At 41.5% G+C, this 113,439-nt stretch overlaps 1 protein-coding gene across 1 annotated transcript; it reads right to left on the bottom strand.

Moving 5' to 3' along the window:
* Positions 1 to 4,733: 4,733 nt before the first annotated feature.
* bub1bb (BUB1 mitotic checkpoint serine/threonine kinase Bb) lies at positions 4,734 to 79,742 on the bottom strand. The gene is made up of 24 exons (XM_048537000.2): positions 79,621 to 79,742; positions 69,455 to 69,621; positions 63,995 to 64,054; positions 60,475 to 60,619; positions 58,994 to 59,190; positions 57,938 to 58,110; positions 57,255 to 57,454; positions 55,197 to 55,303; positions 51,600 to 51,820; positions 50,008 to 50,126; positions 47,424 to 47,530; positions 37,408 to 37,460; positions 30,500 to 30,637; positions 29,971 to 30,088; positions 27,361 to 27,463; positions 26,182 to 26,453; positions 22,962 to 23,137; positions 21,021 to 21,152; positions 20,477 to 20,577; positions 16,968 to 17,129; positions 15,289 to 15,431; positions 11,652 to 11,823; positions 6,177 to 6,283; positions 4,734 to 4,991 (listed from the first exon to the last, which is right to left on the bottom strand). Exons 2-24 carry the CDS (start codon positions 69,586 to 69,588, stop codon positions 4,817 to 4,819), a joined length of 3,315 nt encoding a protein of 1,104 aa, XP_048392957.2. The 5' UTR covers positions 69,589 to 69,621; positions 79,621 to 79,742; the 3' UTR covers positions 4,734 to 4,816.
* Positions 79,743 to 113,439: the final 33,697 nt, after the last annotated feature.

Genomic DNA, 113,439 nt, shown 5'->3' with positions numbered 1-113,439 from the left:
TTCCCAAAATCCACAAACCTGCCTGCCCTGGTCGACCCATCGTCTCAACCTGCTCCTGCCCCACCGAACTCACCTCCACCTATCTGGACTCCATTTTCTCCCCTTTGGTCCAGGAACTCCCCACCTACGCCCGTGACACCACCCATGCCCTCCACCTCCTCCAGGACTTCCACAGCTACCTAGAATACACCACCTCCCACCACCCACCCAGCAAAAATTCCATCCCCTATTCCCAATTCCTCCGCCTCCGCCACATCTGCTCCCACGATGAGGCATTCCACTCCCACACATCCCAGATGTCCAAGTTCTTCAAGGACTGCAACTTTCCCCCCACAGTGGTCGAGAACACCCTTGACCGCGTCTCCCGCATTTCCTGCAACACATCCCTCACACCCCGCCCCTGCAACAACCGCCCAGAGAGGTTCCCCCTCGTTCTCACACACCACCCCACCAACCTCCGGATACAACGCATCATCCTCCGCCACTTCAGCCATCTACAATCCGACTCCACCACGCAAGACACTTTTCCATCCCACCCCTGTCTGCTTTCCGGAGAGACTACTCTCTCCGTGACTCCCTTGTTCGCTCCACACTGCCCTCCAACCCCACCACCTTCCCCTGCAACCGCAGGAAATGCTACACTTGCCCCCCCAACCTACTCCCTCACCCCTATCCCAGGCCCCAAGTTGACTTTCCACATTAAGCAGAGGTTCACCTGCACATCTGCCAATGTGGTATACTGTATCCACTGTACCTGGTGTGGCTTCCTCTACATTGGGGAAACCAAGCGGAGGCTTGGGGACCGCTTTGCAGAACACCTCCGCTCAGTTCACAATAAACAACTGCACCTCCCAGTCGCAAACCATTTCCACTCCCCCTCCCATTCTTTAGATGACATGTCCCTCCTGCAGTGCCACAATGATGCCACCCGAAGGTTGCAGGAACAGCAAATCATATTCCGCTTGGGAACCCTGCAGCCCAATGGTATCGATGTGGACTTCACCAGCTTCAAAATCTCCCCTTCCCCCACCGCATCCCAAAACCAGCCCAGTTCGTCCCCTCCCCCCACTGCACCACACAACCAGCCCAGCTCTTCCCCTCCACCCACTGCATCCCAAAACCAGTCCAAACTGTCTCTGCCTCCCTCACCTGTTCTTCCTCACCCATCCCTTCCTCCCACCCCAAGCCGCACCTCCATCTCCTACCTACTAACCTCATCCCACCTCCTTGACCTGTCAGTCTTCCCTGGACTGACCTATCCCCTCCCTTCCTCCCCACCTATCTTCTTTTCTCTCCATCTTCGGTCCGCCTCCCCCTCTCTCCCTATTTATTCCAGAACCCTCACCCCATCCCCCTCTCTGATGAAGGGTCTAGGCCCGAAACATCAGCTTTTGTGCTCCTGGAGATGCTGCTGGGCCTGCTGTGTTCATCCAGCCTCACATTTTATTATCTTGGATTCTCCAGCATCTGCAGTTCCCATTATCACTAATGCAAAATAGCCTGTTTTGACTATGGGGAGGGCTGCCTTACCTGAGAGTCAATGGGAACTATCTGCTACAATGGGGCCACCTGGACTTGTTTTCAACCCTCACACAGGTGGGCAAAGTATTAAAATTATTATGAAATGGGATTCAGCACATAACCCAAATAGTATCAATATCAGGGCCTCTGCTGCCCCACTGAAGGACTTTCAGGTTTGGACTGGAATCTGGAAACCATGGCCACAGACTTTACATCATTGGGCTGGGGTTTGCAAAACCGGGCTGTGGAATCAGACTTTGAGCTCAGAGTGCCAAATGTCACCCAGGAGTTTGTAGCAGCAGAAGGCAGTGAGACTTAGTTGTTGAATATTTCTAAAATAATTTAAGCCAATAGCTTCATTCAATGTTTTGCATAAATCTAAAGTAGATTAAGCTAGGAGATTAGCTAGCAATTGAAGTGCACACATCATCTTGTAAGCATTTTGATCAGACCTTCAAGAACCTGTCAAGTACTTAAGAATACACCACTCAAAAGAGAAAGCTCGCTTGAAGCACAAACAGTTGCAAGCTACGAGGGCTGTAAATCGATGGTAATTTCACACTACCTCTTTCTGGGTCTCTACCATCCAGGTCATCGGGGCCAGTTGTTCCAAACTCCCAGGTGACACATCTATTGTCAATCATGTCAAACATTTCCAAGATCCGAACACCAATTAACACAGCAAAGGGTGCATGGAGGAATCAGCTCCTCTGTCTTCCCCTTTTATTTATTGGGCATATGACAGCATCAGAATGCACAAGATACACAGGGCTGCTATGTCCAGTGCATCAAGGGACACCCGAAATGCTACAGAGGTTGGCAGTCTCAAATAGGCCTGTTGAGTCCACAAGATGGCTGGTCATATGGAGATAAAGACTCATTTGTATACATTTCAAAGTCAGGATGCCCCCCAAAATCCAGGGATTCCCTTTTAAAGGGGAGGCAATGGTCTAGTGGTATTATCACTGGACTATTAATCCAGAGAACCAGACAACATCCTGGGGACCTGGGTTCAAATCCCACAATGGCAGATGGTGGAATTTCAATTCAATAAAATATCTGGAATTAAAGTCTTATGATGGTTGTGAATCCATTATTGTTGTTGGAAAAACCTTTGTTCAGCCAATACCCTTTAGGGAAGGAAGCTGCTGTCCTTGCTTGGTCTGGCCTACACGTGACTCCAGACCCACAGCAATGCGGTTGACTATGAACTGCCCTCTGGGCAATTAGGGATGGCAAATAAATGCTGCCTAACCAGCAAAGCCCTCATCCTGTGAATGAATAAAAACAAAACTATAGATATACCTGCATCAATGGACTGTAGCAGTTCAAGATGGCAACTCACAAAAGGGTAATAGGAATTTGTAATAAATGCTGGCCCAGTTAGCAAAATTTACATTACCTGAAGTGAATTAAAAAGGTGTTTGACAGTCATTTATTTTGACCTGTTTTAATTGAACAAAAAGGCAATTCGTGCATCTCAAAAGTTCACAACTGAAGTGCATCTCCAATAAATCTGCATGTCTACAGAAACAGTAACGCAAATAACAGAGATCAAGAATTTAAATGCTGGAAAGCTCAGAAGATAAGATATCTGTGGACAGATTAAAAATTTAACATTTCCCGTCTTGAGCTTTAATCAAAATTAAGGGAATTAAAAATCCAATAGGTCTTGAGCAGGTGGAAGATCCATGTGGGGGTGGATAGGGGAGAAGAACAAAAAGGGAAGGTCTGAAATAAAATGGACAGCAAGAAAAATTAGATGACAATATATTTCATGGTACAAAAGCAGAAACAAAAAAGATGTGCCCTAGTTGCCACTACAGATACACAAGCAAAATACAGGATAAAAGAGGAGGGAGAAATAGGAGAGAATCAAAAAACAAATTATTCTAAAAGTGCATTGGTTACAGAATTGATGTCATTCAAGAACAGCAGCATAAATTTGCTCTTCTTTGATAACAGTACCATGACATCTTTTACCAAACATTCAAAAGTAAAGTTAGTTGAAAGCCAGCACCCCTATGGCACAGGACTCTCTCCACCCTACTCTGGACTGTAATTCTGTATTATGTGCTCAAGTTTCTGGAGATTTGAACTGTGATCATCAGGCTCAGGCAATAAATCTATCCACTAACTCACTATGACCCTGTTAGTCATTTCAGATAAAATTGAAAACAAAAGACAGAAATTGCTGGAAAAACACAGCAGGTCTGGCAGCACCCGAGATCAGGAATATTTCAGATCCTTAGAACTGAAAGGGTCACCGGACCCAAAAAAATATTAACTTTGGGTCCTCTTCACAAATGCTGCAAGACCTGCTTAAGTCTGCCAGCAATTTGTTTGATTTACTGTAAATCAGACATCTTTCAGTTTTATTGAAGATTAACTAGATACTTATTACATAGAAATCCTTAAAAAGAGCATTGCTGTTAATCCTTGTTAGATGACCATGGGAGAACTCAGCATCACCCTTGTAGGTGAGATTGTGGAACATATCATAGGAAGTGGTTTGGTGTAGAGGTGGAGAGGGCAGGGGGAAGAGGATGGAATAAAGAAAGGCAAAAGAAAACTGAATGAATGACAAAAAGGCTAGAGATTGAGAATAAAAGGAGACACAGGAAAAATTTAAATTTTTGAACAATATACCCTTAAAAGAATTAAGACTCCATAAATGTCAATGCTAAAATACAATAGATTAGCAGTCATTAGCAATGATCAGTTGTTTAAAAGGACATGTTAATTACACCTTGTTTAAATGGTCATTTACTGCACAAACTTTAAAAGCAAGGACAAAGTGGGGGTCCCACTTAAGAGAGTAAATTGAACAAGTGTGAATCTCCAGAACTTGCAATTACATTTTTTAATTCCCCTGAATTTACTAGCTGTTTGTACATTTGAAATGGAGTGGAGTGTGTCATTACCATATAGTCTGGTATTTTCAGCAAGATCCAATCCTTTATTTAGTGAGGATACCAAAAACGTCGGAAGTTGTTATTGCAGTGTAATGCAAAGCAAAAGAGATTAAGGTATTTATCATGGTTACAGGAAATTGGGAAAATTGCATGATATATTAACTCAGTAAATATCTGTCAACGAGCAGTTGAGCTTCACAGTCCTGAAAGGTTGATTTAATCCGGAGTTTTCAACAACTCAGTTGAATTTTGAAAAAAGGTAGGTAACACGGATGTAATCACCGCAACAATAAAATGAAAAGCGTATATGGACAACTTTATTCAAAGCAATAAAAAAGGACCCTGAAACAACAGTAGCATTTTAAAAAACCTTACATTCATTAATCATGGGGCATTAGTGTGAAAGCATCATTATACAGAATTTCATAATCTGGCTCAATAACTTCTGTCACTGTCTGTCGCAGATCACTCAGTGTAGAGACAGAGGATGCACCTCCTGCATTCAGAATCTTTTCAAAGAAACTGTTCCACAACTCCAGATACAGCAACTCCATTCTGTAAAAATACAAAGACACAAATGGACATAGCAACTTTCACAAGTTTCACATTTTAAACTGCTTTGAAGCTAACTAAGTATTTCTGAACTAGTGCAAGGTAGGGAAATGTGGGAGCCAATGGAACTAATCATTACTTGTTTTTGTTAATAGCTGAGAGATATCAGGACACTAAGAGGGAACTTACTCGCTCTTTTGCGATACTCTTAAAAGTTCATCCAAGGGAACAGACAGGGCTTCAGATTAGCATCTCATCTGAAAGGTGGCACTTTAGACAAGTGTAGTACAGCTCTATTTTTCACTGTAATGTCAGTATGGATTAGGGTTTTAATCCAAGCCTGACTCAAGATGAAAACAGTACTCCGTTGAGGCCATGATTTGTTAAAGCATTGCTAGGAACAGAGTACTCACTCTAAAAACGGCAACCATTTGTTAAATAAAGTGGATTAACTGCTAAACAAGCACGAGCTGAAGCAATTTAGGAAACTACCAGGGAATGTCACATTGGTCTGATGGAAGGTAAAAGATTTAATTAGTGCGCTTGGAATTCCTGATTTCCCTTGTGCTATATGGGAGGTAGAGGAAACGTTTAGTGCTTCTGCTTTAGCTTTTTGTACTATCAGTTTATGAACAATCGCATCAACAGGCATCTAGGACCAGCTCTTTTAGAGTCGCCTCTTTGGCCACTTAGCATGAAAGATTCCTGCTGAGTAGGGTAGTAAGAGGAAATACCAAAAGAAAACCTTAACATGGAGAAAGTTGAAGAAAGTTTTAAAAAAGTCACGCTTGGCAGAGACCACTTTTTGGGTAAGGTGGAAGGGCAGTATATTTACATTGAACAGAATTTAACTTCATCTTTGGGAACAGTGGATCTATTATAGTGCATGGATGGTGCTGTGGTGGTGCAGTGAATGCTGAAGAAGTCATCTACTAGCATCCTTTTTAAAAGCTTCATTATGGGATAGAAAATTCAGCGATGAATGAACAAATGGTAAGCACAGGTATAGTGACTGATATATCCACAAGGTCCGAGGAGCAACGCCCAGCCCATATTAAAAAGAACTGCTCAATTTATAGGTAACTACATTAATAATGCAGACTCAAACTTGTTTAGCAACACAAACTAAACTCAATTTTCTATTTCATTTAGAAACAGTGCACAGTACAAAACAAACCAAAATAATACCTGGAGGATGTAGGCCCAAGTATCCACAGTGAGCCCCGTTTGCTGACATCTATCTGGCTTCCAAATAATAGAAAATGTACAGTGTTTGCAATCCCAAGGAGATCAACCTGTAATCGCCAGTGATGAGGGTTAATGTTGGGGCATAGAACAGACTGTTAGGCATTAACAATGGTATTATTGATTGTAAGTAGCAGCATAGTTTTTACATACAAGTTGAAGCATTTATTTTGAGCCACAAAGTTATGGTTTCAGTAAACATAGTTTTCTGGTTTCAATAAAGATGTTCAGCTTTACTTTATCCAACTAATTTTTTGGCAGATACATTTTCAATCTTGGGTTGTTGGTGCGCTCGCGTGGTTTGAGCCAACCATGCTGTTGATAATGCTACTGCAAGGTTTGGCATCAACATGTTTGGTCCTGAACCAAGGCTGCTCGTAGATTATTCTGCCCCTAATAAGACTAACATGGATGTGAGTTTGGTCACTGAGCTGGAAGGTTAGTTTTCAGACGTTTCGTCACCATTCTAGATAACATCAGTGAGCCTCCGATGAAGCGCTGGTGTTATGTCCCGCTTTCTATTTATCTGTTTACCTAAACAGATAAATAGAAAGCGGGACATAACACCAGCGCTTCATCGGAGGCTCACTGATGATGTTACCTAGAACGGTGATGAAACGTCTGAAAACTAACCTTCCAGCTCAGCGAGCAAACTCACATCCAGAACCTCAACCTGAGCTACAAATCTTCTCAAAACTCACTAAGACTGTAACATCTTTGTCTGACTTAAGAGCGACTATTGTCTGATGTGCTGAAACTCCAATTAAAACATTTAATTACATGCCATTGCAGCTGATACAAATGTCTGCATCACAGCACTTTTAGTACAGTTATTCTCTTCTACTGTCCAGACTGAGATGCTTATGTTAAATTACCTTAATCATATCACTAACTTATACATTTTCATTAAACTACACAGGGCAACTTATCCAAGAGGCTAGTTTTTCCACTGAACTGTGACAGTTAGCATCAGCAAGTTATTCAATCACTACTTTTCAAGTGGGATTCGAACCTGGAACTCCTGCAACAGCCCTCTTACATTTTTTTTAATTAACCTATTTTTCTATTCCATCCGTTCAGAGATGAAGCAAATGGGACTTGAACCCAGGCCTGTTGGTCTGGGGTAGTGTCACTACCACTATGCCACAAGAGGGTCAATTCTTGGCAACATCCTGGCAAATATTTGGAGAGTAATAGCTATAAGGAGAGGTTGGACAGATTCTGAATGGTTTTGCTCAAAAGATAATTTCATACATCTGGACACTCAAATTGAGTATTTGGCAGAGAAGGCATCATCTTACTGTTCAAAACAGATCCACACCAAACAATGAACAGTAAGTTTTAACATTTAAACGATGACCCAAATTGTAAACCAAGTTTAACTATTATAGCTCAGAAAAAGGATGGAATATGAAGATAGGGTGGTGTAAGGAGTAAACCATAGGCTAGCTACAAATCAGCTCTGAAAAAGAGTGTGTGTCACTGGACCCAAACATTAACTCTGCTTTATCTCCACAGACGCTGCCAGACTTGCTGAGATTTTCCAGCAATTTCTGCCTTTGTTTCAGATTGCCAACATCCACAGGTTTTAAAAAAAAATTAAGTGGTCAATAAAGAGAGATTCAAAGATTGAGGAGGGTTCTATATATTTTGTCCACAAAGGCTGTACTGACTCAAGAGCTCACTTAGACAAGTAATCACTTACATCTCAAAAAAAAGTATAACATTCTTCAATAACAAATACATAGTTCAGTGCTGAACATCACTGATTAGTTAACCTCAGATTATGTAAAAATACACAAAGATACGTGTAGTGACATGTACAAGTCCTGCTCTTGTTTAGAGTCTTACAGCACAGAAACGGACCCTTCAGTCCAACCAGTCAAAGCCAAGCATAAACCCAAAATAAGATAGTTCAACCTGCCTGCTCCTGAGCCAATTCCTTGTTTTTGCCAAAATGCAATATCTCACCATGCTGTATAACTCAATAAATCAATGATATTTATCGAAATTAAACTCCACATGCCATTCCTCAGTCCACTGATCCAATTGATCAAGATCTCTTTGTAATCACAGATAACTTACTTCACTTCCACTATATCACCAATTTTGGTGTCAGTCGCTAACTTACTAACCATGCCTCCAGTATACTCATCCAAATCATTTACATAAATGACAAACAAAAGTGAACCTGGCACAATCCCTGTGGGCGGGCCTCCATTCCAAAAAACAACCCTCCACTCAAACGAAAAAGGTGTAAACAGACAAAGCTAAGAAACCCCAACACTGTCCCCATCAGACACTCCTGGGACAGGGACAGCACCAGGTAAAACCCACTCTGCTCTTTTGAAACAAACTAAAGCGGCCTTTAATTTGTAGAGCAAAAATAAAGACCCGACCACACTGGAGGAAAACAAAAAACAAATAATCAAAAAAATGGCACTCCCTTGACTCCATCTGATCCAACCTCATTTAGGGAGGGACCACAAAGGGTAAAGCAAAAACACAATCAAGCAAAATCAAAGAAGCCAAACAAACATCTAAATAAATAAATCCCCTCTGCTCCATCCCCACTGAATACTCCTGAGGCAGGGATAACAACGGTTTAAAATTCAGAAGATGTTCCCCTGCTCATTTCAAGTAAAGATAAAAAAAATTCCCTCTTAGCAACCCCCATCAAACTCATTTGAGATACGGACAGTATGGGGCTAAAATAAAATCCCCCTTGGCTCTTCAAAGGGGCCCAAAACCGGAACAAAAGGAAAATAAAACAGCCCACTTCCTGGGGCACCAAACGGAAAACTAACACAAACTCAAAAGGCAAAATGGAAAATTATACTGCAGAGGCAATGAACTAAAATCAGAAAGTCATTATCTGGGTTGATAATGCACTCCAATCCCCTCAGTGCCCAGTGGTCTTGAAAGGCTTCAAACGTGCAATAAGCACTGTGTGCTCCCTCTCCAAGGACACCTGAGCACGGTTGTAAGCAGTGCGAAGAACAGCAGACAGTCAGGAATGACAAGCCCCTCTTCGGCCCACTTCCTGGAACCATTAATAGCAATCTTGGCCAAGCCTAGCAGCAAAGCCACAAGGTGGCTTGTAGACTTGACCACCCCTCCCTGTACTGGGTGCCCATAGATCAGGAGAAGTGTAACCACAATTTCAACAGCAGCCCTTTCAAAAACTTAAAAAAAAAAGGGGCCACAGATGAATCCACTCAGTATACAAATGGAAGATTGCCTCCTTCAGGCCACAAAACACGCACGTGCAACTGACACCTAGTGAACTTGCTCAGTCTCCTGTCGCACAGGAATGCCACATGTACCACTTTCTACCCCAGATCCCCGATGTAAGAGGGGAAGACCCCATTGTAGAGGGCCCTCCACTGGAGATCTCTGCTGCAAAAGGCAAACCATTACATCAAGGCATGTCTGGGTGGCAGATGAAGGCACAGCAGTGGAGGGTCTGCAGCATTAACTGGTACAGATAGCACCTGTGTCATTCAGGAGGGCACCAGGAGAATATCCGAGACAGGTCAGATTGTGGGGCACCATGTCACGGATCAATGTCATGTTCCAGACAGACAGGGGTCAGATTGTCCAGAAGCCCACTGCATACCTGAGCTGCCACGAACGCACACGAGTTGTTGGGACCAAATGCCATGTCCATCTGGCTTGGGTCACAAACTGGAGGTGGAATGAAGCCAGCTCGGTCAACTGTGTCGATGTTATCAAGCCCGCTCCTCTACTGTCCGACGTGTCCTTGACTCTGGTCAGCCTTGCATCCCGAGCTCTCTCCTCCCTTGGCCATTACAAGCCACAGAAGGAGGAAGCTGTGCCTGGGCAGAGGCTTCCGACAACAGTTGCCACTCCCATGGGGGGGGGGGGGGGGAAGAGAAAGAAGAGCTCCAGTGCAAGCCAACCATGTCCCAGATTGTGATCAGCTCCAGACAGAAGACAGGCAATTCCTGGAAGACGACCAGAGGCCAACAGCACTCCATGCACAGGAAATGTATGACATAATGGGGCCGCATGTGATGGAAGAAAGTTGTCGTCACCTTGGAGGTGGTTCAACATAAAAATATGGGTGCAGGGTCTGAAGGTAGAAAGTTGCTACCTGAGGGAGTGAAGGCACACTAGTGCCTGACCACTCTCCTCAAGTGGGAGACTTAGAACCACAGCAGCAACCCAGGGTTGCCTGCTGTCTCAAAAGTTCAATGGGCTTTTTTGGAATGGTGGTGGCAAAGCCAGGAGGACCAAGTGACCGGTGGTACCACATGGTTTATGACCAGCATTCACATCCCGTAACGGAACACATGGATTAGCGCTGAAAAGTGCGCTAGGTGAGCAGTCACTTTGGTTTCCAGCTCGTACTAATTCACCGGCCAGGATTCCTCTGCAGTGCAAAGATGAACTCCCAGGTAGAAGAGGGGAGCAGTACCTCACCTGAAGCACTGCAGCTGCTCCGGCTGGGGGCCCCATCTGCCACGGACTGACCAGAAGTCCCGAATAATTGCTCCAGTTGCTGAGACACCACAGATTAGAACTCTGGCATTCGTGTATTCTCCGCAGACCAGCTGGATCTGCCAGCCTGAGGAGCACGCTATTGGCGTATGCCAAAAGAACCACTTCCAGCCCCGGTCCATGCAGCGCTCAACCCAAAAGCTATTTATTCAAGAGGTGTAGGAATGGCTCCACGCAGAGTGTGTAAAGCTGGCCAGACAGGAAGTTAGCCCTGATACACACTTCTCCCAAAGCATAGGGATATTGCCAGCAACCCATTAACCTTCATTAGACACTCCACTGCAATGCACAGAAGTTGGATTGAGGTGACAAAGTGCATTCCGAACCCGAAAGCTCGCAGTGTCCCAAACAGATACTCATGACCCACTGTGTTGAACACCTTTTCCTGATTTTTTTTTTGGGGGGGGGGGGGGGGGGGGAGGGGAGGAGGTGGGGAGGAGGAAGCTGCTCAACAGGCCAGCCTGCTGGGAATGATGTTGACTCGGATACCCCAGCCTGGAATGGTGCAGGACTGCTCTGGGTGGATCATGTGGTCCAGCACAGTGCCAAGGGGAGAGGAGAGGAAAGTGCCCTTACAAAGTTTTCATAGTCCATGTTGAGGTGATAGACCGGATACCCATTCTTTAACAAATGGAGATCCCTCTTATTTGGCAGTGATAAGAGCCCTGTGCCAAGAAAGGAGCATCTTTCCATTCACGATACATTCCTCCAAAAAGAGAAAGCACAACTCAACTCCAAAGCAGGATAAACATGCACCAGACCAATACTACTGGGCAAGGTGACAAAACACCACTGTCAACTAGCCAGCACAACTCAGATATAGCAATTAAATAGGAGTGAAAGCATTAGTTGTGTATTAGATCAATCTAGATTAGTGCCTTAATGACAGCTTACCTGGTAGGCATTAGTGCACTCTCGCAGGAGCTCTTTATTTGATAGCGATTGCACTGTAGGAAATTTCATAAACTTGACGACATCAGGCTGCAGCTTCAGGTCCAAACTGTGGGTGAAGTCCATGAGCTTCACTAAAACATCACCACTGGGGCACACAGAATCGTTATAAAACCTAGGGAGTGAACACAGATGAGCCAGTTTAAAATGGTCAAATCTCAAAAAGGTGGTACTTAGTGCAAAGCTTTTCTTTCCCTTTCTACTCCTCACCTTTGTATCTAATTATAAACATCATGATATATAGCTTTGATTCGTTAACAGCTAAATTACTAACAAGCCACAAAAACAAAAATTAAGTAATTGGTGAGTCAACCTCACGAGAATAGGGTACTTCAGCAAGTTTTGAGAAGATTTGTAGCTCAGGTTGAGGTTCTGGATGTGAGATTGCTCGCTGAGCTGGAAGGTTAGTTTTCAGACGTTTCGTCGCCATTCTAGGCAACATCAGTGAGCCTCCGACGAAGCTGGGACAACCGGGAAATTTCGCGCCAAAAAAAAAACTACTCACTAACACGACAGACCATGAATGGACAGACAGTACAATGAGCCATAGACATTAGACAACAGCAAACAAAACGAAAAAACTAGACCGGCAGAAAAAAACTAGACAAACCTCACAAAACAACACAGACAGCACAGAAGCATGGATTAAAAAAAATCTGACCAACCATTAACAGACACTGAAAAAGTCGTTTTAGTAAGAGGATTAAATTACAACTTCCGGGATGCGGACAAGAAAGATTGCTTAGCAGCGTTAGAAACAACACTGAAAGACAACAAACTCTCAGAAGAAACCCAGCAAACCATCAGACAGACAGTCGCACCAACACTAAGCAGGAAAAAGGAAGAAAACACACCCAATACACAAGAAAGGAAAGCCCTAAAAGGGCTCAAAAAAGATAAAAACATCGTTATCCTACCTGCAGACAAAGGATGCTTGACAGTCATTTTAAACCAAACAGACTACATTGAGAAAGCGAACGCACTGCTTGCAGATACCGACACTTACCAACAGGTGGTGATAGACCCGACCCCACAACTAGAGAACCGAATCACAGCCTTACTCAAAAAACTTCAAAAATCTGGAGAAGGCTTCGTCGGAGGCTCACTGATGATGTTGCCTAGAATGGTGGCGAAACGTCTGAAAACTAACCTTCCAGCTCAGCGAGCAATCTCACATCAGTTTGTACTCCAAATACCAGGTGATGATTGTGGGCTGCTATTTTACAGTTTCATCTTTTTCCATGGGTTGTATTTTCAATAACCCAGTGTACTAATTAAGAGGCAGATGGAAATGTAGGCCATTATATTTAGACAAGCAACATTCTGAGAATCATTCTGGCATACAAACTCAGCGCTCTGTTGATCCGTGGTTTAGTGCAAGTTATCTTGCTTGTGTACAAGTTGAAATTTTTGGGTCACAAGTTCATTTCATCTAGTTTGGCCTTCTCAAACTAAAATATCCAAAAAGGTAAATCACCACCATGACTAGCTTCAGAGGCTGAAAAGTAGCACAGCTAAAATTAGTTTAATCCATATACATATGGGATGCCCAAGACATACAAGCGACAACGCCCAATATTTTCTATGACTGGTTCTTCACAACAGGAACTCAGCAAATTGCTACATGTTGAGCAAGGTTTCCATGTACACAGACCATACCAAACATGCATTTCAAGAGCAATACAATACTTACATGCTTATTTGACATTGCTAGCCTATTGTCCAGTTTAAGGACATCAGTGCAGCGCAGCATTATATTGTTGCAATCCAGACCTGACACTATTATGTGAATCAGGAGTCAGTGAAATTATGAACCCAGCTACGTAGGTTGTTGAGTTTTGTTTTAACATGTATGCCCACATAGATGACAAATCCATCGAATCCCCATGAGGCCTGTATCTTGCAAATTCTTTGTTGGGGTCATTGATAAAAGGTGGTTTGAAGCAATAAATCTAAACTTTCACCCTTTTAGCTTTTAATATGTTAATAATATACTGGCTATATTTGCATCTGCAGCTGCATGTCTAAATTTCATTCCACTTCATAACAGGCACTAGTCTACACAAATTCACCTTTGAAATGAAGCAGACAAATGAGACCCCTTTCCATGATATTCTAGTTGAGAAATCTGACAGGATTCACTGTTGCTGCAAGTCTACTTCCACTACTCAGTTTATGCTTTGCTTACAAACAATTTAAGATGACCGGTCAAGTTTGCAGCATGGCAATTTTGCACATACCGGAATCTCTATATACACACACATAATAATACATATGGCCTTGTATTTTGCAGACAGGCCAAAAGAACGTTATATACATGTTACACCTGCTTCAGTTCAACAAGATTGACAACATTTTTTCTCTAACACAATTTTCTAGACAATGCCTTGATTGGAATCAACTTGCCTGGTTTAAATTTGAAGCTTGACAGTTAACTATCAATCATCATCTAACTGGTGCATTCACCATAGTGAAACCTGTACCAGAGGTGCCCACCGTTCAGGCCAATGCAGCCCGATTGATTGGTACAACATCCACAAATATCAACTCCCTCTACCATCACTGATACTAAGTAGCAGTGTACCATCTACAAGATGCACTGCAGAAAATCAAAGCTCCTCAGACATCAACTTCCAAACTCATAACTGGTTCCACCTTGAAGGGCTAGGGCAACAGACATGTGGAAGTGAACTTGCAGATGGTCGTTTCAAAGTTACACATCATCTTGGCTTGGAAAAATGGCAGTTCTTTACTATTGCTGCGTCAACCTTTTGAAACTCCCTCCCTAGCAGTATGGGGTTGGGGTGTCTACTGACAGCATTTGAATTAGTGTTTCAAGAAAAACAGCTTGCCACCATCTTCACGGGAAACTAAGGACAGGTGAGAAATGCTTGTCAAAAGTCGTCCTCTTGCCAACCAATCAGCACTGTCATCTCATACAGCACATAGGGTTGATTTCTCTTGAAATTCTTACAAATCACCGTGGGTGTAAGACAAAACACTTAATAAATAAGTTTGTTTTCAGCAATACTCAACATTGGTTTAAATGAAATATAGCAAAGTCAAATAAAATGTCTGAAGTGGTGAATCTGCCGTGGATCACCCAAGCATTAGTGCTTTCACACCGAAAGTTGCAAGTGAATCTAAATAACACCGAAATGACCGTATCATGACTGTATCATAATCTAGAGACCTATTGCACAGCAACTATGCTTAAAGTTCAAAAGCTGCCAGACAAATGCAAATTCTGTGGTGCTCAATCCTCTGATCAAAAATGACAACAAATTTCTTCTTGCTATTACCAAAATCTCAATCCTTTCTTCCATAATGGAAAAATGTACAGAAATTCAAGCAGATGGAAGTGGATTTCTTCATTGTTTGAAGCCCCAATTTATGCTGAGTCTTACTGGCCATATTTCATCATTATGCAGTGTAATAGTTTCCACAGACAGAGGCAAAAATCCAATACTAAGCTACTGAAAATTGAACTCTAGCTCCAACCCTTTGCTCAAATTATCCCAAGGTTATGCAATAAAAGGTAAAATACTGCTGAAAGCTTTGTAAAACAGGTTAAACTAACCTGTCATCCATGAAGAGTGTTTCTGGTGCTATGCTTCCATGAACAATTTCAGCTGTGTGCATGAGTTCCACTAAAGCTAGTAAGTCAAGTGTCAGAAACACCACCAGTGCTTCTGGCACAGTTTCCCACACCTGAGACAGACCCTATAAAATGGAAAACAAAAAGTGAACAGCTACAAAATGCAAAGACAGTTTAGTCTTGACTGTTGTGGATTAAACTTTATTTTCATGAGTAGAGAAATGACTCAAAAAATCCATAAAATAATTTGTACAAAAAGGAATCAAGAAATACCAGCAACTTTACTATTCACTAATGTGGCATTTCAAAAAAATCTGACAAAATGCTAACCAGTAACAAACTATAATGGCAGAGAAGTCACCTCTAACATGCAATTATTATACTAAAATGAATTGCATTCTATTGTGTCCTATACAAAAAAAAAACCAGGGATCACTGGAATTTTCTATTTTTAAGTCTTCTTTCTCTCCATGCCATTTAAAACACTAATAGGTTAAGCTGGCATATGGCCCTGCTGTTCTGGTTGTCTTCTGGTTCCTTAGCTAAATAGCCATCCTTCAGACAAATGAAAAAACATGCTCCAGTCATGTCAGGGACTCAGGGGTTAGATGGATGTGTGGTTAAGGATTATACCAAGTCCACAGGTTCGATTTCTATTCTGACTGAGATAGACTTCAGATTTGCCTCCTCACCCTGCCAGAGACTGGAAGACAATTACAAACTACCATTGACAAAAAATGGCATGGAAATCAGTTTCAGAATCATCAGCAGACAATGGATCTGCTTTCAGGCACAGTACTCATGAAACAAATTAGAAACAAAGCCCTAGATTGTTCTGACTGAATTCATGAAACATTTAGTAATGGAGTTTGAGATATGGTCTGGGCAACAGTAACCCTCATTTCCTGCCCCTTCCTGATTAAGCTACAATAAAAGCAGCTACACTAGGACAGATAAAGTTAGACAGGTCTTCCTCAACCATCTCACATCCATAAATTCATCTCTTGATGTTGTACTGATTGAGTCATTGATCACAGTTGTCAGATAATTACTTCCAAGAGACAGGTCAACAGGATTAGGTCAAATCAGCCCCAGGAGCCTGCTTTGGACCTATATCCCTTGATGCTTTTGCTTCATAAAAATGTATATCAGTTTTTAAATTTAACAAGTGAATTCAGATTGACTGCTGCTTTAGGAAGAGAGTTCCAAACCTCCACTAGAGTGTAGAAGTGCTTTCTGAGAACTCGGAGTAACCCTAATTCTTAGTCTATACCCTCAGTTCTAGAACCTTCAAACAGTGGAAGCAGTATATATTGTTATCTTATCTTACCCTTACAACCTGAAGACCACTTCCTTAACCTTCTAAACAAAAAGACCTAATTTGTTTAAACTCTGCTCATAATTTAAACCCTGAAGTCCAGATATCATGTTTACAAACCTGCATTGAACAACACTGTTCAAGAGTAACATAGCACATGGAACTGTCCCCACTGTGAAGACAGTTCCATGAATCAGTTATCATTCCTAATTCTCTAAAAGTAATGATAGCTATTTGCCGATCCCACCCGCCACCTAAAAAACAACTAGTATGGAGATGCAACAAGTTATTCACCACTGCCCCAATATAACAGATATTGTACATCTCTCAGTGATGATCTCACCTGTAGAGTTTCGCAGTGCTTGCCCTGATCCACTGTCACACATCCATTGTCAAACAAATAGCAGCTGTGATTCTGACTGAAGTAATTATTAAACTTGGAACCAAGCCTCATCTTAAGTTGCTGATTGATGTAGAAGTCCCAAGGCACTGTGTGAGACTGCACCTGTTTGAAGGAAACGATCAAAGTTCATTGAATATGTATACCTAATATTACATGCATTTCAATTAGAGGAGACTTGTGAAATGTCAGTAGTTACCCAAAACTTGGTCCATATCCTAACGTACACCATGTCCCACTCACTAATTACGTGCCCACTTACAGATGGATCAGTAACGTCCCAATTTCAAAACCTTTCAAACCAATGTTGTTTCACTTTGCTTGGAATTTATACTCCCCTCACTGTTGTGGTGAGTGGTGTCATTTCCGGTTCTGTTTTGTATGGGTTTGTAAATGGGGTCCAATTCTGTGTGTTTGTTGATTGCATTATGGATTGTGAAACATGCTGCTAGGAATTCCCGGTGTGTACGTATGTTTGGCTTGGGCTACTATGGTTACGTTGTCCCAGTTAAACTGATGGCATTCATTGTCCAAGTGTACTGATATTAGGGAAAGTCTGCTGTGTCATTTTGCTGATGCTTATGTATTCTGATGACTAGTTTCCTTCCTGTCTAATTAATGCTTGTGCCAGTTATTGCATGGTATTTTGTAAACTATATCGGTTCTGCATGTCGTGGGGTATGGGGTCTTTAATCCTGGAGTGTTTGTTGTAGCATGGCTGTGGGCTTGTGTACTGCCATGATTCCCAGTGGTCGTATGAGTCTCGTTGTCAATTCTGATATGTTCTTGATGTATGGCAGTGTGGCCAGTGTATTACAGCAAACTGCATCCTCTTGGTGTTGTCCTGCAGATGAAGTTGTGGGGATAACGAAGATTTTGTATAGGTGCTCTTCCTCTTTCCTGTGTAGTTTAGCATGTTGCTGAGAGTGGTGGCCTGTTTAAATAGCATCCTAACACAGCTTTGTTAGTGAGCATTAGAGATTTGGTCAGTGTGGGTTGCTTTCCTGTATACCAAGGTTTGGAACTCCCCATTGGTCATATGTTCAACCCTGATGTCCAGAAATGAAAGCCGATTGTTGTATTCATTTTCTCTTGTGAATTCAATCCCGACAAATACTTCATTGAGGTGGTAGTGGGTCTCTTCCAGCTTGGTGAGTTTAATAATGACAAATGTCATCCAAATACCAGATCCACAGTTTAGGTTGAACGAGGGGGAGGGTAACATGTTCTGGTTTTTGCATGACTGTGATAGATGGGGTACAAGTTAAGCTTTGTCCTGAAGTGTATTAAGCCACTAAGTATCTCACATATCCAGAGAAGTGAAAACTATTCTACATCCATGATTTCCTATTATGTACAGCAAGTGGGAGCCATTGAGACATTGCGTGAAAATATATTAGTCACCTACACCAACTTTACTATTCAGGATAGACAGGTGCACAGTAAAGGGAAGGAAAAGACTTTGGTTTAAAGTGTACCTATTTCAACAGACTAGGCTTGACTGATAAGGCAGATGAACTCAAGAGCATGGATTGGCTCTGAGGACTAGGATGTTATAGCTGTAACAAACATGGCTGAGAGAATGGCAGGGCTGACAGCTCAATGCTCTAGACATGACAGAAGTACAACTAAGTGAGGAGGGGTAAGGTGCCCTTTTGATAATGGGCAACACAGTACTGCTTAGAGAGGATATTCTTAAGGGGTCATGAGGCCAAATGGTTAAAAACTCAGAAACGGAGGGGGATGGTCACTGTTGGGACTGTATTATAGACCCTAAATAGCCAGCTGGTACTGGAGGAGATGTGTAGAGAGAGTGCATATACCTGTAGGAATAATAGAGTAGTATTGGTTGGAAATTTCAATTTCCCCTGTATTGACTAGGCCACCCAGAGTGTAAAAGGCCCAGACAGGCTGGAATTTGTCAAAACGTGTTTGAGAAAGTTTCCCAAATCAATATGTAGAGGGTCCTATTTGGAGGCTGCAACACTGGACCTCCTCTTAGAAAACAAGGACAGGCAAGTGACTGAAGTGTCAGACAGACAGAACCGTGGATCCGGTGACCGTAACTCTTAGTTTTATGGATGATAGGACAGGTCCACAGTTTAAAAAAGGAGCTGAACTACAGCAGAACCAATTTTGGGGCCATTAGGCAAGGTCTGGCAGAGGTTGATTGGGTGAGTCAGCTTGAAGGAAAAGGAACAATTGGTATTTAGGAGTATTTTAAAAGTGTGATATCAAGTCCAGGTATCGTATGTCCCTGTTAGGATGAAGGGAAAAGCTGGCAGGTTTAGGGTTCCCTGCTTGACCAGGGATGCTGAGGCTCTGCTAAGGAAAAAGAAGGCAACATTTTATCTATCATGTAAATCTCAAGTGAATCTCTAGATAACACTAAAAAGCGTAGGAGCACACTCAAGAGGGAAATCAGAAGTGCAAAAAGAGGGTCTGAGATGGATCTGGCAGATAAGGTTAAAGATAATCCCAAGAGGTTCTATAGCTATATTAAGAGTATGAGGGTGGCTAGCGGGGAGACCAGGTTCCCTTAAAGATCAGTATGGCTGTCTGTGTGTGGAGCCACAGGAGATGGGAGAGATTTGTAATGGATTTCTCCTCAATGTTTACTGAGAAGATAATGATAGATGCTAAGGAAATAAGAGAAACAAGTTAGGGTGTTTTGAACTGCATACATATTACCAAAGAGAAGTTTGCAAAAAGGCTAAATAGGGGCCTAGTAGGATAGTGTTTTCTACTGACAGCTAAATATCAGGAAAAGCGTTGAAGTGTCTCTGACAGTTATTACATGTTTGAATGACCTCCCCCGCCTACCAACTAGGGATGTGATACAACAGGACATTGAAATTTTGACAGATTTATCTCCTTCGCCAGTGATCTATAGGTGGATTTTAGCACATCCACATCTGAAGGCAGGCTGACTAATGCAACACTGGAGCTGATTTTTTTTTCGTACAGGTACAAACAACTAAGCAACATCTTTAAACTTGGCTATTAACTTGCTTGTTCAGAGAGCTTAGCCCCCAAGATGCTTGTAAACATTTCCATCAAACTAATTATAGTAAAAACGATAATGCTCCCTTTCCCAATCACCATACAAGTCTAATGTAACTCCATGATCTATGCTTATGTAACAAATAAAAAAGGTTTGCAGGAAGAGTTGTAGATTTTCATTTTACTAAAATATGCTTTTAAAGAATTTCCATTATGTCAGTATTGCTGTATTAGAATGAAGTGTACAGACTGCAGAAGACAGGTCATATTCATTCATTTCTAATATCAATTAAGATCCTCTACAGAGAGCTCCCAAGATGACCACACTTTTTGCTGATCAAAAACTAAACAATTTGTACCAGGTATTTATGTTGTCACCCAAACCTGTGAAACACCCAGCTCTGCCCTAAAGAAAGGCTTTTTTTTCCATATATAGTCAAGATACTTACCTTAATAATAGCTTTGGACAAGCTCAATCTTGGATTGGTTCCATAGAATACACGATGCTGCTCATGTACTGCTGCTAGTTTGATACTAAATGCTTGTGAACCTATACAAAAAAAAGGATGATTTACCTACATATAGTACCTTTTTCACAATTTCAAGAGCCATTGAATTAATTTTTTTTATGACCAATGAAGTATTTTTAACACAGGCAACATTGCTACCAATTCACATACGAGGTCGCACAAACACAGAGGCACACGAAGTGCTGGTAGATGAATCTAGATTAGCAAGGAACCAGTGGGGGGGAAAAAAAAAAAAACTTTACTGCTCGTTCTATGAAATAATGAAAGTAAATCAGTTACATCTATATACCGGCAGATGAAGCCTGCACTTTTATATACTTACCCAACATCAGCTGTTAAACCACTTTAGGTCAGATTAGCCCCATTACAAATTTGCACTCATTAATTTATGCTTCTTTTCCAAGCTACTTATATCAAAGCACCACGTGGAGATTTGCAGAGAGCAACCTATACTGTTGCTTACCTAGAGTTAGCTCGCATCCATCTTCAAATGTAGGTACTGGGGCATTCTGAACGTGGAACTCTGAGAATGAGCTCAACGGCACAGGTAGGGATGAAAGCAATTGCTTCCTGATTTCTATATCCCATGGATTATCTGAAATTTATTAGAATGGATCCTTCAGAAACAAGGAACACGAGCACATTTGGACTTGTATAATAATGCAACAATTCAGAGCCAAGGGTGTGTTGTAATGTTCACTGAATATTATATTAATTTGGGACACAACAGGACAGACGAATTACATCAACTTGGAGACCAATATTTCCAGTTCAAAAAACAGAAAATGCAACTGTACCAGCATCAAAGCAATATAGGGAACCAGGTTCTGGTTGTAGGGTGGCTATTGTAATGAAGAGGAAATTTATACATCAAAACTGTGGCTCAAGATTAAAGCCTAGAAAGTGCTGCTGGCAATATGGAGGTGGGTACTGAATACATCCGTACAACATTTGTATTAAAGCAATGCAACATTCAAGTTTAGGATCACTCGGTACACCTGCAAGTTTACCTCGTGTACCAGATAAAGGCAAATCTATGCTTCACTCACTTGATAATTACTCTGATCGTTTTTGATCAAGTAACTGTTTTCTGAAAAAAAAATTATGTGCCACCAAATGATCTTTCTAACTTCAGTTGAAAGGATAATACTAACTAAACCTTGGCTAAGCTTACAAGTACTTGAGGCAGTTTTGATTATTACAAGTAAAATAATTATTGCATATTTAAAGTGACTAGAACCACAATTCAACCACATCTCCTACACTTGCCTCATTTGGCACTGAGCACTCAAAAAGATCCCACATTGGCAGCTGAATAATGCCAAGGTAGATAGCTCCACAGTACAGAACCATCTGCCAGAAGGGTGGGTAAGTGGTTTGTAGTCAATGCTCTCAAGACTTTGCTGTTCAGAAAGGTGCCTCAAAAGTATTTCAGGTCTATAGCCAGTAAAGGTATTTTTCCTTCTCCATAAATATTGCTGGATCTGCACAGTAATTCTAGTATCTATGGGTTTTATTAAAATTAAATCAAAATGTTACATCTGACTTCCATTTGAAGGCCAGGGACACACAAGGCAGGTTAGAGACTGTATAGAGAGATGCACTTGGTAGAGCACACACGTCCAACTAACAAAAGGTAGTGGACTGCTTTCTCCTCTTAGGAAAAAATTATGGGTTTGTAGACATGAATTACAAACTACACCGAATAATGAAGTTTGCAAAGCAATAAATAGGATAAAAAGGATTTCAATAAAATGACACTGATTTTTGAAAACAAGACTTGCATTATAATTATGAATATAGCTACAGAACATAGTCCTGTTGAGTTGAACAATTTGATGTGAAACTGATTTCTGCCAGTGACAGGTTCTCAAAGCATAATGGTAGCAGACAACATAAACAAAAACACTCTTGACCGGAGCAGATATCAGTCAGCTCAAGGTGCTTAATCACCACAGAATAAAGCGAAGGATAATAAATTTTAACATCTAATTTGACATCAAGAAAAGACATTCAATAAACTATCCATTACTGGGCAAAATGCTTTTCAATACATCATTCTGCTCTTTGTTTTGCATACAAATATTTGGAAATCCAAGAAATAAATCACTCAACATCCGATACTAAAATATTTGAAAAATTTCCAAAACATTTTAAGTGTATAGTTAATAGTTGTACTTCAGGATAGGTTTCTTTAAACATTCAGGTCGCATATGCAGCTCCTTCTCGGATTTAACATTTTAATCATCACCAGCTATTCTCCAAGTCAAAATTCACTTAACTATTAACTCAAAGTCAATCTGGTTTAGTCATACTGTCAAGAATAGTAACTGAATAGTTGCTTTGCTAACTAGGTTGCAACATATCTAAATCAGAAAGACTAAATACAGACAGCAAGTCATACCAGAGGTGGAATTCACATTGTTGGTCTCACAAGAGTTCAACTGGCCCAGCTCCAGTTTCTCCAAAATATTCAAGTCACTCATAGTACCAAGTCCTCCCATGGAAGAAGAGGATACTGCAGAAGAGGAGGTGGTAGTAGCAGAGGACAGACCATCTTCACTTGCTTCCTGAATTGGACTGTGATACAAACAAATATTCAAATATTGTCACATCATTTACAACACATACCCTAACGCTAATCGCAGCAGACCAAGTCACCCAGCACAGCGAATTATGAAAATTCGCATTTACGATAAGAATCAATCACGTGAAGGCACATTACCACTGTGGGATTAAAGAATATACATGGAAATTCAAAAATATAGGATTAAATTGATTCGAAATCATACTGATCACCTATCTCACCCTACCTATGTCAGTGGTATGGTAAGGGAATTATTGGAGAAGATTCTTATGGATAAGATTTATTTACATTTAGAAAAACATGGACTTATTAGCAATGGGCAGAACAGCTTTGTCCAGGGAAGATGGAGTCTCAAACTTGTTTTGAGTTTTTGAGCAAGTGACAAAAATGCTTAATGAAGGCAGGGCAGTGGATGTTGTCTTTAGCAATGCCTTTAACAAAGTCCCTCGTGGCAGGGTGAACAGAACGTGAAGTCACAGGGGTTCCAGACAGCACTAGTTTAGTCAGAAGACAGAATATCAGTGCAAGGGTGTTTTTTCTGACTGGGGGAGATCTGGGACCAGTGGTGTCCCACAGAGATCAGTTTGAGACCCTTGTTGTTTGTGACATACACAAATGATTTGGAGGAGAAAGTAAATGGCCTGATTAGTAAGTTTGTGGCCGACACAAGAATTAGGGGAGCTGCGGATACTGAGAATAGCCAAAGCAGACAGACAGACCAGAGACTTGGGTGGACAAGTGCAAGGTGATGCAGTTTAGAAGATCTAGTGAAGGAGGGAAGTGTACAGTAAATAGTAGAAAAATCTTAGTAAAATCAACACAGTGGGATGCAGATGTACAGGTCAAAAGTTCTCGAAAAGTGGCAATGCAAGTAAATAAAAGCAGTCAAAAAGGCACATTGCACGCTAGCCTTCATCATTCTGGGCAGAAACTATAAAAACTGGCAAGTCATGTTGTATCTGTATAGAACTTTGGTTATAAAATGTGAGGCTGGATGAACACAGCAGGCCAAGCAGCATCTCAGTGCTCCTGAGATGCTGCTTGGCCTGCTGTGTTCATCCAGCCTCACATTTTATGATCTTGGAATTCTCCAGCATCTGCAGTTGCCATTATCTCTAGAACTTTGGTTAAACCAGATTTGGTATAGTGTTTGGTTCTGGTCTCCACACTACTAGAGAAAATGTAGAGACTTTGAACTGGGTACAGAAACCAGAACCCTTTGGACAGTATTAGCTATGAGGAGAGATTGGACAAACTTGGTTTTCATTTGAATGTCAAAAGGATGAGGGACAACCTGATAGAAGGTTACAAAATTATGAAAGGCACGGGAGCAATGGCTAGTCGGAGTCTGTTTCCCAGGGTAAAAGAGTCAATTCTAGGGGACATACCAAAACAGTCTCCCCCATCTCCTGTGGCTCCTCAAAGACCTAAACAGTCCATATGAATATGTAGCAAGACTTAGGTAACATCTAGGTTTGGTGTGGTTAGTTGCAGATGATGACCAGCTTCAATAAAAGTCTAAACACTGCCCCATCACATTAATATTACCGTTGCTTCATTCTCCACTGTCATCTGAGGATTGCTATCTTGCCTTCCGAAAACTGTACTGGACCAGCCATATTGTGGCAACAACTGCAGGTCAGAAGCTAGGAGAGCATACTTTGTGGCAAGTAACTCATCACCGGTCACTGAAATGCCCAACTTCTGTTTAATAGATAGTTGATGTGATGACACACATTTGCCTCAACATGTGCAGCTCTAACACTCACCAATGCCCAACACAATCTGGGACAAAAATTCTGCTTGATTGGCATTCATCCACTATCTTCAATATTCATTCTCTTCACCAGTTGCAGTGTGCACCATCTAATGAAGTACTTTGCAATAACTTGCTCAGGTTCTTTCACAGGTCCTTCTAATCCCACAATTTCTACCACCTAGAAGAACCAGGACAGCAGATGCAGAGGAACGCCACCTGGAAGTTCCATTGAGTCATATTATTCTGATTTGGAGTTAAATCCCCAGCCATTGCTGTTGCTAGGTGAAAATTCTTTAACTCCCCAACACTGTGGCAGCCCATTCATCCAAGGAGTACAGATCAAGAAAACAGCACAGCATCACCTTTTCCAGGAAAAAGAACAGATATTCAATTCTGGTCTAGCCAGCAAAGACTACAACTCAACCATGTTTGTTGTTTCTTTCCTATCCAAGTAGGTATGGTAGCTCAAAATCAATACTAGTGTTTAGCCTTCTCAATAGCAGTAGTCTTAATTGCATGCATCTATAATTCATTTATTCTCCTTTTCAATTACCTATTCCTAGGTTTAACATGATCTCCGTTTCATTCACTTACATCTTTTATATAAAATCATCTTCCCTGCTCTTTTGCAGGTCCAAAATATCTAGTACATAGTTCAGTGTGAAGCATCAAAATGGTCAGCTATTTAAAAAGTATCAGGCACTGGAAATCTATCAATTCAACAAATAAGCACTTTGAAAATGGACTGGTACATGGACAGGCAGGGAGCAATGGACACAGACCCTTAGAAAATAGATGGCAGATTAGACAGAGGATCTCGATCGGCGCAGGCTTAGAGGGCCAAAGGGCCTGTTCCTGTGCTGTAATTTTTTGTTCTTTGAATGATAATTCATTATAATAAAGGGGTTAAAGAGAAGCTTCATTTCCAACTGTGTGTTGGTCAGATGTATAGTCTCTCAATGATTCTCTGGCTCATCCCAAATTTCAGCCAATTGTTTTCCAAGCAAGTGGACAATAAGCAATTCTCATGAATAAGCAGTGTGTAAAACTTAAATAGGGATTTTCTGCGGCTAATAAAATTAGTGCTTGAATGAGGATGGTGAAAACAAAGCTTCTTTTACATAGTGAGAGACTACTTTGATAATTTAACTACTTCTCCTAGACTTCAGGGGCTTTTGAATAACAAGGCTAACTATTCCACACATCTTTCATTCAGATAAAAATTTCAATGTAGTCTAACAAAAGCCTAGTAGAAAATCACAGCACAAATTTTCTTACCTCAGTTTCTTCATATGCAGAGGTTGGTCAAACAAGGACTCCTTGATAGGAGATAGTGAACTCAGAGCATTTTTACCACCATCTATACAGTTTTGCTTGATTGAACTCTCCTGGTCATCGGTTGGTGTATTTCTGTGGAAAGGGGTTGAGACCAAATGTGCCCCTCTGCTAAAGTCACATGTGTTTTCAGGATAAGGACCAAGAGTCTTGTTCGGGTAATCACCATTCACAAAGTGGTCTTCGTTCAGGGGCTCAATCCCATCTAAATCATCCTTAAAAAAAAAAATGTAAAATAGAGCATAGCCGAATTTAACCACATACGCATCCAAAACATGTTAACTGATGGTGCAGAAGTGCACCAGAGAAATAAACCAATATTTAAGCTTGGCACAGTAATGGCTGTAGTCATAAACAGGGGAGAACACGCAGACTTCAACAGAAAATATTACTTGTTTTAGACAACTACCAGAGATCACAATTCTCAAGGAGAAAGCAAAAACAAGTGGTGCATCGCTGTTAGTACCAATTCAATTAGTCTTGGAGAATTTTTTTTGGGGAAGTAAAAAGGTAGTTATTTTCAATTCAACAGATAACAAAAGTGAGTTTCTGAAAAAGTACCTAATGTCCAAAACTCCCAAGTCCTGGTTTCACTCATGGGCGATTAAATTTAAGAACATATTGTGTAGGTGAACACAAATAGCAAAGTACAAAAACAGGACTTCCCCCAATCTGCATAGAGGAAAACAGATATCAACGATATTAGAACCTTGCTGCCTAAAATGGAGGTCATTTGGTGTGCAACATCACCTCTTTGAAAGACCTGGCCAATGCGTCTGTCAAAGCCTGAATATTCCCACAAATGGCTGTATGCAAGTCAATTCCTTTTAAGAAGTTTACATTCTCCAACCTTTTAAACACTGAATGCCTGATCTAAAGACACTGCTTTAAAAAAAAACTCTCCACTGATTTTTGCCAATTGTCTTAAATTGTGACCCCTGGGTTATTGAAACTGATCAATTTCCCCTTAACTGTCACTGCTCCAAACAATAGAAAAATCTAGTTTCTCCGGTTTTTGCACATAACTTCAGTCCCTTATCCTGCTGATTGTGCAAATAGCAAACTCAGTTCTTATATGACTTTAATGAATTACAAATGAAATTCTACAGGATTATAACTTACACATTCAGCAGAACAGGCCCCTTCAGCTAGAACACGTTGTGATGGTACAAGAATTCCAGAAAGTGGCCATTGAGTATTCGGTTTCAAGTAATTTGCTGGGGGCCTTGGAGGAAAAAAAAAGTCAAATTGACCAACAGTCCAAAGTAAAAGGTTTGTATCGGAAATTCAAGCTAGAATTTGAATTAATTGCTTTAATTGACATTGATCTCAAAAGTGGAGCTGAAATCTCCCAGTAAATGCAGAAGGAAATTCTCTAATGATGGAATTTTCACCAAGAAAAGCCCAAAGTTTAAATTCCTGATCTGTATGGATCAGCTTATCTCAATCAGTAAGGCAGCAGTAGCACTATAATTCCTTCCGTGTGTTCTAGGTTAGGGAGGGTTAGGAGGAGGCCCAGTCAAAGTCTACGTTTCCAATTGCTGCTAAAAAACAGGGAGTCCCGAGTGCAATGCAAAGCAAATAATAACCTGTCTGCAAAACACTGTCAACGTTCACTATGAATAGTGACCAGTTGAGCAAGTTAAAGTCTCCCAAGCCTTTCTTGGGAAGGCAAAGTAACACCACGTTAGAAAGATAAAATTAGCAAGTTAAAACATACATTCCACACTCAGGGCACTGATTTATATTTCAAACAGTTAAAGTAATTAAGTTGTTTACAATTGGAGCGCAAGCTACATTTTAAAAATACTGGTATAGAATTTAACTAAATTCTACCTAAAGCAGAGTTCATTTTAATGAGATTTTTTGCAAACCAGTTGGTTGGGAGGGTAGGTAGTTAAAAGTGGAAACATTCATACTGCTACAATACAGCATACATCTCTGAAACAAATTTGGGTGTTATTTCAATGCAAAATACAAATCAGTCAACCAGAAGTAACAACCAATCTTCAGCCTGTTGTAGTCACGCGAATGGCGATGTTAGACCTTAATGCTGTCACTTTTTGATCCTATCCATAAAAACACAGCTAAAGTAACACACACAAATCATTAGTCTACTGAACACACAAAATCATTTCATGACTGAACAAGCAAGTGGGAATTTCTTTGAAAAAATTGAAGTCCAACACAAAATAATCATTTGCTCTATCAAAACTTACAGGTTCATAAATTTGAAATCTAAAATCAAGTACATGTGAATATCTGAAAATGTGAAACAAAGTCACCAAGTAATTCTGAAAACACCTATACCACAGGGGTGCATATTTATCTAAGGGATGAATACAGTGCAATTTTGCAATGATGACATTCTGATTCACGTTCACCTAGCTACCTTGAATAGCACTGCCATTTTTTTTGCTTAGTGTAGTTAGTAAACATGCCCATATCATGGATCACTAGGGGAACATACTGGAAATGAAGCCCTGCTATTCCTAGAGATATGACAAAAGTTAAATACTTTAAAAACTATACCAAGATTATCCAGTTGACCCGACTTTCAGACCCAGGTTGACAAAGCATAACTATATTTCTGTATTTAAAAAGTTATTGCTAGTAATTTGTTTACCTGTAGTGAGTCTGTCATTTCTCTACTAGTTAAAACTCTAATCCTCTAAATTCTCTTTTATATACATAGCCACACAGATAGACAATAAAACAAACACGTTATGAGCTGAGGGAAACTGGACAAGCAGTTCAATAGTCATTATTCATTATATTGGTGAGATGATGTTTTTGCAGGTCAGATTGATGCTTTTTGGACATCCTCTCTAGAAGCTTCCATTGGTTTCCAAGCACGTTTGCTAATTTATTTGTTAAGTTAGAGACGTTTTATATTCAAATCATAATTTATAGCAATTGAAGGAAAAATAAACTGCTTTTCTTCAAGCTTACACGTGGCTTTTACTGCAGAGAAAGGCAATGAACCTGAGCTGGAGACCCAAGAGCTTCTTTGTACGACATGCACAGCTCCAAGCTGTCCAGCTACGAGAGAACAAGTCAGTCACATTTATTGGCAGGTAGAAGAACTTTGGCAATGGTCACTAGCCTACAAACCAATCTGCTACTTGTTACCAACTAAAGGTCAGCCTTCAGCCCTGGTTCATCTGCAACTCCTGGTGTAATCCACAATTGTTGTTACAATGTTCACAATGAGTATCCAGTTACTTGCTTTTAAAATGCAACAATACTTGCAAACCCTGGTTTTAAAACTGTTCTTTTCTCATTTAAGTCTACATTAGTCTTTAAAACAAAATCACCTCTTTGCTCAGCATTCCTCTAGGCCCTCTTCCCCTCGCTTACACTAAACAAGTAGCAATCTCGAGGTTCCAACAAGCAAGTTCATTAGTGCCAAGTACCTTTTCCTCTAATAATGATTTGCAAAAAGCATGAGACAGTTAGAAGGGTAATTATTAAAAAAGTACATGAAAATTTGTAACATCAAGACTAGAAAAGGTTCAGAAAAATTGACCTAAAACTACGACATTTCTCAATTAACAATTCACTTTCAACAGCTATTGCTGACTCTAAGGATAGTAGGGAACAAGCTCAGTCACATCCATGCTGGAAAAGCTTAAAAAAACATAAGCTGTAAATATATTATACTGGCTTGTTTTTAAAAAGGTGAAGATTACAGTTGCTGTTATTTTGTTATATCATCTAGGTCAGACTCACTTAATCTGGTCTCCAGTTTCTGCAGTCTCATCAAAAATGCTGAAAGGAGCAGATGCATATGGCAAGCCCACGAATGGGGGCATCAGGGCTGAGAGTGAATTTAGATGGCTGTTATCAGCTAAAAAGGAAAAGGAAGTATTTTGTTACAGTACATTCCACCACCACGTCAAAATGGTACATTCTACATATTATTTTATAAGTCAACAGCCAAGGCAACGGCTTCACAAATAAGCTCAGAAAGAAGTGTATAAAATTGTCAGCAACAAGATCTGAATTTTATAAGACAAGTGTCAAGAATCCCAAAAGTATTTAGGTCTTTTATTCCAAAAAAGAAATATTCCCTACCATAGCGTCCATTCATAACAGTAACAGCTGCAAAAGTTAAAACAGAAATTTTCATCCCTTATTTCCGTTCAGACATTTGATGAGTTAGACATATTTAAAAGTGCAGTTTGTGGATTTATAACCTAGCCCCATTGAAAATTATACCACCACTAAAACTGGGCAAATGACAAATAACCTCCTTTACCACATTTCATGAACTGTGCTTCATATTCCAGGTCTTCCTTGTTACAATCACGAGGCACTGAATCCAGACTTTCAAACTGACTTTTATCACTCATTTGGGAACAAGTAACAGGGTCAGAGAATATGTGGTTTATGGTATCTGTAATAGAAAAGTAGGAATGCTATTAAGCTAAGAGTTTTTGCATTTGGAAAAAAACTGTTTTAACAAGTAAATTCGATACCCTAAAATTTAAAAAAATATAATCTCTACTGTGTGGAAACAGGCCCTGTGGCCCAATAAGTCCACACCAATCCTCAGAGCACCCAATCTAACCCATCCAACTATAATCCACCTAATCTACACATCCCTGAACACTGAGCAATTTGGCATGGTCAATCCACCTAGCCCGCACATCTTTGGACTCTAGGAGGAAACCTGAGCACCCGGTGGAAACTCATGCAGGCAAACTCCACACAGACAGTCACCCAAAGGTGGAATTGAACCTGGGTCCCTGGCGCTAAGAGTCACAGCAAACGGGAAAGACTTCCAAATACTGTACACAGATTAGGAGGTGCAGCGTTACTTCCACGTGAACTTTGATGTTCCAAACAAGACGGAAAGAGGGGAAAAAAATTGTAATAAGAACCCTTGGGCTTCTAACCAATATCAATGGGTTTCTTTCTGAAAGGTAGTTACATTTCAAGAAACAATTCAATGACAGTAAGTGTTTCGGGGTGATGTCATCCAAATAAGCCAGCCACTGTCCACACCAAGTTTAGCAACCTTCTAAAAAGCAAAACAAAAACACTACTTTTGATAAGAATTAAATATGAAACGGAACTAGTTTATGCAAAAAAGATGATAGTTAGGCTAAAATGACCCTTATGGACCAAAAAAATCCTTAATCATCCTCTAGGCTTCAATGAGATCATCTCCCATTCTTCTAAATTCCAGGTGAACAGAATCCTAACCTGCTTAGCCTTTGCTCATTAGCAATCCATCCACACTAGGATTCATCCTATTGAGTCTTCTCTGTACTGCCTCCAATGAAATTGTACCTTTCCCCAAATAAAAAAGAACCAAAAAATTGTGTCTCTGTACTCCATATGGGGTATCACAGCATCTTGTACAATTGTGGTAATACTGTGTTTTTGTACACCAACCCTCTTGAAAGTAGGGGCAGCGTCAGTTAGCCCTCCTGGTTACCCACCTGTACCTGTGTGCTAGCTCTCTGTACTTCATGCACAAAGATCTCCAAATCCCTTTGTGTGGCAGCTTTCTGCAGTTTTTCATTTAAATAGGTATTTTGTTCTCCCTCAAAATAAACACTGTCCACGCCAGTATACTATCCTCAACACCACAGGCCCTTATGATTTAATCTTTGAGAATGTATTCAGCGAAGTGCCTCACCAAAGTCCAAACACAACACATCTATTGGCACCCCTCCTGCCATTTTAGTTGAGACTTTCATAGAATTCTAATAAGTTAGTCAAACACAATTTCCCTTCCTTGAAGCCAATCTGACTTGAGTGATTAGATTATGATTTTCCAAATGCATTGCCATTACTTCCTTAATAACTGATTTTAACATTTTTTTCAACAATTAATGTTGGGCTAATCAGCCTACAGTTAACAGCTTTGTGTGTTCCTCCCTTCTTGAATAGGGATGCACATTGGCATTCCAATCCTCTGGTATTTCTGCAGAATTAAAGGATTTTTTGAAAATTATGACAAATGTATCCATTATATCTAGCTGCTTCCTTTTGGATCCCAGGATGCAAGCCCTCAGGGATAGGGGACTTATCCGCCTTTCACCTTATTATTTTATTTAATACTACTTTCACGATGGTTAAATGGTACATAATTCCTCTCCTGTAATCTTTAGTATTAATGGAATGTTTGAAGTACCTCCCACTGTAAAGCCTGATGCAAAATATCTGTTTAATCTTCTGCTATTTGTCATCTTGCATAACTAGCTCCTAGAATCATTTCAGTGGTCTACGTACAGAAAGAAGCTCATAGGGAATAGGGAAGAGGAACACGTATCAGACATCCAAGAGGAAATTAATATTGAGACAAGTATAGGGACTTAACTAATGCAAGTTAACAGCAAAGACAACTACAAATGCATGACTGACAAACCCCCAACTTGAAATGGCTTCTATGACAAGATATTAAAAAGGTAGGTGAGAATATTCCAGAAGCATCATAACCATCCAAAGTTCTCAATTTTTAAAACACATCAACTTTAGAATCTAAAAACTATACCATTCTATTATTTAAGTAGTATAAAGGAAACAAGTTAATTTAATATCAGTTAACCAATTGAGTGAAGGGCCACAATTAAAATCTAGGATTAAGTAGCTGAAAATTTTCAGCTGATCAGACAGGAAGCACGGATTTTAAAAGACAACATCGTGAATGATTGGATTTTGAGATTGTTTGAAGTATTGGACTGGAGAATAACTAAGCATGCTATTTGTATCAATGTTCAGAAGACATGTGAAATTGACCACCCCTTGAGGCTAATAATTAAAACAGAGGACCATGGCACTAAAAAGTAAATTTTTGCCCAGATCAGGAAACTTGGAATTTAATCACTCCTGTTCTTGACCCAATCACAGACTTACCCTTTCCTCTTCATCCTACACTACAGCCTGAGAAAAACATTGTGTCTCCTAGTTCCAAGGAAAGGTCACAGTCCTTCGACAAAAGGTCAGTTTAGCTTCTCTCTCCATAGATACTGCCAGTCTTGCTACGTTTTCCAGTATTTCAGTCTACATTTTGGCTAAGTGGAAGGGGACAGAGTTGGAATAATGGGCACATCCTCTTATAGGCAGAACGTAACTAACAGCATCTCTCACAGGGATTTTTGTTGGAGACGGAAATATTTATTTTATCATCTAAGGCATTAACACAGTGCCAATATGTACAAGTTTCTTGTTGACAAATAGGTGACATATTAAATAGTGCAAATGGAAGCAAAATGCCAAATTAATTTCAACGTAGGCATATGCCTACGGTTAAACAAATTTTACATATCTACTGAAGCATTTGATTGCTTCTTTTGCAGCCTTTTATCAGGAGACCAAATGCACTAAAGATAAAATGGTGAGTGTGTGTGTGTGTGGGAATCAAGAGGTGGATTGAAAGTTTTTCTCTACCATAACCATGACCGAGAGAGATCACCATAACAACAGATTGAGTAAAAATTCTGTACTAATTTCAAAAACATCTTTTGAAAGTATACAAACCAATATAAATACAGGGAATAATGAAATGAATAACAGTTTGATGTTTCATGTACAGTAAACTTTTTATTAATCACCACCTATGGGACTAGGAGCGTACAGGTTGATGAAATATGCTGTTGAACTAGAGGTCCACATGTGGGGGAGGGGTGTGCGGATATACATATTCTGTTATACTTTATTTACAGCATAAAGCACTGAAATAATAATGCAAGCTTGTCTTGAATAAAGCTTACCAGAGAGCCCTTTCACATGCAGTCTCAAGTGACTACCTGGACATTGCAGCGATAATACAGTAAACTTCTGATATTTCAGGTACATAAAAATTTTTGCCGGTTTATCAAAGTGCGCCAGTTAAAACAAAGTTTGCTGCAATGTTAATCCATTGAAATACTTTTTCATCCATTTAAAGAGATCCAGTGTGAATTTTATTACTGCTGCTCTGGGTGTGATTAGAAAGGAAAGTTCCAAAATCTGACATCATACTCATTTCCTCCATATTAGTATCTGAAAGGCCATTCTGCATCATGTAGATGAACCGTGTGTTTTAACAAAATTGTAATTAAGGTTTCATATCCACAAAAAATAACTTAAATGCATTTCAGATGGCTTCCCTGCATCCAGCAATTATGGAGATGCTTCAAATGGATCTACATTCAAACCCTGATCAGAGTGAACAATTAATCCAGTAGAATGGGGATAAAAAGAGAGAAATTAGCTGCCAAAACTTATCTTGCACCCATCAGAACGCAAGAATGTTTAATTTTAAACAATATTCATTAATATTATAGGAGCAACAGATGATAAATTGGAAAAGGTGTGCCAATGAGGAAAACAATGAGGAAAACAATTGCAAACATTGGAGGGTGGGGGACTCAAGGAGGCAGTTTACCAACACCTTAACGGCAACTCAGGGCAGCAATAAATGCAGGGTTAGCTGGCAACGCCCAAATCCAACAGTGAAGAAAAATGGTTGAACTCACTTTGGCTTGCTAGCAGAAACACACAGCAAGTGCCTGCTTCAAGTCACCCCACTTAAAAATTGTTCAATTTAAGTAGCTTCTTTTTCAGAGCCTACTTATCCAATTTACCTTTATTTCAGCTTTTAGTTCGTTACATTGTAATCAGTATTCTTATCACACGCATTGCACTATCCCTCATTATAAATCTGGTGCCAGAAATGTCTGTTGAACTGCAGCTATTACTGCTGCAGAAGCAGATGATGGGTTTCCTGCCTACTTGAAGGTGGCTACTTATCAGAATCATTTTAATCTTAAAAATACAGGGCTTGTTCAGAAGCGTATGCCACGCAAAACACAACACTTGAAAAATTGCACCCAGATTTAAAGCTGCCAAACATTATCTTACCGCTCTACTTAATGGAAATGCTGCATAAGAATCTAAAGTTTAAATCTTCCATGATGTATCAGTCCAAGAAACAATAGTATTGATTACTTATCCTAAGGATAAGCATTCAAATTAAAAGCTGAATGCTTTGAAAGATGGGGTCACTCTTTCAAGAATGGTTCACTTCATGCTCTCCTTGCTTAAAAGGCATATTGCAGAGAAAAATTTTCATCTGATGTTCTTGAATAATTGGCCAGGTCCTTGATGAATATCATCCTTGATAAAATAACTGAAAATAAGTTAATTTTCCTGCCACCCAACAATTTCATTGATTCCTAGAACAGCAACATTAAAAAAGGACCTCTTACCTATACCACACAATCACTTAACCCAAGGCAGATTGTGAGAACACTCCAGTCAAGGAATTTTTACATGGCTTCATCCTCAAGGGTACCTTGAATACTGCTGATTTATGGGAAGAAGTCACATTAACTTGCCTGAAGGACTATGATGGAAACTGTGGTCCAAATAGGTCAGTGGCCATTAAGATTCCATAATGCTGTCATGGAAGTTCATCATGAAAATCAACACCTTGGTGACCATTGATGAAATAGAAGCTGATATGGTGGAATTACTCATATTCTGTGGAAAGGAATGATTTAAAGACGACTTATGCATTGAGGCAGTCAGCCTTTGAAGAGGTTGACTATACACAAACACTGTCTACTCGGTTTGGTTCACAAGAGGTTTCCAAGAGGCAAGTGGAAGTTTACATGGAGGATCACCCAGAGGACGCAGCACCAAAACGAACAGTAGGATCAATGATCTAACTGCCATATAAAGCTAAAAAATTCTCAGATAATTTGAATAAACTTTACAATGATGATGATCCTGGTCCTTCATTCCATTAATTCCACCAGGAACTGGTTGTTGCCCGCTGCCTTCAATTCAAAGTGAAAAATCATTCCTCACTTTAATCAGTCATCGAGCTTCTGAAGAGAACCAGGATCTCAAACTAAGATCATGTCATCATCAGGTACTTCAAAATCACCACCAGCGTCTTCAAAATGCCTTCAATTCTAGTGGAAAAATGAGGCAACAGCAGATCTTCCTTCAAGCTAATGTACCTAGCATCATATGCAGCATCATGGAAACACCTTAAGTATATCCTCAAAGCATCTCCATTTCAAGATCAAACATCTCCCTCCAACTCATTGTAGCCAAACAAAACGGGAGAATTAATATTTTGAAAGGTACCAAAAAAAAGGAATTGCGTCAGGAATACGAAGATGCAAGCCAAAATGACAGAGCAAAAACCTCCAAGCAACCGATCTACCTGAACTTCCAAGCAAAACCTATAGATTACTCAATGAATTTTTTAGCCATCTCCAAACGGACTGAGGCAGAGAGGAATCAAGTCATCCTCAAACCAGAGAGACTGCTCAAGAGCCTATTAGTGGATCCAACATGAATTTATACAGTATTTCATTAAAATGTGACTTTTTGCAAATCACTCAGCCAGAATGCACATTTTGTACATGTATATGTATGCAATCTTTCAACTTGTCAGTTTATCCAGGTAAGAAATGTCCAAAGGAAGCTGATTTACATGCCACCAAGACAACCTTACAGGTATATGCTTCTCCAGGATGCAAGTGCTATAGTGTGGACAGGATTTCCAGTTCAACCAGAAAATGACAAAGACTCTTTAGTAAGCAATATATAGTTGAATGCATCTCTCGAACTATTTACAGTACAATGTTATGCATTTAGAGACTATTGGGAGATCCAGGTCTGACTCTTTCAAAAGATCCTCAGCTACTCTCAATCAGTCCACGTGACACTACAATGGGTGGCTCTTAAGGCACTCAAGCAGCATTGACCCCTATCAGATTCACATGCAACAGAACCTGGTTCCAGATTAAATGCTTATTCACAAAGTTCTTTCTCTTAGTCATGATTTAAGAATGCAATCACTACTTTGTGAGGTCATACTGTACATTCACATGCAAGAACTCATCCTCTGCAAAAGCACAATTGGTTCAGTCTGTCCCTTTTCTTTTTGAATTACTCAGAAACACAAGGTGTTAGTCAGAGTAGACTTGCCAATCAATCAGCATCCTTTCACCCTTTCCCAACCCCACCCAATCGTGGTTAAAAACTGTTGTGAATAGTTTGAAATTTAGTATTTTTACTATGGTCCTGACGAGCATAAGATGAAGAGCTTCAAAATGCCCCTCAGCATTACTCTGTACAAGTGAGTATGTTGTATGCAAATTGCGTCAAATTATGAAGACTGGGTAATATAGGGCAGAACAAATGACTTGTTACCTGTGCAATCTGACACATTTGTATTTTTCAGCCTCAATGCATTTTCGTTCAATCTGAAAAATAGGGGATCATCAAAACAAATTAGCTTTGTAGACAGAACCTGAAAATGAAATGTCAGCTCCCTGAAATTCAGTTGGTGAACACTGTTCAAAATAGAACAAGAGTTGGCAAGTTGCTATTATCACTGTTTCAAACTTTGCCTGAGAGTTAGTGGATATCTAGCCTAAACCTTCAAGTTTACATCTAAAATTCTGGAAGAATGGTCATTCAGTAATAAGTCACGGTAAACAGTAAATACCATATAGCTTAGATTACAACTGCTGTTATTGAACATCAAGGGCAACAGGCAGATACTAACCATTCTCAGCCACGCACCGTGCTGACTACATCACATTCCGTTTACTGCTGAGGCCAAAACCCTGGAAACTCCATGTTATAAGAAGGAGTCTCTTAAGAAACTTACTTCTATACTTGTATTCTATTACACTATTCATGGTGACCAAACTCTCCAAGCCTCTTAAAGGAAAAAAAAAAGAAACAAAGCTTTTTTTTTTTGGGGGGGGGGGGGGTGTGGGGGAAGACAGGCAGACGATGTGATGGAAAGAAGCAGAAGAAACAGACCGGGGTTTGAAAATAAGAGCGCGAGAGAGAAACAGTGGAGGCAAAAGAGAGATGGGGTGGGGGAAAATAAAAACTGGCTGGTGTAGTGTCTCATATGGATTAATTCACACCTTAGTTAGCCATAAGCTTTGATTCTTTGAAGTATCCATTGCTACAGTTGAGGTATCAAATCTCCTGTTATTTCATCACATCTAGCCTCCACCCTATAGAAGACCTTTTCCTTTGTTCTTCTTACCCTTTATATATATTTCTACTCCTCTTCAGTTTGAAGAGACTGTCACCTGAAAATGTTAACTCTCGTTTCTCTCCCTTATACTACTGCCAGACCTGTTGAGTTTTGCCAGAACGTTCTTATTTCAGATTTCTAGCACGCATATTATGTGCAGGTGAATTTTTACAGCATACTGTAAACACTCATTTTAGGCCAAATGGTGATGACCTCAGCAATTGCAGACTTTGAAATCCATCATTCAAACTTTAATTATAAGCAACATTCTACAGACATCTGCAAGTTTTGAAATGCTGCTTTCTATCCCAGCATCCAAGTTGGATGTATTTATTAACTTGCAAGATGGCAGTCGCCCCATTCTGCTAGAGTATCTACCCAATATTCCTATTGTCTCCTGCTACCTCAACTCACTAGCCTGGTCAATGAGTTACTCTCAAGTATCTTTATACATGATGGAACTTCACTAAATACCTTACAGAACTCCATCAGTAGAATGTGGGAATGTTGTCAGAACTGTAGAGCATGAGATCAGTATCTGGGCCATTTTATAAATCGCTAACTCAAATTTCGCTAGCTCAAGAGTTACCGAGCTGGAGTGAAAGTTGACATACAAGGGATGGAGAAGAGTCTCTGGATTCTTATTTCAGAATATTATGATAGCGCAGGCGAAAACAATTCAGGAAAAAAAAAGGGAGAGCGCAGGCAAGAAAGAGAGTCCTTTCCTATCAAACATGCACTTGTACTTGCTATTGAGAATAAGGAAAGACCACCGGGAGGATCATCACAAATCAGACCATTGCCATCATTCCCAGCTGTTTGAACTATTTGCTAATTATAGACTAACCTATTAAGAGTAGTGTCTTCCCTAGTCGAGAACAAGCTGCCTCAAGCGTGTGCTGCCTGTCCACTGCCAAGGTAAAGGGTATAACATGGCGATTGGAAAGAAATTTGCAAACGTAAGGGTAAATCCAACTGTCATGGTCACTTGGGAACAAGAAACAGGAACAGATTTACAAGAAATGTATGCAGCATAAGTGTAAACAAAGCAAAACTGGAGAATATAGCAAATAATGAAGTAAATGGAGAACATTGACTGCATTACAGAACAGTAGTTCAAATGGTGATTAAACATAAGTGAGAGGGAATCAACTGAATTGAAACTTCTTTACAGAATATAGTGTCTGTAAGAAAACATTACCTGCAGGCAATCTTGCATAGGGAACCCAACCCTAGTAAGGATAACTGATAACATGACTGTCACGCTTCCCCGCATTCTGTACAGCGCACAAGAGGACATGTAGTACATCTACTTGCTCAAGACGAAAATGGCAACAGTTATAACAGGAGCCAAGATAGAACTAACGATGCCTTCAAGAGAAAACACAGTCTCTTGAAGAGGGTAAGTGGAACAGATGTGAACACTAATGGCAACTGCTACTTTCATACCATATCACATGATCAGAGGCCTTAGATTTAAGGTAAAGGGCAGGAGATTTAGAGGAGATGCAAGGAATTTTTTTAAAGCCAGAGGGTGGTGGGAATCTGGAAATCACTACCTTTAAAATTAGTAGAGGCAGAAACTCTAACATTTTAGTAGTGTTTAGATGCGCATTTGCAGTGTCAAGGCTACAGGCCAAGTGCTGGAAAATGGAATTAGAGTAGTTTTTCTGTTGTAGTGCTTGACTGGTGCAGACTCCATGGGACAAAGACCTCTGCTACATCAAAGAGTCACAATGTTGATACCCATGTTCCATTACTGCCTATATAGTCAAGTGCAACCCAAAGCTAAACCAAAGTTAATTAAAAATTCTCCTGACAACTAAACTCCCAACAACTGTGAAATCAGAGTGTGGAGAACTATTCCACCTAGTATAAAAGCAGCTCACACACAAAGTTCATAACCACAAGGATGCAATAAATCATGATGCATAAATTTAAAACAAAATCAGGACATGTACCAGTTTCAGGATTGCTACCACAGGATGAGAAGGAGAGAGTTTTTTTTTGTTTTAATGGTCAGTGACATAAGTTAAAGAAAATTACATTTATAGTTAACAGAACAGACATTTAAATTAGGTTATGGCCAAATAACTGAAAGTTGAAATTGTTTAAAAAACAAAGTTTAGAAAGATACGCTAAACGTATACACTTCATTTAGGAAATTAATCTTCAGTTTTTTTAAATAACATTCAGTTATGTTTTTAAAAGTGCAAAGAGTCCAGAAATATGGCACTCTGTACAAATGCTAGAAGCAATAAAGAACCATTGCAATTGACCAGTACATGGAGTATGTCACAAGAGAAATTTCCAGACTGATGTCAAACTATTTCAAAGAAATAGGTTTGGCCTCAGACAATTTTGTAAACCAAGTAGAAGGCAGAAAAGATCTAGAAGAGCATAAGAAATGCAAGGGAAACCACAAAAAAAGGTTAGGCATGTAATGAGCAAGGGAATAACTAGGGGAAGATGAGGGTCCATGAGGAACCAAAGAGGTAACCTACGCATGGACTGGGAAGATATGGGCACAGTTCTCAATGAATTCAATATCAGTCCTGTTCTATTGTGAAGGCAGTGTAATATAAGGAAGAAATTAACAAAAGGAGAGGTAATAATGTGTTTGACAGCCTTAAGTTGATAAATCCATGGATCCAGATGAGACTTATCCCAGGCTGTTGAGGGAGGCATGAGAGGTGATAGCAGGGGCACTGGCAGAAGCTTTCAAATACTCTTGCTAAAGTGTGGCATCGTGGAGGACCTGATAACGTCTCATTTACAAAACAAAAACAAAGGAAGGAATAGATCATAAAATGTGAGGCTGGATGAACACAGCAGGCCAAGCAGCATCTCAGGAGCACAAAAGCTGATGTTTCGGGCCTAGACCCTTCATCAGAGAGGGGGATGGGGGGAGGGAACTGGAATAAATAGGGAGAGAGGGGGAAGGCGGGACCGAAGATGGAGAGCAAAGAAGATAGGTGGAGAGGGTGTAGGTGGGGAGGTAGGGAGGGGATAGGTCAGTCCAGGGAAGACGGACAGGTCAAGGAGGTGGGGATGAGGTTAGTAGGTAGCTGGGGGTGCGGCTGGGGGTGGGAGGAAGGGATGGGTGAGAGGAAGAACCGGTTAGGGAGGCAGAGACAGGTTGGACTGGTTTTGGGATGCAGTGGGTGGGGGGGGGGGGGGGGGGGGGGGGAAGAGCTGGGCTGGTTGTGTGGTGCAGTGGGGGGAGGGGATCCCCTCCCCCCCACTGCACCACACCATCCCCTCCCCCCACTGCACCACACCATCCCCTCCCCCCACTGCACCACACAACCAGCCCAGCTCTTCCCCCCCACCCACTGCATCCCAAAACCAGTCCAACCTGTCTCTGCCTCCCTAACCGGTTCTTCCTCTCACCCATCCCTTCCTCCCACCCCCAGCCGCACCCCCAGCTACCTACTAACCTCATCCCACCTCCTTGACCTGTCCGTCTTCCCTGGACTGACCTATCCCCTCCCTACCTCCCCACCTACACCCTCTCCACCTATCTTCTTTGCTCTCCATCTTCGGTCCGCCTCCCCCTCTCTCCCTATTTATTCCAGTTCCCTCCCCCCATCCCCCTCTCTGATGAAGGGTCTAGGCCCGAAACGTCAGCTTTTGTGCTCCTGAGATGCTGCTTGGCCTGCTGTGTTCATCCAGCCTCACATTTTATTATCTTGGAATCTCCAGCATCTGCAGTTCCCATTATCTCTGAAGGAATAGATCAAGCAATTACAGGTCAGTCTAACATAAGTGGTGAGAAGCTATTAGAAAAAATGGATGTGGGAAGATAGGGATTAATTAGGAGACTGGCATAGGCATACAGCACAGAAAGACTCTTCAGTCCAACTAGTCCATGCTGACTATAATGCCAAACTAAACCTGTCCCATATCCTTCCAAACATTTTTTATTCGTGACTTATCTAAATGTCATTTAAACTTTGTAACTGTACCCACATCCACCATTTCCTCTGGAAGTTAATTCTGCACACAAACCACTCTTTAATAATAAAAAAAAATCCCTGCACATCTTTTTAAAATCTTCTCCTCTTCCCTTAAAAAGATGCCCCCTAGGTCTTGAAATCCCCCACCATAGGGAAAGACATCTGCCATTCACCTTATCTATACAACTCATTATTTTATACACTTCTGCAGGGTCACCCCTCAACCTCTTATGAGGCAAGTCCCTGCCTATACAACCTCTCCTGATAAATCACTTTTGAACTCTCTCCAACCGTCCTGTAATAATGAGACCAGAACTGATCTCTAAAACAAAAAAGAGGCCTGACCGAGTCCTGTACAACTGCAACATAACATCAACCCCTGTACTCAGGGGGTCTGAGCAATGAAGGAAAGCATGCTAAATGCCTTCTTAACCAGCTGATCTATTGGTTTTGCAAACTTCAAAAGAATTATGTATTGAACCTCGAGGTCTCTCTGTCCAAGGCTCTACCTTTCATCGTGCAAGTTTTGTCTTTGTTTGTTTTGCCAAAATGCAATAGCTCACATTTATCCAAATTAAATTCCATTTGCCACTTTTCAGTCTATTGACCCAATTACCAAGACCTCTTGGTAAGCACAGATAACTTTCTTCACTGGCCACTATACCATCAATCTTGGTGTCATCCGCAAACTTACTAACCATGCTTTCTATATGTTCATCTAAAATCATTTACATAGAATGTTGTCCCAGCACTGATCCTCATCAGGCAGGTCTTTTCTCCAGTCTGAAAAAAACCCACAAATCTTCCAATACCACTGTCTCCTGCCACAAAGCCAATTTTGTATCCAGTTGGCAAGCTCACCTAGAATCCCAGGTGATCTAACTTTACTAATTTATTGACCACGTGCAACCCGGTCAAAAGGTTTTAAGAAAGTCTAGGTAAACAATGTTTACCATTCTACCTTCAATCTTCTCTTGATTAAGAAATTTCCTCAAGAAATTCAACCAAGTTTGAGGCACAATTTCCCCGTGCACAAAACCATGCTGATTATCCCTATTCATTCCTTGCCATCACTTCCAACAACTTACCCACCGCAGAAATCAGACTTTCAGGTCTATAGCTCCCAAGCTTCTTACATCCCTCCTTAAACAAAAGGCACTCTCCATCATTCAGAGTCGCACCTGTAGTTATAGGTGCGACAAGTATTGCTTCAAGGGGCTCTGTAATTTCCTAACTTCCCAGAAGTCCTGGGACACACCAGATCAGGTTCCAGAGATCTGCCCATCTTATATTTTGTTCAAACCTCCAGCATGTTCACCACTGTAATATAAACTTTTTCAAACATCAATATTTATTTTTTTCTCTCCACAGTAAAAACTGACAAAATAGTCATTTTAATATCTCTCCCTTCTGAAGTTCAACACAACAACAATGTCTTTGATCTTTAAGGGGCCCTACTATCTCTCTAGGTGCTGTCTTGCTTTAAATGTACTTATAGAATCTCTTTGGATTATCCTTAACCTTATTTAGCAAGGCTCTCTCCTATCTATCTTCTCTTTGCCTTCCTGATCTGGCTGCTAAGAATGTCCCTATACACTTTATACTGTTGAATAGATTCACTTGAACCCAGTTGTTTATTTCTATGGGATCAGAGATGATGGGGAACTGCAGATGCTGGAGAATCCAAGATAACAAAGTGTGAAGCTGGATGAACACAGCAGGCCAAGCAGAGTCTCAGGAGCACAAAAGTTGACGTTTCGGGTCGGAAGCTTTTGTGCTCCTGAGACGCTGCTTGGCCTGCTGTGTTCATCCAGCTTCACACTTTGTTATCTTGTTTATTTCTATGTTTTATTTATTCTAGTCTTCTTGACTAGAAGCTTAATATCTTCATCCATCTAATGCTCTCCATTTTCCTGCACTATCTTTATAGCCGTGGATTCCCTGATCAAAAAACCTCGCAGACTTGAATATACTTAGCCTCCACCATCTTCATGTTAAAGAATGGCCTCAGATTTACTACCCTCTGCAGAAACCATTTTCTCATCTGTCTGAATGATATCCTCTGGTCCTAGATCCTCCCACAAGGGAAAACAACCCATCCATGTCTACACTGCGAAGCCCCTTAGGAATCATATATGTTTCAATAAAGATCGCTTCTCATTGTTCTAAACGCCAATGGTGTATAAGCTCAACCTACCTAATCCTCTTTGCATAAGGAAATACCTCCATACCACAGACTTATATTGATGAATTGACCTCAAGAGGGAATGAATGTGTAGACCAACAGAAATAAAAAGGGACAGAATATAGAAATAGGACTAGCCATTAGCCCTTGGAGCTGTCAGTTCAAATCACGGACCTCAAAAGTCATTTTCCCCATTATATTGTTTTATTCCCTTCATGTCATTACTATGCAGAAAACAAAGCTACTCAAAGACTGAATTTTTGGGAAAGATTGGCGAAAGCCTTGTCTGGCAAATGATTTCCATCCACACTGCAAGAGGTTTAACATAGAACAGTACAGGCCTTCGACCCACAATGCTGTGCCAAACTTTTACCCTAAACCTAAGGTCTTTCTAACCTTCCCCACTACCTTATACTATCATCCATATGCTTATCTAATAGCTGCCTATAAGCCCCTAATGAGGTCAACACCACTACCCTCTGGCAATGCATTCCAACACCCCAACCACTGAGTAAAGAACCTACCTCTGACATCTCCCCAATATCTACCCCCACTCACTTTAAAACTATGCCCCCCCTCATAACTGCAGCCTCGACCTGAGGAAAGTCTCTGGCTGCCCACTATTTATACCTCTGATCATTTTGAGCACCTCTATCATCCCTCATCCTTAGTCATTCTAAAAAGAGACAAGTCCTAGCTCTCCCCAACCTTTCCTCACAAAACCTTCCCCTCCATTCCAGGCAACATCCGGTAAATCTGCTCCGCACCTTTTCTAAGGCTTCCACATCTTTCCTGTGAGGTGGTGACCAGAACTGGAAACAATACTCCCGATGTGGTTAAACCAGGCTTTTATACAGCTGGAGCATGACTTCACGGCTCTTGAACTCAGTCCCTCTTAATGAAAGCTAACACACCGTACGCCTTCTTAACAACTCGACCTGAGTGGCAGTTTCAGGGAACTGTGAACATGAACCCAAAAGATCCTTCTGCTCCTCCACACTGCCAAGAACCTTTCCATTAACCCTGTACCCTGCTTTCAAGTTTGTCCTTCCAAAATGAATCACCTCACACTTTTCAGGGTTAAATGCCATCTGCCACTTCTCAGCCCAGCTCTGCATCCTATCAAGTCTCTTAGCAACCTAGAACAGCCTTTCGCACTGTCCACAACGTGGCCCACCTCATATCGTCTGCGAACTTGCAAATCCACCCTTCCACTCCTTCATCCAAATCATTTACAAAAATCACAAATAGAAGATGGCCAGGACAGATCCTTGTGGTATACCATTCGTAACTGAGCATGATGTTGAATATTTTCCATCCACTACTACCCTTTGTCTAAGGGTCAGCCAATTCTGAATCCAATCTGCTACATTTCCCCTATCCCATGCCTCCTTACCTTCTGCACGAGCCTACCATGGGGAACCTTATCAAATGCCTTACTTAAAAAAAAAAAATCCATGTATACCACATTCACAGCTCTACCTTCATCCATGTGTTTGGTCACCTCTTCAAAGAATTCAATAAGGTTTGTGAGGCATGATCTCCCCCTCACAAATCCATGCTATCACAAATCAAACTGTGCTTTTTCAAGTGATCTAAATCCTGTCTCTCAGAGTCCTTCCCAATAATTTGCCCAGCACTGACGTTAAGACTAACTGGCCTGTAATTTCCAGGGTTATCCCTGTTCTTTTTTTTTGTACAAGGGTACGACATTTGCCTCTTTCTAACCTTCCGGCACAATACTTGTGGGCAGTGAGGACGAAAAGATCAATTGCCAAAAGCCCTGCAATCTTGTCCCTCACTTCCCATGGAATCCTTAGATAAACCCGATCAGGCCCGGCGGACTTATCTATCTTCAACTTCCTCAGAATTCCTAGCACATCTTCACTAACATCAACCTCCTCTCGCCTACTTGCCTGTTTCACAATGTACTCCTCTACAACTAGGTCCCTCTTCAGTTGTGATTACTGAAGAAAATTATTCGTTAAAAGGAACCTCTCCTATCTTTTTAAGACTTCGTGCACAAATTCCCTTTACAATGCTTGGTTGGCCCTGCCCTTTCTCTGGTCATTCTCTTGTTCTGCACATGTGTAAAAAGCCTTGGCATTTTCCTTGATCCTATCTGCCAAGGTTTTCTATGCCCCATTATAGCTGTCCTAAGCCATTTCTTCAGCTCCTTCCTGGCTAATTTGTATCCCTCTACAGCCTTTTCCATTCCTCTTTTCCTAAACCTTACATAAGCCACCTTCTTCCTCTTAACCAGTCGTTTGACCTCTCGAAAGCACCATGGCTCCCTTACTCAGCCACATCTTCTCTGCCTGCTAGGAACAAACAAACATAATCGAGCACATGCAGTATGCATTCTTTAGATAATCTCAACATTTCTGTGATGCTCTTCCCTGACAGCATCTGTCTCCAATTTATGTTACCCAGTTCTTGCCTAACTGAATTGTAATTGTCCTGCCATATGCACCTATCCTTCTCCATGACTTGTGAAAGAAACAGTTAATGATCACATAAAAAGGTTTCAAATCTTCAAACTGAGTAACAGTAGATATAGCATGAGATATCAGTGGAGCTAGTTTGGTTACAGCTGGAATAATAGAACAGACCTGCAATTGATCATACATAGGCTTTAGGTGAACCAGCTACAGAACTGATTAAGAACCAATCAAGAAGTAAATTAACATAATTCAGTAACAATTTTACAAAGATTTCTATTTATAATGTCAAGAAAAGAAAATGGAGCAGCTAAGCAAGATGAGATTCACAATAACTCTTGGAAACCCAAACCTAAAAACAGAAGTTCTACTGCAAGGAAATAACAAACTGGCAGTAAGCTCAAGCTGGTATGATCTTATTGACTGTTTCTGTTCGATTTGTAGTTCATCCACCATCTTTAAAAGGCTTTACTGAATGTACTGAAGAAACAATTCCAGCAGCTTAAAATGGTATTCCATTCTTGCTTCACAAACTATTTGAAGTAGAAAAAAATATAAGGAATTTAAAATACAAATGTATTTACCCTTTCGTATCAGGATCTTCAGCATTCCTTTCTGAAGGATTGATTTCTGTGCCAAATTCTCTAGTAGCGATCGCTGACCATGGCACTGAGTTATTAATTGCTTCTTTCTAAAAGCAATGAAAAGAATAAACAGAATACTTCAAACAAATTTTTTTTTGCTGTGTTTGGAGTAGGACTACTTATCTAATCAGCCTAATTATGCTACCAGAAGCAAAAACACAATGCTGTAGAAACTCAGGACTGGCAGAGGAAGAAAGAGTTAATGTTGAGTTTTATATGACTAAGAAATAAAGTCGTTCTGAAATTCTGAAGACTTCAATTCTGAAGACTCCTACTTGACTTGAAACAGTAAATGATTCTCTGTCCACAATTCCTGCCAAACCTGCTGAGTTTCTCCAGCATTTTTTGTTTGTTTTTGATTTCCAGCAGTGCTTTGGCTTTATGCTACCAGGAGTCTACGACACAAGATAGGATGTGTATTTTAAAAAAGAAAGTGAATGCACATATTAACTTGCAATGGCTGACCTCCTATGTGGCAAGCGTAACTGCAACCGGTCAAGAAACTGCTTCTGATACCTACTGATTCCAGTTTTGCTAGGGCTCCTCGATGCCATATTTGTCAAGTGAGGCCTTGATGTGATGGGCTGTCACTCTCACCTCACCTCTGCAATTCAGCTCTTTTGCTCATGTTTGAACCAAGGCCATAGTGTGCTTAGGGACTGAGTGGCCCTGGTGGAACCCAAACTGGGAGTCACAGAGCAAGTTATTGCAGAGCAGTTGAGAGACTTGACAGCACTATTGATGACACCATCCATCCACTCAGCACTCCTGGGTGAAGACTGTTGCAAATACATCAACCTTATCTTTCACAATGGTGCAATGGGCTCTTCCATCATTGAGGATGGGGATTTTGTGGAGCCACCGCATCCACTGAATTGTTTCGTTATCCACCACCATTCACAACTAGACTTAACAGGACTGCAGAGCTTAGATCTGATCCATTCATTGTGATTGCTTAGCTCAGTCGTCACTTGTTGTTTGTACTGTCTGACATGCAAAAAGTCATAGTTAAACCGTAAATATGAAAACTCTTCAGCTTCTACACAAATAAATTAGAAAGTTAGATACTGTAATGCAATTTCCAGTTAAAGAGCGTCTGGCCAAGTTAAAAGTTGCATCTTAACAAAAAATGAATTTACAGTATGTCATGGTTTTATAGCAAGGCTAATCACCTTGCAACTCACTGCGTACATGTGAGCTGTATGTTTATTTCCTGCAGCCCTTTAATTTCCCCAACCAGAGAATGGTCCCTTTTCACACATAGCAATGCTGATTGTAGAGTGGATCCTGGCAAGACAGCCTGCTAGTAACCGTAAGGCCCTGGCAAATGTTTCAATAATACTAACTAGTGCTCATTACACATCTACAAAATACCATGATTTATGCGTATCAACTGCAAGGAGAATTTTTTTTAACTAAAGAAAAAATATCACAGCATAATAGATTAGACTTCCCACATTCATTACCATAGTAAGGACCAAGAATAGTGCCAGAAACATTCAGGTAGGTCCAAACATTTTAGTTTATCAGAATACCAAATTTGTTCTCCAGTATCAATTAAAAAAACAACAGGTCTACAGACTATTAGACCCACAACCTACCACTTTTGAAAGCAGAGTTTAAACTTGCCAGAAAAACATACATATAGGACATTTAAAGTTCAGGGTGAGCACAGGCCTGTTACACATTTGAAAAAAAAGTGGTGTCCAATTCTACCCATAGCTGAGCAGAAGGATCCCATAGCAAATAAAGCAAGTCTGTGTCTATTATTTTCTGTTTTTGATACAAAACAAACAGATTGCTGCTCATGGGACAGCAAGAGGTTTAAGTAAAATAATTTTCAATAAAATTCAGTAGGGCACTTTCTTAATTGAAATAAATAATCATTCCCACATTCATTGTTCACACTGAACATCATGGGAAATGCAGTAGCATGTAACAAAAACAAAAAGGTTCTGGGGGACTATATTCCAGACATGCCCGTTCATGCAAGGTAATGAAATCTTGTGGGTTTGTCTTGTTTGATTCATTTAACTTTTTCATGGACTATGTACCACCCTGCCAAACAATACAATGAGGGAATGTAATCAGAGTTCAGTTACAAGCCTGTGTCATACTTCAGGATAAGCACTTTGTTCCACATCACAGTTTTTATTTTAAAAACCTTTTAATTTGTGGCCCAGTTTAAGTCTCATTTTTCTTGATCAGCATTTGTACAACTCACTGCCCATTGGATAGAGTGTCCTGGTACAAAATGGCTACATTGACCTTCAATCACTGGCAACAAATTATTTGCAATGTAAGTGCTGAAACCAGGATTGCTAATAGTATCAAATGAGTATATCCATTATAACCCAAATATGCAATGTTTTCCGCCAATCAAAATAGAAGCATACTGGATTGGTTTTCAGAGTATTTAATTCATCAAATTGATGTTCAATGATGTTTGAATTAGTTTTATTAGCAGGCTGTATTAGTAAATCTTAAAAATCAGGTAGTCACCACATCTCTTTGGTCAACAGACCTGTTGTGTTTCTAGTTGGTTTGGCTCCTGCTGCTCCTTCATTCTCATTTCTGCCATGTGGATCAATTGCTCCACCTCCTCCTTTTCTTGCTTTAACTTCAACAATTTCTCCTCTTGTTCTGCATAAAATATATAAGATAGCCATAACTATTACATTGCCAACTGTAGGATTGTGAACAAGCCTGACTCGTGGAAGCATTTCAGTACATCAAAATAGAAAGTGACTAGGTCAGAGCATGTTCCTTTCATCTTTGAGAAAGGAAATTCAGCATATACCAACTTATATAATTAAATAAATTATTTGGGGCCTAATGCAGAAGAAATGGGAACAGAAGCTGCCCACATTCAATTCCTTCCAAAGCCTTAAAACTAAATCACCACTAAGTTTATGGATATGGACCATGTGTAGGAAAATGGGATTAATGTAGTTTTGTGCTTGTTGGTCAGCTAGACATGGTGTGCCAAAGACCATGTTTCTATGCTGTATGACTATGACTCTATGAAGAAGTGCATGAAATTAAGGACACTGAAGGAAGCTACACTTTCCGATTTTAATCATTCTTGACAACTAATCTAATTAATTATTGTCCTTTGTTAATACAGAGATGGACCAAAAACCTAAATGACCTAGAAACACCAGCCAACAAGGATGAAATCCTTTAATAAATGAATATCACATTCTACAAAAACCCAAACATAGACAACTATGAGCAAACACACATCTCATTCCCCTTATTTCCCTGCATGTTGGCTTTGTAGCAACAAAAATGACTTATTTAACAGTTAGTTTTATTGAAAGCAAAGAGGCAAAAGTCACCAGATATTAAAAGGACAGAATGGGAGAAAAGTGTTTAATATATAAATAACGACTTTGGCAACCTGATCATATACCTATTGAAATGATGGCTCCATTCTATGATTAAGTGTTGATTCTAATCAGTAGCAATAATAATGATCAGGAGGCACATCATCTCCCTTACAACAAAATTAGTGATTGCATTCAGAGCATTTATAGATTTACAACTTTGCAGCAAGTTAATTTAAGTTTAGATCAAAACTCTCCATGAGTAACAGTGTTTTTTGTTTTTTCATTCCTTCAAGATGTGGGTTTTGCTGACAGGACCAAGATTTACCGCCCAACTCAAATTGCCTTCAAGAAGTGGCAATTAGCTGCCTTCACGAACTGCTACGCAGTCATTTGTTATAGTCATGCCCACAGTGCTGTTGATAAGCTGTTCTGAGATTGAGTCAGTGACACAGAAGGAACAATAATAATTCCAAGTCAGGATAAGGAGTGTTTTGGATCATAAACTACACCCTTGGCTTTCTTGGCGATTGCGGTCTTGCGTTTGGAAGGTGCTGTCTCAGAAGTCCTGAACTTCTGCCTGGATTAATTTGTAGCACCTCTGAATGAATTACCAGCTTTCAGCTAATACACAACCAACATGGTATCTGATTTTGTATTTCATTGCTCTTGTGGGGCCTTATATTAACTGGTTGTCAAGGGTGTAAAAACTACTATATAATGCTAGTTTTTTTTCCCCCCCATGTGGTCAGCAAATTGGCAATTAAGGCCGTCAAAACAACTGTACCTTTAATGTGCGCTTTGTATTTCTTTTTGAATTCTTCCGCTCGGAGTTCTTCAAAAGAGAACTCGCGCAGTCCAGCGTAGATCTTGTCTTTTGAATACATAGATACTTCCTTATTTTCATTGCAATTTTGAACCTGTACTCTAATCAATGGATTCAATTCTTTACTGGGTTTCCGAGCACTCAACACTGGTTGAAACAAAGGCTCAATTTTACGAGGTGTCCTGCAACACAATGGAATTATTATACAGGAGTTGCCGAATTACAAACATCCAACTTACAAAACTATCCCACACAGGTATAACTACAAAGATTGGACACGCTAATATCTCCTGAACATACAAATGGCTACTTTATACTGTCCTGCGTATAAATTGGCTGGCAAATGCATTCAAGAATGGAACCCTTTGGTTAAGGGGATTGACTGCGCCAAAATTTGGATTTCAACTCTTTGGGAATATAATTGATTTTTAAACAAATCTTTTTAGAAGTTACTTTTAAAACAAAAACTTTATAAACATACCATACCCTTGCAAAATGCATGCTTTGTTGAATGGTCCATATCCCAGAGTGGTACAACAATCCCAATATTAAATAAAACAGATTCTAGCTGATTTGTAGACTGCAGATTTATATTGAAGTGGAAATAACTGCAGAGCCAGGTGAAACCAAAAGAAGTTATAACAAGTTACTTTCTTTTCAGTATGTTGTAAAAGCCTATCATTTTGCCCTCACAGCAAACAAAACAACCCAAAATTTCTATTCAATAATTAATAGTCAAAGAAAAGGGTTTTAGCAATTTGTACAGAAAGGCTCAATTGTATGGAGGTCATGTCTTTTGGACAAATGAGTGCTGAAGTGTTGCCAAGTAACAGTGGTGTGCCCCAGCAGCCAGCTAATTGAATCAAACGCTCCTTCCATTGTGTGTGATCGGCAGAGTACAGAGCACACTCAACCAGTCTGCACTTGCAAAACTTAAGACAAAACACCTGTCATTCAATGTATTCCATGATTAGCAGCACTTGCTTAACAAACCTGGGTGTGCTTATAGTAACTAATTAAACAAATAATTGAGCTCATAATGTGGCTCATTCACACTTGCTAGAAACAACATCATTCATTAACAGGGTCTTATTCTCGACAAATGACATTCAGAACATAATCAGGCCTTGTGCATTTAAACTACTGGGGGAAGCACACCATTGCAGAGTCAATTTGTTAACCATCAACACCTGCTATCCTCGTGGTAAAATTAGAGATGTTTTGGAATTTAGAATTCCCAATTTGGCCTGATGAGGGCAAGATGAAAAGCTTTCACAAAACATTTATTTTTAAAAATTGTTAATTCCTTAAGTACGATTATAGAGGATGCTGGTTGATTGACATGTTATCAAAATGTTATAATAAATCATTTCATAATGCTGCTGACTGCAAAATTAAAGGTTATAACATCCTCCTTTTTGGAAGTAGGAAACTATAGTCAAGACTGAAAATACTTATTCAATTTATTCGCTTTTACCCATCGCCTTTGAAGAGGAAAGCCAATTCACTTTAATCTTTTCCCTTTTAAAGTTCTATAAAATATATTAGTTTTAAGTTTCTAGCTAGCTATTATAAAAAAAAGATGCGACTTTATATTTGGACAGAATATTAACGTGCCACTAATTGCTATTTCTTCCAATTTTACACAGTCTGTACTGATCTCAGCCACACAAAAAGTCCTTACCCTAGAGCCTTTCACTCAAAGGAATGCATCATTTGAGTATTGTGAAAAATTTCCTTCAGTGTCTGTAAATGATAAAGGTTTCAAAACTGTTTTGTTAGCCAAGATAAACTATAAATTTCCTTATTTTGAAAGCTAACGTTGATTGAGCATCCCAAACATTAAGAAAATGGAGCAACTCAAGTTAAAAAAGGGGAAACCAACATAATAGTCGTGACGGAATTTCAGATGCACCCCTCTCTTCCTAATTCAAGATGTAATCGTTACAAGCCTTAGCCTAATTTCCCAGATCACTTTAGCTAGCTCTGTTCTTATTCATTCATAGCTGTCATATTCAAGCAGAAAACATTTAATCTCAGACCCACTTTTCTTTTTCTCAATGTGAAAGCAAGATTGTAATATGATTCAATCAGTATGACTTAGAGGCACGTTTACAATAAAATTAATTAATCCTGTGTCTCTAATCTATACTTCAAGCAACTGGTCCAAAGAATCTGAACACAATTTCCAGGCTACATATTCCAATCTGATTTGTCTAATTTAGATGTAAAATAAGAAATTAACTATGATTATTCATGCAGCTTTCCCATAAACTCCTCCCCCCCCCCCCCCCCACCCCCGTCACATTCACGTGACATCCTGGTAATCCAAAAATGATTTCTTCTTTTCATTGCTTTTCATCTCTTTACAAATGGACTCTACATCTTTATCTTTAGGAACCAGGTCAATTTTGTGGACTGATGTCATTTTACACTAACTTTAAACTTTGAACTGTCAATTTATCTGTTTTGTTTTGAATGCCCAATTCATTCAGGTACAGCCTTTAGTCCTGTCTTTCTACTGCTTTGGCAACCTCCAACTCAATCTGCTGGTGCAGTCTTAAATTCGTCCATGTCACACTATAAATTATTTAATACTCCCTTATTGGCCTTTTCTATTCGCTTGAATTTTGCACATCGTCCCTCACTCTCATTTAACTTAGTGTCCTCCTTACCATCCTACTTTTACGATTTGCAAGAACACTGGGCCCATGAGGGGTCAGGTGGATAGGATTTTAACAGTACAGCTTCCACTTTCTGCAGGTGCTGATGCCAGTACTTTCATGAATCAAAACCCATTTCTCCCATACTGACTTTAAGCCACATGTTCAATTCTGTAATCTTATACACCCTATGCCAATTTGCTTATGGTTCATGTAATGATCTAGAAAGTACTATCTTTGAGGTTTTGCTTTTTAAATTTAGCCCCTAGCTGATCAGACGCCAAGTAGAATCTCCTGCGTAGTCACACATTTGCCACTGATACCTACATAGGCCACCAAAAAAATCCTTCACCTCCCACTGCAAGTCTCTCTCCAGCCCACAGAGGAAAAAAAGTGTCCCAAACCCTGGCACTGAAAATGCAACACAGCCTTCTGGATTCTCACTCTTGGTTGTTGCAAAACTCTGTATTCCAACTATTGTCTGGAACAGAAAACCTGATCCAACTTTCTGCTCCTACTGTATCAAAATTAAAGGAGTAGGATTGGAAAAAATATTAAAAGTTTCAACAATTGTATTGGTTAAGGTTAGGGTTAGCCAAGATCAACTGTAAATTAGTTTTCAAAATAAGGAAACTTTGGTTGAGCATCCCCAACCTTAAGAAAATGAAGCAACCACAGTTGAAAGGAGAAACAAAATAATGACGTGATGGAACTTCGGATGCAGCCCTCTCTTCCCAAATCAAGGTCAGCAATCCACACCCAGCGAATGGCTACTTGTTTCACTATGACTTTCCATACACTAGTGACACTTCTTTTCCAGTAGATATTTGGAGATGGTTTAACACATGTCAAAAGAAACACAATCCAAATAACAGTCACTAAATTTTATACGTACATAGTCTCTTCATGTGAAGACTCCTCCTCATAAAGCTTGAAGTCAGGTTTCTTGGCTGACGGGATTGTAGAAAAGGGAACTGCAGGTATATTGGAATGCCGATGCACCTGATAAATGAAATAAAATCAAATTGATAAACTAAGTGGTCTTTCAGTTAACTAAGTATCTTTGTACAAGCTGGTTCAGGAGCAACAGCTATACAAGTTGTAAAACCAAGTAACATTGTTGACAAAACGATTATATCTAATTTAAGAAGGGGGAGAAAAGGGGATTGTGATTATAGCAATAAATAAAAACCAGGAGGAGAAAGTTCACCAAATGTTTGCTTTCCCAACAAATAAGCTTATAATGGGATTGTCTCCAGACATATCAACCACTTCAGTGTTCATTACCCAGACAGGCAGACAATACATCATCTATAAACCTCCTTAGCCTTGAGATAAATTATCACTAAAGTTATTGATTTCACCATTCAGAATCTGCCTAGTTCTGTCTATATCATTCACACAACTTTAGGAAAAAAAGAGAGGATTTAAGGGAGCCTCATTGCAATAAATATACAGACTGATCTTCACAGAAACCATTGCTGCAGAGCTCAAGCCCAAAGTCTCATCTGGCATTACAACACCCATTTGGAAACCAATTTAGAAGTTAGATACAAGGCTTTCCAATTGAAAGACTGGAAGGGTTTTCTAGTTGTTGATAAATTGCAATTGTCTTCCACACAGGAGACAGTGAGGGACAAAATTCACCACATGAAAACAGGCCCTTAATGTTTAACTTTTGACAAAACTCAAAAGAAAACAAGTTGGACAAAAGCTCAAAGTAACTTTGCACAATAAACAGATCATTTTCAAACACTTGGTGCTTTAAAATAAAATTGATAATTAATTACAATTTCTTTATTAGTAAGGGAACTTAACTATTGGCACGTGCTTTATTTACTTTCAATTTTGCTTCTGGTGATACTGCAACAATCCATTTGTTTTCTGACATATCCACAATTAGATCATATATGCCAAATATTCCTGTTTGACTCAAATTTGCCTCCCATTTCATCAATTAAGTCAGCTGCAATTGAGTTAACACAGTGTGGAGCTGGACGAGCACAGCAGACCAGGCAGCAGAGGAGCAGGAAAGTTGATGTTTCAGGTTGGGATCCTTCTTTGGAAATGGACACCATTATCTCGAACTCCAACATTGGCAGTTCTTACTATCTCCAAGTGAAACTGCAATTGACTCTTGCTTTTTCATAGTACAATATGTCTTGATATATGGCAAAGTACAACATATTATGCAGAGAAATATAGTAGCCACTATAAGTATAGGAAGGTTCACAAACAGCAACAAGATAAATGAAGTGTTAGTTTAGATGGGGTTGGTTGAGAGAGGTGGATGGTGAAACCTTAGGTAAACTCTACGATATACTTCAACTAAAGGGTCTGGGTGTGTTTGTTCAGTGTAAACATTGCTCTGAACAAACAAATGGAGTTTTGGTTTAGCATTATATCCAAAGATATAATAGTGCAGCATTAACTGCAACTTTGTACCTAAAAAGGTCCTGAGGTGGGACTACAACTCAATCTTCTAATTATGGTATCAAAATACACCAGAGCTCAGCTGATTTGACAGCAGGAATTTGCCTGCAGCCACATGGCTAATAAAGTGGCCAACAACTCTAGTCTCAGAAGAGAACCAGGATTAATCGCCTTCACTGAAGTCATACCTAGGCCTGAAAGATGGCGGCCTTTGGAGAAAGATGACAGTTGGCAAATGAGGTTGGGGACTAAAGGATGGACACCCCCAGCACCAAGCACAAACAAGGCTGCTAGGACAACACAATGGATATGCTTTCATTAATTAAATATCAGCTGAACCAGTAAGTCACAGTACAGACAGGTCACTAATACCTCACCCAAGCTGGTAAACCCCAGGAGAGGGGGTAGGGAAAATAATTCAGCACCCCTCATAGTCTCTCAATTTTAGGCCTCCTTTCCACACCTATTTGGGATGGTAAATTTCACTATAATTAGTTTTAAAACATCCTATTCCACTGACCCGCATTCCAGATGTATTCCAGGGTCCTGGGACAATTTCATTCTCTTTAGCAGAAGTTGAAGGAAGTGTAGACCACTGCTTCTCTGTTGATCTCAGTTGTTCTCCGGGTTGGGTGTCCAATCGATTTTCATTGAACACTTCAAAGGTACCACTCTGCTCCTGAACAGGAGCCACATACTGGCCAAGACCTTGGTTTAGTGCTAAAACCAAAAAAAAACATCAGTCATCCATAAATAAATACCGGGTTGTGGGGAAGGCTTTAACAGAAAAACACAAAAAAACCACCCTCCGTAATCAATACATCCTCATTACTAAATTTAGTTAGAACTTAAATGCAACAAGAAAACCGTTTCTCCAACACAATTTAAACTCAGTGCATCAGAAGAGGACAGAGCAAGGAAATGTGTAAAGAGACTGAAGGAAGGAAATGAAGGCAAATCTTAACTGATTGCTGATGGAATCTCAGTGGAATAGTGTCTAGCTCAGGGCACCACACTTTAGGAATGATACCATGGCTATGGATAAGACGTAGACATTAATTTCAGAAATTATAATCTAATTACATAGAGATTAGGCACCCTGTGATTTTTTTTTTCTTCAACTTTGACATCTACCCTTTGTTTCTTCTCCGTAGTGAAAACAAGGAGGGGGAGGGCATGGGACAAAGTCAGAAACTGTCTTACATCTCATTGCACTGCCAACCCTCTTGACAGGTGCCATGGCTTTCTTTTGTCCACGCCGTTTCAGATCACCAAGACTAGTTCTTTGTTGTTGAGTTGGCTCAGGAAATGAGTCTTCATTTGTTCCTTCAGCTATGGAGGCCACAACCTGTTTAAATACCCGGGATTGAAAGTGCCTGAGAATAAAAATATAATGTACCGATTACAACAGCCTTTGATGACCATAGCAGGGAGTGTCCTTCTGTACAGTTATAGAAGCCCATGCACTAGCTGATACTTCCTGATTTAGATGATGGATAATTCATATACTTGACCTTGGAAACTAGATACATAAAAGAATGACTGATTGGATCACTGGTCTGAATTGATATACCATAGTCAATCATTTAACCTCTCCTGCCTTCCAATTGAATTACTTTGGATATTTTCCTCACCTTTCCCCTCATTTGCTTAAAGCCAATCACATCTAAGTATTTTCCATTTCTGATAAATCACTAAATAGTCTCTCTTGCCCCAAATGCTACTTCATCTGTTGAGCATCTCCTGCCACCACTGGAACAGAAAGTTGCTGCTACTGAGGTCACTGTTTTTGCCCCTGTTCACTGCACTGCTTGGGCAATCCAGCAGGAAAAGGGACAGTGGGTGAATCAGTGGAGTCTCAAGTGTTCAGAGGATGGTAACAGGGGCAGCAAGTGGGAATAGAGTAGTGATCAATCAACATCCAAAACAGATTTTTTAAAAAATCCAAGTTGAGGGCTATGAAAAGGGCAGTTTTTAAAAAAATATAAATATGGTGTTTGATTACCCATGTCACTAGTAACTTAAAAACATTTCGGAAAAAAAATCATGGGACTATGACTGCTTGGGCAGCAAATATACCTCGTGGGGTTTCAGGGCAAACAAACAGTCTTACAGATCTCAATCCAGATACCATATTCAATATCTAACTTTTAAAATAACAGGCAATTTTATTCATTCAATCTTTTAGCCAGCAATTCTGCCAAAATGGTAACAAAAATAAAATACACCCTTCTTAGACTTCTCACGGATAGTAGTTACCTCAGATGGTGCTGAAGTTTTTCCACTGGTTCAGCATTGAGCTGAATGCCTTCTTGCAAGATAGTTTCTGCCTTTTTGTTGTTCCCCAGAAGTTCAAACCGTTCAGCCCAAGCAACATAAAGAGCAGCATGTGATACACCAATTCCTTTGCTCTTTAAGAAGTCAAACATTTCTAGTGGGTCAGTACAGTAGTCAACCTGGAAGCGATTAATGTTGAGAGAAAGAGGAAAGGATTTTAGCAATTTTGTATTGGAAACTCATCTACGAGACAGTGAATTAACAAGTCAACCATTTGTTTGAATAGGCAATGTAGGGCTTTCAATTCAAAACAGAAGCTGCTAGTGAAACTCAGCAAGTCTGGCAGTATCTGTGTGAAGAAAGCAAAGTTAACATTGAGACTGATGACTCTTCATCTGAACTAATAGCCACTAAGAAAAGTTTTATTTATTTTATTTATGCCGGAGATGAGGTGATGGTAGTGGGGTGGGGAGGGAAGGTTGTGGATGTTGGCGATGAGAAGTGAGCCAATAGGTGATAGAGATTATAAAGGAGTAGGCAGATGAGGAGATTGTGAAAAAGTAGCCCATGACAGAACAGAAGCTAAAATGTGAGAGAGCACTGAGAACAGGAAGGAAATGGATTGGGCTGTGCTGAAATCAAACAATGTCATGTTAAAACAAGGGAATTGAGAATTGTTGAAAATAACCTACACTATGATGGGACCTGAGTGTGGCTGAGTACATGCACCAAGGCTTGCTGGAACACCATAGCAAGCCTGAAACAGAAAATGTTGGAACGGAAACATGGCATGTTGAAGTAGCAGACAATTGGAAGCTCATTTTTATAGACAGGAAATGTGCAGAGTTTTTGATACTTCTGATCCCTGCAAGCTAAACTATAAAGTAGAAGTGAGGCTAGCAATTTTACAAAAATTCTTATTTACAAATACTCTCCCCATTTCAACAATGTAGCCTTGGTATTTGATAGCCTGCCCAGTTCTTTTATTTTAATATTTATAATTGAAGATATTGTTTTATTTAGGATAAAACAGAGGATTTAACCAACTTTAGGGAAGGTACCACAGTGGCTGAAGGAAAAGGTGAACAAGCAGCCAATGGTTACGAGAGAGAAGCAAGATGGTGGATCAGAACTGGCGCACATCCTCTACATTAAACAGTGAACAACAGGAACCTGATTGATTTTTTTCATTAATATTGCAATAATAAAATTTATTGTGTAATCTCAAGTCATTTAGACAACTACTGGAACATTGGTGGTTTCTGTCATAACTTAGCACAGAAATAATACCACCATGAGGCAAAACCAGTATGAGAAATTTAAGAAATAGTTTTCCATATTAAAAAACCTCAAAGTTGAATAAAATTGGTTAATTAAATACTAACATATTACAAATAGGCAAATGAAGACGACTCAAGACTGCAATGATCATCTAAGATTCATTAAACAAAAAGTACACTTACAAACTTTAACCAATGACCAAGGTACCGCAGATCACTGTAATATCGATCATCCTTCAGGAAGAGTTTCAAAGCCCTTTCCAGTAGAGCTAAATGATTACTATCTGTTCCACCTTGTGGAAACATCTGTTCGGTCCATTTGATATATCTGTTGAAAACAAACAAATCCAATAAAAGCACTAGAAAAACTTAAGCACTTGAACAGACATTTCAGCTAACCGCACTTTGTGGATTACAGAGTTAGAGTGCTATGCAAAAACTTGCACAGTACATTTAAAAATTCATAGAATAAGGCAGTTCACAAGTGATCCTAGAGCTCCATTTAGACCATTGGCCTACACAGACTTTGCTCGAGTTAGTTAATGTTATTTATCTTGAAGGAGTGTAAAGTCCAAAACAAAATTCAACGTATTTTCAGATTATACAGAAGGAAAAAATTCCTTGTGTCAGTTCTGGCCCTTTTGCTGATAGCACACTGCTTTCAGGTTGTGATTACTGATCCTTCTGCCTCTGAAAACGGCATCTAAACCCTACATGATTTCAATGAACCTTCCACTGCTAAGAGCAACAGAGCCACTCTATTCTCTTTTAGAAATCATTGAGTCACACAGCTCAAAACAGACCCTTTGGTCCAAGCAGTCCGTGCGCACTATAATCCCAACTTAAAACTAAGACACCTGCCTGTGCTTGGCCAATCTCTCTCCAAACATTTCTAATTCCTGTACTTCTTCAAATCTTTTAAACGTAAAGTGTTCCAGCTTCCACTACTTCCTCTGGATGTGCATTCGACATGTGAACCACACTAAAAACAAAAAGTCACCACTCATGTCTAAGATTTTTCCTCCTCTCACCTGAAAAATATGCCCCATAGTTTTGAAATCTCCTACCCTAGGGAAAAGACACCTGCCATTAACCTTATCTATACCTCTCCAGGGTCACCCCTCAACCCCCATGCGGCAGTGAAAAATGTCCCAGCCTATCCCTATAGCACAAATTCTCCATCCCGAACAACATCTTGGTAAATCTCGACTGAACTCTCTCCAGCTTAATAATATTGCCTACAACAGGGTGACCAGAACTAGACGTAATACTCCAGAAGGGGTTCCTCATCCCCAGAATAGTTCTAACAAACACCTTCTAAAAAGCCTCAAGTCATTCATGAAGCAAAGTGAAAAAAAAACTCAACAATATTCTGGATAAGTCCCAAAATGGTTTTTAAAGAATTTTGTACTCCATTTCTATTAATAAAGAGAAGAGTTTTTTTTTTAAAAAGTAAGTTTTCACAGGTCCTGCTGTCTTCAAAGATTTAATTTATGCACACCCCTTGGCTATTGAACTCAAAAGTGAGGTATTCCGTGTGAAACGAGGAGTAATTTCTTCACTCTGATGGTGGTGAATCCTCAGAATTTTCTACACCAGATGGCTGTGGAGGGCATGTCATTGAGTGTTCAAGGAATTTCCAGATAATAATTATACCAATGAGTATGGAAAAAGAGCAGTAGTGTTGCAATGATGTAGATGATCACCTATGATCAAATTCAGAATCCCTGGCCAGAGTCCACACCAAAACTATAAAAAGCATCCGACCCAGACCCATCCATCATTACCCTATAGTCATAACACAACATTTCCCCTGTCTAACCCACCTTGGATACTATTGGACCATTTAGCACGGCCAATCTACCTAACCTGAACATCTTTGGACTGAGGGAGGACACGGGGCCACACACACACACACGTTGTCAGAGGATGGAATTGGACCCGGGTACTGGTGCTGGGAGGCAGCAGTGCTAACCACTGAGCCACAAAAGCAGGTTGAATGATTTACTTCTGTTCATATGTTCTTATATGAACCTTAGATCTGTTTCTCAACCTCTTAAAATTTTACTTGTTTAAACATAGTATATTTCCCTACTCTTCCCAAAAATCATCTGACATTTTTCTGTTAAATACCATCTGCTACATGGCTGCACATTTCACCAGATGTCCTATCGTATGGGACTTAAAAGTCAATTAAAAGAAATTGTGCTGGCTAGCCAAGTAAATAACAAAAAAACTTAAAACCAAAAAAAGACACCAATCCTACGACGAGCCTCTGGAAAAACACCATTTGTTTTTCACCTTCTACCCTGAAAAAGGGGATTTTCATTACAGATGTCAGCCTCTAACCTAACTTTGTAACCACGTGTCCAAGGGGATTTAAATTTTACAAATTAATGTGATACTTTATCAAAAACCTTTTGACAATCCTCTGTCATAGCTCAAAAGAACTCTAGTTCATTAAACAATATTTTACTTTAGCAAATTCATGGCAATTTTAATATTATGTCAACAAAATATCCCAAGTCACAAATAATGCTGACTTGTATTAATGCACAAAAACATTCACAAAACCAATCTGTCTAACTGGCCTATAGTCACCAGTCGTATCCCTCTATTTGCAAATGAGGTTGCTACAAGGACAATCCCAACTGTAACTGAAGTCTCATTTTTGACCTTAGATCGTACAGGAGTGCAAGACATCATTTTTGTGCTTCTAAAAAGAAAAGCACTTCCTTTTCAATTTTAAAATTTCATTTAACATAGTACGCTTGTTTTTTAAGCACTACACTGCATTGATCTTCTGAGGAAAATGGATGCTGCAAAAACATTCGACACTTGTGGATGCAGAACTGAAAATATGCTACTTTTTGTTCATAACTGGTCCCACACTTGAAGGGGAAACAATTTAAGATTTAAAATAAATAGCTACTAATCTAGTGGAGACATTGCTGGCTCAGTCAACTTTATCACCTCTAATTGCCCAGAGGATAGTCAAAAGTCTGGAGTCACCTGGCCTGACCAGGTAAGGACAGTAGTTTTCTTCCAAAAAAGAGAATTAGTGAACCAGATGATTTTCCTGACAATTACCAGTGGTTTCATAGTTACCGTTAAACTTTTAATTCCAATCTTTCACTGAACTCAAATTCCAGCATCTACCATGGAGGGATTTGAACCCAGGTCTCAAGAACATTACCTCAGTCTCTAGATTAAATGATCTAGTGATAATTCCACTAGAGCACTGCCTCATCTGAACACACTAAATGCATTTCATATACATTTTGTCTAAACTCATCTTGAACTAGCTTGTATTTTCCTCCCTAGATATTCTTCCAAAAGCACTTTATTCTATAGCTCTTTGTTTCAACTTCTGGTGCAGCTGGATTTCCGGTTTTATCCTGATGCCTAGTCTCTACTTCCTCAAAACACTGGTGTTCCAGCCATATTAAAGGTTCAAGTCTCTATGTTAAATACCTTTGCCCTGTCTCAGAACTGGTCCCATCAGCCCAGAAAACTGAAGTGGCCCTCCTGTGTCATTTCTCTAGCTACACACAATCATTTGATAATCAACTTATGATTTTATTTTTGCGACATAAATCTAGTTGAAATAAAACAGACCTTACAGGAAATGTAATTTCTAGGATAACATGAAGCCCCAAATTCTCTCTAGTGAAGCAACGGATTGAAAAATCTAGCCACTTACCTGTCCCAGACATCCAGAGGGTCATTACCAGAATAAAATCTGATTTCTGCCTCAAAGGCTCTGGGAAAAGAAGAGTACTTATAATGAAATGACATTGCTAACTAAGATAAACATCGGCAGGCATCCACATACAGCAACATGTTATTTAAGCAAGTTAGACAATCCAGATGTAGAAAACTATAAGGCAACCATTTTTTTTTTATAAATTGCTCTGCATGATATTAACAATGTGCTTAGTAAGCCAAGAAGAATAATTTCTTACTGAGGAAGGACAGAGATAGCTGGAGCATAAAAATACCAAGTTATCCTCCAAGTCAGATGCCTTCCTAACTTAGAGGATGCGTCATTGTTTCTTTATTGTTGGTGGATTAAACTAGGTATACAGAATGCAACGGCTCAAGAAAAGGTTCATTAACACCATCTTTGCAGTGGGCCAGTCAGGCCTTGCCAGCAACACATTTGTCACAGGAATAAATTTTAAATATCTTTTACCACAACAACTGCATGCAGAGAACCAAGATAACAAAATATTTTGTGCATACTGGCGGATGTTCACAGACAACTGTTTCAGAATTAGCCTAGAGTCAACAGAACGTGAAGAATTTTTTTTAGAAAAAGGAATGCATTTTTTGCTGTTGGATCTGGTACTCGATGAATATCATAACACGTGGTTCAAAGGCAATGCCACATTTGACTGTTCCTAATTATTAGGAACATTCAATACTGCTTAGCAAGGATAGGGTTGGTTGTAAAGATTAGTAGACTAAACAAAAACAATTCATGCGGTCCAGTTCCCAGATCACAGGCAATTGGAGAAGATGACATACCATGGAGTGCCACCCAGAAAAGAACTATTTACCTGGATGGCTGAAAAGGCCACAAAAGACGTCTGCCTATTTGAAGAATCGATAGGAATCAAGAATAGTTTCAAAACTCTACAGTCATGCTCTGAGAGTCAGTAGGTAGCCAAGTGTTAGAGAATTAGGGCGCAAAAAAACCAGCCTTCTCATAAATAATGCTTCAGAACAGTTGAGATTGGGATTTGAAATCTACAAGCAGCAAAAGCTCAGTGCATCAGCTTGGCAAAATCTATAGTTTGGTGAAATCAGCTGTGAAAAAGTTAGTTGTACCAGTAGGTACAGTTTAAGAATTCCAGGAAAGAAAACTAAACCATGAAAACCTGGAGCAGTCGCGGAGGCAGTCCACGTCTGAGTGGGTTGTGGAGTTTCAAGATCAGGGTGTCTAAAGTCCGGCATCATAGTTGCTTGAAAAATTTTAGATAAGATTCTAGTGTCAACTTTTCACGCACGGAGCTTCCAATTCAGAGCTACATCATAAATCTAGAATGCCTGCATTTGTGACAGCTAATAGAGATGGACTTTCAACACAATGGCTGGTTTTATCCCACAATTACACAGCTGTTTGAAGTCTAACTTGCCTTGTGAGAATGCATGAAATCATATGAAAGGAAATCTAACCAACCAAGGGAATAGGAATAATGATCAAATAGATCATTGCAACCTCTGAGCAGGAATTACAAAATACTAATAAAAAGATAATACACCAAATGCTGGGAGCATAGAAACAGGTCAGTCAACATCTTCAGGTGGACAACAGTAAGTACTTTGCAATCTAAAACAATGAAGAGCAAACATTAAAGAAACTAAAACAAAACTAGAAAGTTAAGGGCAGGACTTTGATCATGAAATTTAGGGTCAGGCTTAAATCCATGACAGAAGATGTAAACTGCTCTGAAAAATAAGCAGTAATATCCTAGAAATCAGCAATTGAAGACTTCGATTAACAGGGAATTAGCATCAAGTAATTATTGGAACTGAGTTGACATACTCCTCGGTCCTGATGGTTTTGATCCTAGGATCTGAAAAAGGAGCTAGTGAGATAGTCGATGCTTTAATTTCAATTTTCAGAAACTCATTACATTTGGGGAAGGCTTCTTTAGGTTGGAAGAGAGCCAAATGTAATTCCTTTGTTCAAGAAGGGAAGGAGGCAGAAAACAGGAAGATATAGGCCAGTTAGCTAAAAATCAGTCATAGGGAAAATGTTAGAAGGTATTACTAAAGTTGTTATAAAATGGATCACTTAGATAAGTTCAAAGTAATTATCAATTGTGAACCGTGAGGAGGATAGTGTGGAACTCCAAAAAAGGACAACGACAAGCTGGAGGAGTGGGAATTTGGTGACAGGCAAGGTTCAAAGCAGAGAAACGAGATGATGATGCATTTTGGGTAGAAGAAGAAAGACAATACAAAATAGAGGGTAGAATTCCAAAGTGGGTACAGGAGCAGAGGGCCCTGGGTACAAACGCACACAGATCATTGAAAGTAGCGGGACAAGTGGGGACAGCAAAGCATTACTGTACTTAGCTTCATTAACAGGGGTAAAGAGAACAAGAGCAGGGATGTGGTGTTGAACTTGTAGAAGACACTTATACCTCAGCCTAAGTACTGCATACAGTTGAGGATGCCACTTTATAGAAAAGATGTGAATGCTTTAGAGAGAATGCAAAAAAAGTGATTTACAAGAATAGTTCCAGAGAAATGAGGCTGATTGAAGAAGTTGGAACTGGCTTTCTTGGAGAGAAAACCAATCCCATCTCTCTACAACCCACCAAACCCTGAACACTACAGGCAATTTAGTATGGCTAATTCACCGAGCCTGCACATCTTTGGACTGAGGGGGGAAACCAGAGCACTTAAGAGGAAACCCTTGCAGACACAGGGAGAACGTGCAAACTCCACACAGACAGTCGCCCGAGGGCGGAATCAACCCGGGTCCCTGACACTGAGGCAGCAGTGCTAATCACTGAGCCATCATGCTGCCCCTTAAATATATAATTCTATAATCAAGCAGCCAGTAAGGTTTTGTCAAAGGGAAATAATGTTTAACTTATTGGAGGTCTTTAAAAATAGTAACTAGCGCTGCAGACAAATGGGAAACCAATAAATGTACTGTATTGGATTTTCAGAAGGCATTTAATAAAACGGTGCTACATCAGAAAATTAAAAAAATAAACAAACAACTTTAGTGCTGGGGTAATACATTGGCATGGACAGAAGATCGGCTGACTAACAGGAAGCAGAGTAGGAAATAGTGGGTCTTTATTAGGTCAGCAGGATGTCATGAGTGGTATGCCACAAAGGTAAGTTTTGGAGCCTCAACTTTCTATAATTTAGATAAATTATTTGGGTGAAGAGATTGGAAGTCTGGTGGTGACATTTGCTGATATAAAAATAGTAGGACTGTGAGATGTGAAAAAGGCATAAGGACCCTTCAAAAAGGTATATAGATAAGTGAATGGACAATTGTTTGACAAGGAGTATAATGTGGACAAGTGTAAAATATTCTGTTTGAAATTTTCCATTTTGGAAAGAAAGAAAAGCATATTCCCTAAATGGTGAGAAGCTGCAACTTCTATGATGCAGACAGATCCAGTGTGTCCTAGAACAGAAAGTTAGCATATGGGTACAGAAGCAAATCAGGAAAATTAATAGAAATTTAAGTTTTATTACAATGAGAATTGAATACACGAGTGGGGAGGTTACGCTTAGTTATACAGGCATTAATGAGACTGCATATACGGTAATGGTAACCATACTTATAGAAGGATGTTAATATATTTTGCAGAGTTCAGAGGTTTATCAGGCTAATACCTGGAATGAGCCGATTATCTTATAAAAGGAAGGAAAGCTCATCCTGTATCCTCTGGAGTTTAAAAGGGTCAGAGGTGACTTAGTTGAAACAAAGATCGAGAGGACTTGACCAGGTAGATGTAGAAACTAGGTTTCCTCTTGAGGGAGATTCTAGAATTAGGCGTTATATGTTTTTTAAAAAAGGAAAAAAGCACTCCCCCATTTAAAACAGGTGAGGAAAACATATTTATGGTTGAGCACATTTGGAATTCCTTTCTTCAAAAGGCAGTGGATGCAGAAATCTTTTAAAGTCAGAGATAGATAGGTTTGTGATTATCAAAAAAAAAGGGGTGAAAGATTAACCTGATTTTAACCTCAACTTTATACTCCTGCATATCCCTGACTAGTCATGATATTAATCGAATGGCAGAACAAACTCAAAAAGAGGGGTCGCATGGCCTACTATTGCTTCTTGCTTGTATGGAACAGGAGAAATAGACTTCTCCTACTATGACTGTATTTTGGTAATAAACTTGCCCTCTCATCCCTAAGGTGACAACTTTCCTTTTTCCATTTTTTAAAACAGTGTTCTTTCAATTAGATCAGACGTTGCTTATCCAGATGATTGGTTAGATTGCCAAAGCTATCCTCATTAGAAGATTCAATACAAAATGGTTGATTATGGGATGAATAAAGTAGCAAATATGGACAATGCTCCACTTTCAGAGCAGACTGCATAGCTCGATTTATTGAATGTGGATATGAAGTGAACGTTTGACTAAAAGCTACCATGCAATTTTTTCCAGTGATAATGGGAACTGCAGATGCTGGAGAATCCAAGATAATAAAACGTGAGGCTGGATGAACACAGCAGGCCCAGCAGCATCTCAGGAGCACAAAAGCTGACGTTTCGGGCTTAGACCCTTCAATTTTTTCCCCACTTGCAACTAGCAGTCATAAGTTCAAATCTCAGCATGGCAAATTGTGAAACTAATTTCAAACTATCGACTGCCTTGCTGACTGACGACATGCAAAGTGATCACAAAAACTGCTAGTTCTTATCTAGGTCATAACTTATGTGCTGATACCTATCAAAAAGAGTCTGCAAGCCCCTCTCATCATGGGCAAGACGCATTCACATCCACCCTATACGGCTCGCTTTCAGGGCCACCTGGATTGGCTTGCAAGCAACTTAGTAATTGTTAGTACAATTAAGTTATGATGTAAGGCAGCAGCCATTTTTCTAGGAAAGTCAGGTGAAAGAAAGAAAGATCACAATCATCAAAACTAGTTTATTTCTAATACTAATCATAAGCACCTAGAACTTTACATTTTTTTAAAAAAGTCTTTTAACATTGGGAGATAGGACAATTGTTGTAACTTGTTTTAAAGAGATTTTTGACTGTTTTAGAATCTTGACTGCTGTGGAACTTGTCACAGTTATCAAACCATGAGCATTATTTTTCAGGGCAGGTTCTTTAGATGCAGATTAACCAGATATCATCTCAGATGAAAGCATTTTAAGGAGAACAACTTTATGTTGAGTAGTTAGGCAGGGGAAAACATGAAAAGAAGAGCAGTGTAATTACAACAACTTTGCATAATCTGCATGGTAGAACTACGATCTACTTAGCGCTCTCCATTTGAGAAAATCGTTTTCCACAAGTGTTTAAAAATGGCTTCTACCTATATTTAGAACTATTCTGAAGTTAGAATAATGCAGTGCTTCCACTCCAGCCTTCTTTCCTGCTCCCTAGCAAATTACTGTCAAAATCAAAAACCAAATACTAAATAAAACAACATTACTCACAGTTTCTGCTCTTGAATACTGATATTACTTAGACCTTCATGCTGTGCAAGCACATCCTGAAGTGTACTCACATCCCGGCCTTGTTTCAAAGGCTGAACGTTCTCCTTACTCAGCTCCCAGTCTGCCTCTGCCATCTTGTCACATTAGGCAGCGCTTACAAGCAGAACCTTGAAAAATGAAAAGCAGCTCAAGTTTATAATATCATAGGAGATATGACAACATACATATTTAAAACAACTAAGATTAATGTATGAAAGGTCAGTAGAGTAATGGATAAAGAGAAATTACTGAAAGCACCAAGTCACACCAATAGACAGAGATAGAAATCTAATTGTATATCTAATTAAAATGTCAGACCTTGAATTATTGAATTCAATTTTCATTAATGCCAAATCACTATGAGAGGCCACACTAACCACCATAAAACCTTTCACTTACGAATGGCGAAGGTTTTAAATAGTTCAAGTTGTTATAATTCGGGATGCACACTTCAAAGCCTATGGAAACAGATTCCACACTATTATAGATAGGGATGGGAAAAGAACAAACCTGTTTCAAAAAAGGAAGTGGTGCAGGATTCTTAGGTCTGGAGTGTGGGAACGTTTGAATAATATACAACCTTTTCATGGGTTAAATAAAGAGGATTACTTATTCACATGCATCCCAAAAATATTCCACAGTACTCAGACACACAAACTGGTTCATAAGAATATTGCATATTTTGAGTTATAAACAATATATAGCTCGTAATTTTCATGATTGAGAAGAACCTGAAAATGTCAGCAGAATCTACAAGTGTTTGTCTTCGAACTATCGCGGCCATAACAACAGGTTCAAGACATACTAACCAATTTCATACAAGATTTGTCTCACCCATTGAGACAAACCAACCAGTCTCTAGTATTTCATGACCTTTGAGAGCCATGTTTCCAAAAAGACGACAAAGCCTCTAAACTATGAAGTCCAATTGTTCAGAGAAAGCCAAAATAGACAATGCATGTTTGTGGAGCAAAGATCTAACCAAAGAATTTAGTGCTAAAAACATCTTCCTAAGCACTTGTCTGTGAACAAATCAACACTTGTGCACCAAAAGGGAAATAGCAATAACACAGCCTACAGACTGCAGTCAGACAGTAAACTGAAATTGAAACACCATATGGAAACAGTCAAAGCTGAAAGAGGAACAAATTACTGCAGATGCTGGCATCTGTACTGAAAAGCAACAAATACTGGAGATCACATTGGGTCAGGAAGAATGCATGGAAAGACAGCAAGCTAACGTTTCAAGTTATCTAGACCCAAAAACGTGTTTTCTCTCTCTAGAGGCTGCCTGACCTGCTGTGATCCCCAGCATTTGTTCTCAAAGCCGGAAGACCTTTGCTCTCTGCCACAAAGTGATTTCCTCAGAAGGAGTGGGGAACATTCCCTGTAAAAGGACAAGGATTCTACAGCAACAAATAAACAAAAATCATTCGGAATGCTTTTAAACAGGAGAGATGAGGTGTTGCTGGCAGACACTAAGGTGATCCATAGAATAAATCTGCATCAACTGTTTGTAGCCTGAGAAACTTCAGACAGAAGTTGACAAACTGGAGTCCAAGTAGCAGACATTGCCCTACAGTTGGGAGAATGTTATATTCACATATTGCTACAGGAAGATACAACTGTAGACAAGGCAGGTAGAGAGATCTGGGGGTAGTGCTCAAAGAATCTCAGACCATGTAATCGCCCATTCACTACAGGGAGGTTCTTGCAAGCTGTGTGAATGAGAGTGGGGGCTGCTCATCTTCCCTGCAAACAGCTTGCAACATTGGCTTCCTGTGAGGCATTCTAATCGGGAGAGGAAATTGGAATATATACTGGTCTTACGTTAAGATGTACGACTGCCCATCTAAGAAATTCCATGTCACTTGTCATTGGGTTCAGTGGACCCCTAGAGCTGCAGCTCCAACACATTTGGCAGATGTTTCTGGGGTGTGAAATTTGTCCTTGGCCTTGAATTTGCTGGTATTCCTTTATCTGGTTCCTTTTCCATATTCTTGTTGACAGGTGTTCTTGAAGAACTGTCTGTTCGTACAGAAGCTTCCTCCAGATCAGTTTCTTCTCAAAAAAAGGGTTTCCTTGCTGCATTCCTCGAGGGAAGCTTTCAGGAGAATCTCTGAAATGCTTCCTTTGTCCTCCACTTATTCAAATGCCTTCCTTGAGCTGGGCAAAGATGATTTACTTTGGCAGTTGAATGCTCAGGCATCTTAAGCATGAGGCCAGCCCAGCCCAGCCCAGCCGAATTGACTTTGGATGAACGTCGCCTCAATGCTGGTGCTCTTGGCTGCTTTGAACACAGTGTCAACAAATCTGCCCTCGCAGCTGATGTGGAGAATCTAACTCAAACAGCATTAAAATGGTACTGTTACAAGGGCCTTGAGGTGGCATCTATGCGTAGCCCAGATTTTAAAGCCATAGAGAAGGTAACAGACAGCATAATTAGCAGAATAGATAGTGTTTTATCCAGACTTGAGTGCAAGCCTCAAAGGCTGTGTTGCCAACTCAGTATCAAGTTAATAAATTCTTAGAGCTGGAAATGAGTCAAGGTGGAGATGACAGTTATCAAATTCGCCATGATCTCACTGAATTAAAGAGCAGACACAATGAACCAAATAAGCCTACTTCTGTTCCCATGTTATCGTCTCTATATGCCAAGACAAATATCATCCCTTTATGCATCTTATATAAGACACAAGACAAGGCATCTGCTTGTAATCCATTTGACTTTTCCTGCATTGGCACAATACACATCAAACACAACGTGGATCTGCCAGATAGAATATAAAATGTTTCAGATGCCTAAGCTGCTCTATTATCTACTTACCAGTACATACAGATCAACATATTTTGCAATCCATGAGTTGCAGCACCACAGATTCCAGGCTGCAAAATCAGTTTCATACATTTGAGTCACAGTAAAGTAGAGCAGATTCAGCAAAGTTCACCACATAACAACCAGCTGCAACAGCTCAAGACAACTACCATCAACAGGTAGACTGAATGCATCCTGCAGGTCACCAAATTGATTATGACTAGAAAGAGTAACTAGTATGCTCCAAAAATATAATCAAGGCAAATTTATGGTTATTTCATAAACTCTACATCAAGGTGTGCTCGATCATATTAACATAGGTCAAATGAGGAAAGAAAAATCCAAGAGACTAGTATGTGAATGAATGCATTTTAGTCCAGCATCAGTTGAACAATATCCTTTTTAAAAATCAAAACTGAAAGCTGCAAATGCTATAAATCAGAAACAGAAACAAAAACAAAATTGCAAGAAAAGCTCAGCAGATCTGGCAGCATCTGTGGAGAGAAATCATAAGTTTCAGGTCAAGTGATCCTTCTGAAGAAGGGTCATTTGACCTGAAACATTTACTCTCATTTCTCCGCATGAATGCTGTCAGAACTACTGAGCTTTTCCAAGCAATTTCGGTCTGTAGTAATCAATTTGTGCGAAATGTGCCAATTCTATCAATCGATCTCAACAATCAAAAGAACTTCACTTCCCGAATGAGATTCTCTTTTATGCAACATTGAGGCTGATGCTCTTGTGCAACCAAAGATACAGTACAATAGCTGTTGACACATTGTTTGGCATACCTCAAATTGTGTACAACAACGTTTGCAGTACTCTAGCAGTACAGTAGTGCACTCTTCCAAGACATGCACAGGAAATGCCATGCGCAACATATTACCTCTTGCCATCCTCAGCTGACTGATCGCAGCACAAGATCTATGATTATTAAATATAAAACAGCTTGTTTTGGATATCTGTTAATTCCATTTACTGCTGCTCTATATAATGGAGAATAATACAACAGTTCAGTCAACAAGCAAACAGTTATCCCAACTTGAACCAAGTTGGAGTTTGAGATTCCTATATGAAAACATTGGATAACTTTCCAGGACCATTGTTGTGTCCAGGAGGCAGGGAAGCTAGCCAGCAAGTTGCAATTGGTCAATAAAGGGCTAGATCTGGCCATGTTGTGTAAAGCACCATGGTGTTATTTCAATGTAGAGATTATTGTATATGTGCATCCTCATAAGCACTCTGACCTACATCTCTAAGACAGTTACATAACATCACAATGTGGCATTTTGGCATAAAAGTACCTATTTCACATTCACTCTAATCAGTATAGTATCTTCAATCAGTTATAAATTGTGGATAGTTATATCAATAAGCACAGATCACAGACTGCAAGTCTGCAAAACTGTATCCACGTGAGGTGCTGTTAATGAAATGTAAGACATTAACTCAGAAGAACCTGAATTCCTGTGATGTGTTTTGTGGATTAACGTTAAATGTTTAAAAATTAAATCCCAAAACCCAAAGACCCAAATATGCTGTACTAAATGTGTCTAATTTCAGGTTCAAAGAAAGAACGATTATCAGTTAAATCAACACAAACTTCACTGGTGGCCCTGATTTTCCACACTCCAAACAACTGAATGCCGTACTTACCCAGACAGAAGCATTATAGGGCTTGTTGAAGACCCAATGCAGTGACTACATGGTTGGGAAGTCTGGATGAATTGTCTTGGAAGTTTAAATTTCAACAGCAATTACTTGGCACCTGGGACCCTCTGAGAAAGTCGCCAACTCAAAGCCGAGCGTTCTAGCTTAGCTTCACAACAGTCCAGAAAAAAAAAGGTTTGAGGAAACTTGCTTTACTTCTTCACTAACTATGAAAATGACGCTGTTATCCCAATCTCACACAGAAAACAAATGCCAGCATTTGATCCCTCACTTTCCCCTTTCCACCTCCTCTGGCATGTTCCCATACTCTTGCCTACAATCACAATCTCAGCCCAATCCATTTCAAACCAAAGTTTTCAGTTTCAGATTAGTTCTCTCAGGAAGGATCAAAATGTAATAGTAAAATCTGAGAAGTTTTAATTAATCACAGCATCACTGAAACAATTCCTCTTATCCTTGAACTTCTGCTCTATTGCAATGGTTTAATGGCACGAGTTATTTGTAACCATTTACCCAAAATTTAAATTAAAACCCTTCAATTGTAAACATCTAAAGTTTCCCCTGAAAAGTCTTTGCTGAATAAGGTTTGAGTAGATTTGTAGTTCGGGTTGTGGATGTTTTGGTTGGGTCGCTCCCGAGCTGGTTTGTTAGTTCGCAGAAGTTTCATTACCCTGCTGGGTAACATCACCAGTGCAGTGTCCGGTGAAGCACTGTTGTTTTCCCGCCTGGTATTTAAAGTCTGGGGGGCCATTGGATTTGATTACCTCATTTCCAATTTTCTTTCGCAGTGGTGTGTATATAGGGTCTAGTAGGTAGAGAACCAGGCCTCCAGGAATTCCTATGCTTGTCTCTGGCCTATCCTAGGATCCTGATGTTGTCCCAATCAAATTGGTGGTTCTCCTTATCCACATGAATGCAGATGAGTGAGTATTCGTTGTGTCTTTTGTTGCTAGTTGGTGTTCATGTACTTGTGGCTAATTTTCTCCCTGTCTAATATAATGTTTGTCATAGTCCTTGCATGGAATTTTTTTACATTACAGTGGTTCTGTTGCTCTTTGGCTCGAGTTAGCAATTGGCAGAGAGTTGATGTGGGTTGGTGCACTACTGATGCCCAAAGGTCATGGGAGTCTTGTAGTCAGTTTGGATATGTTCTTGATGTATGGTAGCATGATGAGTGCATTAGGGTGTGCAGTACCTTCCTATTGTTATTTGCACGATTGTGTTTTTGTTGAATATAGAGTATCCTCAGCTTCTCTAGATTCTCAACATAATGAAATTCCTCATCCCAGGCACTATTAAATCAACCTTCACTGCACACTTGTCCTAGTCTGGCTAATGATCAGAACGAAATATAACATTTTAATTGAGGTTCAGCATTTATCAATAAAGGCTTAACCTAACTGCCAAAGCACCAATGCACAGAAGTATGTCATCTATGATTCCACAGGGATTTAATTTTGGTAATTAGAGTATTGTAGTGCTACGCTTAAAGCATAGTACACAATAAATCACCCTTCACTTACAATGTAGGCAAGATTTGCATTCCTCTTGTGTCCTTGATTAACCTGACATCTGTCTACCCTATGTTCAGTCTGTCGTAACAGTATCAGAACAACAGACCTACCACAATAATATAATGCAAAAAAAACTGTATGCTGGAAATCTGAAACAGAAACCGATGGAGAAAAAAATCAGAGATAGTGGGAACTGCAGATGCTGGAGAATCCAAGATAACAAAGTGTGGAGCTGGATAAACACAGCAAGCCAAGCAGCATCTTAGGTGCAAAAAAAGTGGACGTTTCAGGCCTAGACTCGAAACGTCAGCTTTTGTGCTCCTACCGACGGAGCAATCAAACAGGTCTGGCAGCATCTGCAACAAGAAAACAAAATTAAGATTCTGGGTCCAGCGACCCTTCTTCAAAACCTACTGCATTTTATTCCTTTCAACATCTTATTGACAATTGTATATGATACTTTTGCACTCATAAAACAGAGATGCAGGGATGGACCAATAGCACATTAGTGTTTAAAAAACTTCACATTTGTGTGGTGCCTTTCACAAACAAACATTGTCAGTGCTTCATAGCCTATAAAGCGCTTTTGAACTGGAGTCACTATCTGAAATGTAGGACAAGCAGAAACTAACTCCGCAATTACCAAATTGTAACATTACTGCTGGGATTTTAAATTTACGCCTGGAATTTAATAGCATTACCGTTGGGTAATAACTGTTCTCTCTAATGATCCAGCAAAATGCTCAGATGTATGGAACTATCCTGGTTTAATAAAAAAAAGTGCGGGGAAAACATGCCAGGAGCAACAGAAAATACGGTACCAACTGAAAAAGCTACACAACACAGGGTGTGCACGTTAAAAAGCAGGAGCAACATGCAGTAGAGACGGGTTAACAATCCCAGAACCATGTCAAAGTCTGACAGTCCTGACATGTTCAGTGGTGAATTGTGGACAATTAAATCAACCTGCAGAGTGACTCAACTATAACCACTCTCAATGCTGGGTACCCTCAGCACATTAGTATCTGAAGAGTCATACCAGGTTCAAATTGTTAATTATCTCTCGCTTGACAGATGCTGCCAGACATGCTGAGTTTCTAAGCATTCTTTGGCTTTGTCACATTAGTGTAAAAAGAAAACTAGACATTCATTATGTTCAGACGGAAGTACCCAATGCATGATCTTCAGCTTCTCTTGTGCCCCCCAAAATTAGGCATCCCATCAACTTGACTTATCATATGATGTTGGTAAATACACTAAAATACATACAGCAAAGATCATAGGCACCGACATTTTACTTTCATACTGAAGATTTATGGTCCAGAGCTACTTACATCACTATCAAAGCTGTTTCAGTACAACAAACAATGGCAACAATCATCAACATGAAAAACTGCCCAGGACTGTTCTGTCCACAAAAAGCAGAGAGTATCCAATCTGGTCAAATTCCCAGTGCACACATTAAGTCATCAGGCTATCAACACACATAGACCCTGGGTTGAAGCTTGCTTTTAACTTGTGCTTTACGTATTCCTGGAAGAGTAACTGGTCTGCAGGAGTTGGCCTCCTGAGGGGTTGGAGTAGTCAAATTCTCATTACCTCTTCCCAGTTAGTCTGTTTGAAGCTTCCCTGACTGATGTTCCATATGCCCACACAGGCTTCCTCCAAGACATCACAATGTATGTCTGAAATCATTTTTAGCTTGCAGCTATCCTCCTCAGTCCAAATGGCACATTGGAACAAAAAGTTCTATAGGTGCATAAGTACTATTGGGTTCCAATCCACCGTTAGTGGATAGTGAACCAAGTAACTACATTTCCCAAAAAAACAACTTGCAGAGCTCATGAGGTGTGTAAAGTGTTACGCAAGTAGCAGATCCTGTTTTTCTACACTGAAAATTTGGTGCCTGTTGAAAAATAATTCTGTTTTACAGGGGAGCACCCACCTCAAACCCCATTACTAAGTTCACAACTTTCAGAAGTAGCATTAATATAATCACAAACAGCTTCATATGTAAACATAATGCACAAACATGATGGGACTACTTATTGTTCAGGTATTGTGAAGTTAGGAAGCTGAATAAGATATGAGAGTGTCACAATAATGGGTTTTCTCAAATTTCACGCTAAAAAGAGGGAGAAATAAAACTAAAAACCATGCCATTCTTTCATCTCATCAGGCAAGACCCAGCAACTTGCTCAGAATCTTCCAAAAGCATCACCTCTACCATCTTGGACAAGCAACATAATCACATTAAAGTTCCCTTCAGTCACAAGTCATCTTCACTTGGAACTGCATCATTCTTCCTTCAACATCACTGGATCAAAAGTCAGGAAACTCCCTCCCCAACAGCACCGTAGATGTCCGTAACCCACATGGATTGCAGCAAATCAGGGTGGTACCCAAAAGGGCAATTAGAGATAAGCAAATACCAAACTCAACAGCAACATCTATGTCCCATGAAAAGATTAAAAATAGTGTTGCCTAACCTACATAACACTGAGAAGCAGCAGGGACTTCAGCAGCTCCTTTATTTTCTTGGTTCATAAGTGTTAAACCATGTCACTGAGATGTTAAGGAAACCATTCATCGATACAAAAGGAGTTGTATCTCATGAAAAATGTATAAATATAAGGAAGGAAGAGCTGCACTTGCTGGGAATAAAAACATAAAACATTGATATTATTCAGGTGAGGCCTGTAAAGGTAGGGCAAATTAATGGACAATAAACAAGCAATTTAGAGAATAAAAAAGGGATAGAAACAGCACAAACATAAACCACAGAATGAGATTAAATAGGAAAAACTAGAAGTGAGGATATGTTGGCAATGAGAAATACTGGAATCTTAAAAGATCAAAACAGTAGGAACTTGCATTTGACATTTAACTTAACTGTCCAAAGAACTTCAGAGAAAATGACATCAAGACACACTAAGAAATATCACACAAGTGATCAAGTGGATTCACAGGTAGACAAGGTGGTGGCATTTGTTATGCTTGCCATTATTGGTCAGTGCATTGAGTATAGGAGTTGGGAGGTCATGTTGACAGAACATTGGTTAGGTCACTATTTGAATACTGCATTCAGGTCTGGCTTCCCTACTGTAGGAAGGATGATGTTAAACATGAAAGGGTTCAGAAAGGATTGACAAGGATGTTGTCAGGGTTGGAGGGTCTGAGCTATAGGGAGAGGTTGAACAGGCTGGGGCTGGAGCATCAGAGGCTGAGGGGTGACCTTACAGAGGTTTATAAAATCATAAAGGGCACAGATACGGTGAATAGCCAAAGCCTTTTCTCCAGGGTATGCAAGTCCAAAACTAGAGGGCACAGCTTTAAGGTGAGAGGAGAAAGATTTCAAACAGATCTAAGGGCAAATTTTCAACACAGAGGGTGGTACATGTATAGAATGAGCTGTCAGATGAAATGATGGAGGCAGGTACAATAATAACATTTAAAAGGTATGTGGATGGGTAATATGAATAGAAAGGGCTTTGAGGGATATGGGCCAAATGCTGTTAAATGGGACTAGATTAATTTAGGATATCTGGTCAGCATGGACAATTTGGATCAAAGGGTCTATTTCCATGCTGTATGACTCTAAACACTTGACAAAATGGCAACTGTAAGCAGCTTTAAAGGAAGCCAAGCACAAAATCAATTGAAACATCTTCAAATCCCCTCACCCAACTTCCCAGTACCTGAGAACCTTCTCATAGCCAGGACAATCTCCCTCCTACCACAGCTCCAAGGATCCCTCCCATCGCCTGAACCCACAGTGAGAGCTATCACCACACCCACGAACATTCTTCACTCATTTCCCCCCCCCCCCTCTCCACGTCCTCACAAATCCTCCTCACATCTCAATCTTCAGCCCCTCCCCACACCCACACTGCCCCAATCCCCTCTTACACCCACTCACTCACTCCCACCACCATTCCCCACCCCCCCAAACATCTCACACACACACACACACACACACACACACACACACACACACACACACACACACACACACACACACACACACACACACACACACACACACACACACACACACACCCCTTCTCTACACTCTTCCCCCGCGTGCTTCTCTCCGCCCTTTCCCATTAGCGATTTCTCACACTTACCCACTCTCTCGGCGTTTCCTCACACTCGCTCGGAGATTTTTTTTTAGTTTGTTTTTGTCTCTGTCTCTGTCTGCCCCAAAAACTAGCACCAGCCAGGCTCGCGCCACCAATTCAAACCCCAACCGTCGCTCACTCACACGTATCCTCCTCCCTAATTGGCCATTTCCCTCCAGCCCGCCCCCCACCAACTCCAAGTCTACTTTTTTAAAACAAAACCCATTATTTTACCGCACAATCAACCTCTCGATTCTCAATATCAGCTGCTATCCGATTTTACACTTCCTCCTTTAAATTTCCACTTTCCACCCTGTCCGCTACTTTGCCGTTCTTGCCTCCGATTGGCTGATATCGCCAGGTGCGGGGGGGGGGGGGGCGGAGCGTGGAGCAATGTATTGTGGGAGATGTAGTTCTTTTTTCCCACTGCTGGTGGCTAAGAGTCAAACCTTGCTGCCAGCTGAACTCTGTTTCTCTCTCCACATCCATGCAACCCCAAATTTGCTGAGTTTCTGCGATAACAAAGTGTGGAGCTGAATGAACACAGCAGGCCAAGCAGCATCTTAGGAGCACAAAAGCTGATGTTTCGGGCCTAGACCCTTCATCAGAAAAGGGGGATGGGGGCCATCCCTCTCACTCACTCCAACCTCTCCCCTGCAGAACGGGCAGCCCTCTGCTCCCTCCGCTCCAACCCCAACTTCACCATCAAACCCGCAGACAAGGGAGGCGCAGTTGTAGTATGGCGCACTGACCTTTACATCGCGGAAGCCAGACCCCAACTCTCCGACACCTCCTCCTAGTGCCCCCTTGATCATGACCCCACCCCCGAGCACCAAACCACCATCTCCCAAACCATCCACAACCTCCTCACCTCAGGTCGCCTTCCACCCAACAGCCTCCAACCTCATCATTCCCCAACCCTGTACGGCCAACTTCTATCTCCTTCCCAAAATCCACAAACCCGCCTGCCCTGGCCGACCGATTGTCTCCGTCTGCTCCTGCCCCACCGAACTCATCTCCACCTATCTGGACTCCATTTTCTCCCCCTTGGTCCAGGAACTCCCTACTGACATCTGTGACTCCACCCAAGCCCTCAACCTCCTCCAGAACTTCCAATTCCCCTGTCCACAACACCTCATTTTCACCAGGGACGTCCAGTCCCAATACACCTGCATCCCCATGCAGATGGCATTAAGGCCCTCTGCTTCTTCCTGTCCCACAGGCCCAACTAGTTCTCCCTCCACCAACACACTCACGCGCCTAGCTGAACTCGTCCTCACCCTCAACAACTTCTCTTTCGATTCCTCCCACTTCCTACAGACAAAGGGGGTGGCCATGGGTACCCGCATGGGCCCAAGCTATGCCTGCCTCTTTGCAGGTTATGTGGAACAGTCCCTCTTTCGCACCTACACTGGCCCCAAACCCCACCTCTTCCTCCCTTACATTGATGACTGTATCGGCGCCACCTCATCCTCCCACGAGGAGCTCGAACAGTTCATCCACTTCACCAACACCTTCCACCCCAACCTCAAGTTCACTTGGGCCATCTCCAACACATCCCTCACCTTCCTGGACCTCTCTGTCTCCATCTCAGGTAACCAGCTAGAATCTGATTTCCATATCAAGCCCACCGACTCCCACAGCTACCTAGAATACGCCTCCTCCCACCCACATTCCTGCAAAAATTCCATCCCCTATTCCCAATTCCTTCGCCTCTGCTGCATCTGCTCCCAGGATGAGGCATTCCACTCCCGCACATCCCAGATGTCCACGTTCTTCAAGGACCGCAACTTCCCACCCGCAGTGGTCGAGAACGCCCTCGACCGTGTCTCCCACATTTCCAGCACCTTATCCCTCACACCCCGCCCTCGCAACAACCTCCCCAAGAGAATCCCCCTAGTTCTGACATACCACCCTGCCAACCTACGGATACAACGCATCATCCTCCGACACTTCCGCCATCTACAATCCGACCCCACCACCAAAGATATTTTTCCCACACCACCCTTGTCTGCCTTCCAGAGGCTGGGGCGAGGTCACATCCGCACTGGAGGATCCGTGCAGGGACCAATGGTAAAGTAGACTCAGAGCTGAGGGGAGATTCTCCAGAGAGCAGTCTTCATCAAGTCAGCGGAAGATGGACTGGGAAGACGTGGACGATTGAGTTTCCTGACATCTCATGTGTCTCATATCCAAATTACTGCGTCTTCACTCAATAAACTACATTTATAGAATATTGCCTACAAATCATCGACTGCCTAAATGTGATCACAAACTCCTAAAAACAACAGTCGTCAATGCCACTTTGTCCAGATTCCAAGGCCAGAGGGCATATTTTTAAGCAGAGAGTGGTTGGTGTGTGGAGTGCACTTCCTGAAGAAGTGGCAAAAGTAGGAATAGTTACATAATTGAATGACAGAGATAACAAGGTGTGAAGCTGGATGAACACAGAGGCCAAGCAGCATCTTAGGAGCACAAAAGCTGACATTTCGGGCCTAGACCCTTCATCACCCCGAAACGTCAGCTTTTGTGCTCCTAAGATGCTGCTTGGCCTGCTGTGTTCATCCAGCTCCACACTTTGTTATCTCGGATTCTCCAGCATCTGCAGTTCCCATTATCTCTGATCACATATTTGAATGACACTTAGGTCAGTACACAAATAGGAAAAGTTTGGAGGGATATGGACCAGGAGCAGGCAGGTGGGACTCGTTTAGATTGGGATTATGGTCAGCACGGACTAGTTGGACCAAAGGATCTGTATCTGTGCTGTATCTATGAGCAAGACTCCGTGTCGTTGCAGAGTGGGATACTCCAGGAGACTTGCAAAATGATGTCAGCTGCTGGAATGGGACCTGCAACACGAAGGAATGGGTAGCTATCCTATCCCAGTGTCCATAAAAGTGCCCAAAATAATAATTAAACATTTCCCAATTTTACAGAAGTTTTACACCATTCAAAATCAATCAGAAAGCTCACAACCTTTGTGTCTCGCTTCTACTTTCTCTCTTCCAGCAGAGGGCAGTATTGGCCAGCACTTTCACCTTGAGCCTTATTGAAGGAAAATATCTCAAAGCACTGGAATTGTGTTGATATTTTCTGAGTGAAACAGCTTGTATGGGTGAGTGCATCACCCGGCAATCTGGCGGAATTCTGAAATAAAAACAGCAAGTGCTGGAATTCCCAAATAGGCCATCTAATTTCTGGTTAGAGACCTGCAACATTAACCCTTGATTTTCTCTCCACGGATCCTGCTTAGGATGCTGAGCATTTCCATCCATTGATTTATTGATTTCCTAAAGAAATATCAGTTCGCTTCCTCAAGATGGGATCATAAGTATTAAAGCCAGATAAACAAATCTCAATTTAACTTCTCACTCGAGAGAAGGTGAAATTGAAATTCTATGTTAGTGGTGTTAACTGGATGCATGAAGGTTAAATTTGGGGAAGGGGCTTAATTCTGTGGTGGTTATGCTGCAAGGCAAGCCCTCCTGCCTGTGGATAGTTTTTATTTCAAAAGTGTACTATATATATTGTACACACACACATATAATCACAAACACAGTTTGGTTCTGCACAGCAGGATATGAAGAAAACAAGCAAACATTGGACTTTGACTCTATTCAACAAGCAAGTCAAAGGCACCCCCTACTTGTACAAGACGATATTTTCATGCATGTGAGGCACCAGGAGGATTCGATAACTGGCTCCCATTTAACTTTGGCAGGAAGACCTCAGTGGTCTTTCTCGCCTGTGGATGTCAGTATAAGAGGTGAAAGTCACATCACTACTACCTTATTTGCATCCTATCCTTCCTATGCTACTTGTCTGAACAAGCATAACCTTTCTCCCCTAATTCAGCTCCTCTTTTACCTAGAATTACTTCATGTTTACAGCCGAAAGCAAATCCACAGGCTCCATCTGCAGATTAATTGCCTCCTTCCTGAAACAGGTCAAGCAGCCATTCTAAAAATGCAACAGTTTCCCATTCACTCCCCACACACCACCCCAACATCCACACTCTCCTCACCATCAAATCCAAAAGAGTCTATAGATCCTGAGCCCCAGATTTGGCATGCTGTTGCATTTTGCAACTGTGCGCAACAAGCATAATTAAATAACAGATGATCTGTTCATTTATCGCCTTAGGTTTCTGGGGTCTCACTGTGCCCAAATTGCAAGGCACATTTCCAACACTACAACAGTGGCTACCTTGATGGTGAAGTCGGTGGGGATATCTGCAGGTCATGAAAGGTGCAATCTCAATGCATGTCCTTTGCTTCTCATGCAAGTCCTACAACAGTCAAGGCAAAATGTTTTTGCTAATGTATCTGTTTGCAAGTTTTATGAAGTGGCTTTATTTTTGGAAAAGAAATGTAATATCGGGATAAAGTCATCACGGTCTTACCAGACCATAGGGCTGCTTTCTCATTAGGGAGAGAGACAACTACTGGTAATTTAATCTGAGAGTCACTACACCTCAGGCAAAGTGGAGCCTTCATGGTGACCTCAGTTGTTGGGAGAAATTGAACTCACAACTTTTGGCATCACTCTGTATCAGAGACCAGCCATCCAGCCAACTGAGCTACAGTAGGAGCAGCAAAGAGATCTTGGAGGGTGGTGGGTGACGGAGGAGATTTCGGGGATGGGGAGGTGGTTAAAAATCAGAGAAGGATTTGAATAGAAAGTGGGGTTGTTTTCTAAGCCAAGAATGGCATCGTGGGAGACTAAACTCGTTGGAAGGTCAAGTGAAACAGTTTACAAGACACTGACAATTACCATAACGGACGATTTTCTGCCTTAAAGATGCACTCAAAAACATATTCGAATTATATGGGGACTGGAACAACTCCCAAACAACCACTACAGCCAGTTTTTGAACTGCAAATTGGTGGGCATTGAAACTGGCCGCTCCCAACCCCCGTTTTTAGAAAGGTAATTAATGGCCAATTAACTTGTTACCAGGCCAACTGGACCAAGTATTAACACTGCCCATGCCACAAAATGGTTGGCAGTGGGAAGGGAGTGTGTAGGCCATGTTTTTAAGCGAACTGTTTAAAAGGTGGGAAAGAAGGTGGGGCCTAAGTCCTTCGAACACCCTTCCACCACTATATTATTGACCCCTTTTGGCATTTCCCACATGGCCACCAAAACCCATATTCCTCATCTTATCCAACCACCCTCCCCCATTTTCCCCTAAACATGCATTCTCTCAAGACTCCCTGATCCCTCCCTTCCAAACCCCTGGTTTTGTGTCCGCCATTTTTTTCCCCCTGGTATAAGAGGCTTTAATCATCAATTTTGTGGCAAATCATTTCTGAATTCACACATGGCAGGTATTGAAGCTCTTCAACTGCTCACAAGAACTAGGAGCAGGAGCAGGCCATCTGGCCTATGGAGGCTGTTCTGCCATTCAATAAGATCATGGCTGATCTTTTCATGGACTCAGCTCCATTTACCTGCCCGCTCACCATAGGTGTCCTTTACTGTTCAAAAATCCATCTATCTTTGCCTTAAAAAACATTTAACAAGGTAGCCTAAGCTGCTTCACAGGGCAAGGAATTCTACAGATTCACAACCCTTTGGGTGAAGAAGTTCCTCCTCAACTCAGTGCTAAATCTGCTCCCACTAATTTTGAGGCTATGCCCCCTCATTCTAGTTTCATCTGCCCAAAACAACATCTATGTTTTTATCTTGTCTATTCGCTTCATAATATTGTATGTTTCTATAACAGCCCCCACCATTCTTCTAAATTTAGGGGGGGGGTGGGGCAATGGCCTCATGGTATTATCACTACACTGTTAATTCAGAGACCTAGATAACATTGTGAGGGCCCAGGTTCAAATCCCGCCACAGCAGATGGTGGAATCTGAATTCAATGGGCATTAAGAATCTAATGATGACTGTGAATCCATTGTTGATTGTTGGGAAAACCCCATCTGGTTCACTAATGTCCTTTAGGGAAGGAAACTGCCATCCTTACTTGATCTGGCCTACGTGTGACTCCAGACTCACAGCAATGTGGTTGACTCTGAACTACCCTCTGGGCAATTAGAGATGAGCAATAAATGCTGCCTGGTCAGTGATGCCCTCATCCTGTGAATGAATTTTTAAAAAAATTCAAATCAGTATAGTCCCAGTTTACTCAATCTTTCCTCATTAGCCAATCCTCTTAATTCCAGTATCAACCTAGTGAACCTCCTTGTGGGTCACAGTTGTGCAAGTAAGTACATGGCAGTTCTAACATCTATGGTGGGCAGGCGCTGTGTAAGCCCACAGCCATGGACAGCCAATAGTCTTGGCTATTGAAGAGAATAAAATTGGAGAGGTTCTCTTTGCCTCTTGTAGTATCCACCTTTATTATCTCTCCAGGTAACTGAGCTAGCTGCAAAGCCATGCGCTGTCATACTTGCCAGCTGGTCCACCACCTGGTTCATCCCTTTTGGAATTATAAATCCCGAAATAGCACAGAGGAATTCTTTATCTTGGACTGTGCTGGACCAGGGTTAGCACTAGGTAGATAGAAAACAGCCTGCTAGACTATTAGGAATTCCTGAAGATTCACTGTCCTTCCCTTCCAATTCCCCCTCCAGCAGAACAGGGCTGTCAATGTTGTATCAGTGATAATGGGAACTGCAGATGCTGGAGAATCCAAGATAATAAAGTGTGAGGCTGGATGAACACAGCAGGCCCAGCAGCATCTCAGGAGCACAAAAGCTGACACTTTGGGTCTAGACCCTTCATCAGAAAAGGGGGAGGGGGATCTGAAATAAATAGGGAGTGAGGGGGAGGTGGATAGAAGATGGATAGAGGAAGTTAGGTGGAGAAGAGACAGACAAGTTAAAGGGGCGGGGATGGAGCCAGTAGAGGTCCCACCTACACTCACCTCTACTGGTTCCATCCCCGCCCCTTTAACTTGTCTGTCTCCTCTTCCCCTATCTTCTCCTCTATCCATCTTCAATCCGCCTCCCCCTCTCTCCCTATTTATTTCAGATCCCCCTCCCCCTCCCCCTTTTCTGATGAAGGGTCTAGGCAGGAGATGTCAGCTTTCGTGCTCCTGAGATGCTGCTTGGCCTGCTGTGTTCATCCAGCTCCACACTTTGTTATCAGGGCTTTCAATGTTTCTTGTCTCCGGAACTGACCACATCCCAGGGCCCTCTTGCAGTTCCAGATGTGCCCACCAATGAGTTGTAGCACTGCTGAGACAGTGTTGGCTGGCTGCTCTGAAGGACTACTTCCTGCAACTCAAAGGTAAAAGCCTCACTCTAACCAACTCAAAAGTGTGTGTGGAGTATGGTTTGGCTGCAGGGTGGCCTTGTTTAACATGGATCTGCCAGAGTCTGACATTTCTTCTGGTCCAGGATGTGGGGTGGGGGTTTGGGGTAGGTGGTGGTGGGAGAGGCCAAGAATTTCAAGCGGTATATTCCCCCTATCTTGTAAAATACTGCCCATACAATTCTGATGCAGGTTGATAAGGCAGATACTTAGCACAAGTTTCCCTTAGGCCGGTACAGTGTCTCAGTGGTTAACGCTGCTGCCTCACAGCACCATGGACCTGGGTTTGATCCCAGCCTTGGGCTACTCTCTGTATAGAGTTTGCACATTCTCCCCCTGTCTGCCTGGGTTCCCTCCCACAGTCCTAACATGTGCAGATTAGGTGGATTGGCCATGATAAATTGCCCGTAGTGCTCAGGGATGTGCAGGCTAGGTGGGTTAGCCATGGGAATTGCAGGGTGACAGGGATTGGATGGGTCTGAGTGGGCTATCCTTTGGAGGGTTGGTATGGGCTTGATGTGTCAAATGGCCTGCTTTCATACTGTAGCGATTCTATGATTCGTGGGTGAATCTAGGACTAAGGTTTCGGAATAAGGAGTCTCTCATTTATGATAAAGAGGAATTTGTTCTGTTGGTATTGTTAACCATTAGATTTCAGGAAGTATTGACTACATCCAAGGCACATTTAGACAGACTTACAATTGACAAGAGTGTCAACATTAATGGAGTGCATGCAGTGAAAACGGGTTTAATGCCCAAATAATCTTATGGAATGACATGCTGAAGGGGCTGAATTATGTACACACTGACTCGCTTGTTCTTGCAATGAGAATCCAACAGGGGTCAGTGTTGGCCAGTCTGAGAATCCACGATCTGCCACCTGCAATTCCACCAGTACAGAATGGAAGCAGGGTGTAAAATGACTTCTGTGTCTGGTCTGAGGATCAATGCAACTTGATAGCATGGTTTTAGCTAGAGTCATGCAGCAAGGAGCTCAATGGGCCAATTCTACAGCCTTTCACAGACACAGTACACAGCTGCTGTCAGAGATACGTGTGCTGCAAATTCTTGGACATTAATGGGACTGGTTGTTATTGTTTGGCCCTGAGGTTTTTTTTAAACTTTCTCTCCCGGTGGGGGTTGGGGGTGCAGTTCTTGGAATATGACTCCACTGGTGCAGTGCCACTGCAGGCATGTAACCGTTTTTTGACAAACAAGCCAAGTCTACAAGCAGTGACAGACAACTAAACCATGGATGGAGAGCGGGGCTAATAAGCCTGTTGATCCCCTCACTAGAGGGTGAATAACCGCAATATTAGCTAGTGATGCCTGCAGAGGAGGAGGCGTCGCTCACCAGAATGAGGCATCAGATTCACTTTACTTTTAAGAAAGGGCAAATCGTCTTCTCACCCCGATTCATCCTGGCCCACACAGTCAGTAACTCAAAATCCTCTCAATCAGAAGATTGTGTGTTTCAGTGCCACTCTGGGTGAGTTGAGCACATAAGCTGGGGTGGTGGGGGGGTAGAGTTGTCATAATGGGCACACTGAGGGCACACAATGGGTGTACGCTCCTCTCGGACAAGATATTATACCTGGATGCCCTCTCCACGACCTGAAGAGCAGGAGATTTCTCTCTCCATGGTGTCGTGGCAATTATTCAGCACTCCGCCAATCCCACAAGAGTATATTACTTATTCGTCCAGGGGGTGTGGGCGTCGTGGGCAAGATCAGCCTTTGTTGCCCACCCCTAATTGTGTTGCTGTGCCTTCTCAGGGGGCAGTTAAAATATGGCCAAATTACTGGAGTCACATCCGGGCTGCCCCACATAAAGACAGCAGATTTTCTTTGCTAAAGGGCACCAGTGAACCAGACTGTTTTTTACAGACAATTAATGCATCATCATTAATGACAATCATTATATCTGGCACGATTGCCATCCCTTGAATTCAAATTCCACCAGCTACCATAATGGGATTTGAAGCTATTTCCTCAGTTTGTGTCACAAGTACCAGTGATATTGCCACCATCTGCCAGATTATACGTGTATGTGGGAATTTGCAGTGTGCAAATTAGCTGTCATGTTTGTTTCCTACATTGCAATAGCAACTATACTTCACCATTCATTCCAAAGTAATTTGTAATGCCTTGGGATCATGAAATTCACCATATAAATCCAAGTCTTTTTTTCTTAGAATGGTATGCCATCGAGGAGAAGGAAGTTGAGAGCCAGAAATGTTGGGAGGGAGTTTCAAAGCTCATTGTCACCGTGAGGAAATTGGCAATAAAACTCTTTGTTTCCCACCCATGATGCGGCGATGTAACTCCGCAATAAATGCATTTATCCCGAGAGCAAATAACTTTTCAAGAACTCGATCGGTTGATAAATATTGTTACTTCCTTAACATCAGTTCTTTGGCTGCTCTTCAGAGCTCCAGTAGGAAGCTGAGTATCTGAAGGGTTAAAGCGAACTTGGGGAGTCTGGGCATATCTCTATATTCTGCTGACCTCAGCTCATACAAAGGTCAAGCTGCAGCTGGGGATTAGGTTTCAGGCCCAGGGGCAGGACACGTGTAGACAGACAGAGAAAACAATGCAGGCCTTGTACTTCATTCCTTCATTAATCATTAGGGACCTTCTATCGCTAAAAATAACAGAAGCAGAATTTTCCGTTTATCTAACAGGCGCAGTTAACCCTGTCAGTTCCATTAAATTACTTCTCTGCACCATCACATTTTAGAACGGTGCTTGGTTTTCTCTCTCCTCTCCCGGAAGCACTCCAACCTTACAATCTCAATGGTCAGGTGTTGGCTACCCTTGTCCCAGCATGCATCAAGCCCTGCTATCTCGCCCACTTTGTGCTCACAAAGTAGCATTCACTCTTGGTTGGCAAAAACTCAATTTTTAAAATCCTCACCATCGAACACCTGGCTCCCTCCCAATCTTTGGAACCTGCTCAAACCCCAACACTATGTGATAACACCATCCGCTTCCAATTCTGTCCTCTGAGGCATCCCCCCACACACCAGCACCCCCTCCCCTGCAATTTTATTCACCTTACCATTGACAGACAAGGTCTTCAGGTGTGTAGACTCAAGCTTTACACATCCTCAAGACACTTCTTCCCTGAGATTAGACATCTCTCTGATCACTCCTTATGTGGCTTGTGCAGAATTTTATTCCATAACACTTCTGTGAAGAGCAATGAGTTCATTCACCATGTTAAAAGCACTACTCAAACGCTACATGGGCCCCAGTTATGCCTGTCTGCTTGTGGGCTATATGTGGAACATCCCTTATCCTGGTCCTGGTCTGGTCCTGACCCATAAGTCTTTCTCTGATATATCTTCAGCGCTGCTTCCCTGTGTTGTCTGGAACTGGAAAAGTTTATCAATTTCGCTTCCAATTTCCACCCTGCTCTCACCTTCACCTACCTAGTCTGTCACTTGACTCCTCCCTTCCCTTTCTCGACATCTCTGTTTTCATTTCTGGGGATCAATTTCCACTGCAAACCCATTGACTCCCACAGTTACCTTGACAGTACATCCTCGCACCCTGCTTCCTGTAAAGGCTCTGTCCCATTCTCCCAGTTCCTCCATCTCCGTCCCATCTGTTCTGATGATGCCAACTTCGACAAGGGGGCTTACGAAATATCCACCTTCTTCCTCAACAGAGTATTTCCCAGCACCATAGTTGACAGGGCCCTCAGCTGAGTCCGATCCATCTCCCGCACACGTCAGCCCACACTCCCTCTCTTCCCTCTCACAACAGCGATAGGGCTCCCCGTTGTATTCACTTTCCCACCAGCATCCACATCTAGATGGTCATTAGCCACCATTTTTGCCACTTCTAGAGAGATGTCACCACAAGACTCATGTTCCCCTCCCCTTGTCAGGCTTCTGCAAGGAAAGGGGCACCATAGTCCACTTTCTCCTTCACTCTCGACATGTCTCCACAGTTACCAAACCCCCACCTTCCCATGGAGGGGAAAAGGTGTACCACCTGTCCATCTACTTCCTTCCTCCATGCTATCTCAGGACTCAAACAACACCTTCCATGTGAAGCAGCACATTACCTGCACTTCACTCAATCCAGTTTACTGCATTTGCTGCTCACAGGTCAGGCAACAAAGCGTAGACTGGGTGACCACTTGGCAGAGCACCTACATTCTGCCCTCAGAAAGGACCCTGAGCTTCCAATTGCCTGCCACTTTAACACACCATCCCATTTCCTGGCCAACAACTCTGCCTCAGGCTGGGCTGCAGTGTTCCAGCCCAGCTCAGTGCAAGCTGGAAGAACAGCGCCTCATTGTCCACATCGGAACTCTACAACCTTATGGATCCAATATCGAATTCAACAGTTGTAAGGCTTGGAGCTGTCCCATGCCCTTATCTCAACCCCCAAACCCAGGCCTTGTTATCACATGGTCTGCTAATACTCCTCACCCATTGTTAGCTACTAACAGTCCCCATTAGAAACTCCTGGGCTGACCTCTATCCACACATTTGTCTGTCCAGCTATTTCTCTTTAGACCCTATCTCCACCTATTGCTTATTCCTTTTTCTTTCCCCCACCGCAATATTTCTACATAAAAGCCTTCCTTTTCCTAGCTACCATCAGTTTGAGGAAGAGTTACTGGACGCGAAACATTAACTCTGATTTCCCTCCGCAGATGCTGAGATTTTCTATTAACTTATGTTTTTGGATCAGATCTCCAGCATCTGCAGTTCTTTTGGGTTTTTTTTCTGCTTAAGCGATGGTTGAAGGCTCCTTTCTGTCCCTCTGTGCCCTGGAGCAGTTGTCCATGGCCCCCCAGTGCACCAGCCAAGTAGCCCCTCAGCTGCCTGCAAATAAAATTGAGGTTCATCTGGGATTCCTTACCTGTTCCCCATACACATATATTTTCCAGGAGGATTTCACAATAACATACATTTTTGTAGTGCCCTTTTCACAACTTCGGGAATACTGTGTTCAGTTGCACTGTGTTTGACTAGGTGAGGCCCTTCACTGTTGGTTTTCATCAGGATTTACTGGTTGAGTGTGGGATGAAGTAATTGAATTATGGAAGATGCCTGCAGCTAGGGCTGTGCACATGGATCAGACATTTTAAAGCAGCGAATAAAACCTGTCACACACACAAATATTAGTGCCATCTTTACATAGCTCCCAGATACAAAAAGCCTATTCTAATCATAGAATCCCTACAGTGTGAAAGCAGGCCATTCAGCCCATCAGGTCCACATCAACCCTCCAAACAACATCCCACCCAGCCCCACCCCTTTACCCTATCCCTGTAATTCTACATTTTCCATGGCTAATCCACTAGCCTGCACATCCTTGGATACTGTAGACAATTTAGCATGGCCAATCCACCTAACTTGCACATTTTTGGGAGGAAACTGTTGGCTAATTTTGTGGCATTTGAACCTATTTTCTTCTGTTTCAGAGGCCAAGAGTGTTCCTGAACATGAGAAAATTTTAAGTCATGCCATTGTTTCAAACTCTCAGGCGTTTCTTAAGTGTTAGATGCAGTTGAGATGGTGATGGAGAAGGCTAGTCTGCTGCCCGTAACTCAACCATCCAGAAAGTAGCAACTCCATCTTGTATGTTCCATTGCTGTACAATGCAGCTGTTAAGACCATTCCATACTCTGCAGCCAATGAAAAGCAAATGCAGCCACCATTGCAATGTAGGAAACAGGTTGTGCACAGCAAGCTCCCACATGGCAATGTGACCATCCCTACTGGTTGAGTGGACACTGGGGAGAATGCCCGTGCTCTCTGACAAATGGCGCTATGAGATCTTTCTCAAGGCGACAGACACTTGCTTTGTTAATCCATCCAAAGGACAACTACTCTGCGGCCCCAGAGCGTCAGCCTAGATTTTGTGGAGTGGAGCCTTTGCGTTGAGAAGTAGGGAGCTATAGCTGACACTAGTATATTTGCCTGGGCAACCAATAACCGTCACTGCGATAGTGAAGGCACTCAAAGAGGAAAGGATGCTCTGTGAACCTTACCTTTCAGGTCAGGAATGCACAGAACTATTGGGCTAAGACCCAGGCAGAATGAGGGCACTCACCTGTGAGACCCTTCATGTACGCCTGTTTGGTCTGTGCCACTGCATGCTGCCCTTGGAGTGACTGCTGGGAGTTTGAGACTGTCTCACATTTCCTTCTGGAATGTACCATTGTAAAGGAAGTCTGGAGAAAGATGCAGTGGGTTTGCCAAGGTTCATCCTGAGCAGTTCCGTGACACAGGACTCTGTGCCCTACGAGCAGTCCTCCAGTATACACACCAAATAGCAACTGCGCTCGGAAGACCATCAACTCAGTGAAAGCCGTTCTTTGGTCTGCCTGAAACGTGCTGGCCTTCCAGAGCAATGAGTTGACCCCGACCGAGTGTTGCAGACTGGCACGTTCCAAGGTCCAACACTACGTGCTGAGGGGCGCAGTAAAGCCTGGGACAGCTGCTGCCAAAACACAGTGGGGAAAGACCACCATCTGAGGACTTTCTGCTAAAGTTAAGTGGGGGATCCATTCAGTTATCGGACCCTTCTAGTGCCTCAAAGGCGCGTGAGCATAGTATTATATGTATAAGTGATGTCTTTAGTTTATTTGTTGGTTAGAGTCAACCTCCAATGTTGCTTGTTTTCTTTATATGCTATTGTACAGAACCAAACTGTGTGATATACACATATATAATATATTACATATATAAAAGATATTTTTTATAAATAAAGAATATTTCTGAAATAGACAGGTGCCTAGTTTAAATTCCTTTTGCCTGAATTCAGAAGTGTGTGTAAGCAATCCATTCACTCAGAGAGTTCTGTCGGTGCCCTGGCTGAAATTCAGAGACATTCTATCAGGCCTTGGTGCAAGTCAGTGGAATCCTTTATTTCATTATTTAATATTTCCTCACTTTTCCAGGAAGTTTAACCACCTTTATGGCCATTCCATCTAAGATCTGCTACCTCAGTACAGGTGGGAATTAATCCCTATGTGATTCAGCTATTGGATAGCATTTACTAAACCATCCCGACTGTGCTGTTAATGTCACTCTAAACTAATTTAGGATTATCATTCAGGCTTAAGAGATGCTAGGAACCTCAAGTATTCACAGACGGAGTCATCTTCTTTGTAGGCCAAAGGAATATATCCAAACATTGCACCTTTATCGACTTTTGAGAAGATTTGTAGTTCAGGTTGAGTTTCTGGATGTGAGTTTGCTCGCTGAGCTGGAAGGTTAGTTTTCAGACGTTTCGTCACCATTCTAGGTAACATCATCAGTGGGCCTCCGATGAAGGGCTGGTGTTATGTACCGCTTTCTATTTATCTGGTTAGGTTTCCTTGGGTTGGTGATGACATCACCAACGCGGGAAATGACATCACCAACCCAAGGAAACCTAAACAGATAAATAGAAAGCGGGACATAACACCGGTGCTTCGTCGGAGGCTCACTGATGATGTTACCTAGAGTGGTGACGAAACGTCTGAAAACTAACCTTCCAGCTCAGCAAGCAAACTCACATCCATTGCACCTTTATCAATGAGAGAAAGACAATGGGGACAGATAATTCTTGCTAGCTTCCCAGGGCAGTGCCCTAGCCAACTAAAGTCAATCTGCCTGATTTGAATAGGATCAGGGACTAAAATTGACAGCAGTTCCCCTGCAATTTCTGTTCAACCAGAGTCCAATCAGTCAGCATACTCTTCCCATGCTGTATAAATTGTAATTTCCTTTCTCAGGCAAATTTTCCTGTTTTTAATCCGTGATGAGTTCTAACTCCATCTACAAGTCTGCTGATGACACCACCTTTGTAGGCTGGATCTCAAACAATGACGAGACAGAATACAGGAAAGAGATGGAATGCTTGATGACGTGGTGTAAAGATAATTATCTCTCCCTCAACATCAGCAAGATGAAAGATCTGGTCATTGACTTCAGGAAATGCAGTGGAGGGCACGCCCTGATCAATGGTGGTGAGGCAGAGATGGTCAAAAGCATCAAGTTCCTGGGAGTGATGATCACCAACAATCTGTCCTAGCCTGTCCATGTCGATGCTATGGTCAAGAAAGCACAACAACACCTCTACTTCCTCAGGAGGCTAAGGAAATTTGGCACGTCCACAAAGGCTCTCACCAATTTTTATAGAAAGCATTCTATCTGGATGTGTCATGGCTTCTTATGGCAACTGCTGTAAGAAACTACAGAGATTTGTGAACACAGCTCAGTCCATCACACAAACCAATCTTCCACCATAGTTGGGCTGTTTCAATAATAAATCAAATCATGTCAATCTCTTTAAGTCTCCAACTTTAGCACAATGTTAATTATTATTTGAAAATGTTCCAGTTAAATGGCTCGAGTTGTTTCTCATGGAATCCTAGAATGGACTACAACAGGAGACCATTCAGCCCATCATGGCTGCTCTAGATCTCTGCAAAAGCAATTCAATTTGTGTCACATCCCTGTCTCTTCCCTGCAACCTTGCAAGATTTTTCATTCTCTTCAGATAACAACCCAATTCTCAACAAAGGTGCGAGATTAATGCAAGTTGTTGATTGATTGATCTGACTTCACCTTGCATTGGATAGGTCCAAGTGCAGGATCTCCTTAGGCCACTCCAAGAATAATATAAAAGTTTTAAATGTCCATTCAGACTTGCACAATCCACCTTCCCAATATAATAATTAAACTTCCACAAATAATAAAAAAAAGTTTTCATCAAATAAGTGGAGTTGTAAGACAAAAAAAAACTGGAAAAGACAATCCAATAATCCTAAGCAAAATGATGTCTCTGTTTTTCTCTAAAAGTTACAATTGACTTTAAAAAGAAAAATCACTCTTTTCTAAAGCTATCTGCAATAGCTGCACTTCTCGGGTAGTTAAATCATTCAGGCGAGTGAAATGTAACTGGTGAAATTTAACAGCTCAGTTGTTGTTGATTTCATGGTTAATGTTGTTTCTGGATTTTGCATAGAGCTACAACGGTAGTTAGTTTATTTTCCTCCACTTAGTAATATGCTCAAATTCAGTGGATTGCCACAACTGATCTAATCTCACTTCTGGCTTCTGTGCAGTTGGAGGCAAACCTCTTATAATCATTTCTTATATTTATTGCTCACAGGGATGTCACCTGGCAGAGTATTTTATGAGGCAATGAGATCAGATGCCACTTGGAGCAAAGCTCTATACTTCGCTAAAGTTTTTCTGGCATCACGGGGACTTTAACTGAGGCATCCAATAGGGACCTCTCGTCTTGGATGCTGACTCATGCCTGTTTCACAACGAGAAGTAAGCCAGCTTCTCCATCTAAAAAGGCTGTTCCTCAGCTTTTAGCACATTGCATCACAACAGCAACAACAAATTGAATTGATATAGCACCTGCATGCACCTGGGTCTTCTCATGCATTAAGCAAGCAGGTGCAGCCAATAATTAGGAAGGCAAATGGCACCTTGCCCTTTCTCACTGCCGTCTGGAGTTTAATGACAGGGATTTCTGGGAGTTAGTGACGTTGTGCCTGGAGTATATTTTGGTATTTAAGAAGGGATGTAGCAGTGTCAGAGGTTGTTCAGAAAGGATTTGTTAGGATGATTCCCGCAATGAAGGGGTTACCTTATCAAGAATGGCTAAACAGGTTAGTCCTTTATTTATGAGAATTTAGAAGAATGACTGATGACCTTAGTTAAATGTGCAAGATTTGAGGATACTTGACAGGGAAGACGTTGAGAAGATGTTTCCACTAGTGGAGTTATAGACTGGCAACATCATTGCAGAATAATTTCAAACTGAGTTGTGACTAATTGTCTTCTCCCAGGCAGTAGTGACTGTTTGGCTTTCTCTGCCTTAGAGAGCTGTGGAGGTGAGATCACATTGATCAGAAAAGATGTCCCGTGTCATTGTGGCATGCTGTACCCTTCACAACATGGAAATGTCCTGGATGCAAATGAAATCGATAGCGCTCCTTTGAGAATGAGGATCGGGGCATTAACCACAAGCGACATCCAACAGACCATGATAGATGGTCTAACTTCAAGCACCATCTCAATGAATGCATGGTATCGTCAGCTGGTCTCACTTTAAAGCATGTGTATTTTACAGGTTACAGATCCCCCCCACTGTTTTGGAGTAGTCAGTGAGGCATTGACATGACATGACACTGACATTAGGTGCTCTAAAGGCTTCAGTCATATTATGGGATCTGAGGGTTGAGCAGTGAGATCGCTCACGACAGGTAGCCAGCTGGGAACAGTCCTGAGGCGCCCCCATCATCAGTTAACCTTCAGTAATACAGAGTTCGGGCAGACTGCTGAATCACCTTGAAATAATGGAGCACTCAGTTTTAACCTGAGAGAGCCATGAGCGAGAACTTCCCACTGTCCATGTTACAGCTTGAATCACCATATGTCCCTTCGTGAGACAGAATGGAAGGCAGCTTGTGCGATGTGGAGGATCATCATTGATTCCACTCTGCCACTCACAAGATGGGCAGAAATTATGGAAGTTCTGAGCAGGGCAGGCCTGGCCACATTCCCTACTCATTGCATTTAGCCTCAGTAATTAAAGTGCTACACCCTGTCTGCTGTGATCAAAGTGATGCCATCGCATTCAAAGAGTCAGATGCTTGCAAGAGGTGAGTAATGCTTGGCTTGTAGCAACCCCTTTCTTCTTTGGGATGTCTGTTCGTCTTTTACATGGATGTGACTTAACCAACTCAAAGACACTAGAGCAAGTGCGTCCGTTGTCGTCTATTTTCAAAACTGCTGGATTATTTGCAATGCAGGGGGGAGCTGGAGGGGATGGGCACCTCTCGAACTTTTTAGGGTGGGCAGTGTTGCCTGCGTGCGCCATCCTATCTCGCAGAGAGGAAGGGGTCTCTGGAGGGAGAGGAGGAGGGCCCTGTGCCCCCTCTTACCTTTGGGCGCAGCAGGGCTTTGTGAAGATTCAGCAGACGCTAATTGTGTTCCATCTGCCTCTCTCCCTTGGAGCTAGTGGGACAAATGATGATACTGGACTCTTTCATCCTTCAACCCAGCTCGCCAACCATCTCAGATAAATCTACCTGATGTTCCTGAACCCAGTCGGGATGTCATTTTGCGGTCGTATAGAACATTGGTGAGGTCATTGCATTCTGCATTGAATACTGCATTCAATTCTGGTCTCTGTGCTATAGGGAAGATGTTGTGAAACTTGGGTGCGGAAATGATTTACAAGGATCTTGCCGGGTTTGGAGGGTTTGGGCTATAGGGAGAGGCTGAAAAGGCTGGGGCTCAGGGGAAGAGATTTAAAAAAGACCCAAGAGACAATTTATTCACGAGGGTGGTATGTGTATGGAATGAGTTGCCAGGGGAAGTGGTAGAGGCTGGTACAACTACAACATTTAAAAGCATCTGGATTGGTACATAAAAGGGAAGTGTTTAGAGGGATATGGGCCAAATGCAGGCACTTGGGACTAGATTAATTTAGAATATCTGGTTGGCATGGACGTATTGGACTGAACGGTCTGTTTTCATGCTGCACATCTCTATGACTGTATGACTCCCTGTGCATTCTGAATAAGTCACTAATTTTGGAGACTATGGGTCATCTCCTGCATGGAGATAAGCAGCTAGCTGCAATCCTCCAAGTGTCAGGGACCTGGCATGTTTTCCTCCTCAGTTAGCTGTAGAGATGTGGCAATGATGTGTTCCCAAGTCTGATCTAGAAAAAGAAGCCACTGGGGTGAAAGTCTCTGAGCTGATGGGGGGAACAAGTGAAAGCCCTGTGTGTGCATGCTCTGGGGGTTGAGTGGCTTTCTCCTCAGCGGTAGAGAGGTAGGCCTGAGTGTAGGTTGTGCCGGCCTGTTTTGTGATGCAGGAGGAGGAGGTGTCCCCAGTGAGTGAGCAGGAAGCTCTGAGGGAAGGAAAGCTTGATAGTTTAGGAGTATGAACTTGGAGGGTGCAATTGAGTGGACTTTCCTTGGTGTGAGTTGTGTGCAGTGGTATCATTAAACTGGGTCATAGTTGTAGTTTTACAGCACAGAAAGAGGCCTTTCAGCCCATCTTTGTCTGTGTCACTCATCAAGCACCTATCCTGTCCCACCTTCTAGCACTTGTATGCTGTGTTGTTTCAATTGGTCATTGAAATCCATCTTAAACATTGTGACGGATCCTGCCTCTACTACCTTTTCAGGTGGTGAGCTCCAGATACCCACAACACTTCTTCCCTAAATCCCCTCCAAATCATCAATCCCTTATCTTAAGTCTCTGCCACTTCTATTAATATCAACTCTTCTATCAAGGGGAAATGTTTCTTCCCAACAAGCCCCTGCACACCCGTCATAATTTTGTACACCTCCTTTTCTGCTATAAGGAACCTAACCCCAGCCCATCCAGTCTCTCTTCATTAGACGAATGGCTTTTGCCCAGGCAGCATCAGTGAACATGCTCTGCATCCTCTCTGGTACATCCTTCCTATAATGTGGTGGCACCCCCACAGTAACCCAGCTGCGGCCCGGCTAACATTAGATATGGTCTCATCGTAACTTAGCTCCTCTTGGAAGGGCAGGAGGTGGGGGTGAGGGGGCGCATGGGCGCCAGTAGCAGGAATGTCACTAATTCCTGTCAGCGGTGAGCGCTTCCTCCTGTCCTGTCACACAATTTCATGAGCCAGGCACAAAGAGGCCAGCTGCATCACGAAGGAGCGTGCGATTTTCTGAGAACGGCAGACAGGGATCATGGTGGGACATCCCGCATGAATCTCACCGAAAATGACACTTCTACCAGGAAATGGGGAAGTCCAGCTCAATAATTTGAACATTATATTCTAATGGCGAACACAGTAAGGGCATCAGGATTTTTCCTCAATGATGATAAAGAAATGATGGCTCAGTGGTTAGCACTGCTGCCTCACAGCAAAAGGGACCTGGGTTTGATTCTAGCCTTGGGTGTCTGTCTGTATAGAGTTTGCATATTCCTCCAGGTGCTCTGGTTTCCTCCCGCTGTGCAAGGTTGTGCAAATTAGTTGGATTATCCATACTAAATTGCCCACGGTGTCAAGGGAAGTGCAGGCTAGGTGGGTTAGCCATGGGGAATACAGGCTTACAGGGATAGGCTGGGGGCTTGAGTGTCTGGGTGGAATGGTCTTAATGGGCCGAATGGCCTGCTTCCACACCGTAGGAGGCTCTATGCCGTTACATGTTGCTGGAGCTGCACCGGACAAATGTGAACAATAATCCTCACCCCTTCAGCAAAAGATGTGAATCAAAACTTGCCCAAAACAAGAAGGATTTCAGTTTGAGACATTGTGGGATCTGTCCTGTTGCAATTTAAACTGGGTCTGCTCAAACTCCGAGAATAAATTTCTGATTCTTTGGGGGTTAATCCGGTTACTTCACCTCCCAATATCCTGTGAGGAGGCATCCATTCCCATGGGAAGTGAAGGCCGCTCTCAGTCGGCCGGGCCCACTGCCGAGCTGTGTTTATACAGCTGAGATGTTGCCTAGTCAGCTGGCTGTCAAATAGACTATTGTTTCCCAGTGTTGGAGCAGGAGTCCAAGTGCTATTGGCCATGATTCAGTGTAATTCTATCAGTCACTTTGCTCCAACACTGTCAGGTTTCAGATCTCACAGCTGAGAGCAGATTGATTTGTTCATGTGTTTTTCCAAAAGCAGATCTGACTGCAACGTTAAAGGTTCCAGCCTGCCCTATTAGCTTACTGAGTAAATCTGGAGAATGTAAGACAGGTCAAGTAATGGTGCGGTTGGTGACGGAGTGGTGGGAGGTTAGGGGCGGCAAAGGTGGAGCACACGCATTCAGTAACTCCACGCAGTGCGAGCCGGATGAAATTAAGTACGTCTCCCTGCCAACTATTTCTCACCAGTTGTTACTGCTCATACTGCTACTAAACTTCCACTTGTCTGCTCACCAGCAGCAATTGGGCATCATTAATTCACTCTGCCGTTTTCCCTTCTGAACTAGCTTGGCCTCCTCAGTCATCTGCATCCCAAGTCCCTGGTGACATTGTCCATCCAGTGTTTCCTATGTTTTCCTTAACTTCTTGCTCCATGTCTTGTCCAATATTCATCCCTCAAACAACATCACTAAAATTAGAAATCACGCTCATTACCGAGGACTATTTGTGGTCGCTGGCTGTGTGCAACTAATTGCAGCATTTCCTACACTTCAGAAGCATTTTGTGGGGTGTGAATCATAGAATCCCTACAGTGCAGAAACAAGCCCTTCGGCCCCACAAGTCCACACCGAACCTCAGAGCATCCTACCCAGACCCATCCTCTTGTAACCCACCTAATCTACACATCTCTGAACACTACAGGCAATTTAGCATGGCCAATCCACCTAACCTGCACATCTTTGGGCAGTGGGAGGAAACCAGAGCACCTGGGGAAAACCCACACAAGCACGGGGAGAGCGTGCAAACTCCACACAGACAGACACCCGAGCATGGAATTGAACCCAGTCCCTGATTCTGTGAGGCAACAGTGCTAACCAGTGTGCCACAGTACCTCCCTTAAGTCTTAAATTGTAACTAAGCCACAATACATATGTTCTTACATTCAATGTTTTAAAAACTGGGCACGAATAGGCCATCAAAAAGGTTTCTGCAAATCACATGATCTTTGGTATCTGAGCCACAGACAGTGCCAAGTGTCAAGTAGGGTCATTTGATCAATGGGCATTCTCAGTCTTCTAGGGAATTTACTCATCTCCTTGCTCAAAGTTAGTTCAACAAAAAAGGCTTTACAAACTCCAGATTGTTTATCTCCCAAGTTTCAGTCTGAATAAGGGAAGAAATAAAAACTCAGTTTGTGCGGATGATAATGAATGGACAACATCAACCTTTTGTTATATTTAAATGATTTTCCCCATCCTGGACTGGGTGAACTTCAAAAGGCAACAGTGCAGCATGTTCAGTCAACACGAACACCACCACTTATTTGGAGAAAAAGATCTGAACTTGTGAAAAGTCAGATTAGACCGTAAGATATAGCAGTGGAAATAGACCATTCGGTCCATCAAGTCTGCTGCATTATTCATGGCTGATCTGATAATCCTTAACTCCACTTTCCTGCGTTTTCCCCATAATCCTTCACTTCCCCTACTGTCGGTTGAGAGGGCCATGTTTTCATGGTCTGTCTAATGGAACGGTGAGAAACCATTTGCCGGAAGTTGCAACAAGAGCCAACAGTTAGTAGAGTCTGGTCAGAATGCCAGCAAATGGCTGTCATTTATCTTATTGAGTTGGAACAGGTATAGGAGTTGGATGTGTTCTGTCTTCATTCGATGAACAGGAACTTGTGTATTAATATACCCAAGTGTGCCACACCGTGAACTTGCATGACAATCCTAAACTGACTTCGCACTGTCAGGAACATCTTGCAAATGTCTCAATTGCAGAATCACATCAAACTCTTGTTGCAAAGTTTGCAAATGCAGGCGGTTTGGATATTGTCAATACCTTGCTTGTTGTGAACAGGCAAAGGGATATAAAAGCCGAAGGAACTATGGATGCTGTAAATCAGGAACAAAAACAAAGTTGCTGGAAAAGCTGAGCAAGTCTAGCAGCATCTGTGAAGGAAAAATCAGAGTTAACATTTCGGGTCCGGTGACCCTCCCTCAGAACAAGGGGATATGCTGTTTGCTGCTTATGGGACAGAATACCTGCAAAACTGGCATCACACCAGCACTAGTAATCTGAGGTAGACTGGCAAGAATGACCAACCTTAGGGCTGTTGGTAAGCTTGCATGATGTGCAGTGAGAAATGATCAGGTCAGGGTAGCCTGCAGAATGACTTTGGTGCATCCTATTTCAGTATCAAACTTGAGCTGTTAGCAACTCGTTCAAGCCCCATTCACAAGATTGCTGATAAAAAGCAATCATTTAATGCATAGGACTGTAGGAATCCTAGCCAGCGAAGGTAAGTTTGTGGTAAACTGTAGTAAGGAAGCCACTGTTCAATTTCTCAACCAGATAATGAGAAAATCGGAGTCATTTTAACTATTCCATTTCAAAGGTATCTTTGAGTGCAGGATGGAGCCCAGTAAGACAGGTAAAGAAATGCAGTGACAGATTCACACAGAACATGCGTATCAGCTACATTTCAGAAATATGCAAGGGATAGGATTCAATCGTGGAATCCAATGAAGATATTTGCAAAATAAAACCCAAAGGAATCGGGGATGCTGGAAATCAGAAACAAAAATGGAAATTGTTGGAAAAGCTCAGCAGATCTGGCCACATTGGTGGAGGGGAATCAGAGTTAAGGTTTCGGGTTGAGTGACCCTTCCTCAGAACCCTTGTGTGGATCACAAGAAAGGATTTGGGAATACAGAGGGTTCTGCTATCGAGTGTTCTGGCAACGCAAATTGGCTACAATGCAGCCGATGAATAGGAGAACACTATTTCTAAAATACAAGCTTTTGTTGGATTTGACATTATTCCATTGGTGCGCAGAGGAATACACTTCAATATCACGTGATCGTTTCGTGGGTGGTGTCTGTAAGTACTGCTTGCATGCAGTTTAGCGGTAGCTTCTCCCAGATGCTTTTCAAGCTTTTAAAACCTCTGATCCATCAGAGGAGCTCCTAAGAATCAAAGGACATTGTGTTGATCTTGCAAAACAATTTGGATTTGAAGAAGTGGAGAGTGATGATATTGAAGAGCTGCTGGAAGCTGGAGATGAAGAAGGTGAAGTCCAGGATGCAGCATCGCAAGGGTTTTCCACTTCTGTTTTGTCTTCTATCCTGAGGGAGATTGAGAAGCAGTTGCAGCTCTTAGGGGACAGCGATTACAATGCAGACTGCAGCAGGATAACAGTTCGAGGAATAAGGTCTTATTTGGCACCCTATGACCTGCTTCTTCATGATAGAAGAGAAAGGGCAAAGGAGCAAAAACTTGAATGTTTTTTGGGGGTTGACTTCAAAGAGAAAATCAGAAAATAATGAACCACAGACTTTCACTACTGGATTAACTATTTTTGCCCTAACCCTGCAACTACAACTACACCTGAAAGTAATGATGATGATGAAGTCGACGACTTTCAGCCTCTGCATTAACAACAGAGCAATCTCAAAAACCTCCTCCCTGACCAAGTTACATTGACATATATTCAATGTGTTAAATTTACTTTTATTTCATTATTAGATATGAATTGAACATTTATTTAAACTGTGCTATCCTTTCTGTTAGGCTTCTGAGTGATTTTGAGTGATATTTTTTGGTGGTCTGGCCCTAACCCCACTTTTCCCACAGGTCCTGTTACATCTAAAGCACAACTTTCTATAAAGCAATGTGGGTGGGAATGCAACAATTACATTACAGCAGAACCCCCCTGCATATGGTGTCGTCAAAACTGAAATCAATTGTGTGTATTGCTGAGTTCATAAGCTTAATTAATATTGATTCACACTATGATGCCAGGATTGAATCATCATGATACAGGGCTGGAAGAGTAAGTTATCTCAAATATTGAAGGGAGACACTAGCTAGTTGATACTCCTGGTGTACAGAGGTAACATGAAAGGGATGCTGCTCTCAAGCCAAAAAAAAATTTGCTTATTACACAAATGAATAGTGTGGTTTATCAATTTCCATGCTGTTATGATGCCAAATATATGGGTCAGATGTCCCAAAGACTAGCGGATCAGATCAAACAGCATATCCCTTCTGCTGTTCACAACGAACAAAGCCATGGCTACACCCTAGCCACTCACAACTGGAATTAAAATTTAAACAAAGCCTGGCAATTAACTGTCAATCATCATTAACATAGTAACATCTCTACGATTAAGACTCCTTTTGCCTACCAATCAGCATTCTCCTCTCATTCAGCATTAATGTTGATTTGCCCCTAAAAATGGTATTTTTGCAAATGGTCTTGATGTGTCTTCTTCGCGGCATATTCTTACGGTAGTCTTGATTCCTTAGTTCCTTGATATCCCCAATATTCTCCTGAGCCAACTCATCAATGCCATGTGTTACATTGCGGTAAGACAAGCCAGGGCAGGACTTACACAGTCAATAGTAGCGCCCTGGAGAGTGTTGTCAAACATAGTAACTAAGGGGTACAGGTACATAGTTCCTAAATGTGGCATCACAGGAAGACAGGATGGTGAAAAAAACATCTGGTAGGCTTGCTTTATTGATAAGAGCACTGAGTACAGGAGTTGGAAGGCCATGTTACAGCTGTATAAGACATTGGCACTGCACATTTGGAGTAATGCATGCAATTTTGGTCATCCTGCTATAGGAAGGATGTTATTAAACAGGAAAGGATATAATAAAGATTTACAAGGGTGTTAATGAGACTGGAAGATTTGAAGTATGAGAGTCTGGATTAGCAGGGTCTTTTCACCCTGGAGCGTAGGAGGCTGAGGGGTGACCTTTTTGAGGTTTACAAAGTCACGACGGGCATAGATAAAGTGAATAGCCAAGATTTTTTTCCTAGGGCACAGGAGTTCAAAAATAGAGGGCATAGTTTAAGGTGACAGAGGAAAATTTAAAATGGACTTGAGAGGCAACTTTTTTGTGTAGAGGGTGGTGCCAATGTGGAATAACCTACTAGAGGAAGTGGTAGAGTCAGATATAATTACAATATCTAAAAGACATTTGGATAGGTACGTGGATAGGAAAGGTTTAGAGGGATATGGGCCAAACTCAGACGATGGTTTTAGCTCATTTTAGGAAACATAGTCGACGTGGATGACTTGGGCCAAAGGGCCTGTTTCTGTGCTGTGTGACTCTATGACTCTCCAACTCTATATCTCACTCTCCACTGCTGTTGCTAGGCGTGGTGAGTTTTCTGGCATTCTGTGTGCTTGTTTCAGATTTCCAGTGTCCTCAGTATTTTACTTTTAATTAAATAGTAAGAGCAAATCTAAGGGCCTGATTGTACTGTGACGTCCCCATGTTTCTATAGCATGTGGGCAAATTGTGTGGTTTAGCATTGCAGGGTGGGGCTCCCATTTTGGACCTACATTAAACCATGGCTCTGCACCGTTAGAGATAAAGTGAACTGCAGATGCTGGAGAATCTGAGATAGCAAAGTGTGGAGCAGGATGAACACAGCAGGCCGAGCAGCATCTTAGGAGCACAAAAGCTGACGTTTCGGGCCCAGACCCTTCATCAGAGAGCTTTTTACCTGGTTTGCTTCAGGACATGTCTAGGCGCGAAGCGTCAGCTTTTGTGCTCCTAAGATGCTGCTCGGCCTGCTGTGTTCATCCAGCACTGTACCATTAACCTCGTTAAGTGTATACATTGTTTTGCTCAATGTGGATATTTTCAGACATTTGGAAAGCTAATGGTGTTACAGTGTGTTACCAGAGCAGGCCTATTCCATTGGAACTGCATAGTGCAGTCTGTCCTGTTAGCTGCATTTGTCAGTTTCCTTTGGAACGCCAGCTTATTTGCCTTATTTTGTTGAGACTTGAAGCTATTAGAAGCCGCAGATGTCGTAGAAAGTAGGGTATTATTGATTGGGTTTTCAAACTCATTTCAATTTATAAAGACAGGATGGCGAGAGGTGTCAGATTTCTAGACATGAGCAGCAAAAATGAGACAGAAATTAATGTAAGTGATATTAATGCATGAATTCGCATCGAGTTCCTTCACCACATTATAATTGACAGCGCTGTTACTCCTTCTAAAATAACTGTACAAATGCTCCATTAAAATAGCAGAGAAAGGAATTTGCTAAGAGCGTGTTAAGTGCTTGACAGATAAGATCAGCGACAGGAGTTTTCAGCCCTGCGTATTGGCTGAGGCAAACAAAGGAGTAGAGAAGATTAGCTGAGGTCAGAAGTAGATTTTCCAATAAATTCCCTCCACAGCCCCCAATCCCCACAGCCCAAAAATGATGTCTGGGAACAGACTTCATTTCACTGGTTATTCCAGATCCTGCCACCAGGTTTCCAAGTCTCGGAATGCCTCTTGGTCCACCACTTATTCAAGTCATCATCGCCTATATCACTAAATCTAGCCTCCATGACACAAAGTACCTTTAAGTTTCACACTGCCACACTTCTGGAAGCAAACTGCAACTTTTGCTCAGTACTCAAACATTGATTCACTCTGACTCCAAAAGTTGACTTTTGTTTCTCTGGGTTTTCCCAGCAACTTCTGTTTTGGTTTCAGGTCATCAGCACCCACTGTTGGGTGTTCTGTTTAACATTTCAGAGCTCTGCTGGGTAGCCTTCTCATTCCTGCCATAAACCTGAACTGATCTAAACTCTGTTAGCCTTAATCTCAGAATAAGGGAGGGGGAAGGAGTTTTTCTCTCAGAGGGTAGTGAATCCGTGGAATTTTTTTTTAACCATGGAGGCTGGATCTTCAATATTCAAGGCTGAGATGGACAGAATTTTAAACAGCAAGGGAATCAAGGGTTATGCTGAAAAGGCTGCGTGGACTGCGAAAGATTATGCCATGATATCATTGAATGGCAGAGCAGGCTCAATTGGCTGAATGGGGAGGCAATGGCCTCGTGATAGTATCGCTGTACTGTTAATCCATAGACCCAGGCACTGTTCTAGGCACCTGGGTTTGAATCCTGCCATGGCAGATGGAGGAATTTGAGTTCAAAACAAAAAGAAATCTGGAATTGAGTGTCTAATGATGGCCATAAATCTGTTGCCAATTTGTTTGGGGAATAAAGTATCCATCTTGTTCACCAATGTTCTTTAAGGAAGGAAACTGTCATCCTTACCTGGTCTGGCCTACATGTGACTCCAGAACCATAACAATGTGGTGGAATCTTAACTGCCATCTGGGTAATTGGGGATGGGCAGTAAATGCTGTCTAGCCAGTCATACCCATATCCTGTGAACAACTACAGAAAAGCCTACTTCTGCTCCAATGTCGTATGGTCATATCTCCTAACTCTCACCAAGTGCTATTCACCTGAGCTTAGGAGGACAGGGTGGTGTGAGTTGGCCTGCAGCATAGCATTTCCCAGATGCAGTGGAGTCATAGAGCATGGAAAGAGACCCTTTGGCCCAGGTATCCTAAATCATTCTAGCCCCTTTTGCCGGTATTTGATCCCTATCCCTCTAAACCCTTCCTATTCATACACCCATCCAGGCGGCTTTTAAATGTTATAATTGTGCCCACTTCCTCTGGCAGCTCATTCCAAACATGCACCACCCTCTGTGTGAAAAGTTGTCCCTTAGGTTCCTTTTAATACTTTCTCCTCTCACCTTAAAGTATGTCCTCAAGCTTTGGACTCCTCTTACCTGGGGAAAAGACCTGACTATACACCCTATCCGTGACCTTCATGATTTTATAAACTTCTAGTTGGCCATTCCTCACCCTCCGACGCTCCAGGGAAAATAGCCCCAGCCTGTTCAGCCCCTCCCCAACTCAACCCTTCAATCCTGGCAACACCCTTGCAAATCTTTTCTAAACTCTTTCTAGTCTCACAACATCTTTTCTATGGCAGAGAGCAGTAATGCCAATGTTATCTCCTGCATAAGCATTAAGTTCATCACAGCTAACTATTACACAGCAACATTAGGTTGCCAGTGAGCAGCATACCTTCAGCAGCATGTCATGCCTCAGGTGACCCTGGGGTAAGACAGAATCTGGGATCTTTATGGCCTCAAGTCACGGGCTTTATTTAGTGATGATATCATGAGCTTGTGTTACAATGGTATAGTGATGGACCTAATGTGAGCTATAGCACACAGGGAAGACTGCCAGGGATAGGGAGGAGGCACAAAAGTAAAAATGGGGATGTTGAATATCTTGATACATGGAAGAATATGGGATACAGTCCATAGACAAAGGAGAGGTAGGGTACAGTTCCAAAATGGAAGGGGGTGGACCATGTAAGAATGTAGTCTTGAGACCATGGCTACGATCAAGACTCTGTCCAAATTACAATATCTGGCCTTAAATGGCCACTTTGGAGTACCATCCAATGTTGATCAGTGTCAATATTTTCCACTAGGACCAGCAATGTACCAATCTACTTTAGTTAACTTCGGTTTCCCAAACATAACTACAGTACTCCCCTAAGATAGGCTCCCATCTGGAAGGCCTGCACTCTGCCAGTTAGGCTTCCTGGGTGGGAAGTCCATTTAAAGGAACCTGCCAGGGTGGTGGACAATTAAACCTTGCTGCAATGTTGGATCTTCTTTGTCACCATCACAGCTGCGATATTGGGCAGAATGGCCCCTGGGGCTGTGGGGATTCCTGTCAGCAGTCTGTCGAAGCCCTGGTTATTGCAAACGGTGAGCTGTGGGTGCCAGGGATGAGTCAGTTCTTCTTCTTGACCAGGGTTATGTTGCCCTAGCCCTCAAGCTTTCAGGATGTCAGTGGTCAGGAACTCGAGACCTATGGCTAAATAGATTGTGACTGATGGGACAAAGTTCCAGGATATTTGACCCAGCGGTAGGAAAGGGACGGCGATATATTTCCAATTGAGGATGGTCTGTAGTTTGGAGATCTTGGAGACGGTGGTGTATCTGCTGCCCTGTGGTCTTTTGCAATGTAATGATTGTGAGTTTTGTACGTGCTATTGAAGTGGTCTCGACAGCTTTTCATATTTCATCACATACTTAAACAATTTAATGCGGCCACATGCTCACCTCTGCAAAGGTTGCTACATTTACATTGTTACTTTACTACCAGGCTGCACCTACTCCTCCAGGGGTGGTTTCCTTCTTTTCTCCCCAGGGATGGTCCACTTGGAAGTGTTGGTGTAGAGGTCGCCCTTCTACAGTGGGCACAGGGGCATCAGCAAATGGTCAGAAAGGGAGTAAGCATGCCAGGTGAATTAGAGGGGCAGAAGAAAGCTTTGGAGAAATATTTTCAGAATAGCTGGTAAGATTTGTTTGTTTTTCTTTCTCTCAGAATATTTAGAAAGCAACATTGAAGGCTTATACCTGTTTCCACAAACTTAACAAGTGGTGATCGTGTTTGAACACAACAGAATGAATAAATGAACAATCAATTTTGCTGAAGAGACAGTTAGGTTGCCAAGCCTTCACAGTGAGAATACCCTCCATCGTATTGTGTGGCGGCATCACCATGCTAAATGGGACACACTTCAGACAGATCTAGCAACTCAAGACCGAGCATCCACAAGTCACATCAACAGCAGCAGAAATGTACTCCAGCACAAGTTGCAACCTCAAGGCCTGGCATATCTCCCTCTCAACCATTACCACCAAGTCAGGGGATCAACCCTAATTCAATGGAGAGAGTATGCAAGGAGCATCAGGCATCCCTAAAAATGAGGTGTAAACCTGGTGAAGCTATCAAACAACCAAACGGCTCAAGCAGCAGAGTGAAGCAATCTCACAGCCAGCAGATCCAAGTCCTGCAGTCCTGTCACATCCAGTTGTGAATGGTGGTGGAAAATTAAACAACTCACTGGAGGAGGAGGCTCCACAAATATCCCCATCCTCAATGATGGAAGGGCCCAGCACATCAGTGAAAAAGATAAGGCTGAAGCTTTTGCAGCAATCTTCAGCCAGAAATGGCGAGTGGATGATCCATCTCAGCCTCCTCCACTGGTTCCCAGCAATACAGATACCAGTCTTCAGCCAATTTGACTCACTCCAGGTGGTATCAAGAAACATCGGATACTGTAAAGGCTACAGGCTCTGACAATGTCCAGGCAATAGTACTGAAGACTTGTGTTCCAGAACTTGCCACTCCCCTAGCCAAATTTCTCCAGTACAGTTAGAACTCTGGCACCCACCCAACAATGTGGAAAATTGTCCAGGTATGTGCTGGTAAATGAAAAGTGGGACAAATCCAACCCGCTCAACTATTGCCCCATCAAACTACTCTCAATCATCAGTAAAGTGACGGAAGGTGTCATCAATAGTGCTATCGAGCAGTGGACTTTAAAAGAGTAAGAAGCAACTTGATTGAAAGATTTATAATCCTGAAAGGTCTTGACAGGTTGGATGTTGAAAGGACATTTCCTCTTATGCAAGAATCTAGAACTAGTCATCACTTTTTAACAATAAGGGCTCTCCCGTTCAGAACAGAGACGAGGAGAAAATTTTCTCATGCAGGGCCATGACCTTTGGAAGTTTCGGCCTCAAGAGGAGCTGGAAACAGAGTATTTGAATATTTTTAAAGCAGAGGTAGATACATTCCTAATCAGCAAGGCAGTAGAAGGTTATGAGGAGCAAACGAGAATGTATTGAGTAATCAGATCGGCCATGGTCTTACAGAAAGGTACAACAGACTTGAGGGGCTGAGCGGCATACTCCTGCTCTTAATTTGTGTTTATATGCTCAACTGTTCTGCATATGTCTATCTTCTGTGTTGAGTTTTATGTTCTGTTTGCATGTGCCCTCTATGGTATTGATCTTTCCTTGATGAAATGCTGTGAAATGTGTTACAGTGAGGCAGTAGACCAGTTTGCTTCCATTATCATTTTTATTTCTGCTGAAGTCAAACCCAATGAGCCTGTGGCCAAGTTGCAGCTAAATTTCAAATGTCCCTGTACGACCACATCCTGATAAATCCAACCCCGACTTCACAAAGGCTATTATACTTCAATTAACTGCCCTGAGCACCAGAAGTCTGATAACAAAGGAGCACTTTAATGTTAAAATCAAAGTTTAAATGCTATTCCAAGATTGGAAATTCTGGGTTTAAATGCGATATGTTTTGATACAGGAAAACTTCAGGGTCAGGCACTTGTTTACCAGAAACTGATACATAGGGCTAACTTCCTGTGTAGCACTAGCTGACAATTTTTTAGGAGGTCTGAAAGCTGTAATTCATCATATTGGTAGGCAAATGGTTTATGGATCTTAAGCCTTTTCGCATAGGTTAAAGTGCAGGGCTGACACTTCTTTATTCAACTGGCTATTGTATAACTTTGCCACAGCAAATGTTCTGGTTTGCAGGGGAATCCACGAGCAGAGGTCAGTAGTGTGAGATAGCCACTAATAAGTCAAATAAATAAAAGAGGAGGAACTAAATCCAAGAAGCACTGGGAGTCCGTAACTCAGCACCTCATGGGCTGAGGTGGGCAAGGAACATTTGAGAGAAATGCAATAAGCACAGAGGAAGAAAGGGATTACAGGACATGCTGATAGAGTCGGGGAAAATAGGTTGGGATGAGGATGGTGCAGAACGTACATCCTAGTTGCTGGAATGTCGTTCTTGTCTAATTCTGTGGTTAGGCAGTCTTGCAGGATCTGAGAAGGTTAGGTCAGCACAAACTAAACATTAAAGTTTAGAACTTGCCTCATCTCCGTGGACGAACAGCACAATGGGACGTGCTAATGCCCACCATACGATCACACATATCTGGCTCATAAATACAATGCTGCTAGTTCAGCGGTGCACACAATTGAAGACTCTTCCAGAGTCACTCCATTACCAAGTTACATTTATATATACTGCCTATCCAACTGAGATCACAGCATTGTACAAACACAGAATCATACAGTGCAGGGCCTACTGTACAAAGTCAGAAATCACACAACTCCAGGTTACAATCCAACAAATTTATTTGAAATCACAAGCTTTTGAAGCATTTCTCCCTTGTCAGGTGAAGTGACAAAGAATACTACAACTTGAATAATGTTTAATTCAAATCTATTAATGAAATAGAAGTAAATTTAACGACTTATCTTGAAAAATGTCAAGATGACTTGATAGGGGAGTGTGTTTTGAGGTTGCTCTCTTGTTAATGCAAGGGCTGAGGGTTATCATCATCATCATCATCACCCTCATCCTCATCATCACCTTCAGGCACAGTTGTGTTTGCAGGGTTAGGGTGAAAAATAATTAATCCAGAAGTGGATGGCTGTGGTTCATTGTCTTCTGGCTGTTTCATGGGGGTTGGCTTTAAAAAAAAGACATCAGCTTTTGCTGCTTTGCCCTTTTTCTTCTTTCATGAAGAAGCCTTAGGTGCCAAATAAGATCTCATTCCACAAAATGCTACCCCGCTGAGTTCTGCATTGTAAACTTTGTTCTGTAAGAGCTGCAACTGCTTCTCAATTTCCCTCAGGACAGAAGACAAAACAGAAGCAGAAAGTTCTCATGGAGCTGCATCCTGGACTTCAACTTCTTCATCTCCAACTTTCACTTCCCCCTCAGGGACAAGTTGTTGTAGATCAGCTGTAGGGAGGTCTTCACAGTGGGACTGAAGTAGCTTTTCAACATCTTCATTCTCCACTTCTTCAAATCCAAATTGCAAGATCAACACACTGTTCTATGATTCGGAGCTTGTCTGATGGATCAAAGTTCCAAAATCTTGAAAAAAAATCTTGGAGAAGCTTCTGCCAAGCTGCATGCAAGCAGTTCTTACTGACATTACCCCAGGCCTCCACAATAATGTCAATTGCATTGTCGATGTTTAAGTTCTTCCAAAATTTGAAGAACACGGCCCTTATCCCCTTCAGTGGTTTCATTCAGCCTCTTAAATGAAGGCCTTAAATAGTAAGCTTTGAAAGCTGCTATTAAACCCTGGTCCATGGGTTGAAGGAGAGAGTTTGTATTTGAGGGCAGAAATCGCACTTTGATGTTTTCAGAAAGCTCAGCAATGATGGGAGGGTGGTTTGGCGTATTATCCAGGATGAG

Source organism: Stegostoma tigrinum, chromosome 10, assembly GCF_030684315.1.
Source record: "Stegostoma tigrinum isolate sSteTig4 chromosome 10, sSteTig4.hap1, whole genome shotgun sequence".
In the NCBI taxonomy this organism is placed as follows: Eukaryota; Metazoa; Chordata; class Chondrichthyes; order Orectolobiformes; family Stegostomatidae; genus Stegostoma; species Stegostoma tigrinum.
Note: the sequence above shows the minus strand (reverse complement) of the source record. Positions and strands in the feature narration are given on the sequence as shown.

Coding starts and splice junctions, on each gene's coding strand:
- bub1bb (XM_048537000.2), bottom strand. CDS start 69,588: ATGGCAGAGGCAGACTGGGAGCTGAGTAAGGAGAACGTTCAGCCTTTG. Junction 64,055..69,454: donor AGTATTCAAGAGCAGAAACT/GTGAGTAATGTT, acceptor TTCTTTTCCCAG/AGCCTTTGAGGCAGAAATCA. Junction 26,454..27,360: donor GGGCCTGTTCTGCTGAATGT/GTAAGTTATAAT, acceptor TTTTTTTTTAAG/GATGATTTAGATGGGATTGA.